The sequence below is a fragment of the Paramisgurnus dabryanus genome, chromosome 13 (genome assembly GCF_030506205.2).
Source record: "Paramisgurnus dabryanus chromosome 13, PD_genome_1.1, whole genome shotgun sequence".
NCBI classification, from domain to species: domain Eukaryota; kingdom Metazoa; phylum Chordata; class Actinopteri; order Cypriniformes; family Cobitidae; genus Paramisgurnus; species Paramisgurnus dabryanus.
Window position 1 is genome coordinate 8483978 of NC_133349.1, and position 126629 is coordinate 8610606.

Sequence of the window (126629 nt, forward strand, 5' to 3'; positions counted from 1 at the left end):
TCTTTATCTTTACAGAATAAAACTATATAATAACAGCCTCATGCAAAGCATTCTGGGAACCAGAAATCATCATCAACCTTTTTCTGTTTTTTTCTTCAGATTTTGTTTCCCAGAATGCTTTGCTTGATGCTGTTATTTTAGTTTTTCTCTGTAAAGACAAAGACTTGTAAATGTTAAATGTTCATTTAACTTTGAACAAAATGTTGCCAGTAAATAACATAAATTAAAATCTACGGTAAATTACCGGCAACCCAGCTGCAATTTCTACGGATTTTTTTACAGTGTATGTTCTCTTCTCTCTTACTAAAGAGTTTAATATTTATTTGATAAACTGATTTATTTATATAAACTGATTCTGTTTGATCTCTACTTTATTTCAAGTTTTTGGTCTTAATGTAAATTATTTACTCATTCTTTCATAGAAAAAAACATGTTTATGTAATCTTTGTACAAAATGTAATAACTGGCTCTTTCTCTGAAATTACTACATTTTGTCTCAGTTTTACTCAATAATGTAACACATTATGAAATTAAAATGTTTATAGCCTGTGTAGCGAATGTCACTTTTTTTGTGCAGTCCTGTGCAAGAGAATATTTCACCTCACTGTAAAAAAAAATGAAATGCAGCATGAAGTTAAAACAACTTGGTTTTGCAACTCAGTTCAATGTACTGTTTTAAGTTTTCATATGTAAATAGTTGACATAACTTATAAAACTAAGTTAAAAATGTTTAACTTTGTTGTTAAAGATATAAAAGATAATGTTCCCAGATAAAGTTGCGTTGTATTTTTTCACCAGGATTCAACTCATATATGTCATGTGTTAGCTACTGTCGGGTTTATTGTGAGTTTCTTTGTAAGCTGTCCTTATATTATTATTTTTTCCAATATTTTTATTTGTCAAATAATTTCACATATTTTAGTATAAACTTTACTTATATAATTTAATCATTTTAATAACAGCACTATTCCACTCATTAAATGTATTTTGCCATTTGCTACAGTAGGTCTGAAATATGTTTATGTCGTATTTCGGATCCCCTCAAGAGTTTGTTTGCATTTTGGTGCTGATCAAAGCGTGATTGCCATGTTAACATATGCCTAGGGCCGGACATAGCCTGTGCGATTTCCATCCGAATTTGACTTCTGAAACGAATGCCTCTTTTTAGTCAGGCCAAATTTTGTCATGTTGTTTTGTCGTATAGTTTACTGGGGAAACCAGACATGATTAACCTCTCCTTACCAACTTAATCAAATCCAATCAAGGAAGAAAGGGTATCAAGTTCGGAAAAAAACACCCTTAAAGCTTCCAAGTGCTTTTAATTGTAATAAATGATACAATTTATCAGTTTGTGTTTCACAAAATGAAAAAGTCATATCGATTTGAAAATATAAGTGAATGACAACAGAATGTTTTTTTTAGGAGAATAATTTCTTTAAATCTTCAGTAACACTTTACTTAAAGCAGTTTTAATAAGACTGGCATGACACCATCATGATCATGATTGACATGACACACGTCATGAAACATGAAGGAGATTTTATGCACATTTATGACAACTGTCATTAAGTGTCATTCGTTCAATTGTGTCATTTTTAATGCAAATATGACATTGTTTGAGATGACTTTGTTATGACAATTGACATTAACCAATACATTATAACTTGTCATGACAACTTGACATTAACAAGACAACAAAGACAACATAACTGAGCACTTTTTACCAGCAATACAAATTAAATTTTGTCTTTAAAATGTCATTAAGAGTTAATACTCTGTCAAATAGTTTTATAACAGCGTCATGAATATTCTTCAGTTCATCAATTTTTTTAAGTTTCCTACGGGTGTTAGAGAAAAAAAATCATCAATCAATCAATAATAATAATAATTAAAATTGATAAAATTATATTTTATTGCATGAGGAGATCAATTCACCTAAAATTAAATGAAAACAGTACAATAATGGGTTAAGCCGTGCAGCAGTGGGTCCATATCTCTACAAAAACAGTTAATTACATTCAATTAATTAATTAAATATTTTGTTAGTGATTTTCTTAACATATTAAGTATAATCTTTTGATGCATCTGTTGCATTTTGTTAAGGTTTTTAAAATTATTTGACAAAGTATTAACACTTAATGACATTTTAAAACTGCAAGTTTGATTTGCACTGTAGATGAGGTCAAGAAAAATATTCATTAATTTATAAATATTCATAACCCTAGGTTGCCCCTTCAAGTAAAGTGTTACCAAATTTTCTTGTTCAAATTATCTAGTCAAAAAAAGAAAGAGAAGTTACAGTCATATGTACTTCAAGGGAAGAGGAAGTTTTATCTTTAGGACATGTTTTTTTTTTTTTTTTTAAGATACCTGGGAAAAGACTTTGATGCTTTGAAGGCCACTTACTGCAATTTGATTATTTAAAGCATGCACACTTATGTCTTAATTGGTCACGTTGTTATTTCTGAATCTAAAGCTCGTCTTGATCACCCACACTCCTACACCCAAAGCTAGAATTAGCTTCAAACCTAAAGCCAGGGCGAGCATCAGCATGAGGAGGGAGAATGAATGTGGTGTGGTTGACTTCTCAGGAATAGGAGGCAAAATGTAAAGCGTGGCTTGATCCTTTCCCAAAGAGTTTGAGGCTGTGCAGGTGTACTGTCCCCCAGGTTTAACATCCAGAAGTTCACTTGATGTGCGGTATTGGCCAGCAGCATCATGAGAAAGAGCCAATGCGGGGTCGTCTTCGAGGATCGCATCTGGTGCTATCCACTGAACATCAGGAAGAGGAGAGCCTTGAACATGACACAGGGCTTTGATGCCAGATACCGCGGTGCCCTCGGCAGACAAGCTCAGGATACGGGGTGCAGCTGGTAGCAGACAAACAAATTATTTAGACGCTCATTTGATTAATCAACATCCATGCTTTCCAACCATTCGGATATGTGACCATTTATGACATCCAGTCTAAAGTTTCCTAATTTAATTGTGAAATTAACTGCATCAAAGTTTGATTTTATGCATTGATTTAAATCTTTGACATGGCCTTACTCAGTCAAATGATAAAGATATGAAGGTTATATTTCACAGAATGTTCTTTATATTATATAGCGTGGTTTTAAAAAATAGTAAATTATTAAAAATTATATTAGCTGGGTTTTTCAAACAAAATGCATACAATAAATCAAAATAGTAGCCAGTATTTAATGTATTCTGCACAGTAGGAACTGAGGCATGGTACACTAAACCTAGCCATGGTATCAGTGTTACAATGTATTTCCACTGTATGCTGACTAATCATAATGTACTTTGCATGGATTAGAACATTAGATGGGAACATGCAAACATTACTTCATGCTTGAATACAATTTGCCTTGAGTTACACAACAAAGCGATTTATTCTTACCCTCCACTCTTAGACGAATACCCAATGTGTTTTCAAAGCTTTCATGTGGGTGCCCGTGGCTTCCTAGTATCTCCACACGACAATAATAGCGCCCGCTGTCCTTTAAAGTCACGCTGTTGATCCTGAGAGAAATGTCGTGCTGTCTGTGGTTGCCCTCAAGGCGGTAACGCTGGTCCTGGTCTGGCTTTGATTGGCACTGCTGGCTGTTGTTAAGACTCGTGCAGTGGAACAGCACTTTGGCGGCCCGTCCGTGCCCGAGGGTCCACATCACATGCATGGAGGAGGGATGGGTGTGGTGCGGGTGAGTAAAAGAGCAGGACAGCACTATCGGGTACCCTTCAATCGCCCTGACCTCTGTTGGAACTTTCATGGACCACCCTTCATTATCCTTGGCCGTTGCTAGAGAATGAAGTTCAAGAAGTCATTACAAAAAAAGTTAATGAAAAACACATGAACACACTTATTTATTCTTATTTAAAGTTTCTCACCTGCAGTGTAAATGAGCAGCAGCAGATGAAGAGGTACACTGAAGCGCTGCATGTCCATGATCGCAGACGGTCTGCATTTATGGTTCTGCATGAGGAATCAACTAGCGACATGTTCCTATTAATGACTCACTATCACAAGGAGACACATTGCTCATTCTCACATTCTTCAAATGTATATAAATATACACCAATTATGACCACCTGCCTATTATTGGGTAGGTCCTCCTTTTGCCACCAAAACAGCCCTGACCTGTCGAGGCATGGACTCCACTAGACCTTAGAAATTCTTTTTTTTAGCAATTTCAGCTACAGTAGCTTGCCACACGGGCCCACGTGCATCAATGAGCCTTGGTCGCCCCTCTTTTGATAGGTACTGATCTTGTCAAAGTCGCTCAGATCCTCAGACGCTTGCTTTTCCTGCATTTTCCAGACACTTGTCCTCAAAGTTGATGTGTTAGAAGCAGAAAAAATGCAAGCAAGCATAAGCATCTGTGCGACTTTGACCAGGCCAAATTGTGATGGCTAGACGACTGGGTCAGAGCATCTCCAAAACTGCAGCTGTTGTGGGGTGTTCCCGTCGGTCTGCAGTGGTCAATGCCTATCAAAAGTTTTCCTAGGAAAGAAAAGCGTTAAACGGGCGACAGGGTCATGGGCGGCCAAGGCTCATTGATGCACGTGGGGAGCGAAGGCCGGCCCGTGTGATTCGATCCAACAGACTAGCTACTGTAGCTGATATTGCAGAAAAAGTAAATGTTGGTTTTGATAGAAAGGTCTAGTGTAGTCCATTTCTCGACGGGTCAGGGTTTGGTGGCAAAAGGGGGACCTACCCAATGTTTGATGCTGTGAAAACACTGCGAACTTTCTCATAATATTACATTTTGTGTATCAGGGACCTCCTATATTTCTTGTTTTGACCACTGAAGACAACGTTCTCCTTATGATGCATTATTAAAAAGCACCAATGAACCGAATAATGACTTTACATTTCCTTTGTGTACTGTAAGTGTGTATTAGTACATGTTAACGATATGCAAAAGGTACCCCAAAGTAAACGATGACGTAAGTTATCGTCTCCAACGTAAATCTCTTTTCTTGGACTACAACTAGTGATGGGGACGAGACCGCCTATGCAGAGTCCGACTCAAGACAGAGCCTTTGAAGGGTCGAGACCCTCCGTTGGTTTTCAAATACAGTTGAGTCCGAGTCGATGAGGAAGCAAGTCTGAAGAAGTCGAGACCAAGACCATAAAAACATGTCCGTTTTCAAATTCATGATTTAATATCACCCCAGTTTATAATCAACAGTTAGGCCTACAGACTAAGCTAGATTGGGAATTGTTTAGAGGAGCAGTCTTAACGTCTTAATATGGATTATGCTTTTACTATCCCTACCACATGCATCATCTTCTGCCTACTTTTCTAGAGATAAATAAACGACTCTGATGGCAGTATCTATGCATTGCACCATGGGATGTCATTTTCAAATACCCGTCAACATTGCATTTTATTATTATTGTTATGTGTTGTGCTTTATGAACATAAAAAATGTGTTGGTCTCAAAGGACTCGGTCTTAAATTACGAGTCCTTCTCCTCCCAGTGTGATCCAAGACCGAGTCAAGACCGATTCGTTGAAGGAACAAGTCCGAGACGAATCAGAGAAAGCAGAAATCGGTCTCGAGACCGGACTCGAGTATTACATCACTAATTACAACAAACACACGGATTCTAGGCAACAGTTTACTTCCTGGGATTAGTGATAGACAAGACCGACATTATTATAATTCCTCCCGCTTGGACTCTGTAAGGTAATTCCTGTTAGCATTGCATTGTGTGCGAATCTTTCAAACATGGTAAGGAGCGTCACATTTCCAGCTGACGTCAGAGGTATTCAGACCAATCCCAACGTACAGGTTAGCTGGCCAATCAGGGACAATCCGTGCATTTCAGGATGACAGGGAAATCTTGAGCTACAAAAATGTATGGTATGAAAATAATGTGTTTTTTACACTCTTAGAAAGGATGTATTAATTTTTTTACACATCTGTGTGCATTAACCTTTTAACACATTATGTGTCATTTTGTGTTGAAATATAACACAAGTTGTGTTAAAAGTATACACAATATGTGTTGTTTCAATAATAACACAGAGATGGGTGGATTCTGGGACAACGCATTTAGTGTGTTGTCCCAGAATCAACACTAATGTGTTGTTTTAACAAATTTTATTTCTTAGAATTTGACCATAAACCACACGAACACATTGCATTATACCACATACACGAAATAACGTTTTTTTTAGCAATGAAATTGGTGCTCTTCAAAGTGCTGGTGAACGAGGAATTGATTCCAGAAAAAAGCGAACACAGAACAATTAAAGGAATTACCTGTACTTACCAGTTTACTAAAATGCAAGCAGACAGTTCCTGATTTTGGTAATTTAGTCATTACTTACTTCAGTCAACACTGAGTTTCAGTCTGAGATTCTGGATTGCTCTGTCTGAAGATGCAAGATTTTGTGTTTGTCTTGCTTTCTGTCCTTTGTACTCCTAAAGGTATTTTTTATATTTTTAAAAATGAGACAATTAAATTGAATGTATAACTTTTGAAATTAACTATTTAAATCCAGAACTGAACCTCTCATTATATGAGAATCCTCTGTCTTCATCTCCAGGTTTAACAGGTGTAAACTGGAATGTAGTTGTGCAACCCCAAGTCAACGGCTTTAAGGGTCAAAATGTGATTCTTCCCTGTGTCTTCACACACCCAAAACAAGCTACTTACACCAGCAAGATCACTGTTAAGTGGATACAGCACCGCTCTGAGGACCTTATTTTTCACTGCAGTCTACAGAACCAGACGGATGGGCAGAATCAGGAATGCTATCTGACATCACCGATGCCATTGTGGCTCTCCGGCAATCCCAGAAAAGGAAATCTTTCCTTGGGTATCAGTGACTCGCAGTTTACTGATAACAAGCGGTACATTTGCAGGGTGGAGCTGGATTATGAAAGTTACCAGAGCAAGATCAGCACACTGCTTAATATCACAGGTGAGAGCCGAGGCTGACATTTTCACAGCATGTATAAGCATGCTGTTTGAACATGCATGAAATTACTGATGATGATTTGTTTGTGCTTATCCACTGTAGGTCCGGCGGAGATCCTCAATCTAACCCTGGACTCAGAGGCTACAAGTAAGGGTGGGTTGCTGAAGTGCATTGCCCGTGGGAATCCAGTACCATCCGTGAAATGGACGTCCTTATCTGGATCGCTGGGAAATGTTCCAGTGTCCAAAACTGACCAGAGCAACTACACAGTCATTAGCTCAATCCCATTCTCTGGGCAGGACGTGTACACCTGCCAAGCTGTGAACTCACTTGGTCAGGCCGAGAGAACATTTCCACCAAATCAACAAACTGGTCTGGTGTGGATTAGTGTTTTTGGATGTTTGCTGCTTCTTGGGCTGTTTATTGGTGTTGGCGTTGTGGTGAGAAAAAGTAGGTACTAGTCATTAAAATCTTACATAATGTAGGTGAAAAGAAATCATTTGTTCAATATTTTCTAATCTGTTTTATTTCTTTTGGAGGGAGGAGAGCCATGCCACAGTAAGACAAAATAGTATTCACCGCATTTCATTGAATTTTGCAGAAAATTTTTGCACATATTGAAAGAACACCTTTTGTTTTAATTTTCCAGGAATTATCCTAATTATCCTTTACAGATGGATAAAAGCTGTATAGATCAAGTTAATAAAACACCTGTCTATGCCAATGTCAGTATTGGTGAGTATAATTAATTATACAACTATTGTTATTATATTGTAGGCTATACAATCTCAGGAACTTGTGTCCTTTATAGCTCAGTGGTGGAGCATTGTGTTAGTAAAGCAAAAGGTTGTGGGTCTGAACCCAGGGAACACATACTGATCAAATGCATACCTTGTACTATAAGTTGCTTTGGATAAAAGCGTCTGCCAAATGCATAAATTAAATGAATGAAATTGCTGCTTTCGATTAAAGGCACACAAGGCAAGTCTGAGTATTATTTGTCTACTAGCTCCCCCTAGTGTCTGGGAGTAAATGCGTTCTATATCTAAGACTATACGAGACTGAAGGACACCGGGTCGGATACAGCGAACTTGCAAGTGGGGTATTCTTCCTACAGACGGTAGGGGCGGGCGAGAGAGTCTTCATTCGTCATGTATTGAGTCATTTAACCATATACCGACTTACGAAGATGATTTATTAACATAAAAATGCTGCCTTGTGTCCCTTTAAAGGGTGGCATTTAAATATGTAAACATTTTATAATAGGCTACCTTAATTATGTTTATATTTAATTTTATATAAAATTAATGAACAATAACTTACAAAGCGTGAGCTACTCAGCTTGTGCCGTTTAATCTACAATTTAATGTATTAAGAAAGGAATGATATTACACTCACATTTTCGGATGAATTGGTGAATACTTTAAAAGTGATGTTTTTATACATGGTGAAGTGGATTATAATACAGTTTATAGGCTACTGGAATTTTATGGAGAAGGATAAAATAAAATTGAATGATATTTTTTTCTATTTAAGGTGAAAGACGTTTACCACCAGAGATACCAGTCAAATGTGAGTACTAGATTGTTTAGGGGTGGTTTCCCGGACAGGCTTTAGCTTAAGCCAGGACTAGACCTTAGATTAATTAGTAAATATAACTAGTTTTAACACACATGCCTTACTAAAAACATTACTTGTGTGCATTTTGAGGCAAAACAAAGGGCACTGATGTATTATCAGATATATCAGGGCAAGTGGTTTCAGTTTGGCAAGTGGTTTCAGTTTGGACAGCTCTTACATTTATTTTAGTCTAGGACTAGTCTAATCCCTGTCTGGGAAACCACCCCATAGAGTCATATTGTATAGGGTCTGGGCAAAAGCTAATTTTTTCAACCTGTGCATCTGTATTTTCTTAGGTTTGGATGAAACAACTTATGGTTACAGTGACATCCAAAAGAAATAGAACTATTACGTGTTACAAACTAACAAACAGTAATAATTATCTGTATTTTGCTTTTAAAATCTACTAATAAAACATACATTTAATTTATTCTCCACCTTTGACATCTTTTTTTAAGAAATAGGCGAAATTGACTCGTCAGAAACGATTGATCTGGATAATGCTGCATTCCAGACAACACGGATTTAGGATGTTTCCGACATCAAAACCGGAAATAACGTCTGAATTAAGCAACATTAAATGTACTGAGTAACAGTAAACATCAATGTTACAAATGATTTAGTATCATCAAAACTTTTTTTACATCACTTTTTAGTAACATTAAAAGAGCATTATTTCCTGGTTGAGGTGGGAAAAATAATATATAATTTAAAAATCCTAATTCTTAATAATTTTCATTACTATTCGAAGTTTGTAGTTTTCCATTTAATGTAAATTAACTTGTAAATAACGTTACCTTTGAAAAAAAAATGCATGAACGCTTTCACGTTGTCCCTGCTATTTTTCTCAGCACTGGTCAGTACAGACCAATCACATTAATTTAGGATTACTGTGTCAAATTTTAAAATAATAGTATATTAAAGATTCGTATGTGGATTGTTATGTATCAGATAACAATATTTAAAAAAAATATTTTTAAAAAGTATGCGTTTCAATCATAGACTGTAAAAATATGGACGTAGTGTCTGTGACGTCACCCATTGGTGGTTTGTGAAGAGCCTTCTAAAGCCAAAGTAGGCGGTGCCTTCCGTCGTCATCTTGGCCGCGCGTCACTCGCATATAACCAAAAATGGGTAAAGAGGCGGGATGAGGGTGAAGCAGAAGTGGCTGGTTGCTGAAACCACGCCCGCCTACCGCGACTTTCTTTAAGGCTTAGTATAATTTAAACGATAAGTTCCCAAAAAATTCACTCACCTCACAGTTGGCATTAGAGGGGGAAATTAGCTATACAGACCAAAAACACTTTTGGTACCAGACTCCAAACACATATTATTTTCTTGGGAATTTTAACATGGGAATTGCCCTCCTTTTGGAACCAGCCTCTACCGGCCAATAGATGAATTACAGTTTAAGTCACTTCCGTATTGGCTTCATCAGAGAGATCGGAAGTTTCCCCCCCGGTTTCAATATACGTATTATTTTTTCGATGCAAAGATAAAACGTGCCGAGATTTAAATGCGAGATGCAATTTTCTGAGCCTCCAAGCGCCCTCTTGTGGACGAATATAAATACTGCACGTTTGCCATAAACCGCTATTCCCCCTTGCTATGGTCACACCCAGCAACCAGTTTACAAACTGTCGGAACAATTGATGCCTGTTGAGCAGTTACATTATATTTTATATGTAAAGTGTCTTTTATTTACCTAAGTTTCATAAGTATATCAAAATGTCTCATACTATTGTTACTACAACGACAACAACATCATCGACGTCCAATGGAGGATTTTGCAACCTCGGTTATGCTCGTTCATATCAAGGGTTGCTGAAAATCGGCCAAATGGTAAGAAAAGTTATACTTTTATGACATTGTTAATTTTAGACTGCAAGATTATATAAATGTACGTAATCTTAAAAGAAGACAGACTGTTTTATAGATGCAAACAACACTGTTATCACTGTAACGAATTTACGGAACTTAACACTTTTCGTCATTAGCTACTACAGTTACGTAAGATAAGTAAACAATTTATTTTTTATTAAAGATACAAATGGTCAATGTGAATGCATTATTTTACCGACAAAAGCACCATAGTGACATTTTAGTCAAATAAGGTAAACCAAGTAGTCTACCATGGTATAACCACCTAATAAAATCACTGTAACATTAAAGGGTTTTTGCATTTGTGTAGTTTCAGGGTGTAAATGTGTGTTGCAGCTGGGGGTAGGGTGGAAATGATAGTTAACAAACACACCCACATTCTCAGTAACAGCCGGATGCTAAAATAGCTCAAGTGTAGAAAGATTTGCAGTGAAACACTTAGGGTGTGCCTCCATGTAAACCCAGATTTTATAATAACACTTTTCATTAAGTTTGCATTAGTCAACATTATCTAACAATACACAGTACCCATAAAGCATTTGCTAATCTTATTTAACCTCCTAAGACCTGGTGTGTCCACATTCATTTTTTTGTTGTTTGCACCATAAACCTTAATTCTGTGTAACTGGAACCTGTTGTACACAAATGTGGACAATTACACTGCTTCATGTTCAAAGACAAATATTTGGTTATTATATAATTGGTTCTTCCTAACCCCAAATAGCTGGAAGAAATCTAAAATGCAAGCCAAACCAAAGCTTGGGTCTTAGGGGGTTAATTTTAATATTAACTTTTACCAATTCCTTTTTTTATATAAATAAAGTTGTGTCTGTTAACAAAACCCACTAAAAAAAGATAATGAATTAACATAAACAGACTTTGAATAAACATTAACAAAGATGAATATATGCTGGAAACAAAAGACTGCTTTGTGTAAGTTAGCTAATGCATAAAAAAATGTTAATGAATGGAACCTAATTGTAAAGTGTTACCGATTTTATATTCACTACTCACTTTAGGCCTTACTAATAATGAAATACATGTTTTATTATACTTAGTAATCATGTTATCCTACATTTTAAATAGCTTCACATCTGTATTTACCAGTAAGAAGAGTGTAAGTACAGTAGATGATTTTAAACATTGTTTCTTTTTTCTCATAAAACTTTGTTTCGAGTAGGTGACCCTTTTGATTGCCTTCCTGTGTGTTCACTGTGCGCCAGGGTGGACGGATTATTCTGCATTCCGTTACTTTGAGGTGGTCACCGCGTGGTTCCTCATCGTCTTCCTTATCTTTTTTGTGATGTACCTGCTGAGGCTTCAGAGTAAAATCGCTTGCATTAACTGGACATTGACAGTAAGCCAGCTCTTGTCGTTTCACACAGTGACTATTTTTGATTCATTTCATTGGCATTTATTGACTTTTTCTTGCAGGAGTTTTTACATTACGCTGTGGGAGGCATTCTGGTCTTTATCGCCTCTATCGTCGCAGCCGTGAAGAGTTATGGGGTCTCGTCTTTAATCGCTGGATCTGTGAGTTGGCCATCACTAAATAGCAATCTTCTTTTGTAGTACTGAGAAAACAGGAAGTGCATATCTGTTATGTTGCAAAAAAAATGTTGGGGAGGTGTCTGTGTGAGTCTTTTACGGTAAGTCATATTTGTAGAAGCTTCTTAAAGGGATAGTTCATCCAAAAAAGAAAATTCTCACTCATATTGCTACAAAACTGTATAAATTTCTTTTTTTGATAAACACAAGGAAGATATTTTAAGAAATGTTTATAACAAAACCGTTCATGGCCATATTCACTTCCACAGTAGAAAAAATAATACTATGGAAGTGAATGGGGCTCATGAACGGTTTTGTTATGGTTACTTGCATTCCTCAAATATTTTTCTTCGTGTTCATCAAGATAAAGAAATGCATACAGTTTTGTAACACCCATTTTTGGGTGAACTATCCCTTTAAAGGGGACATACCATGAAAATTGGACTTTTCCATATTTACGTCCCCAGTGCTTTTATCAACCTATAAAATGTGAATAAGATCAAGCCAGTAACTTAGTTTTGGTAAACCATTCTTCACAAGCATGTGGAAAAAATAGTTCATTGAAATTTGGCTCCCCTGGTGATGTCAAAAGGGGATAATATCGCCCCTTAATCTGCACCACGCCACTGCCATTCAGTGCAGAGATCAGCTCATTTGCATGTTAAAGGACACACCCAAAACGACACCTAAAAGGTGACAAATTTAACATGCTATAATAAATTATCTATACGATATGTTGAGCTAAAACATCACATATGTACTCTGGGAACACCAGAGATTTATTTGACATCTTAAAAAAGTCTTGTAAAATGTCCCCTTTAAAATAGTGCATTTACTAATTCATCTTTTATTAAATATTGCTTTATAGGTGTTTGGCTTTATGGCTACTTTTCTTATTGCCATCAGCATATGGACCTCTTATAAGGTCACATGTGGCTCTCAGCCAACCGGTGAGTATGGCATTGTTTAACCAGTATACAGAAATTATATAGAGGAAATAAATGACCTCTCCAATTAAAAGATACTTAACTTTTCAGTAAACAGATTATCAGAAATAATAAGGCTTTGCTCTTTTCAAGGTGCAGCCGTGTAACATAAAGGATGAAATGGTATTAAAAAGTAAGTAGCAGAGAAAAGATTTTCAGTTTGTTCAGATGATGACCTGAACAGGACCATTTTGAAACCCTTCCTCTTAAAGATGCTGTATACTGTAGAGCGGATTCTTCACTCAACCTGATTTTTTGTTATCTCGTCCTGCTCAGCGACTGGGATCAAACTCGAAATTTAGCAGCTGTGACACTGGGTTACTTAAAGAGTGGATTTTGGTTCGTTTATTGTTATTGTGTAAAGCCAAAAAGGGCCATTTATCCACAAGAATGTTTACATTATTTATTTGATTTTATATAATGTGTTGTAGATTTGATCTAGTGCCTGCGATCACAGTATATTGTGGCTAAAGTGAGAAGTCAACTTGAGTCATTGAAGTCAGCTTACAGTATTATTATAAAAGCTGAAGTGTTTTTGCTATTTACAGTATCTATAAACGATGTTATAATATGCACCAGTACTGTAAATCTTAAAGGTGTGGCTTGAATGTTCAAAGCTTTTGTCAATGTATTTTGTACACTGCGCTTAACAAAAAGTGTTTTACTTTCAAAACAATCCTGTTCCTATTTATTGTGATTTTTTTAAAGCAGCATATGTTTATGAGTAATATGCATAACATTTACATTTGATGGATATAACACATGCACTTGGAGAGTGACTGTGTTTATGGGAAGTGCATGGGTGTTCCTTGGCTGTGCTGTGAGAACAGGAAAACACTTGATGGTGCCAAATAAGGGCCATGTGGAAAGAGTGGACGAAACTGGAAACATGACTCATGTTCATATCTACTTTAGCTCTGTTTATTGCACAGTAAAGCCAGTTTACAAAGCTTTCACACAGGGTAACTACCATAAGGGGATTTTTAACATGGTGCTTTGAAATTTACAAGCGTGATTTGTTTGAATGGAAACTAGTAAAAGAAGATCTACAGCTAGCAGATTCACAAGAACCTTGACCAACAGCGTTTCTGAAACAACGAAATGATTGGATTGTAAGAGGAAGTTAACAAAATTTTACTAAATGAGGCAGCTGTGCTTTTGTCCAAAGTGACTCAAGGTGAAAACGGGTTTAAAAAAAAGCCAGAATGGAATAGTTGCACAAGCAGAGAAGTGCTTGCTTTTTAAAATAACACATTTTTGCTATGAATTTAAAAGTTTAGGTAGCTTAAAAACATTTAAGATTTTCAATTAAATTTTAATGATGACACAACTGCTTATTTCTGTGGTGTTAACAGGAAAGACATAATCACCACAGTTAACAACAGACAAATCACCACAAAGTTAGAAGCATTTAGAAGTCAGAAAACTTCTTGAAAATATTTATCAAAAATGTAAATGAAATTGGTGAGATCTGCAGTTTCTTAGCATAACACCATATACCCTAAATGCAACATTTTAAGGAATTAATTTAAATAATAAGAGTTATTTTGATAAAAAGATACAATGCACTCCTCACATCAACCATTAAACTTTACACTCAAGAAGCAGTCTAATTAAAAAAACTTCCATGTTTTCTTTAAAGAGGTGACATTCATTGTTGTAACACAACAGACATAAAGTTGGGGGGGGACATTTATAACATAAATGAAGTTAGCACTTTAATTCAAATAGCTGAAATTACAATATAACCTCTTAATTGTGTTGAAAATGTTGTAATAAGATGGATACTGAAACATGAACATGCACAAATATGTAAAGCAAAAAAAAAAAACCGCAGTTTTACCAGTTATAATCCATTTTAACTGTTGCAAAGCATATTGTCCCCATTTGTCACCGCATATGAAGAATGATTCGGATACAACTCCACAAATACTAGGTCAATGTTATTAAAAACAACCACAAGAGGGCACTGACCCCAATACACAGAAAAAAAGAAGCTACAAGGCACCGCAAAAAGTGGAACGCGGATGACGTCAGAGTACCGCGAGAGCGATTGGAAATTAGATTCTCCCTATGATTTAACGAATCGCGCTCGCGGTACTTTGACGTCATCCGCCTGTTGGTTCATGAAGTCGAACACACCTATCGTTTGGGGCCGTCGTGCATGGTTTTCATGGTAGTATCTTGCAGATAATGATAGAAACACAATAAACCTAAATATCCCTTAGCCTCTTAATAAATTAAACATATAAGATATAATGTAAGATATTTATTTTAAACTACTCAAGTTAAATACAACTTAAGTACATTCTAACTTCACAAGTCATTTATACTGTTGATGTTTCTATTTTGACCAGTTTGAGCAGAAGTGAGTTACTGTTTTTAATAAAATGAGCTGAAATTGTACAACAAATTATTTTGACGAGTTCAAGTAATGTTAAACAAAACCGTAAGTTGGTTTTTTAAATGGTGTGGTGGCGCCCTCTGGCGGATGAGTTACGTGCAGGGGATAGTTCACCCTAAAATGAAAATTCTGTCTCATGGTGTCCCTTATGTTGTTACAAACCTATATACATTTCTTTGTTTTAATAAACACGAATTAAGATATTTTGAGGAATGTTTGTAACAAAACCGATCAGAAGCCCCATAGACTTACATAGTATTACATTTTCCTACTATGGAAGGAAATTGGGGTCATGATCGGTTTGATTACAAACTTTACTTTCCTCAAAATATCTCCCCTGTGTTCATAAGAACCAAGAAACTTATAAAGGGTTTGTAAAAACATGAGAGTGATTAAAATATGACAGAATTTTCATTTTTGGGTGAACTATCCCTTTAACACCCGCTTTGGGAAAAGGATATTTATCGCTTTACAGAAAAAACTTTTTCAAACGGGTAAAAGTGATTACAGAAAAAATGACTTCCCAGATATTCTGATATAATTTTCCATCAACTTCCTCCTCGAACACAAATACTAAAGCGGGAAACCCCTCCCTAAATAGGAGAATTGCATCATCATTCAGTGAAAGATCAGTCACATTTGTGACTAACAGCTATTCATCATTCACATTCATTGAAAAAATACAAAGATAAAAATCACTATAGAAGAAAGAAACTATACAGGTTTAAAATTACCCATTGCTTTTAAAAGCAATGAATAATTTATGGGATGTGTGAATTATTTAGATTTTGTATGTATGCATGCATTTATATCGTATATTGATGCTGTAGTTCCTTTTAGGTTTTGTGAATGGTGTGAGACGACACAAATTCTTCTTCCTTTATTCATAAGGCAACATACGTTTGAATTACATAATTTTTTGCATATAAAGTTCCTGCAACCTGTCACAACTAGGAAATGTCTCTGAATTTCTGGTCAATAGCATCACACTAAACCACAATCAGATTTATTACCTTTTTAGTAATATTACTAAGTAAATGAATTTATTTTTAACCCTGGAGAACCCACATGGTCAAATTTGTTCAATAGAATAAATGGGTTTTTTGATTTTTTTTTTTTTTTGGGTTCTCCAGGGCTAAAATCCATAGCAACTTTCCCAAATTCCAATACTGCCACAACTATGGGGAAAGATTTGACAATGTCATGAAGTTTTATATATATATATATATATATATATATATATATATATATACATATATATTATGCGTCTCTAAATGTTAATGGTTAAAATAAAATGGCCACATTTAAAAGGTAAATCTAACAAAACTAACAAAACTGTACCTTTTCTGTCACTGGGGTTGTACCCTAAGTTTCCGTTTGGTTCCTTTACAGGAATACAAAACAGAATACAATTTTGGGTAGATTACCCTACCTTAAGGACCTACATTGTTAGAAAAAATTTGAAATATGTTCCCTAGCTGTCAGTGGGGCAGCACCCTTTAAAAAGGTAATTGTGTGGACCATTAGGGACAGATATGTAAACATTTAGTACCAATATGTAGCCTACCTTTGAAATACTAATATGTATTTTTGAGGTACTAATAAGCTATCTTTGGTCCCAGAATGTACTTTTGAGGTTCTAAAATGAAATCCTTAGGTGCAAAGCTGTACTTTTTGAAAGGGTACAGCCCCATTGACAGAAAAGGTACCTTTATTTCTGAGAATATATATATATATATATAGCCAATATGTGTGCTCTTCCTAGTGGTATATATATATATATATATATATATATATATATATATATATATATATATATATATAGGCTATATACACACACAAATATAAATATACGGCTTGAATGCACTGCAAGTCGCTTAGGACAAAAGCATCTGCCAAATGCATGACAGATAGCGCACAAATGAAAATGTTAATTGTGTATGTTGCATGCGCCAAAAGGAAGTCCTCCCCCCCTAAAAAAACCCATGGAGTGCGGAAGTACAACAGAAGTTCGTCACACAAAGGGCGCGTGAACGACATAACAGACCACACACAAAACAGCCATCCAGGTATTTTATCTTTAAAAATGTCTAATCAGTATTGTTGTCATGCATGATATATTGTATTTTAGCGTCTTGTTTGTTTATCCTTATTTGTGGATCAAAGCTGTTTCTAGCTAGCTAAGTTCAACTCTGATAGGTTTACTTTCGTTTTCCTCAACGTGGCTAGCAGGCGTTTCTCTTCTTTTTTTCACGAGGTTTAACTCTAACGTATAAATATTCACAGGATATTGTTATATACCTCTTACCAGCTGTACTCGTATGATTTCAGATTCATCTAAAATATATCTACCATGGCCACCGCGGAGCCGGTGTACAACTCGACTACAACGCAGGAGCCCAAAACCAGAAAATGCTTCACCGTTCCGTCGGAATATCTGAGCAAAATAAGATGCATAATTAAAGTGTTTGAAGTGGTAAGTGGCATGTTTGTTTAAAACTAAAAACCTAAAATCTTTTTTAAAAGGTCACTATCATCGTATTCGACTAACTTAAGTGGTTGGTCTGGTTTCACGATATTTAACCTTACAAAGACAAACTTAAGGTTAAGGTGAAACATGTAAACAATGATTATGGCGGATGCAGATAATAAAATGGAGCGCGGAATCCTGTTTGTTAACTTTTGTAAAGTTTTTTTTTTATATAAGTGGGCTTGAAATACTGCTGATGTTTGTTATTTATTCTCTAATTAGCTTTAATAAGTGAAAGCATGTTTCTGTATTGTCACACATGCTTTATAATGGACAAAAGTTAACACTTAGGTGCTTGTTGGTGAAGGCAACCTTTATTTGACTTTACTGCATTTTCAAAGAGGCTTGACTTTTAACATTGAAATCATGTTTGGTTAGGACTTTGTGTTCAAGTTAAAAATTCCCCTTCAACATGGTAGTTTTGGTGGGTGATCATCACATGCTGCATGGAGATGCTTTGTTTTCTGTAACTTAGTTTAAAAAAGACGCTTCTTGTTTAGTTTCTGGTAAGGGGTGTAGTCGAGGTGATTTCAGTTGTGATACTGTGCTAACCACTAACCTAGTGCTTTTTGTTTTATTTAAGGCGTTTATAAAACTTTCTTGTAAGACATAGTTTTATTTCCAAATAGGCTAACAAATTGTATTTATGGCACTATATAATAAGTGTTTTATCCTTACCTGTTTCCAAGTTATTTGTCAAATTAAGTATTGCTCGTAGTCATACCAAAGTAATTTTCAGTAGTGGTTAAAGAGATAAGCTTAGTTCACCGGAAAAAAGAAAGAAAATTCTGTCTTACTTGACTCCCCCTCAAGTTGTTACAAACATGTATACATTTCTTTGCTTTTTCTGCTCAACACAAATTAAGACTTTTTGAAGAATGTTTGTAAACTTGCAGATCTGGGGCACCATTGACTTCCATAACAGGAAAAACGAATCCTTTTGGAAGTGAATGGTGCCCCAGATCTCATTGGTTATTAACACTTGAGGGTAAGTAAATGATGACCGAATTTTAATTATTCAGTGAACTATCCCATTAAGAAATGGATGCAAAACCAAATGTAAATCATTGCAGCTTGTAGTGTCTGATCAATAATTTTGCACATTTGTAAGGCTGGGTATCGATTCAGATTTTCCAGATCGATTCAATTTCGATTCACAAGCTGTCAAATCGATTCGATTTCGATTCTCGATTCAATTTTCGATTCTGGTTCTCGGGGCAGTTTTTATACTTGATTCTCGATTCAACTCAATAAATATAGATTAAATACAAATACTATACTAATAAAAAGAACAGTGAACAGCAGGTTTCAAGTGGGTAATTAATTATTAAAATCGATGAAGCACCTGAAACCGCCATTTTAAGCACTGAATTAAAGAATGACAGGCTTGCATCTCGCTCCTTGGTAACCTCGCGCAAAGCAAAAAATAGGGTGACATCTAGTGAAGAAGACTAGTAATTCGATTAACGTTAATCTTTCGTTTAAAGTTTGCAGAAATAAATATGAAAGAAAAAAATCGATTCTGCTCTTTGAGAATCGATTCTGAATCGACCACATTTAAAAAAAAAACGTTTAATCGAAAAATCGATTTTTTTTGCCCAGCCCTACACATTTGTATATGAATCTATGTCTATAAGCTCAAAATAAGGTAATGGAGGGTAGTGCTGTCAAAGATTAATCGCATGCAAAATAAAAGTTTGTGTTTGCATGTGTTTCACGAGTTTACACATACATGAAATTACAATAAAGTCATTTGTATATATTAATTTATACGTATTTGGCGTGCTGTGCGAGGAGGGCTCTGAGCTCGGAACTTGAAACAAACCCAGTGTACCCCCCCTTTAATCACTGGGAAAAAGAACCAGCCGAAACCCGAAAGTGAGGTGATGGGGTGGTGGAGGGATGCTGTGAAACTCGTTGTGGGATATAAGTGAGAGACGGCTTTATACACCGGCTTCCTCTAGCACTGATTGGTTGATTACCAGAATGTGCGTTTCCCAGACTTTGTTAAAATAAAACTTTATTTAATGTGCTTTAACTTTAATGTGTTTAATGTGACATGCTGAACAATGTCAGGTGTAAGGAATGACTTGTCTGCTCTTTAAACTTTAAATGCAAGTTCAGTACAAATTCAATTACTGAGTCATTGTTAATGTTACAGTGTTCATGTTTAAAGAGTCAGATGGCTAAAATTAGTCGCATACGAAAAGCAAGAATTATTCAGTATTAGGAAAATCTTTTGAATGCATTGAATTTAGCTAATAATTACCACACGAAGGTCAGCATACAAATATACTCTTTATCAGTAAATCCCCTATAGGTCTTAGGTTTGGTCTCATGCCTTTCAGGAAATTAGATTTCATCAAGTGTTTTTTCCAGTAGTGCATTTTGGGAAAGTGCCAGTGGAGTTTTTTAAACCATGAACAAAGTGTTTTCCTCGTGATGCTCATTGAACAGTACTTTATTTAAATCAATTGACATTAGACACAACAATGCCTTTTCTAATATTTCTAAAATTCTCATGACTCAGTTGGTTGCCAAACAAAGTCCTGCTTAACACAGGTAAAGAACAATGTAAGCTATACTGTACTTATATTTAAATATTTAAAATATATATGACTCCCTTTGTTTTCAAATTATTGCTATCTGGCTGACAGTACTGTGTCCCCATTATACAAAAGTGAATACACAACTTGTGTCAAGCCCCTCTGGTCACATATTAGTTTATAATTTGGTTATTTTAGTTTAATCTGTTAATTAACAATATATATGCTTGCGAGTATGCTTCAAAATCACTTCCCGCAGGGATAAATAAAGTAGGGATGCACCGATACCGATACTGGTATCGGCCTCGATACCACGTTTTCTAAAGTACTCGTACTCGTTAAAAGTCCCCCGATACCTGGAATCGATACCACGGTCTGAGAAATGCCTATGTTTGAGCGGCGTGTAAAGGGTTAATGCCTCTTGTGTTGTCCAAAGAGGCAGAGTTTACAACAAACTGGAAAACTAGTCCTTTGTTTTTTTGTTAAATTATATGACTAAAGCTGTTACCTGTAAATTTAAATCATGTTTTTTTTTATTAAGTACTCTGTATCGGTATCGGCAAGTACTGAAATGCAAGTACTCGTACTTGTACTCGTATTCCAAAAAAGTGGTATCGGTGCATCCCTAAAATAAAGTAACTACCTAACTAATTAAAGCATAGATCTAGACTGCAGCTATATAATATGCTCAAAAAAAAAAAAAGATTTAAGGTACAGTTACAGTCAGATACGGTTCACACAACGCTGTACTAACAAAAAAATGCGAATGATATTTATTACATTTATCTAATGAAATAGAAAGCCGTGTCTTCTGGTGGTCTATAGACGCAGTGATGTGTTAGAAATTCCCTGCCATTAATTTCCCTTATGTTTAGTTTTACCAAGGACTTAAACTGGGGCACCTTGGTACTTCCCAGGTGAAACCTATCTAGATGGGAATTCGTAGGCTGGGCTCAATGCATAATAGGCATAATAAATTTCATGTCCTTACCTGTTTTCAAACTATTTTCAAAACAAGTATTACCCAAAGTCACGTTTAGTAGTGGTTATGATGTTAAAGCAAGAACCAAATGTAAATCTTAGCTGCTGTAGTGTCAAATCAGTGATTTTGCACTGAAATATATTTCAATATATAAAATATTCTGTATTTCCCTGTGCAATATTTCTTGTAATACTTCCATAGTGTCCAAGTGTACATTTCTTCTCTTTTTAAATTATTGCTATTTTTCCTTTTATTGCTCCTGCACTGTGCGTACGCACTATAGACTGTAAAAAATATAGACATAGTGTTCATAACATCACCCATAGGTTTGTGAAGCCAATAGTTGGCGGGGCCTGCATCACTATCTTGGCTTCGCATCAACGTGCATCACTCGCGTATAACCGAAAATATGCCAAATATGATTTATCTCATTACCTATCGATTACATGTTAATGCAAACTCGTGAAAGCACCTTTAAAAAATAATTTTCATGCATGGTTCTAAGAGTCACACGTTTTTTCAAGCAGCATGTGTGCGTTCTCAGTATTTGTGTGTAGTGTAAACTTTAAGGAGTTAACCCAGTTATTTAAAACACTTTCACCGGTTATGTATTTATGATTATTGCTCTTGTTAATTGTTTTTTATTAACAACACACACAGTCTGAAAAGTCATCCATTTTAAGACTTTGACCTGATGACTGTTTTTTTAAGACCGTTCCCCCACTCATAATAAATATAAAAAATGAGCCTGTTGGCCCTTTGGTGCCGAACCGGAATTAACCACTGAACAGCTGCTACGTCTTTCCGGGTTTTTAATGCAGGATTCTGAATGGTTTCTGTACGGTAGTGATAAGGTTCTGCTGCTTAGGCTGTAACAACAAGTTGTTTTGATAAAGTCAATGACCTCTTCCTTCCTACAAAGAATTTTTACTGCCTTGGTCAGATGAGATCTCTAGAGATATTGCTGCTATAACAGATCAGCCAACCATTTACATGCAAGTGCAGTCTAATAGTGTAGCTTGTTTAAGAACAAAAATACATATCTGGACTAATAAATATGTTTGTGCATTCATCAGAATAATGAAAAGCACACCAGATATAAAGACTTCTCTTAAGTTTAAAAGTGACGCATGTTTGCTTCAGAGAAGTAATACAGTATAAATAGTATTGCCTCTAAAGGGAAACGATACAGTCTCCTGAAACTGACTCATTACTGTAAGGACACTTTAACTAGTTTTTTACTTGCGACTTGTGATTTAAATGCTTGCGATATAACTGAATCAAAAGGAAAACAAGCAAACAACCATGTAATGGGTGTATCATTTGTTAAGTTTAAGCTGTTGGGAATTCCCAAGCATGAATAGGCTGGAGCTGTTTTTCTTTCGCTTTTGAATCCCTCACCGTGTGCCATAACCAGTCAACTTACTTCTTTTAATGAATTATGTTATTTTGCATCTTTGTGTTACAGAAAATATCTGAAATAATATTCTTGTAGCTCCATTTTGCATTAGCAATACAAAGGTCATGGGTTCGATCCCAAATTGCTAAAACGATGTATATATTATGCACTGTGTGTCAAATGGATAAATGTTATAGTCTAGAATACATGAAGGGTGAAACGTGACCACTTTCAATTTCTTTAGCATACAGGCTACTACAGGTATAAAAAACAAAACATTTAAACGCTGGCACCTGCTGGTTATGTGATGCATTGGGCTTTGTGTCTCCTCAGCTTCTCTCTTGTGTGGCGTTTGTGGTGGAGGAGGTCGTGTCCAACTGCTCATCGTGTGGGCCGCTCTACTTCTTCGAATTTGTCAGCTGCACAGCCTTCCTCTTCACACTGTTGCTCCTCGTCCTCCTGTCCACAACACTGCACGAAAGAGTCGGAATTAACAGCTGGCCAACTTTGGTAAGTACATACAAATATTCTTTTTTTGTTATGCATACACAATGTTTAAAGTTCTAAATGATATTAAAAAAATGGATATCTTTTAGGATTTTGGGTACACGATAGGCATCACAATCCTATTCCTACTTGCCAGTATTGTGTTTGCGGCAGGCAACAGTGGGTCAACCTTGGAACAAACCGCAGTGGTAAGATGCTCCATTTTGTTGAGATGACAACATAACTTAGACAAATGAGAGATTTATTTAGTTATTACGCACTGACTTCCTTTTTCAGTTAAAATGATATCACAACATCAAATAACACTGCATGTTCCAAAAAAGTTTGCCTTTAATATGTCTTGTACTCTGTGTTGTAGGCATTTGGGTTCCTTGCCACAGTGGCATACTTTGTTGACTTTGGTTTCCTTTATAAAGAGAAGGGCATCCCATGTCAAAAGAGGACCAGCCAACCTACAGACAGTACAGCCACGGCAATGCCAGAGAGTGAGAAACTTAATGCCAATGGAACTGATTAAAATGTTTTGGGGAAATGTTTTACCAACATTCGACTGGCTTTTTAAAAGCGTTTTTTAAAATACTGTTTTATCCCAAAGCACAAAGGCTGTAATATTTCATATCAACTTTTAGAGGACCACTTTGACCTTGTGCCTTGATTGTTTTTACTCTGTAAAAAGTCTTAATATTACATTTGAAATAGGAAATCCTTATCATTTTCTTTTTCGGACATTTTAAATGCTTTTATACACAAAGTTTTCCTTTTGTGATCATACATAAATCATCATGCCCCAACAACTTGCTTTCATTAAAGATATATGTTCATTTTTATGATTCAACAGTACATAAAGATACACTGTATTTCTTACAGAAATGCCCACTCTTGACTTATTTATTATGTATGCATTTTTCCCAAATAATATATTTTGATAAAAATTGGGATTTGACCATTACTTGTAATCGTTTAATGTTACAAAAGTATGGATAGACTATGGACAAGTAGTTGACATCATGAAAGACCAGCATTTTGTATATATTGAAAATTATATTTTTTGGGGTACAGGTAAATTTTGCACTGTATACACAACAATAAATGTATTTTACTGTAAAGATAGTTTGGTGAGCTTTTGTGAATGAGTTTGACAACAGGCTGATTAGGTTATTATGGCCCTATGATTATATATTTTTCTGTGCAAAAGGGATTTCAGGATTGAAAGCCAAAGATCTTTTTTATTAAAACATTCGTTTTTGTATTTCATGGAACTAGAATTGTATATTTTTTTCTTGTCTTATTCCGTGTAATCCTAGAAGATGAGATTTTGTTGTGTCTTTGATCTGTACATTATAAAGTAATAATTGAGAAGTGTTATGTTAAAATGAAAATGTAATGCCTTTTCCAAACAGATGTTAGTCTTAGGGGTGTGCGTAGGCCTAAGTGTGTGTAAATGCCCACAAATATGAACGGACTGCAATTTTTCCAAGACACTAAATTGGCTTGTGCTTTGACCTTCCTGTGCTAAAGAACTGACTGCTGTTTCCTGTGTTAAATATAAATTGTGAAAAATGATATATTGGTATTTTGTTTATACCCTTAAAATTTTGCTTATTCATCAGTGGAAAAAAAACTGACACACATGGAAGATTTAATTATTGGAAAGGACTAATGTTGGCAGCTGTAAAGACTAGTAGGTATGTTTATATAGCAGCATCTCTCTATATAATAAGACAATAAATAGATCCTGGGTTCCAAGTATCAGACTCCTGTTGTATTTCCTGTTCTGGAATATGACTTCTTAAACCGTTAAAGTTGTGTTTGCATTGTAAACAACAGTGTGGTTGAATAGTGAAATCACACGCACAGCTTGGTTTAAGACTGGGAAAATATGGAAATAAGAAAATGGTAGTGAGGGATTCTTGGAGATCTATAAAGAATTTATTTGTACATCACTGTGATTCTCATCATTTGATTATACACCCTACTGAAAAATCCAGCAAAGACTAGCTAGTTTAGGTGGCAGTAGCTGGTCTACGCTGGTTCTCCCAGCCTGGCAAAGCTGGTGGGTCAGCTGTCCTGGTCTTCCAGCCAAACCAGCTAAGTCCAGCTAGACTATCTTAAAAAGTGACCAAAACACAGCTAGAACAGCTTTCAGCAATACCAGCTAAAACCAAGCTGGGAGACCAGCTAACTAATGCTGGTCTTATTAGCTGGATTTTTTAGTAGGGCATGCTACACACTTTTTTTATTTATTCAAGCTCGTCAAATTCCTCGACATCACCTTATTCACGCACGCACACGCATAACATTGTGGGACATGAAGACAGCGAAGGATACATCTGTGCTTCCCTCAAAAATCGATCAGGACAAAGAAACTACATCAAACATCATATTCGGACGTGCCTTGATACTTTCTTGCATTGTAATACCTTTTATAGTGTTCGGACGCAGCCAGTGTATGAGAGTTGTAACTGCAAGACCGACTGGAGAACTCGAGTCGCCCACGCACGCGATATGTTGACGTCATATTCGTATCAGTCTGCGCAGCGCCGCATGCAATTGAACATGAGGAACACGCCTATTATTTATTGGGGGACCGAAAACTTTCTTTGGTTGATTTTTACCAAATCGTTACACAGCCGGATACATACAGGGGCGGAAACAACACTCTTAAAGGATGGACATGATAGCAGTGTCTCTGCAAAATACTGTGGTAAGTATCAAAGTTAGAACGGATCCAGTAACGTTACGGAATGGAGGAAAAAATATGTTTAGGATTTTTTAGATCAGTGTCCTAGCGTTGCAAAACAAAAACAAAAACCAGCACATATTTAGTCACATCCTTCACTGTCACGTAAAAACCATCATGAAGATCAAACACTGAAAAAAGTACAGAAAGGTTTTTTAGAATTTTTGGGCAGTTTTTGGTATGTATATTATGATGACTGTCATTGCGCCTTTTAAATTATTTTATAAAATAGTTTTCAATTTCATTGCTATAAATTACAGAAGACTTTTACTCAATAAACAATAAAAGTATTTATTATTTTCTCAACCAAACAGAACTGACGCATTCTACAAGCTTACGCTAGAGGTCGCTGCCTGCCACACTAAGCTGCAGTCGACACATTATTCTTGACATTTCAGTTATATTTCGCTTCTAAAGTCTTTTTTTTGTTTTGACCCTAAACAATAGTTTTGATCTCTACTTCTTATTTTATTTTCTTTATGAGGCATTTAGCAAATAAGTTTTATACTGTATTTTAGGTTTGTCTCTTAAGATGGGTGTTTAAAATATTTGAACATTTTAATTTATAGGACATGAAAATTAACAAGAAATTTATTATTTATGTATTTATTTACATTTACCAGCTACACCACGTAACAAAGACTCTTGACCAATTACCAGCCATGAATGTCCATCTTCTCAAAACACTATACTTTGTGAAAAGACGTTTTTGTGAAGTCTGGATCACTTTTGCTTTAATATACAAATGTGCAAGACGGTGCGTATATTTAACTTAAACTGATATGGTCATCATTTTTGAGTGTAGGCTACTTATGGTAAGTTAAGTCATTTTTATTAAAACAATATTAAAGCATAATTACCTGTCCTGTAGCATTTACCTGTCTCTTATAGCAGCACCTCCCCTTGAAGGAATCCTGGCATCATCTGCAGCGCGTGAAGGGGAGGGAGGGACGGGCGCGCGAGATGCGATCTCAGAGACACGCGTTGCACTTTACTTTCACTCATCTGCACATCGACATGAGGATGGAGCTCGACTCCTCGTGTACTCCTCATATCTGCTCAACAATCCGTTTTTAATTAGAAGCAGAGAAGCAACAATTTGTCTGGGATTATTTTCACGTTAAGGTGAGTGAAAGACTCTTTATTTCTCTCATTGCTCAGCGCTGAAGGAGCGCAGGTGCAACACACAAATGCTCTCGCTTATTTCGACTAAATGACTTTATTAACTAGTGACGATCTGTAAACTAAAGATGATAAGTTGTTAAGTAGTTGCCTATGGGTATATCATGTTTATGAAGTTGTTAAGGTGTCTATTAATGTATCGTTTATCTTGTGGCAGTATATGTTTTTGATTCATTTATGCCTACATTTAAACCCTGGATCAAATGCTATTAAGCAATATTGCGCTACATAGGTTGGCACCAAGGACAGATTTCTTTAAGAAAAAAAAAACAATTTCTTACAATGGTTTTGTTAAACTGTAAATCGTGCATACCAGTTACAAAATTATTTATTACGATAAAATATTTACAAGATGTGTTTAAAGTTATTTTAAAAGTACTGTACTTTTCTTTAAAATAGTTTTTTGTAGGCTACTGTTGCAGTCAACAGCTGATTAACCACCCACATGAAAAAGTAGGCTACTGTAGTATACTGTAGTGTTTATTATAGTAAATAGCAATATATTATGGTATTATTATACTTCGTTAATGTATTTCAGTAGTAAACATAGTAAATTGAAAAATTGTTGTAAATACTATAGTATACGTATATATTTACACCACACATACTTTAATATCAAGGTATTTTACTATAGTAAATAAAGAAGTACACTCCAGTATTTTCATGTGTGCATAAGGTGCGATCCCGTCAGTGTCCAGATGGGGGTGAACAATTAAAGAGAGTGATGCACAGCAGACCTTTATAAGTTTTATTTATACGTTTATATATAAGTTGTAAATAAATAAGTTTAGTATAAGTTATACCTGTACTTGTCTATGTACAGTAGTCACTTAAGGTTTAACATTTCTCTATAGGGAAATGTCGAAATGTATTCACAAGATCTTTACAAATAAAAGCCTAAGAAGAGGGATCATTATTACCTCCTACAGTATCATTTAAACAACATATGCATGTCTATTAAATATGTGCTGGCTTGGAGATCATAAAGAAATTCTGTTATTACGTTTTCCTTTACAATCTTTTGTTCACCTCTTTTCTTGAACATACACTGTAACAACTTGGTATTGCAACTTTAACATAACATAAAAATATATGTTAATTTGACAAAAATGCTGCATTTTTTTTTTACATTGTATGTTTAGCCTGCTATCTGTTTTCTAAACCTGTTTAGGAAGATGTCCCAATAGTCCTACATTTTCTTTATGTCTTTACTTACTGTTTCATGGGTGACTAGTGTGTCACAAGCATTTAATGTCTCTCCATTTCGAGAATGTATTACAGTACGTCCTATCTAATTAGCTACCTTCCTAAAAAATAATGAGCCATCATTTTCAATAGCTGCCCGCGGTCATGTCCTATTCTGGTGTAATCGAGAAGGCAGATGAGCTGATCACATTCAAGTGAATAATTGGTTTGTTGTAAATGAGTGAGAAGAGCTCAATGAGACGTCTGAGAGTCATCGCTGCTGTTTGTCAAATTATGCACAACGGTTTGGAAATTTCCCGCTGATATGGAGATATAACGTTAGTTTTCATATTGAGACGCTAATGAGTTCAGAAACAATCATGTCTGATAATCACACGTTTCTGTCATGTGTGACTATGATGTGCATGTTACTTAGACGTTCAAATCTCAAGAGGGGTGAGTGTGTGAACTGCTGTCATTGTGCCTCTGAGGGATGTGATTTAATTCAGGCTGTGCCTATTTTATTTGTCTCTTCGAAAAATCATAACTGAGATATAAAATTGTTTTTTACAGACTTTTTCCAATATTCTTTCATTTAGTTTCTCCTTTGTTTATATTGAAATTCTCCAGACATATTTTAGGAGAAACGTCTGAGGCAAAATTTGATACAGGATTTTTTAGTTTTTATTAATTTCTTAATAAAGTCTGATGGCAGAGCAGAGTAAGGTTTCCACCGGGGGAATGGAGATAAACCTAGGAAATCAAGTTGTTGTTTTCTACCACACTGCATGTGTTGCATGATTCAAATGCATTGTTTTTATTGCTTCCTGACAAAATCAAAATCGTGACAAAAGCATCGTTTCTGTCGCTAATATAAAAATAATCAAAGGCACCAGGCTTTGGAGAAGGCTTGTGGCCTCTACAAAGCAAAAATGATTAAGTACCCAGTGCCTGTTCCTACTGGGGACAAACAGAGCGGCCTTCACCTAACACATAGACTCTCATTCATCAACAGCGCTGATTTTGCATAGAGACCATTATGATGGGTTCAGAGGGAGTGCTTTGCATTAAACATATTACACATGGCACAAAAACTGCTTGTGGAGAGATAAGATAATTTTAGGGATCCAAACTGGTGAAGTGTGGTATCCAGTTTAGGCTCATGGGCTATACAGGATCTTGTTGATTTGAAAATGCTTAACAAGTGTGTTAAAGGGACATTCCACTTTTTTAAAAATATGCTCATTTTCTAGCTCCTCTAGAGTTAAACATTTGATTCTTACCGTTTTGAAATCCTTTCAGCCGATCTCCATGTCTGGCGCTAGCACTTTTAGCATAGCTTAGCATAATGCATTGAATCTGATTAGACCATTAGCATCGTGCTAAAAATAACCAAAGAGTTTTGATATTTGTCCTATTTAAAACTTGACTCTTCTGTAGTTACATCGTGTACTAAGACTGACAGAAAATTAAAAGTTGTGATTTTCTAGGCAGATATGGCTACTATACTCTCAAACTGGCGTAATAATCAAGGACTTTGCTGATGTAACATGGCTGCAGCAGACGTAGTGATATTACGCACTGCCCGAAAATAGTCCCCTTGGTTACTTTCAGTGGCAGGGGAATATTGTTGACTATATAAAGTGCTAGCGCCATAGCCGGAGATGAGCTGAATGGATTCCAAAACTGTAAGAATCAATGTTTAACTCTAGGGGAGCTGGAAAATGTTTTCAAAATAAGTGGAGTGTCCCTTTTAAGTTTTGTTCCCTATGTGCAATACTGTATAATTTAGGGGCTGTATTATAGTAAATTACGGGAATAAATTGTCAGTTTTTAGTGTTATTTATTAAGTCATAGTGGAATTAAACTTTGGTTCAGATGAAGCAAATGGATTTTAAGGCATAATGTGTTCCAGCTCAACTGGTAGAGCATTGCATTAGCAGCGCAAAGGTTGTGCAAAGGTTTGCAAAAAACAAACAAACTACAAATAAAAAAATATATCTTGAATGCACCATAGGGTGCTTTGGATGAAATGTAATTTACCTCAACATAAAAGTTCAACCCAATCTCACGGCAAGTCGTGTTATAGTAATAAGAATTTTGATTAATTTATTTGTGTTTGATGACACGAATTTCTGCTGTTTTTCGTGTCTCTGGGTACGAATGTCTTTTTCGTCCTTCCCAGCACGAATTTCTATCAATGGCTGTTCGTGTGTCTGTGGCATGAATTTCTTTATCATTTTATATTTTGTTTTCCATTGTCGCTTGGGGTTTGGGTTAGAATCACTTTCTGCGACTATAAGCCAAACCCCAACTCTAACCCAAACGCCAGACGAGAATAGTTTTAAAAGTGGACGAAAAACATGTAGAAACCAATGCAAAAAATTACATCCTAACGGACAATGATTTTAAAATAGGAAACAACGATGAAAAAAAATGACACGAAAAGAAAGTCGTGGCACCGACACGAACAGCCATTGATAAAAAATTGTGCTGGGAAGGACGAAAAAGACCTTCGTCTCCAGAGACACGAAAAACAGCGGAAATTCACGTCATACAACACGAATAAATGAATCAAAATGTTTCGTTACTATAACTCGTCTTGCCGCGAGACTGTGTTGCAACGTTATGTTATAATTTACTTCATCTCCAAATCTTTATACATTTCTTTCTTTTGTGGGGTTTTGTGAAACATCTCATTAAGGTTATGCAGTTTGGAACAACTGGCGAGATGTAATTACAATTAAATTTTGAGTTTTGGGTTGGGGTAAACCATCCCTTTAAAGCCAGTAAGTGGGGCAGTAAAAAGTAAGCCCTGAAGCAAGAATTCAATACATGTTGTCCTAATATTTTACCTCTATATATTAAAAAGACTACATTATATGTGTCGAGAGCTTTGTATAATCATGGCTTTAGACTATACTCTAAAAACAAACGGTGCTAAATAGCACTAAAAGTGTTTTTTTTTGCTCGTAATCATAGAGGAACCATTTTAAGTGCCATAGCACCGATAAAGTACCCGTGGAGCACCTGTGTAGAACCATAAGGTGCTATGTAGAACCATATATGGTGCTATAGTGGTGTTATATGTCCCCCGTATGGTTCTTCATAGGTGCTATATAGGACTAAAAATGGTTCCTCTGTGATTATGAGCCAAGAACCACTTTTAGTGCTATTTAGCACCGTTTGTTTTTAGAGTGTACAGAAGAACCTGTTGGAGTCTTGAAGAGATTTTGGGGGTTATATGCATTCAGACAGCCCACTGTGGCAGTGCCCTCCCGGTTTAACATGAGGATGCAAGGGAAGGGGTTTGTCAGGAGAAAAAAAATGACTTTTGTTTACACTGTACTGTCGACGCACACGTTTTATTTTAAAGCGCATGCATTTTTGTTAATGTAAAACTGTCAGTTGTGCTGTGCAGATTTTTGATGAAACATCTAAATAAATAAATAAATCACAGATACAGCTTGGTGCTGTTAGCTGTCAGAGCGAGCAATACGTTTATTAGACTGAGCACTGATGCAAATGAACAACTTCCTGCTTATCCATTCCCACGCTAGCGCTGATACAATGTTTCCTTTTCTTTAATTGTTTATCAACTTCAGTCTTGATATTTTTACTGTATAACAAGCCTGCAAACTGTGTTGTTGCCAGGTAATGGCTTGTAAAATACCAATCCAGGGAAATATCTACAAAAGCAGTTAACCATTCAGAAGTGCATGCGTGCCATCTGTTTACCTTGGCAGTTTCGCATGTGAATGCGAAAGGCATTTTTTTAAATCTCTAAAAGTTGTTCTGGAAAACTGTCTGCTGAATCGCCTTAATGAAATACTCACCTAAAAATAAACATGGGGGTTTGACCCATAAGGTTCTAAGGGGTCCCCAAAAAGTTCAGAGAAAAAAGACAAAGAAACACTGTAAAATCTACTATAGAGCCAATTATTTAAAACAATATGGTGTCTTTATAATATCTTAATTACTATTTATCTAATAGAGTTGAAAAAAATTGTAAGGTTCATTATACTTGGGGGTCCTTGCCATCATAAAGTTTGAAAACCCCTGCATAAGGTATTCATTTGTGTGTTCTCTGGTTTCAAACCCATATGCTTTTGTGCAGCTAATGCAATGCTTCACCACTGAGCTATACAGAATCACCTAAGAATTAATAATGCATTTCTTTTCTTATTAGCTTTAAAGGATTAGTTTAACTCCTGATGTTAATAATGAAACCCAGCACCTGTGCACTAAGCTGGTAAAAAATCATGCTATAGTTTGACGAACTGATAACTGAGCCAGCAGGATACTGTAGCAGAAAATGGGGGATTTCTTCAGAAATCCACCTTGTTTTTTTCTGTGCTGCTTCCACCCTCCAAGAAATCTGTGATGCATGAGAGAACACTCTGTGTGTCTCTTGTCTGTGGTTGCTTTAACAAGCAGGATGCTGTACAGTTGACACATCCACCAGTTAGAAAGAAGAACATCATTCCAGGAAAAAGAATGGAAGTGTGGTGGACAGCATCTCTTTCCATTATTACACAGCTTGTCTCAGGGGGTTCCTCTAAATCTCATTCATTTCAGTGGAGGGAAGGATTTCATGCCACAGCACTGAACTCTATCTGTGTGAGTTTTGTTTTGTGACTCACACTTCAATGGATACAGATAAAGAAGAGACACTGTAACCTCTCTATGTATATTATATAATATACATATATATTGTTTTGGTCTTGTATATAAGCATTCATATTTGTGTTGTCTACACTCTCAGATAAAAGTACAAAGTTGTCACTGGATGTTACCTTTAAAAAACACATTTGTACCTATACTAGTGTATGAGTGTATACTAGTACCTTAAAGTTACATATCTGAACCAAAGTGGTATATTTTAGGACCTTCTTTAAATTGTACCGTCCCAGTGACAGTTTTTGTACCTATAGCAGGGTTTCTCGCAGCACTTTTCAGTTCGGGCGGCCCACCTAAGCTGGGATACCCTACCACCTTAACAAGGTCGTCCAAAAAAAAACAATTCGCTGCACAAAAGGCCATCAAGTGCATCTCGGAGAATAGCGTGGATGCGTTCACACTGCGAGCGGGCACGCGACACATGGCCGAAATGAGAGAAAGACATGGTCCGTCAATGTCTGGAGGATAACTAGCCTGTTGATAAAAAAAATGTAATTCATTAATAATCTAGTATTTGTTAATTTTCTGTCATAGTTTCTCCAAAATTGAGTTTTATTTGAGTGTTTTAAATAAAAATATTTTCATCATGATGCGTACGCCCCGCCCCTTTGATTGCCACGCCCCCGGCCCGCCCACCTGCACAACCCTACCACCTTAACTAACAAATTTTCTGCGGGAAACCCTGTATAGGATTCAAATCCATTTACTTAGTGTTGCTGGCACTAAGATAAATAATGTTTAACATTTCTTTTATCTGTGATAATACTTAGTATTATCTTTATCTTATTTACTTTATCTTATTTACATCATTCAAAAAATTGTTTCAGAGATTTAAACATTACTTTATTTATACTTTTGTATTTATTGTACAGTTAAGAGAGGACAACAAATGATTTACTCAGTGTATCAGAGTTCAGTGCGTCAACTGCTTGTTGACAGTTGTAACAAAGCTATTACATTTTGATGAAGGATAATAAGAACAAAACAATTTTGCTTTTAAAATAATGTGCACTGATGAACTGTGTACGAAAAGACATTTATAGAGAATGTATAAATAATGCCAAATAACGTCTTTAAATAATGCCATAGGGTACCAATAAAATCAATAAATTAAACTTTAATGGAGTTGGAATGGCACTTTCTACTGTCAGAGCGCTGTCAGAAATGAGATAATCAACAATCGAGCAGGACCCCAAGGGCGTGATGGAGAAGACATTAAAGACATATTTTACCCAAAAATGAAAATTCTGTCATCATTTACCCTTAAGTTGTTCAAAACTGTATAAATGTCTCTGTTTTGCTGAACATAGAGGGAGATATTGTAATCGAGCAGGAAACAGGAGCACCATTAACTTCCATTTTAGGAAAGAAAAATACTATGGAAGTCAATTGTGCTTAAAGGAAAACACCACCTTGTTTTATATTTTACTACGTTCTTACCTCAACTTGGATGAATAAATACATACCTATCTTTTTTTAATGTGTGCCCTTAATCTTTGTACAGCGTGTCATGAATGTGTTAGCATCTAGCCTAGCCCCATTCATTCCTTAGGATCCAAACAGGGATGAATTTAGAAGCCACCAAACACTTCCATGTTTTCCTTATTTAAAGACTGTTAAATATGTAGTTACACAAGTAAGTATGGTGACTCCCCCTCTCGCTCAAACTTCCGTCAATATAACTGCGCCCGAGGTTGAAGTGCCGCAAACTAAGTGCTTTTCCGCCATACAATATAGTTCTCATTTTTTATCCACTTAAAAAATGCCACGTTTTATTTTGTGCCACCATACTTACTCGTGTACCTACTCATGTAAATAGGGAAAACATGGAAGTGTTTGGTGGCTTGCAAATTCATCCATGTTTGGATCCTAAGGAATGAATGGGGCTAGGCTAAATGCTAGCACTTTCACGACACGCTGTACAAAGATTAAGTGCACGCACTGAAAAAAGATAGTTATGTATTCATTCGTCTAAATTGAGGTAAGAACATAGCAAAATATTGAAAAACTGTGGTGTTTTCCTTTAAAAAACAGGTTACAAGCATTGCTCAGAATACCTTCCTTTGTGTTCAGCAGTATAAAGAAATGTATACAGGTTTGTAACAACATGAGGGCGAGTAAATGAAGACAGAATGTTCATTTTTGGGTGAACTATCCCTTTAAGGCTACAGGCTTCTGTGGAGGTCACGTCTTGTTGACATCATGTTGCATATTTCCAGAAAAACACTTGATTTATGCACCCGGGGCTTTCTGTTATTATATTTTTGTTGCCGTTCATTAGATTGCATTGATTTACAATGTTTACAGTCTGAGCCTGCATCAGTGGTTAGATCAGCTCAAGTGTTATGAATGGCAGTAATTTATTCAGATTTCGCACTGATGAGCGCCTAGAATCGCGTTTCTCTCGCAAACGTCACGAGTGTCTATATGAGGAGGCTCGGCGAGCATGATTACCAGACAGAAATAGAGGTGAAACTGGCAGTTAAAAACACTCATGAAGGAAAAATAGCAACCAGATGATGAAAGACTTGTTATGTATGTGTGCTGTCGCTGTTGAAAGGTGCATCAGCCAGTGAAATTTGCGCACACACACAGAGCGAGAGAGATACAGAGAGACTCACATCCATATTATCGCTGCTGACCTATAATGTATGAGGCTGTCACCTGTCAAAGCCGTACAGTGGGTGTGATGGATGACATTTCATTGGCTGAAAATGATCCTTTGATTGAGTTGTTCTCATTCACAATGTAACTCTCATAGGTCATACCCGTCATCTAAATCTGCTTTCGGTAGGATTATAGGTCTGCGTGAGGCACTGACACAATATTGTATTATTCAATCAGGGTTAAGTAGCTCGAACTATCAAAATGCGTAAATGTAAAACGTAAACAGCAATTTGTTTTCTAACATTAGTGGTGTGTGCATGGACGAAGTTTACTTTTGCACTGTGGACGAACCCCAAACCCTGCATTGTCAGAAAAAAATGTACCCCAGCTGTCAAAATAAACAGTTTTACACCTAAAGAGTTCATATTAGTACCTCAGAGGTACATACTGTATTGATTTTGCCAAGTGAGAGATGTCCTCATGGCAACATATTTATAAATAAAACCTAAACTCAAGGAAAATGGTAAGTGAAAAACAATGGTCTAGAAGCAACTAATCCTGGTTGTAAGCTTAAACTTGAAATCTGATTGGTTGATTGAAATGCTGTCCCAGGGTCATCGTACAGTAATGCTGCCCTGAGCTCATCAACCACTTGGGAAAATCAGGATAGCCTTGGTACCAAATATATACATATACCTGAGAGGACATATTAGGACTTTTTGAAATGGTACTGGCCCATTGAAAGCTGGGGTACATATTTTGAAAAAAAATTCTAATACTCTTTAAACGTATGCACATAACTTTGCACGCATGAATGACACCCTAAATCTCATAGGCCTACAAAATCTCCTGTTAGTAGGGGATTGAATGTATGATTTTCCCCTGGCAGAAGATGAAAGAAATGAAAAAAATCTGAGCCATGTCTAGAGACCAGAATATAAGTGAGACGGGGTGGCTTGACTTGATCCAGCACCTGGGGCAAACTTTTTAAAGTGAAAAGGTATAAATATGTAACGTCTCTTTTTTTCTCTCTCAGCACAATTCTCCTAAAACATGAGTGACATCTACGAGTCTGCAGCCAATTCTCTGGGCTTGTTCAGCAGCCCTTGCCTGACCAAAGTGGAGCTTCGTGTAACCTGCAAAGGGATTTCAGATAGGGATGCCCTCTCTAAACCTGATCCGTGTGTGGTCATCAAAATGCAGTCCCATGGCCAGTGGCTGGAGGTGGGTTCGGTTTTATGACTTTTAAAGTACACCTATTTCATTGATTAAAACCACGTTATTTTGTGTATTATGTGTTTGTGTGGTTTATGGTAAAAAAAACACATTATTTTCCTCATACCGTACATTTTCGTAGCTCCGGATTTCACTTTCTTACTGAAACGCACACAATTGAAAAGCTCTGTTTCCCTGATAAGCCAGCTAATCTGTACGTTATGATTGGCCTGAATACCTCTGACGTCAGCCAGAAATGTGACACTCCTTATGTCTTGCCTTAAACTTCAATTCATCGACTGGCTGCTTGAGGGTGTCTCCAAAAGGGAGTCAATTCCCATAGACACCCATGTTAAAATGCCCAACTTTACAGCAGAAAATAATATGTTTACAGCCTGGCACAAAAAGTGTTTTTGGTCTGTACAGCTAATTTTGCCCTCAATGACAACTGTGAGGAGGTGAATTTCTTTGAAACTCATCCGTTTAAATTATATTAAGCTTTAAAGTTCTGCATAATTAAGGGCGTGGCTACTTGAGTGACGGGTGAACTGCCACTGCTGTCACTACCGTCAAGCTAGGCGGTGTGGTTTCAGCAACCACCCACCCCAGCTTTACCCACGGCCCGCCTCTTTACCCATTTTCGGTTATCCGCGAGTGATGCGCGGCCAAGATGGCGATGGCAGGCTCTGCCCGCTTTTGGCATCAAAAAAGCTCTTCACAAACCATCACGAGCACTACGTCCATACATTCAATGGTTAATACTATTAATACTAGTGCTATTAAAAGTAAATACTGTTTTAACTTTTAACAAGTGCTTAAGGCACTTTACAAAGGATAAACATAATAGTACATCTAAACAAAACAAGCTAATAACAAAAGCTATTTACAGGCACAGTAATATAATTGAAGATTCAGTGGGCAAACAGTAGTGAATAAATATTTACATATATAAAGACTAATTCAATACCATAACAACTGAACAGCTAATAGGAAATATTACTGTGTAGTGTGTACATGATGCATCTGTTTACTTGGGCTAGTCTTAATGTTCGCCTATACCAATAGTAAAACCAAGCATGTGCCTTTAGCTTTCTTAGGCCAATTACAACCCTTATGAAAAATGACCATGGTTTAAGAACAAAAAAATGTCACTGGGGCAGTACCCTTTAAAAAGCTCCTAATATGCACCATTTAGGTACAGATATGTATAGGTTTGGTACCAATAGCCGTTTCTCAAACAAAAGTCTGCTTCCTCTGGAGGTCGCATATGCAGGTTGCATACGTCATCAAGCCTGGTTTATTTCAGTTAGCTTAGCATTACATTCACAAGTCATAAGCATATTATAGCTAATAGTCAACTTTATAATTGTTCATAGTCTGAAATAGGTATTAATATGGACTATTTGGGACTAATATGTACTTCTTATGTACTAATATTATCTATTTAGATACGACAGTGTAGGGGAGAGTGGGGCACAACATAACGCTTTTTGGTTTTGGCTCAATCATTCAAAAAATATTTGAGTTTGATTAATTATATTTTTACACAAGCAACACACACATCTCTGCTACAAATGAACATTTGAAGTTTGTTTCTATTGCTTACCATTCTTGGACAATTACACAAAACGTGACAGAAGTGCAAACGTTACAACTTACCCCATAGGTGGGGTTAATTGTAACAGGCAGGGGGTTAGTTGTAACACTTGCTAAAAATTAAGTTTGCAGGCAAATATTTCAATACTATTTTGTCTATATACTTGAAGTGGATATTGTTTTTATATCTGTCTATAATAGACAGGTATCCACACTGTATTCATTCATCCAGCCCTTTTCTAACAATAGTTCAATTATAAATGGATACAAATGTCTAAATATGTGAGAAAACGCAGCACAATTATGGCAAACATTTTTTTATATGTGACCCAGTCTGTAAAAACCATAATACAGTTTCAAAATCAAATTCTGAGATAATGAGCATCAAAGTATGATTTTAGCCATTCATTTCATTATGATTTCAATCTTTGACGTGACCTTATTCAATCAATATTAAAGATATGTACAAAAATAAATTTGACACACATTTTTTGATAAGACAGGCACATTTATTTTGTTGGCAGCCAGCAATCATTCGTGTTTAGCCTATTTAAAACAACGGCAAAAATTACGCTAACGTAAGCAGTAATACAGCGTTACATTTAACCCCGCTGGGTCAAAATATTTTCAAGCCCACCAAAAAAGTTGCTAAGAGCTGCAAACATATTCTAAAACGATGCTATGTTTTAGTCAACAAGACACTGATTAACAGGGACGTGCACAGGGGGGTTGCTCAGGTTGCCCGGGCAACTGCCCATATGCCCTTCTCGACTCAAGTTGCCCTTCCGAGGTGGAAATTTTTTTTTACTTTTACTTCGTTTACACTATGCAGCGTTCCTTCGTTACTGTATTTTAATTAATGACGAAATTTGTATTTTATTTTTAAATTGCTATCTTGTGTTTCTGGCGCATTCGCGAATTAATGACTCGTTTGAGTCGATTCCTTACAAAGTTTTGCAAATAAACGAGTCTTTTGAATCGATTCTTTACAAAGCGAATGGGCCAAACGTTTAAATTGGTTCGCGAATCAGTTTGAATGAATTGTTCAGATCGCTGCAAAAACGGAATCGTCCGAAGCTGTTTTACTCGTAACCTATGTAGAAACACGCATAATATAACTATTTTTGGGTGACGTGGAAATGAATTTACCAATCTTTTAACTAAAAGCAAAACTTCACACATGTACCCACGCGACCTGTTCGTCGTCAGACAACCTCCAGAAGCATTGTAGCACAGATTAAAGAAAATCCATCGATGATTGACATCTGATTCGCTGTATACTGTACTGTATATGATGTAAGTGATTCTCACAAAACACACGTGACATGACAACGTAAAAAAACATGAGTTTTGTCTAAAATAATTTTTATGTAAGTGTAAACTGTCAATGTCCTCAGACCATCTTAGGAGATTTATAACTTTATACATATGCAAAACTGTTGTCAGTTTACTTGTCTGATATTTCAGCTATAAGCTTCAACATTGAGACTAGAGTTAATTTGTTAATTTGAAATGCTTGTCTAATCTGTGTTTGTATTCTTTTTTCTGTACTGTTTGTGTATGTTGCAGTTTTACACATACTGTAGAAGTGCCCTTCATAAGCATTCTTCTGTTTGTTGTGGAGTCAAGAAATGTCTAAACATTAAAAGATGAACATGAGACAAAAGTACAGAATCTGTCACATTATTATTTTTTTAATGGTCACTGAGCTGTGTCCTGATTGTTTACACATGAAAAGCATAAAATGTGTAGGATCAGTTTGATTCACGTATGTGCATTTGTGTACAACATACATAAGTCAGCATTTAATGCTGTTGTTCTTTGTTGTTAAAGCATGTATGTGTTGAAACATAAACAAAGGTTAATAAAATGTGACATTCTAAACTTCTGACATACTGATACTTATCTTACCAATTTCTGGTCTCCACAGCAAACAGAAAAATCTTGTCTTTACAGTTCTGATACTTATGGAGGGCCCTGTATGTGTGTGTGTGTGTGTGTGTGTGTGTGTGTGTGTGTGTGTGTGTGCGTGCGTGCGTGCGTGCGTGCGTGCGTGCGTGCGTGCGTGTGTGTGTGCGTGTGTGTGCGTGTGTTTGCGCGTGTATATCTAGATTTATTTTTTCATGAGTAACTAGTAACTCGCTACTTGAGTATTATTTTCATTGCATACTTTTTACTTCTACTTGAGTAATTATTTATTTAGTTACTTGTACTTTTACTTGAGTAAAGTTTTTGGCTACTCTTTCCACCTCTGTTAAAATCTTCATGAATCTAGGCTGAGTTTGCCACGTTTAAGCCTAAATAATCAGACAGATAGCAGCTAGCTACAGCTTGCAGACAAGCAGCCTAGGCTACAATTTTTTTGGTAGGCATTAGGCAAACATGTTTGCTGATTTTAATAAAGACCCTGTTATTCTCAATCCTTCATATAGGCCGTGTTTAAAAAAATATTTAGGGGGGGGGGTGCCCTTTATTTAGGTCAGAGCAACTGCCCCTAAAAATTCCTGTGCACGTCCCTGCTGATTAATATAACATACTATTGGATTTGGTATCTTACACACCCAACTTAGAAACCGAAAAAAACATATTATGAAAAAATTTACTTACACGCCACCAAAACACTCGTTCATCAATAACTCTCTGGAAAAACATTATACATTTCCAATAATTTGCAGGAGACTTTTGGCAGCGTAAAAAAAACGGAAATACAAAATGCCCAACCTTGTGCAACAATGTGAACAGTCCGTGTTACAACTAACCCCGCGTTAGTTTTTGCCCCGCGCACCCCTACTTATTGAAAGGGCACTGCCCCAGTGACAGCTATGGACCATTTTTGACCATTTTTTCCCGACAGTGCATGGTAAACACAATTTTTTTTGTATGTAGTAAAAACATGGTTTCATGTCATCAATATGCAAATAAACAAGGTTACTACACTTTTACTGCAATACATCCATGGTTAACTTTCATGAGGGAATGTTTTGCCTCATAATCTGCCACTTTAGTGCAGTTAAACTGCATGAGGTGCTTGAATAGTTTGTGTCAAATGTTTTCCTGTTGCGTCTCCATCTGTGTGTCTGATCTCTGACTGTTTCCCTAAACTGGAGGTGTTTCAATCTAATAGGCTGTTAGATCAGGTTGGGTTAAGTAAAGGGAACTGTGCTGAGGGCACGGGGGACAGACATCACCTCAGTCTGGTGGGAGTATGTATATATGCGGATGTGGATGTGTGTGAATGACAGAAGGCAAAGGCATATGTTCACTGAGAACTGAGCTCCCTGTCAGGTTATGAAAGCTTTGGCAGCTCACCAGCAGGATGCTGTTCTCACCAGTCTCTCTATCCACACTCCTCATTAGCCATTCACATAGTCACCCATGGTGAACTTGTTCTTTGAAATGCCTCTTAAGAAAACCACATTGTATAAGCTTTATCTTTTTTTTTTCAAAGGGTCTGTTCTCAAAGGACCTTCCCCACTATGAAGTTCATTTGAAGAACATCTGTTTAGTTAGTTAGCTTGTTTTATAGAGGCCATTTTGGTAAAGTGCTACTGTAGGCACACATGTAGAGCTCCTGTTTACTTGGAGAACTCAAATACTGTAATAATAAACTAAGCCTTTGTTCATAAGCTCTATGCTAATCCTTAATTGCGATTGGAAGTGTTATTAAGAAACAAACAAATAAAACTCAGTAATATTTATCCTCATAGACTCTCTTGCCTGAAGCAGGTTTGCTTTTCTAAACCAATAAACAAACGCATGTGATTTACTGCAGTGCTGACAAAATATCATTTTCTTTACATCCCCTAACCTATTTCCTCTATACCCACCGCTGTTACGGAGCCGACACGTTCATTTGTAAATGTCAGTTATTCGTACTATTGTATTGTTTGCCCACATGACTTAAATTTCATAGCCTTGATGTTTTTTCCGAATCTAATTTGAGAGAAATATCCCACTGCGATAGTCTCACTATGCTTGAAAGTTCATCTTTCACTTTTCGTTTGAACGCTAGGAGCTTTTATCAAATCTTTAGTTAAAGTATGTCATTGTTAATTCAATTCTGCCTGGATCTCACTACCAAGAATATCCCTCATTCATCTGGAGCTGTGAGAGGAGATAACTGCAAATGCCACATTGGGGGTCACAAAAAAAATAGATGCTTTATTTGGTATGCATATTGCATTGCATTGCATTTCATGGCGTGGCGTTGAACTTTATTCTCTTTAGAATTGAACTGAATTATAATAAATGACATTGCAGTGCATTGCCTTTTGAATTGCATTGCATTGCATGCATGAGATTGAATTGTGTTTGTCTTAAGAATTGAATTAAACTGAATGGCATTGCATGGCATTGCATTGCATTGCATTGCATTGCATTGTCTTTTATATTGAATTGCTTCAAACTTCATGCATGAGGCTCATTACAAATGTCACTTTTCATGATTTTCTACCTTAGCTATGTATTAAAAGCACACCGATATTATGTCAGTTGCATGCATTGAAGGATCACGCTCATCGTTTTTATCCACATTTTTGAAATCATACACGTCTTTGATCAAGATGTGTTTGTTTGTTTAGCTGAAAGCTTTTGAATGAGTGTAAGTATACAGCAGACTTAACCTGTGAGCTCAAACAAGCTTTTAAACTGTGGATGAGTCAGAAAGAGCAAAGACCTGCTGCTGACTCTGCTCGCAATTAATGCGCTGCCACACCGCAGCTGCTTTAAACTCAAGCACACGGCGAGATGATCTCAAACGCTTTAAACGTGTACAGGACACACACTGAATCACAAAGATGGCACTCCTGTGTGCTGACTGTTGGCAATAAAACATGATTGGCCCTTAGTGTCTGGGGTGAAGGGCTTCTAATGCACTCAGTCTCTTGGGGCAATTATGTTTTGCCCTCGAAAATATGCTGAATGGGGATTTTGGATGGCAGCTGTATTGAGGGGGCTTTTTCTTTTTAGTGCCGATCTAGTCTAAAATCCCGTTCACACAGCACAGTGTGAATGAACCAAAAAACAAATTATCCCAGACAAATCCTGAATGCATTTTCCGACAGTACACTTTTTTTTGAAAATATACTCATTTTCCAGCTCCCCTAAAGTTAATTCGATTTTTACAGTTTAGTAATCCATGCAGCCGATCGCCGGGTCTGGCACTACCACTTTTAGCATAGCTTAGCATAATCCATTGAATCTGATTAGACCATTAGCATCGTGCTTACAAAATAACCAAAGAGTTTCAATATTTTTCCTATTTAAAAACTTGACTCTTCTGTAGTAACATTGTGTACTAAGACTGACAGAAAATTAAAAGTTACTAAGGGGACTATTTTTGGCTGCTGCGTAATATCATTGCGCCTCCTGCAGCCATGTTACTGCAGCAAAGTCCTTGATTATTACGCCAGAATGAGAGTATAGTTCCTAGCCATATCTGCCTAGAAAATCGCAAATTTTAATTTTACGTCGGTCTTAGTACACAATGTAACTACAGAAGAGTCAAGTTTTAAATAGGAAAAATATAGAAACTCTTTGGTTATTTTTGAGCGCAATGCTAATTGTCTAATCTGATTCAATGGATTATGCTAAGCTATGCTAAAAGTGGTACTGCCAGACCCGGAAATCGGCTGAACGGATTCCAAAATGGTAAAAATCAAATATTTAACTCTGAGAAAGAGAATATATATATATATATATATATATATATTTTAAAGTGGAGTGTCCCTTTAATAAACCAAAAATCATCCCTAGCTGTCAATGGTATGATTCCCTTTCAAAAAGTACACTTTTGCATCAAAAGAGTGCACATATAGGAACATATTAATACCAAATGTATACATAATCTGTATCTAATGTATGGTACATGTTAGGATATTTTCAAAGGGGAATTGCCACTGTGACAGCTTAGGACCATTTCTTCACAATTGATTTTAAACAGTGCTGTTACTGTAAATTAACTCAACAGTAGTAAATGGTCGCTGCAGCACATGTCAAGTTGATTTTTATTTTGCTTCATGCACAACCACAAGAAGCCATGTTCCTCAATTACTTTTTCCTGGAAGGTGAGACGGATTTTTCTGGCATAGTTGGATTGCCTGTCAGACAGCGAGTCGAAAAGGGTAGGAGACAAGTTATGTCGTCTCACCAACTACAGATAGTCCATTTTTAAAAATCTCATCTGCTATACACTCAACCTGTCTGTGTTTTTATTGCATATTTTTATGATTAGTTCTGTTCTGCTATATACTCGTACAAAAACAGGCAAAATTCTGTTATGTGAACCCTGTATGTTATCAAATTTTTGCAGTATTTAAAAAATATATATATTTCTTATCAAATACCCACAAAGTACTTTCTCCCTAACATAAACACTATGTTTAAAGCCTCACATAATTGAAGCTTTGATAGAAATGACACCATCCTTCTGAAATCAATGCTATGGGAACAGGAAAAATGAAACAGTCTAAAGTTACATAGCAGTCAGCTGTAATGACCTGTCAGTTTGTCAGATTCAGTGCCCTGCCTGTCAGCTCTCAGCAATAATAAGACAAAAGACAGAAGTGAAGGTGAGAGTCTCACCGTCACCATCAGCATCCACCTGCGCATCTGAATGACTCTGGCAGGCCGAGCTGTTTTACTCCTCTACCCAGAATGCCAATCACAGAAGCAGCACGCGTTTCTTTTTTGAATATGATACAATATCTCCATATCGCTTCATTCAGTATTCATTTTACTCAGACAGATCAAGACCGATTTCACGGTTTGAGATAAAAGAAAAGTGATGTAAAAAGATTGACAGAACTAAAAGATGGGGGTTCCTGTGTACTGTATCTGTAGCCGCTAGTTGTGATGATGCAATACTGCCCATCTTTACAACACAATAGAATTGAATATTTTTACATTTATTTAAGAAACCGTGTATAGCACAACTGCTGTGGTGTAAAGTAAGCATCGCAATGTAGTTGCCAAGGCGGTGCTGAAAAGTTTTCAGCATTTTATCACAGTATGTGATTGCTAGTGCAATAATAGATGTAGATGGTCTCAGCTGCGGTATCTCAGCCACGACATTATGCCTAAAGGCTGGCTGAAGGTCTGGCATAAGCCATGCAAAATTTAAAATACATTGAGTAAAAAAAATTGTCAAAAATTAGTTCCAAGCTGTCTACAATTCCTTTCACACGTACAGTCTTTACTGGTAATTTACTGGTTAACATGTCATGTGTGAACAGAACCTTTCTGGTAAATCAGTGCTCCCAATTTACCAGTAAGACAGGTTGTAAGATTACCAGTTATTTACCAGTAAGCGCTATGTGTGAACGAAAAATATAGGATTACCGGCATTTAGAACAGACGACGTCAGACCGCGCTGACAGATCGGGCCAATCAGAACGTTTTTATACAGATGACGTGTTTACCCCCGCACTGTTTACGTTCGTTTCCACATACCCATGCTGCTTAAAAGTCGAGCACTCCTGAAGTTAACATCCACATTTCTTCAAAGTTGTTTAAAACAGCTTACCACACGTCCTTAGCACACCCTCGGTGAAGCCTAATGTGCAAACACAGGTTCCGTTTGACGCCGCCTAACGTAATGTTGTTTGGTCACGAGCAACTTCGCGACCGTTTGATGTGAAAACAACAAAATACGGACCGACAATATTAATTCATAACCTGCCATTGTTTACAAATATGACACGGAGCTCGCCAGCCGCGCGCCACAGGTAACTTCCGATTTCTCTCCGAGTTTACCGGTATTTTAATACTGATGTGTGTGAATGATGTCTTACTGGTAAAAAGACGGGACGTCACTGCATGTGTGAACAGCACATTTTTGTAAATTCATTCTGGTAAATTCATGGTAATTTACCAGAATTACTGTGTGAAAGAGGCTAATGAGGCAGTACCCATCCTAACTGTGGGTTTACACTAACCACGTTTGAGGCGTCAAATTCGCGTCTATCGCATCTAGTTTGCCACGCATTTTGAGTTTACTCGCTTCATTCGCATGTGAAAGCAGCATGTGACATTTTAGTCATCGAGACATTCACATGGATATTCGTGTCATGGGAGGGGCTTCTGCGACTCCGCTCGCTTTCTGTAATCACGTCACTAATAGACCATGGTCCTGATTGGTTAACGCGGCACATTTTGCAAATTGCGCGTTTCCCGCGGCAACGCTCAAATGCAACATTCATGCGAACTAGAGGCACGAATGAGGCGGAATCGCGTCTACAGCGCCATGCTAAATGCCTCATTTGCGCCACAAAACCTCCAGATGCGGTCAACGCGTCTTCACATTGACTTAACATTGAAATCAATCGCGCTTGATGCCTCTACCTTGGCTGGTGTGAACGCAGCATTATATGCACCATTCTGGTACCAATAGGTACCTCTGAGGTACTAATATGAACTCTTTAGGTTCAAAGGTGTACTTTTAACAAGGTTACTGTCCCAGTGACAGCTAGGGACTATTTCTTGACCATGTCTTCTGACAGTGTAAAGGTTTCCTTGAGACTTACAGATATCGACTTTATATTTATTCACACTCCAAACATGACACTAAACAAAAATTGTTATTGGTTGCTTTATGTATCTGTCAGACGGCCTCTTGGGTGGCCCTTGGCCAGTGAAAACACCTACACCTGTATGAAAACTTCTTCCTTTCTGGCTATGCGAGACTACATACTGGCTAAGTAAAAATGAACCCACCCCTAAACTTGTTTGATATACAAATATGTTTTTTAGTAAGTCCTTTTGGATTTTGTCACCCATTATATCTTACCCCAGGTAAAGATATGTGTGTGTGTAGCCCAAATAGTGCTGAATGCTTTCAATATGATTGTTTATGGCATGCTTGTTTTTTCTGCCCCAGTATACATTGTTATTTTTGTCCTTTATGCTTCAGGTTTTGTGTAGCTGTCATGAATTTGAAAGACTTTTTTGCTTTGACATTTTCTAAAGCTGTGCTTTATCATAATGCAATACGCCCAAACTTCTTGACATTTAAAATAAATTATATCAATATTCATGGAGCTTGTGAAAAAACATGACCGGTTGGCAGAGTTATGCGTCTAGATGTAGATCTTCAAGTCATCGATGATTAATATCAGTCATGTAAAGCAAAGCAGTCTTTCGCTATGAGGCGGTTTCCCGGACAGGGATTAGACTAGTCCAAGACTAAAATAAATGTAAGAGCTGTCCAAACGGAAAACAACTTGCACTGACATATCTTAAAATACATCAGTGCCCTTTGTTTTGCCTCAAAACACGCACAGGTAATTTTTAGGTTTTTAGTAAGGCATGTTTGTTAAAACTAGTTATATTTCCTAATTAAACTAAGGCCTAGTCCTGGCTTAAACTATTCACTGCTTATTTTCTGTTTTTCCACCCCCTTATGTAAATATGTATGATCTTTATGGACATTTTAGGTCTTCCATGATAACTTAATCAGGTTGACTAACATAAATAATATTTTATGAATCAGTTTTTTTAAAGGGATAGTTCACCCAAAAATGAAAATTCTGTCATCATTTTCTCATCCTCATATTGTTCTTAATCTGTATGAATTACTTTATGAATTTCAAAAGATAAATGATGGTTAGCACAAAGCTGATTGTAACTATTGACTTCCATAGTAGAAAAACAAATATTATGGAAGTATTGTGATAAATGATGAAGAAGATATTTTGATAAATGATGGTAAGCACACAGTTGACAGTACCCATTTAATTCCATTGTATTTGTTTTTCTTCTATGTAAGTCAATGGTTACAAGCAGCTGTGTGCTACCATCAATTATCAAAATATCTTCTTTTGAGTCTATCAGAAAAAAGAAATGCATACAGGTTTAGAACAACATGAAGATGAGAAAATGATGACAGATTTTTCATGTTGTTATGCATTTTAGAGGTGGAATTCTCACACTTTCCACCTCTTTCTCTTTTCATCCTTTCATCTTCCCCCCTGAAAAATTCACAGTTTGTTATCATCGCTACTTTCCTTTACAGGTGTTCAAAAGCCAGACGTCTTTGTTGTCTCAATCTTTGTATTTGCCTCATTTAAATTGAACAACATTCCTTGGCACAGGTTGTCCTCGTTTAAAGCAACAAAACTCTCTTTAAGGAGAAAGAAGGAAACATGTTATGCGGCGAGTCGACATGAGGTTAAGATGGTTAATGGCAGCTCGGTCGCTGTACCCTCCACCCTGGGCTGTGCTTGTATATGCATTGAGATGAGTCCTTGCTGATTATCCCCAAAGCAAACTTTCCTTCTCTCCCACTGATGGCCTAATGAGGAGCAGCCCATTAAACACGCAGAACGAATGTAGATTCACAATCAGAGGCGACTATGCCTGCGAGGGAATCACTGTGAGATAGGATAAATGGAAGGTAAATGTGGCTTCCAGGGGGAATTAGATCTGTTTGTGGGGGTTGTTGCACATGTTTGGGCTCATGGCTTGGGGCAGTTGTGTTTGTGAGATGTGTGTGTATGTGAGAGAGTGTGATGTAACCTTACGAAATATGCTTATGCTTGCCAAACTTCCATCCGGCGTGTTGCATACAATGGAAACCAAGGCTGGTGTGAAATCATTAATAAGTACCTTACTTTACAGTATTTGCTCTCTCTTGCAGTAGATCAGACATTAGCAGTATGCCTACTTGATGTATAATTGCTAACATGGTTATATTTTGTAGGCCATAGCTAAAAGGGAAAATCCTGCAATGGTTTACTCATAAACCTGTACAACGAAAATTCTCTCTAAATTTTCTCAGCTTCATATCATATCAGATGACTTCCTTTTTTCAACAAAACAAGTCATTTTGAAATTAAAATGCTGTCATGTTTGTCTGAAGAAGGAAGTCATGCGATCTGGAATGGCATGAGAGCGAGTAAATTATGAAATGTTTTCATATTTTGGTGAACTTTCTTTTAATCAGAAAAACGCTGAGGTTTTTTTGTGATTGTTGCGGGCAAAAATCAATGATCTTGCGGCACGTTTTCTTAAAAAAGTAGATGGAATGTGTTGGATATTTATGCAATTTTATGCAATGAAATTGCGGGAACTTGCAAAAACTGTTTGCAGCTTTTCAATGACGTTCACGTCACTTCATAACTTTCCCATGGCAACAGGGGACATGGCTGCGTTTGTGTGAAGTAAATGCAAAATTGTTCAACTTTCTGCTAAGATAAATGTGATTTTTGCTATGAAAATGCGCGGATTATGAAATCATGCAAGCCCTGCATATTTTGCGCATGGAAATCTGCAATTTATGCTTCGAAAGTGCGCGATATTTGAAAAAATGTGGCTTCCGCATAAATATGCGTTGAATCATGCGATCGCATAATCGCGTTTTTCTGGAGGGACTGTTTAATTGACAAAGCATCATTAAATGTTTTCTATATGTTGAAGAATCTTAAGGAACATTCTCAGAGGTTAACAAGTTGCACGAAGTACAGAGCAGATGTTTCCTGACAGTTGTGTTAAAAAATTCCCTGCACTGGCAAATATCAGACGGCGCTGGGATGTGCATTAAGCCTCATCAGAACTGTGACACGTTCGGTGTGATAACAGCTTTATCTGCATATTCACCTGCAGTAGTAAACAGCTGCTTTGAGGTCCATCTTTGATGTTTAATTCCTCCAGATGAATGTTTGAGATGGCACGAGCACTATTCTTAATAAAACAGCAGCAGCTGGCCTGATGGACGCCAATGTTAAACAAAACAAAGATCTTTAAGAATTGTGCCAGTATTTATAGACCTAGACTGAGAGAAATGCTGTTATCTACAGATGGATAGTGTAAATGAAATACTTTTAAGTAAATTAAGCACCTTGAGTTATACTGTACACAGACTCTATTAACGGTAGGCTAAATCTTAGAGTAATAGACAAATATAAAAGTATATTTTTATATACACTCACCTAAAGGATTATTAGGAACACCATACTCATACTGTGTTTGACCCCCTTTTGCCTTTAGAACTGCCTTAATTCTACGTGGCATTGATTCAACAAGGTGCTGAAAGCATTCTTTAGAAATGTTGGTCCATATTGATAGGATAGCATCTTGCAGTTGATGGAGATTTGTGGGATGCACATCCAGGGCACGAAGCTCCCGTTCCACCACATCTTAAAGATGCTCTATTGGGTTGAGATCTAGTGACTGTGGGGGCCATTTTAGTACAGTGAACTCATTGTCATGTTCAAGAAACCAATTTGAAATCAAGCTTTGTGACATGGTGCATTATCCTGCAGGAAGTTGCCATCAGAGGATGGGTACATGGTGGTCATAAGTAATGGACATGGTTAGAAACAATGCTCAGGTAGGCCGTGGCATTTAAACAATGCCCAATTGGCACTAAGGGGCCTAAAGGTGCCAAGAAAACACCCCCACACCATTACACCACCACCACAGTGGTAACAAGGCATGATGGATTCATGTTCTCATTCTGTTTACACCAAATTCTGACTGTACCATTTGAATGTCTCAACAGAAATCGAGACTCATCAGACCAGGCAACATTTTTCCAGTCTTTAACTGTGTAATTTTGGTGAGCTTGTGCAAATTGTAGCCTCTTTTTCCTATTTGTAGTGGATATGAGTGGTACCTGGTGGGGTCTAATGCTGTTGTAGCCCATCTGCCTCAACGTTGTGTGTGTTGTGGCTTCACGAATGCTTTGCTGCATACCTCGGTTGTAACGAGTGGTTATTTCAGTCAAAGTTGCTCTTCTATCAGCTTGAATCAGTCGGCCCATTCTCCTCTGACCTCTAGCATCAACAAGGCATTTTCGCACAGGACTGCCACATACTGGATGTTTTTCCCTTTTCACACCATTCTTTGTAAACCCTAGAAATGGTTGTGTGTGAAAATCCCAGTAACTGAGCAGATTGTGAAATACTCAGACTGGCCCGTCTGGCACCAACAACCATGCAACGCTCAAAATTGCTTAAATCACCTTTCTTTCCCATTCTGACATTTAGTTTGGAGTTCAGGAGATTGTCTTGACCAGGACCACACCCCTAAATGCATTAAAACAACTGCCATGTGATTGGTTGATTAGATAATTGCATTAATGAGAAATTAAACAGGTGTTCCTAATAATCCTTTAGGTGAGTGTATGTAAAATATAAATTACAACAATAAAAAACAGGTACAATTTGTAGTAGTGTAGACATGATTTTGAAGTGCATGGGGCGGAAAAAACAGAAGGACAGTGAGGAATTTTTGCCTGATTGGAGAACTAATCTTCATGAAAGCCATTAATTATATGCTGTGTTTCATTTGGCTTGCTTCCTGATGTCCGATTTCCAAGGGAAATTTTAGAATCTGATTCGCCTGATGATTTATATCTGATGATAATAATGAGCATATTAGCAATAAAGGAAATTCACTGTAAGTAAATAAAATGCAGCCGTGAAACCTTATACAGTAAGTATATATTTTCCCCTAATACAGTTCTACTGTACACAAATGGTCCTGTTTTTATTGTATGTTTAGATCACCTTTCAACATTAGACAAGGGTCGTTGGCTGAAAGTAAAAGTAAGAAAGCGCTTTCACACAGAAACGTCTGAAGATCTTCCTGTAATGTTATAGAGAAGGTTCTGGAATCACAGCTTACAATGAAACAATAAATCCCTGTAATGGTGATTTGGCAGCGTTATGTTATGGATTTATTTTTTTGTACTGAGATTTATTCCAATTTACTGGTTTCATTCAAAAAGTTTGATTTTTGTTCATGCTAAATTATGTTATATGGAGATTATAGGTGTGCAATGTTTCCTGAACAAACTAGAAGTAAAACTTACAGAAAACGGTCAAACTGTTCTACAGAGTACGTTTCGTCCCTATGTTGTCTCAGAAGATGACATATTTGTCCTGTGACAGCTACTGTAGCTTCTCTTTGCGTTTCGAAATTGAGGTTGGTTGCAATTCACAATCTCACCACTAGATGTCGTTAAAACCCAATACTGTACTTTTAAAGAGATAGTTCACCCAAATATGAAAATTCTGTCATCATTTACTCACTCTCATGTTGTTAGGTTAGGGTTAGAGATACCTGTGGGAACGCTCCCGTAAAGGGAACCTAGTAACATTGTCGTAAAATTTACGGAAAGCATTCTGTGTGAACAAATAGCAGAAAAAAATGGCGTAAGGGGCATACCGTAGTGAGGACGCACATGTCATCGCAACAAAAAGTTATCGTTCACCTCTTTGACACGGGAGGAATTAAATGAAGATTAAAGAGCAACAATTTCATTGCTAAAAAGCAATGTTATTTTGTATATTTGGTATAATAAAATGTGTTTCCGTGGTTATGATAAAAAAATGTATTTTCCACCATACATTTTTGTAGCTCCAGATTTCACTCTCTTCCTGAAATGCACGGATTTGAAAGCTCTGTGTCCCTGATTAGCCAGCTAATCTGTACGTTATGATTGGCCTGAATATATCAGCCGGAAACATGACGCTCCTTACTAGGGTTGTGACAATTAATCGGGCAAATGCGCGTTTTCTCAATTAATGAATTTGAATGAATTACGGTGAAATGCCGCCACATTCAAAAGCCAGGAGGCGCTTTCGTGCAGAAACTCCATTTGTCCCACAGAAGAAGTATCATTACAAACACTATTCCAGGAAATGTCTACAGGAATATATCGCTGTTCTTCAGATTGTTTCAGGTATTTTCATGATAATAGAGAATATTTTGAATGATTGTGTTTGACGAGTGTTGTGATTTTAGATTGATAAGGACTTCCTACTGATCACGGAGCCGTAGTACACGCACAAGCTGCGCATGACACTGAATCTGAGCCTTACGTTTCAGAATCGAGAAGTATTTTTAATGGGAACGCGATGCACATCCCTACTCCTTACCATGTTTAAAATATAGAAAAGATCAAGAGAAATCAAGGATTATAAGCGGAAAAAAACTACCAAGTGCAGGACTTTAAATACGTCACGTGTCTTTACGGGATCTTTACGGCACGTGTGTGAATGCATGCACAGATTACGGAAAATCATTGGCATTCTTAAAGAACCAAAATCAAACCAGCCCGGAAAAATCCTGGATGCATTTTCCGTGTATTTTCCATAATCTCTGTGTGAAAAGGGCTATTGATATTGTCGTGAATATCTTGGAAAAACTTCAGTAATGGCTTCTGAAAGGATATTCATGAACACCCACCGAGGGAGCTCTGAAGCTCAGCTGGTATAATCATGTTTGTTTGGACTGGGATACTGGCATACTGCTTACTACATATGTGCATAGTGTGCATCATGCATTCTGCATCCTATAGATTTTGTTTAAAGTAAGAAAATTGTCTGTATGCTAGGATAAATGTTTGAGGTGTTAATATTCTGGTTTTAGATTTTTACAAATTGTAAGAAGGCCGTGAAAACCCAGCTAAGGTCATGTTTTATGTGTTTCTACATAAAATAAAAGAACATCCTGTGAAATATATTCTTTATATCTTTAATATTGCATGTCAAAAAGTCAATGTAAAATCGATGAGTGAAATCAAACTTTGATGCTTCCCATCTCAAAATTAGATTATGAAACCTTAGCCTGCATTTTACAGACAGGGTCACAATTATTAGGCAGTAAACAGTATACTGTACTGTATTTAATTGCGTTCCTACAGTTGGTAGAGAATTGTGTTTGCACAGCAAAGGTCATGGGTTTGACCCAGGGAACACACATACTAATAAAAATGTATAGATTGAATGCACTTTTGATAAAAGCTTTTGCAAAAGGCATAAATGTAATGTAAAACAAGCAGTGTGCTGGTTTTCTATTTTGGAAAACCGGCCATGTGAATCTTGGCAAGTTGTTTCTACTCCAAGCAGGGCTGGACTGGGACAAAAATTCGGCCCTGGCATTTTGGCCCAAACCGGCCCACACTACATACACTGCAAAAATTGATTTTCAAGAAAACACTTTCTTAGTATTTTTGTCTTGTTTTCAGTAAAAATATCTAAAAATTCAAAAATTAAGATGCTTCGTCTTGATGAACAAAACGACCCAAGAAAATAAGTCTAGTTTTTAGACCAAAAATATCAAATTTAAGTGATTTTGTGCATAAAACAAGCAAAAAAATCTGCCAATGGGGTACAGTAAGCAAAAATTTCTTGAACATTTTTTTTTTACACTAAATGCAAGAAAAATGTGCATACCCGATAGGCAGATTATTTTTTTGCTTTTTTTTATGCACAAAATCACTTAAATTTTAGGTCTAAAAACTTATTTTCTAAAACTTATCTAAAGACTTATTTTCTTGGGTCGTTTTGTTCATCAAGAAAAACCATCTTAATTTTTGAATGTTTAGATATTTTTACTGAAAACAAGACAAAAATACTAAGATTTTTTTTTCTTGAAAATAATTTTTTGCAGTGTATAATTACAAATACCACCCATCTTTATATATGTATAGCAATAGTAACTCCACTTCCACAAAAGCACTAAACCCAATTAATAGAGGTAGAAAAGAGTGAGAGTTGACACAACAAACAATGCTAGAACGTGTTATTTATTAATGCAATAAAACTGTATAATCCACACTTATGAATCCTAAAACAAGCTTCATGCAATTGGCAAAATTTGCCATTGGATTGCTGACTTTTTACAAAATAAAAGTGCTGCTTACATTAATATTGAAAACTGATCATTACTTCCAGTACTTACAGAAAAGTATTCACTACATTCACTGAACTAAACTAGTGTGATTACAGTAATAGAGATTTTTAACATTATCTGTCAAGTGTGTTGTTATACAATAAACATATCTTTTTCTGTAAGCAGATCTCCTCGATTGTTTGATTTTGCTTGAAGAGAAATGATACGTTTTGAAACAGACAATCAACGAAAAATCTACGAATCAGATACACTCGTAGCGACAGAGCAAAGAGTGCAATTATTTTATTGCAGCTTTATCACTATATTTTGTGTTTTTGACTTAGTTTTATCAAGGGGTATCCATCTAAACTTGTGTTTTGAAAGCAGTTCTGCTTACCGCAGTAACTACACTCACTTCTCCCTCGTCTCTCTCCCTCTCCTCACTACCACTTTGCGTGCTGGTGCTGCCAGTGCCACCGCCGCCACCATCATCATCACCAGCGACGCGAGTTGAAGGTCCTGCTGCCGCAGAAAACATTCGTGTTTTTTAACACATTTTGCAGCGTCTGCCTGAAGAGCTTGCTTCTTTTTGTCGCGCAGTTTCTCTGCCCCTCCCTTGCGTTTTCTCTCTCTCTCTCTCTCTGTTTTGACACGTGAACTGACCGACGATGCACGCTCACTTGCACAGAGACCAAAGCGGTGATTGGGCCAGCTTAATGTCATTCAAATAAAATAACCAATGGGCTGCTGCTTAAATGTGAGTGGGCCGGTCTATCTAGACTGTGCTGGTCAGTCATTGGGCCAGCTTCATGTCGTTTAAAAAAAAAAAGAACCAATGGGCTGCTGCTTAAATGTCAGTGGGCCGGTTTGTCTAGAAAAAAAGACGCTAACTGGGCTGCTCAGCTGCTCAGACAAATATAGTATGAGATGTATCGGCCCAAAAAGTACGTCGGCCCACCGGGAAACTGCCCGGTTTGCCAGATGGCCAGTCCGCCCCTGACTCCAAGCAACTGAAAATGGAGCCAAGATAAATGCATTGTGGGATATAGTGTGCTCTGCATATTTTGCCAGCTGTAGTATGGTTATCCAAGAATTCTGTGTTTACAAAAGAACTTACACGCAAAACATGTAATTTTAAACATTTTAGTATACGTTCAATTAAAAAGAAATTTTCATTCGAGCAGTTACCAAGACTTTCTTGATGTGTTCACAGGTGGACAGGACAGAGATAATACGGAGCTGCATTAACCCCACGTTTTCCAAAGTCTTCACCCTGGACTTCTACTTCGAGGAAGTCCAGCGTTTACGTTACGAGCTCTACGACATCAGCAACAGTCATAATGACACGAGAGATGCCGACTGCCTGGGAGCCATGGAGTGCACGCTCGGCCAAGTGAGCAACCACCTACGCTTCCTATCATATGCAGAAATTCAAGCTGGTTTTGTGCCACCATTACAGTTCTCTTGTGTTTGCTTGGCATCATTTTGCAACAGGATCCTTAGGTGATCGTTGATTGCACGCAGTCAGGGATGAGCAAAGGCACCGGGCCCGAATCGGATGAAAGCTCTTAATTAAATAATCACACCAACAACCGTTAAGAGCATTTCCTGACATTGTACGGCGGATAGAATTTTGAAACGTGAGATGTGTGATTGGCTCAGCGTGGAGATGGCTGGCCCAGACTGATCATCACGCTCATATCTTCAATTTTGAGCGAATGGAAAGCGAGGCACATGATCTCGCACCAGATGGTTGAGATTTGCAATCTCTCAGTGAAGAATTTGCTAGAAGCTTATAATGTATAACGGGTGCCAGAGTTTATTTGGTTTAATATTCATGTGTTTATCTTTTTCGCATCAAAGTCACTCGCTTCCCTGTTTTATTCTCAGAAGAGCCGGGATGTTTGTTTTAGTTTATTCTGTTTTGGTTGTAAGGGGAACAGGAGATGATAATTGCTGAAATGAGCCTTGTTTAATAAATGGAGCGAGGGGGGAGAGAATGAGAGAGAGAGAGAGAGGTGTTGACACTTGGCATAGAAGATGTTTTGAAATAAAAGCAGGAGCACTTCCCTCTATTTAAAATGGTAAACATCTAATAATGAAGTAGGCTACTTATCTGAAGTGGGTAAGACTTCTTGGTATAATTAAGAAGTAGCTTGTTTGCCAAATTCTCACCAGGGTGTTATTATGTACCACACTACGTGTTTTTCCAGGGAAGATGTTGTATTAAATTTAACTTAAGTGAAATTATGCTTATTCCAGAGGTTACTAGCCAGGCAGATAAACAAACAGAGGCTGAAAGTTAACTTTGGGCCAGGTGTGTAACCGTGGCAACGCGCATGCATCGGATGAAACATAAATATGACATACAGGACTGTGCAAAAGTCTTAGGCCACCATGCTACCATTAGATTTGTTTATTTTGCAATGTTATAGTGATCATATATAATTATTTCTCATTATATATATATATATATATATATATATATATATATATATATATATATATATATAAATATATATATATAAAGTTTACTATGTCTCTTTATTAGAATACAACCAGAAAATACAGGAAATGTGTAAGTAGTATTACAAACAGTATAAAGCTGAAGTGTCAAGTATTTAGGGTAAACTCCCCTACACTTGAGCAATAGCAGGCAGCTGCAGGATCTCTTAAAGAAATTAAATCCGAATTTCTAATTTTAATCGAATGACTTCAGGACTTCAGTCTCTTCAAAAAAGCTCAAGATGTTTTGTGCCAAGAGAGGTCCCACTTAATACTGACTGATGCCTTAAGAAGATATTTAGTTCTGAACATTTTTTGTTTTTAAAGTTGTGCACATATTTCCTGTATTTTCTGTTTGTACGATATCTTAATAAAAAGAGTGAAAAATAAATATGGATGGACATTTGGAGCCCTATTTTAACAATTGAACCGCATTGTCTACAGCGCACAGCACACGGTCTAAATAGGCGTGTCCGAATCCACTTTTGCTAATGGTTTGTGCGCCGAGCGCACGGTCTAAAGGGGTTTTACATATTTTCCTAAAGAGTAATGAGTGTGTTTTGGCCGTAACGTGTCCATAAACCAGTGAGAGTCTCAGCTCTCATCCCCTTTAAAAGCCAGTTGCGCTGGCGCTATGTCTAATCCCTATTTAGATGACGGACTTTGTAAACTGAAAAACTAAGCGGAGGAAGAAGATCCCCAGTTTAAGGTTAATGTTAAATAATTGTGTTTTACTTATATTGAAATTGCTATTTTTTATTAAAACCCGTTCGTTTAGTCATGGAAGTAAAAATAGCAAGCTTTTAATTGCTGTAAATGTTTGGCTATCCAATATCATCAAAAATAATTTACATTTATGTAAGAAAAGGTTTGTACTCTAAAAATACTTTATTTGTAACAAACAGGAGATAAAGAATTTACAAACGTGCGGAGAGCCGAAGCGTTTCAGCACCTGGACAGCGCCATACGTTTTTCTAAAGCATTACTTAAAAATGTTTCTCATCTCATCATATCCACAGGTACAGGGTTATCATATACGATAAATCTGTGGGGTAGCATTTAAAAAACATATAAAACAGATGCATTTGTTTAAAGCAAAGCATTTATTTCATTACCAGGCTGCAGGTGAAGCAGCTATTTACGTCTTCTAAAGTCTCATACTGGGTCCTTATTTATGTCCAAGAGAATCAATAATAATCTTTTACATTTGAATGCTTTAATTTATCATATTTAAAAGCTTTTTTTTGTGCTGCTGTGCATCCATATGTGTGATAAGCAAACCCGCGTTGTTGTCCTGTTTATAGGCGCATATTTCTAACCAGCTCATTAAATAACAAAAACACTATTGCGCCATAGACATTTGCTATTTAAACAATGTGGCGCTAAACGTGAAAATTATCATTGCGCAGGGGTGAAACTAGCAAAAGACACTTGCGTCACACATTGCGCCAGGTGTAAGATAGAACCCTTAAACTCTAGGTGATGGCCTAAGACTTTTGCACAGTACTGTATATCAAATGTTTATACAGTATGTCTTATAATATTGTAATGTCATATGTTATTTTCACATCCCACAGATTTTAATCTGTCAGGTAAACAAATCTGTCATTAATACTAACACATACATAATAGAAGATAACAGCTTTAAAATGTTTGATTTGGCTGATTGTGAGGCTTGGGGTGTACATGTATAAACCACAGTATTCTTTACAAACTTTCCAATTTCCGTTTTTTGTCATTCAAAGTTGGATAGGGGGTTAGTAACACATTTTTCAGTGATGTGACAAACTGAGAACACATTTAATAACAGATTGTACACGGACTTTAATTTTACTGCAGTCATAAGTTTTACTGCATCCCATTTGGGCTTTAACATGGAGAACAAAGGTATAGATAGACAAGGTAAAAATACAACCCCATCTATTTTTGGGTTATATGGTTCCGTACAGAAGCTTTGGCATCTACAGGACCTTTCGATTACATGAAAGTTTTCTTATAGTGGAAAATTACAAAAGTGGCCAAAAAAAGGAAGCGTTTAAAACATGTTTGGTGTGATTGGCACCTAACGCAATTCAGAGTCGACTCCCTATTTTAGAAGCCAATCACTTTTTGGGTTAACAACTTTGCACACCATTTACATTGATGGACAGCTACATGACACACTGCAGGTCATTTTCGATAATGGATCTAACTGGCACTTGGATAGTTGGATAGTTGGATAGTGCAGATTAAGGGGCGGTATTATCCCCTTCTGACATCACAAGGGGAGCCAAGTTTCAATGACCTATTTTTTCACATGCTTGCAGAGAATGATTTACCAAAACTAAGTTACTGGGTTAATCTTTTTCACATTTTCTAGGTTGATAGAAGCAATGGGGACCCAATGATAACACTTAAATATAAAAAAGTCAGATTTTCATGATATGTCCCTTTAAAGAGTATACTAGAGACCATATTCTTATAACATTTGTGTTAAGACATCATGCACACGTTTGTTTTATAATTATTTTTTAAAAGCATCGCTACAGGGAAGCCAATGACCTAAAATATCCTCTATCCCTCTAAATAGATCATCTCCCAGAGAAAATTCACCAAAGCCCTGCATAAACACGGCAACACAGTTGGGAAGTCTTCAATCACGGTGAGCACTTTTCAAAATCCCAGATTTATCTGTTTGCTTTCTTTTGTGGACTCGTCGTACAAACACACAACACTTGCTAATGGCCTTCTTCAAACATTTCATGTTCTAACCTTTAAATCATTTTATGACCTAAGTACTTGACATGATCAATGCCACTATTGAACCTCGGCAAACACAGAACGACCTCTCGGTCTCAGTGTACACGAATCTTTCAAAAATGCTCAGATCCAGCAGTGGAGGCAGATTATAAAATCAAAATTGCAGAGCCTCACTCAAAATAGCCCGAGGTGTTGGTTAATGCACATTGACAGAACACAGCAGCAACAGTTGAACGTGTAAAGCTCAGTGAGCGAGGGAATAAGATCTATAAAACAAATGTCAGACTTCATGACAGCATCCGATTCGGTTTTATCTTCTGTTGAAAACAATTCATCACTCTTACTGTCTCCAGATCACCGCAGAAGAGCTGACGGGAAATAATGACTATGTCGAACTCTCCTTCAGTGCCAGGAAGTTGGATGATAAGGTACATCATCTTTATTTAGTGTATAAATAAAACTCAAAGTTTGGGCCTTTTTGTTTTAGGCCTTTTGTTATTAGGACCATATCATACATTTCTTATCTTTTCCCCTTGACGCATGTGGTGTTTTTCATAACAATTTCTTTCTTAAAGGAATATTCCATTTTCTTAAAAGAAAAATACAGACAATTTACTCACCACCATGTCATCCAAAATGTTGATGTCTTTCTTTGTTCAGTCGAGAAGAAATTATGTTTTTTGAGGAAAACATTGCAGGATTTTTCTCATTTTAATGGACTTTAATAGAGCCCAACATTTAATACTTAACTCAACACTTAACAGTTTTTTTCAACGGAGTTTCAAAGGACTATAAACGATCCCAAACGAGGCATAAGGGTCTTATCTAGCGAAACGATTGTCATATTTGACAAAAAATAAAATAAATAAAAAGATTATATAAACCACAACTTTTCGTCTAGGTCCGGTCCAGCGTGACCTAACGTAAATGCGTAGTGATGTAGGGAGGTCACTTGTTACATATATAAACCACAACTTTTCGTCTAGGTCCGTTCCAGCGTGACCTAACGTAAATGCGTAGTGACGTAGGGAGGTCACGTGTAACATATATAAAACACAAATTTGCGGATCATTGTAAACAATAAACTGACACAAAGACATTAATTAGTATCAGTGGACATACAACAACGTAGGAACGGTCCTCTTTTAACACACTTGTAAACACTGGGGCGGAGTTTCACGTTCGTCCTCTGTGACCTCTTGACGTCATGAAGTATTGCGTGGGGTCACGCTGGCGCATCACGACCGGATATACACGAGAAGTTGTGCTTTAAAAGTGCATATTTTTAATTTTTCTTGTCAAAAATGACAATAATTTCGCTAGATAAGACCCTTATGCCTCGTTTGGGATCGTTTATAGTCCTTTGTAACTCCGTTGAAAAAAACTGTTAAGTGTTGAGTTAAGTATTAAATGTTGGGCTCTATTAAAGTCCATTAAAATGAGAAAAATCCTGCAATGTTTTTCTCAAAAAACATAATTTCTTCTCGACTGAACAAAGAAAGACATCAACATTTTGGATGACATGGTGGTGAGTAAATTATCTGGATTTTTCTTTTAAGAAAATGGAATATTCCTTTAACTTTCTCTGACTTTAAGAAAAAGTTATGTTCCTGTAGCTCAACTGGTATAGCATTGCATAGCAGCATAAAACATTGTGGGTTTTATTCCAAGGGATCACAAAAACTAATGAAAATATATACCTTGAAGCAAAGGTGGTTAGTTGTTTTGTAATTGTTTTTTTAAATGTAATTTTTTACATAATTGTTTCTTAATTTTATGAAAGATGAAATTGTTGGTTTTGATCAGCATTAAAAAGGTAATTGTTTTATTAAATTATTTTAAATTTTAATATTTATTTAAGGGGATAGTTCATCCAAAAATGAAAATTCTGTCATTATTTACTCACCCTTACTTTTTCTAAACCTTTATGATTTTTTTTTATTTTGATGAACACAGAAGATATTTTGATAAATGATGGTAAGCATACAGCTGTTGGAACCATTGACTTCCATAGTAGGAAAACAAATATTATGGAAGAAGAAAATGAAATGATGAAGAGAATATTTTTGATAAATGATGGAAAAGCACACAGTTGATGGTACCCATTGAATTTCATTGTATTTGTTTTTCCTACTATGGAAGTCAGTGTTTCCAATCAGCTGTGTGTGTACCATTATTTATTTACCTCATAGGTGGACATCACATTTTTTGTTGTTTGCACCACAATACTTAATTCTGTGTAACTGGAAACCTGTTGTACACAAAAGTGGATAATTACACTGCTTCATGTTCAAAGAACATTATCTGACAAAAAGAAATTCACACAGATTTAGAACAACATGAGGATGAGACAATGATGACAAAATTAAAATGTTTGGGTGAACTATCCCTTTAAGTTGTCATTTAATGGAGAGAGAAATAGAGAGAGAGAGACTACTATTCCCCTATGAGACACAATCAACTTTTGTCACTAAGGTAATTACATGGGAATAAAATTATTAAGAGGGATTACTACAAGCATAACAAATGTTTCATGTCGGTTTCACACTGCGGGTCACATGCGCTGCTTGATGCCAGGCAGGAGAACAGGAAAGCCTCTCTATTAAATCATTTTCATCTGGCCACTTTTCTTCTAGTCATAATCCTTCGGTGTGAATCATATCCTGACATCAGAGTAATTATAACCGTGATAAAGCTTAGACGTGTGGGTGATCACAGACATGCACCGTCAAGACTTTCTGATCACTTTTGACAAGTTTTTGTTTCTTTTCTTTTCTTAAACTATTACCGAGTAACTAAAAGCATGTTCAAGAGCATCACAAGGGCACACTAGTATAGTTCTGCTTGTAGACTTCATCTTTGAATACAAGCAGTAAGTGGTCTGTTTTGACTCTTTTGTGCATGTGGCTCTTTTTATGTGTTAAATGTGATAGACTGCTGTTCTCATTCAGTAAGCTCTTACAATCCCAAAGGTCTCTTTTTTGTCCCAATTCAGTGCTGTTTTGATTATTCAGCACACCTGATGCTCTTCTCAAAGGCGAAATATTTTACAGGCATGATTAGGCAAGACAAATCCACAGCCACTGAAAACCTCTAGAAATTTAAGCAAGGTGTTTACCATAAATAAAAAAATGTCATCAGCATATAGTGTTCTCTTTATAGGTCTCATTTATAAAGCTTGCGTATGCACAAAACAGGGCTGGAAACATGCGTACGCCAGTTTCCACGCAAAGGTTGTGATTTATAAAAAAACAAACTTGATGGGAGAATGGGATTGCAATGTAGGATCCGAGGATGATTCATGAACGAACACTTGCAGGTGATCTTTGATTTATAAAGGGAACATTGCTTTGTTTTATAAGTCTTAATATGTTTTGGCCTATGTCATTTTTGGCTTTTGTGCATACGTAGACTTTTAGTAAGGATCCTACGCACCCCTGGTCTGTAAAATTCAGGTTAAAGTTTCATAATCTAGCTCTAAGATTATGAGAATAGAAGTTTGATTTAAATCACTGATTTTACATTAATTTTTAATCTTTGACATGGCCTTACTCAGTCAATATTTAAGATATCAAGGTTATATTTTCACTAGGGCTGTAAATCGATTAAAATATTTAATCTAGATTAATCGCATGATTGTCATGAGTTAACTCGTGATTAATCGCAATTTAAATGCACATTTTTATCTGTTCTATATTTAACAAATATGAACAAATATGGATAAATATAAGAGTCAGCAAATTCTTTAAAAAAAAAAAAAATCCATTTAAAGATATTTAAAAAGTTTGAAAATAAAATCATCGCATTTATCCCTTAAAATCATATGTAAAGCTAATAGATTTTGCACACACAAAGTAAAAAAACAATATCTATATATGTTAAACTTTTTTCTTTCTTTTATTGTTTTATTGATATTGAGAAACAGACAGTTTTAATATCTACTGTAATGCAAGGATCTAATATAATGTTATACATCAGATATTTTCCCCAACAGTTAATCAAACGTTTACTTAAGACATAACAGATTATATCTGCGTGAATTCTTGTCAAAACAGATATTTTAAAACTGTAATTCAGTCTATGTGTGCATATCAGGTGTGCCTTATACATCTTGAAAAGTGAAGCCGCTGACTCTTTGATCGCCCCCTGGTGGCTGGCTGCAGTACAATGCATAAACCCCACCCTCTGCATTCAAACGAACGGGAAAATTATTTACAATACTTCCAATAAATGTTATCACGCTAATATATGTTAAATTTTATAAGTTAAATGCTATAGAAACGGGGCGTGTCGTTATGATTGGCTTGGTTGAATTGGGCATTTGAGCATTTGGGCAAAGTTTGATACCGCGGCTCCGCCTCTAGCTCCACGGACGATTCCTTCTGCGCATGTTATGGCTCCAAACTGACGTTTTTACGTAACATGGCAGCGCCCATGGTCGGACATTTTTGGCTTCAATTCATTACAATGGAAGGAAGTGATGTTGCGTCGTCCATCTTTTTTTACGGTCTATGGTGCATATATAAGGGCCGCGCCCCTGTGTACATGCTTTAGATGTGTCAGTCAGCGCGAGAAAGATCTGTTTTTAGTAATTTTTCTCCTAATAATAACCCTTTAAACATCAATCAGATCCTGAACTTTATCAATCTTAAAAACCAATTATAACATCAAGCAAGTCCTGCATTTTATTTTGTAATTCCTGCATGTTTTAAAACCAAAATCTCAGCCGGACAGGCAAGTGGATGGACACGCATCATTTGTATTAGTTAGGCATTTAGGACGGTATACCTCTCAAAAAACTTACAAATAAAGATCATTTTAGACGTTTGATGACTATTTACTGTCTAAAGGTACAGTACATTCACATTATAAGCGGATTTGTCGCTGTGTGTCACTCATCTCTTTCAAAGAGGTTGTTAGGAGGCGTGTCTTAATCTGGTTGTCATAAACAAATGAGTAACGTTCACTCAAGTAACTGATGAGAGACGGATGATGTGAAATCTGTGCTTTATTCTCATTGGTAATCGCTCCAGAAAGTTGCTCATCATTTGCATAAAGTTAAGCTTTTCTCAACTTTGTCGCGCCACTGGACACGCCCATCCAGTCGCCAATGGTCACTGTCGCTCGTGTCACCGGATGCCGCAGAGCTTCCATTGAAATCAATGAGATTGTGTCGCTCTGCTACTGCTAGTCACTGCTAAAGTGAATGCGGATTAAGGCAGCGTCTCAATTTATCCAACAACGTGCTAGGCCAGCATCAAACAGAAATTGCGTGTTGCGTTAAACACACGTTAATAACACTAGTGTCTTTAAAAAAGAATTAACGTTAACATTTTGACAGCCCCAATTTACATGATCTAGGATGATTTGCTGTAGAAAACAACTGGAAAACTTCAATTTCATCTAACCATACATTTTATGAGATTTGAACCCATGACCCTGGTATTGTTAGCGTACGCTGTACCAGTTGAGCTGAAACACAACAGAACTTTATAAGGACGTGACACAGTTAAGTTTAAGCTGAGCATAAATAAAGGTTATAATAAACACAGACAGCACTTTATAGTACACACATCATGGATCATATTATGGCGGACAAATTGTACCTTTCTCTCTTAAACATTTATGAGTGTGATACAATCAGTTGATCTCTGTGTTTCTGTTGTTCCCTTAGGACTTCTTCAGCAAGTCTGATCCATTTTTGGAGATCTACAGGGTAAATGATGATAACACCCAGCAGTTGGTGCACAGAACAGAGGTAAGACAACAACACCCTGGTACTTAAATCGCTTTAGTGGCTCAGAACAACAACTATAATGAAAACTATAACTATATTAGCCTCCATACCAACAGATGATAACATTGTGTTTTTTCTAAGCTTCCCATAGCAGTTTCACACTTTGAATGCACGTGTTGATCAGATTGTAATGGATGGGCTTTCAAAGTTTTAGCATTCATCAGCTAATAAAGCTTGGAAAGTGATCCCAGCGTTATTTTTCTGTATACTTATACAGTTGTGTTTTTTAAATTAAATAAATACACTTCTACTTGAACAAATTACTGATAGTACCTAAACCTAAAACACGATGATACATGAAACTCCTGTATAGCTCAGTAAGCATTGCATTCGCAGTGCAAAAGGTTTCAAACTCATTACCTTGTAATGCACTGTTAGTTGCTTTGGATAAAGCAAACTTTTCTTTTACTCTCTCTGCACACAGACTGTCATGAACAACCTCAATCCTGTGTGGAAAACCTTTAAAACGTCCCTGAACTCGCTCTGCAGTGGAGACCATGACCGAATACTAAAGGTACATTATGACTCTGACAACGTTTGATAAACTTGGCCTCGATCGAAGAATGCGTTATTATGTGAATTTGACTTTTTTACCATAAAAGCTATGCTATAATTCAAAGTTTGGTTAAACTTACATTTGCATTTTGTTACGCAGAGCCTTCTCTTAAAAGAAAGCACTATACATTGTTTAAATTTGATTTGATTTTGTGGTGCTTATATAAAAAGCTTCACCTGCTTTTTACCTGTCAATTGTTCTTCTGGATTTCGACTAAGAAAGGCACTTTAGCACTTTAGAGACGCACAATGCAATTATGAGATCCATAAACGTGTAGCTTTTCACAATTTCGAAAAGTCTGCTAAACGTTTTAAAAGAATGACATATGATGACGTGTTTTCATACAAGTGATGTTTAATATTAAACAATGCATGCACCTGAAAACACCATACATAACCTAGCCATTGACTGGATGAGTATTTGTGACCCTGCCTGTGAAAAGTCCTTTTTGTGATTTACTGTTTTCTACATAAAATCATCCTACATAACACAAAGAACATTTTGTGAAAATATAACTTTGATATCTTTAATATTGACTGAGTAAGACCACGTAAAAGACTGAAATAAAAGTGAAATTAATGGCTGAAATTAAACTTTGATACTCCTAAACTCAGCATTTGATTTTGAAACTTTATCCTATTTTTTTTTTGTTGTTTCTTTTGTGGAAGATAACAGAGATGTATTATTGTGATTAAGCTGTAGAGTTCAGTTAAAGCTGTAAATTATGCCATCTGTCTCTACACACTATGACATTTCTCCCCTTACTGTGATCAGTAGCTTGCAAAATGTGTGGTTGTTGTTTCTTTCAATGATGTTTCTTTTTATTTGTATTGCAATGTTTTGGTTTGCCAATATTTAATTCATGCTTTGATACATTTTTACCCCTTTACACAGCACACTGATTCTGAAAACTGCCATAAAATTGCCTTGTGTGTGAACGCAAACATGTCCTGTAATTGATTGTGGGATTGCTCCCCCAAAGGGGACTTAGTAACATTGCCGTAACATTTCCGGAGCACTGCCTGTGTGAACAGAAGACAGGAACAATGCCGTAAGGGGTCTTAGTGAGGACGCGTGCTGACGCAACAGCATAGTTATTATTGTCAGCTCTTTGACTCGGGGGAATTAAATGCAGATCAACAATTATAACGAAAAAAGTCTGCAAAATGGAATGAAGCAGAGATCAGGGAGCTCCTCACTATCTGGTGAAGCGGAGATTATACGCCAGGTTAATGGAACAGTGTGTGATGGTCTATGATTTAAAAAAAATATTACACACAATAACATTATGTCAAGTGGCTTTAAAGGATCTTAACACTGTAAAAAGTGAAAGTTGGATTAACTCAAAAAATTACTTTAATTGGTAACACCTAAAAAATTCAAATAAAATGTCTCACGTTAAAGGTGTAGCGGAGTGTTTTCTCGAATTTTAGAAAAGAACCGACTTCTCCACTTTTTAAAAAATGCAATTGCGCAACACTCCTGATTGACAACTAGGAGGACCAATAGTCTTGATGATCCACCCAGAAAAAGAAAATCCTCCGCAATACCTTTAAGTAAAAAATATAAGTGGAAAAAGCCTAAATATTTTCAGGTGAGGTAAAATTTAATGCAAAAATTCGTTCCTCCAATCATTTTATCTAAACATATTTTAAAAAATCATTATTGAACATTTAACTCATTCACGTGGCTATAGCTTATGTCATTTTCGTTGTTTATATACTTTATGGATTTAAAATGACATTAATTTCATAATGCAGTCAGTGGTTGTGCAAAATGCATTAATCACACAATTAAACAAGTCATTAAACAAAACTAAAATAAATAAAACATGTCGTTTCTGTTTTAAATATGATACCAATATCATGTCATTATTCTGATTGAATAGTATTTGATAGAAAGTGAGTCAACACTTTTATTTTGGAGTTTTTTGCTTGAAGGCAGTGGCGCTCATATTGTTAGAAATGTAAGTGCCATGGAAAAGACTGAAAGCTCTATAATATAATTCGTTTGATGTATGTGTATGCACAAATTTCTGTGAACTGTGCACACTCTGCCCCCTTAAAAAAAATTGGTGCATGACGCCCCTGGTGGTGACAAAAACCTAATATAGATTAAAAAAAATAGATGAGTTCTTCACATTAGCCATCTTGTTTCCCTTTTGTTGCTAGCTTCTTCAGACCTCTTCTTAAAAATGATACATTTATTTCATAATCTAATCTAATATTTTTTTACAAAGATGACGGTGTTGACATGTTATGGTTGTCACAGTAGCACTGTCCAAAAATATGAAGAAGTTTAAGAGAAAATAGCAAACATACAGGAGCTTGAGTGATCTTGAAGCATGCAGTAGAGCTGAAGGTTTGAAAATGGGGTCCTCAGGAATGCAGTTGACCCTTTAATTGTCTGATTTTATTGCTTTTTAAAAATGTCTGACGGTGGTGACGAATATGTGGGACACATTTTGAGCAATCACAAAATAACAGTAAATATTGCTCAAAACTCACTGTTTGTAGTTTTTAATACATATTACAATGTACTCTTTCATGTGGTAAATATATTATTTAATTCAATTATTACTTTTGGCTTTTTTAATCAAGTTGCAATTATTATCTCTTATCCGAGGACAGCTGATTTTGTAGGCAATGGGCCAGCAATATAATCATTAAATTAATAAAAAATAAAAATAAACCTATAAAAGAACCTTACATATGTGCAAAGGACTCCCTGATTATAACATTGATTCCTTTTCTTCATGAAAATTTAATTAATTTCCAACAGAATAAGCACTTTTCTAAGTGGGACTTGTTTTTGCCAAAGTTTCAAGAATCAGTGCTTTTTATAATGAACCATTATGCTTTTATTACCTTAGAATGAGACGTATTTATCTACATACACGAGTGTCCCCTTAAGTGGAAGTCGCCATTTTGTGCCGCCATGTATCTACAGAAGCCCTTAATGGACAAACTTTTTTCTAAGTTGTCTCTGACAATGACATGTTTTTCCGGTGGCAGGTACCGTAGCTTCTTTATGCGTTTCAAAAGTGAGGGGTGAAGGGCGATTTATAGTCATGCGTAGGTTCTACGCTGTAGCTACGGCGTAGGCTATCCGTAGCCTGTGCGTAGCACTGCGTAGCCTGACGCGCACCTCACAAAAAATGTAACAGCGTGTCAGATCTACGCGGACCGCAAGCGCTGTGATTGGTCCACCAGAACCCCTCCCGTCAGGTAAAAAAAACTGCGTCATAGGTATTTCCGTTTGTGACGGTGAAAACAAAGATGAGCCAAGTTGAGGAGTGATTTAACTCAAACTCCAACAAAAGTCGCTGTTTATTTACTTCCATCATTACTGGTCTTCTCAAATTATACACAAGTTGCTATTTCTTCTTTGTTTGTGGGTTAACTTGCCAAGCTTTTTCTTCTTTGACGGTCGCGCTGCTACTGTGGTTATACGCGTGGTTACTGCCTACCAGTGTTGGGGCTAGTTACTCAAAAAAGTAATATATTACGTATTACATATTACTCTCAAAAATAGTAATCCCTTACTTTACTTTATTACTCCCTGGAGAAAGTAACTAGTTATATTACTAGTTATATTACTAGTTACATTTTTTTTCTGGACAAGCATGTTTATTTGGGCAAGCCACGGCCAAGAAAATGCTGGCTTCCTTACCCGCTACCGGACGCGGGGCACAGCGTTCGGAGAAACATTAAAGAGTGTGCACTTCACCGTCAAGTTATTTTACTTCCGTTGAACATGATAAAATATGACTGAATCTCCACCCGTCGAAACTAGCTTTCTGTTGCTGGGAACCTTCCTCTGAAAAAGAGCTTGCCGTTGTTGACGCTTCCATTTTCCCGATCTGTCTTTGAGTGTGCCGCTCTGTGCTGCTGGCTGCCGGGTGTCGACCAATCGGTGATGGTAAATGATACCTCGTGCCAAACTTAGACCAATCACTGTTCCATTCACGCCCTCCTCCCCTTCCCTTTTGTTCTCTGTGTTTTGTGCCTTGTGTGATGAAGGTGCTACTGGCGAATGTAACTCAAGTAACTAGCTCGGGAAAACTGTAATAATATTACCATTTTCAGACGGGTAATGCCTTACACTACTAGTTACTGAAAAAAGTAATTTTATTACAGTAACTAGTTACTTTGTAACTAGTTACACCCAACACTGCTGCCTACCAGCGGTTTGCGGGTGTGTTTGCACATCGACGTGGAGGACGACGCAAAAGTATAAATGAAAACCGACGCGGAACCTATGCCGTCGCGGCTACGCCGTAGGACCTACGCACGACTATAACGAGCCCTTGAGCAGTGGACTGAGCCGTTGGTTGCAATTCGCAACCTCACCACTAGATACCGCTAAAATTTACACACTGCACCTTTAAAGTGCACCTATTTCATTGCTTAAAACAACGTTATTTTGTGTATTTGGTATAATACAATGTGTTCACATGGTTTATGGTTAAAAAACACATTATTTTCCACATACGTACATTTTTGTAGCTCGAGATATACTGTCTTCAAAAGCTCTGATTTTGTACAAAGCTCATTGATTTAAAAAGCGGTGTCTCCCTTATTGGCCAGCTAATGTACGTTGTGATTGGCCTGAATACCTCTGACGTCAGCCGGAAATGTGACGCTCATTACCATGTTTGAAAGATTCGTTCACAATAGAGACAGATCGCAGTTATGCTAATTTTAAGCGTTGCGCTTTGTCTCTATGCAATGCTAACAGGAGTGAACTTACAGGCTGTGAGTACAAGCGAGAGGAATTATGATTAGGGATGTCCCGATCAGGTTTTTTTGCCCTCGAGTCCGAGTCCGAGTCATTTGATTTTGAGTATCTGCCGATACCGAGTCCCGATCCGATACTTCTATAATACATTAAAAAAAAAGAATAAAAAAGAGCAAAAAAACAGAACCAGTCCAGGATGTTCCTTATGTCATGCCGCACGCATTGCTGTTTCTGTGTGGAGTCAAAAGAGTCTAACTCTGTGCCAGCGCATAACTACAGATGTGTTAAAAAATAATGAATATATACTATATATGTTCAGGGGTTAAATTGGGGTTTGTTTTGTGGGGATGCTCTGTTAGGAGGGAGGGTTCGAGGGGTAACATGTTTAATCCTGATGACAGCAAAGCCACTGGTGTGTTTCAATGACATTTTGTATCTCTGATAGGATTTTATAAGTTTCAGTTTTAAAGCTGTGCCACATGTTGACCCAAACTTTAAAACCTGAACTTTAAATTATGCAAATCTATGAGTCTGACACCCTATATGCATTTGGTGCACATGTCATTATGCACAATTGATCAAACTTTGAATGAAGTTATAAGACTTAACCTCCTTGACTCATTCTAGGCATAAGATAGGCTACCCAAAAAGACTCAATTAACAAGAAAAACAACATACTGATTCAGCAATATGTCTTATAAATTAGCCATAGAGAGCTGTTAGTTAAACAATCACTATAGTTAGGTCGTAATTGATTTGTATAATCAAAATACATTATTTTATTAAACTATACAATCAGTTGTATCCAGTTATCTAGTTAACATTTTGTAATGAGATGAGTGACATGGCTATACATACTTTAATACTTTGTTTCTAGACTTCTATTAAGTTTTTTCGACATGGGCACCATTCTTACCTCTCTCTCTATCTCTCATGTCATCTCTACAGTATCCTGCGCGAATGCGCGTTCTTGAGGTTCTGAGTGAGACACGGAGCTGCGTCTGAGCACATGTTGACAATAACGATCAACGCGTCGTTTAAATGAGCGGTAAAAACGCGGTTTTGTCGTGGGTTCCTTGCACGCACGAGTGTGTGAAGCCTATGAATGAAAGCACGTCAATAGGCTTGTTCGACTTCATGCGGCGCCGCAACACTCGACACCCTGGTGACGTCAAACTACCGCGAGAGTGATCCGCGAAATCATACGGAGGAGTTTGCTTTTACATCGTTCTCGCGGAACTTTGACGTCATGCAGCACCACAAGAACCGGCAGCCGGATGAAGTCGAACAAGCCTATTCTCTTCAGTTCACACGCACCAGCGCAGCGCGTACACTGGCGCGGAGCAGAGCGAGAACTTAATGGATTTTAAACCCTGCATATGTATCCGAGTCCTGATCGGGAGGTAACGTCCGATCCCGATCGAGTCTGAAACCACGTGATCGGGGCCGATTTCCGATCACGTGATCGGATCGGGACATCCCTAATTATGATAATGTCGGTCTTGTCTACATCACCAATCCCAGGAAGTAAACTGTTGCCTACAATTTGTGTGTTTGTTGTAGTCCAAGAAAAGAGATTTACGATGGAAACGATAACTCGCGTCATCGTTTATTTTAGGGTATGTACCTTTTGCATATCGTTAACATGTACTAATACACACTTACATGCCAAAGGAAATTAAAAAATGTGTATCGCACAATAGTTGCTATTTAAATACTTTAAGTGTTACCAATTAAGAATTTTATTTAAGTGGATCCTATTTTTACTTATTACAGTGTATGGGATGTGTGTGCACGCAGATTCCAAAAAATCCCTGGCAATCTGAATGAACCAAAATCAAAGGATCCCAGACATTTTTTGTGCATTTTCCGTAAACTGTAGCCTTTTGGTTGTTTTAGGGTTAATCGTTATTTTAAGGGTCTATGTTGTGAGTATTGATGTCTCTTTTGTTCTGAAGTTTATATTAGACAGCTGGCAAAAATTCTCATCGGTCATGGCATAAATGCATTATCTCAGGAGGACTAGACGCGCAGGTGTGTGTGTCTGTGTTTGAGCATTTAGAAAGAATCTAGCAGGGTATTCCCATGTGTTTTATTACCTCTGTTTATGGTCTCTGCCCTACTTTGGCTTCATTTATTTCTTTGCTTGATTTAATTTGAAAGGAATTAGTCAGGGTAGTTGAACGTGTTGTACCACACTAATTTAATTTCAATTTAAAGTTGTCAATTCGCCAAGTACATGTATCGTTATTTTATTTCATTGTAAATTAAAGAGACTCCTGTTGAATATTATAATAATGAAAAAAATATACATTTCTCTGCCTGCCATAATCCCTTGTAAAATAAATGCAATCTATGGTATGGTGTTTGCTACATTGTCTTTTTACAATAACAAAGTTATGATACTTTACTGAATATATTTGACATACATTTAAATAAAATGATTATGTTAGAGATATGCAAGTAATACCAGTATGATTTCTGAGATTTTTTTGAATTTGTATTGGACATTAAGCGGCAACCCAACACAGTTGCAAAATTGTTAATTGTCAGTAGTGATCTGTGTCCATATAATATTAGGATCCTACAAACATCACTTAAGGGACTGTGAGCCTCTGTGCCTGCTCAAAGTAAATCACCATACGCCTGTGTGTGTCCTCCCTTCTGCCCACTCACGACTGAACAGAGATCAGACCTCATTACAGTAGAACTGCTCAGCCTCATTTAGTGCCAGTCGTCCTCTGTACCATCTGGAGAATCAGTCGCAGATGTAACCCAGCTCACAGCTGGAGCTTACTCTGTCCCCAGACCTTCATGAGTACATTACGCTGTTGCACTCAGGCAATTTCAATCAGACCACTAAACATGTTCTCATTTTAAGATCTCTGTCCAATGCTCTGATGGAGCCGTGCATAAAGATAATGGTTGTGATTGATTGGATCCTGCAGGAGTCCAACGAGTCTTATTATCACTCCAATGGGTCTTATTTGTTGTGAGCATATTGAGAATTTTGATACTATTTTTAAAGGTGACATTTCAAAAGACTTTTTTCAGATGTAAATAAATCTTTGGTGTCTCCAGAGTACGTATGGGAAGTTTTAACTCAAAATATCATATAGATAATTTATTATAACATGTTAAATACAAATGAGCTGATCTCTGCATTAAATGGCAGTGTTGTGGTTGGATAGTGCAGATTAAGGGGTGGCATTTTCCCCTTTTGACATCACAGAGGGAGCCAAATTTCAATTACCTATTTTTTTCACATGCTTGGAGAAAATGGTTTACCAAAACTAAGCTACTGGGTTGATATTTTTTATATATTATAGGTTCATAGAAGCACTGAGGAACCAATTATAGCACTTAAACATGAAAAAAGTCAGATTTTCATGATACGTCCCCTTTAACAGTACCCTCAATTTATTTTGTTTGGGGAAAAATAAATAAATGATAAAAATGTATATGAATTATTATTATGAATTAAAGTTTGTTTTGTTACTGTATAAAGTACTATATTCTTTGATTACAGCAATTTGGTCAAATGAAACAAAATGCTGTCTTTAAAATCTTTACTTTTAAAAGTAAAGGTTGTAAACATTTTTGTTTCTCGAAATTACATTTTAAGTCAAAATGTTTGAAGAGTGTATGTAACATTGTATTTATTTGCCTTTATGGTTTAATGCAAATGTTCTCAAACTGGGGCCCCCTTTGGTCTGCATGAGATGGTGCCCTAGTTTTATGCCATTTTTTAAAAGACAGAAATACATTGTAATTTTTTTTTTTTAATCTCAGAAAAATAAGGCTACATTTTATATTTTAACATGTTTTATTTAATTCATATTGTATAAATATATACATATATATTATAATTATTACGGTAATGAGCCTTTAAAAAAGACACAGGTGTATGCCTGGGAAACACGGCACTGATGAAGCATTAATCCCAAAAACGTTTTGCACTCTTTGCGAGCTCTGGACAATAAAATCTTTTGAGCTTTTTAGCCCAATTTTCGTGTGCGGATCTCTTTTTTTGACAAAGGTTCCTAAAAGGTTTCCTACCTTTTTATAGTCTGTAGATCCTTTTTCACCAAAAGAAGCTTTTGTGCAACAGAACATTTTTGTGGATGTTAAAGTTTTTATATAGAACATTTTTGGAACCGTAATCTTTATTTTACAAAGCTAACACACTAGGTAAACTTGCTATAAAGTCATTTTCTTATTTACAGTAATTTGTAGTTTATTTACAGTATGTATGTATACCTATAACACTGTAAGCAAGAAATTGGTTTTCACAACAGAATCCTGCCTTAATGAAAAAACTCTGTGATCTGACCTTATCATTTCCAACAATATTATATAAGTCATTGTCCTGATTTCATTTCTAATGTCACTTTATGTTTAATGCATGGATGCACGGGGAACAGGCTGCTCCAGTTTTCGATTCTGTATGTTTAAGTTCCAGTAATTTCTGCCATTCAGAACTCTCTAAGGACCTTATGAAGGCAGTTAATGGCTGCGCTCTGTGCTGTGCAAACCCTTAGCATGTATTTTATTTCTGGTTTAGAGAAATGCCTGCCAATTAGTATTTAAATAAGAGGCTGTTGAATAAACAAGCACTCGGATCTTGCAGGGATAGAGTATAAATAAAAGACGTGAATTTGGCTAAAGCTATGAAATGCAACCACTTTCAAAATTATTTTACTTGTTATGTAATGTATGACATATTTTATTTCAAAAATTAATTGGATGGTGAATATAGTTATATATTTTCAATACAAGAATGAACCCAAGCCTGACTGTTTTTTTTTTAAATAGCTGTTTGACTTGTGGTTAACACTGTCCAATAGCCTTACAAACTAAAAGACACCAATGAAAAAAAGTTGTTTCATATGAGTAGCAAGATATTATGCATTCACTTGTCTTTGAAATTTCAAACTTCTTTTTTTTCTGAAAAACATACACTGATGAATAATTGACAATAATACCAGTAATATGCATTAATAAAGTAAATAGATTCAGAAATGATGTTTGCCTTTGTTCATTTTCTACACCCTTCCTCCAGTGTACAGTCTGGGACTGGGATTCGAATGGAAAGCATGATTTCATAGGAGAATTTCAAGCTACCTTCAAAGAAATGCGGTCAGCGATGGATGGACGACAGGTATTTAACATGTCTCATGAAAAATGCATCAATTCATCAACACGCTCTTATATCCGTCTCACACAGTCACCTATAGGAGCTGAACCACAAGCCAGGCAGGGTTTAACATTTAATTGGCTTTCAGAGCACCTTAAGATATTCAGATCTGGATAAATTCAGGAAAAGTAGAAACTGCACTCTAAAATATACTGGGTTATTTTTAATCTATTGGGTCAAAAAGAGAAGAACCGAGCTGTTGTGTTAAATTAACCCAGAATTTTTTTATATTTAGGTTACACCAACAAAACATTATGGGATAAAGCATACACTGCAAAGAATGACTTTCTTACTTAGTATTTTTGTCTTGTTTTCAGTAGAAATATCTAAAAATTCTTAAATCAAGATATATTTTCTTGATGAGCAAAATGACCTAAGAAAATATTACTAGTTTTTAGACAAAAACTATACAATTTAAGTGAATTTGTGCTTAAAACAAGCAAAAATATCTGCCAATGGGGTGAGAAAATGTTACTTGAATTAAGTTTTTAAGAAAAAGGAAATCTTATTTCACAATTTTTTTTCTCACCCCATTGGCAGATAATTTTGCTTGTTTTAAGGACAATTTCACTTAAATTGTATATTATTTGTCTTAAAACTAGACTTATTTACTAAGGTCATTTTGCTCATCAAGAAAAAGCATCTTTATTTAATTTTTAGATATTTCTACTGAAAACAAGACAAAAATACTAAGAAAGTAAGTCATTTTTTTTTTGACCAATCCTTTTTGACCCAACAATGTGTTGAAAATACCCTAGCATTTTTTTGATTGTAGAGACATCAGTTAAAGCATGGGTCTTCAACAGTGGGTCCGAGGACTCTTTGGGGGCGCGTACAGCAAAGCGTTTACGTCAGCGGCTGGCGTATGTTTTCAAATGTTTCAAATGAAAGTGCCGCGCTTTTTAAAAACGGTAGCAGCTGCCGGGTTTCGCCTGCCCTGAACGCCAAGATGGTCCTCACTGCAGAACACGACATCCAGGGGGGCAAGGTTGGGTCTAGATCCAACTCCTGCCACTTTATATACTTTGCTCTGCCAAATGGACCCGTATATTTGCGTTGTTACAGCATGCAATTAGTTGCAACCTGTGGTCGCCAACGTTTGCTCTTATCAATTTAAGTGTACGTTTGATTAATGATATAGTCGAGAAAGATTCATAATTTAGAAAGTATCACAGTGAGGTGTAAGGGGAGGTAAGGGACACATTCCCGACCGAGTGATATCACTGAACAACCCAGTCTCACCCCATGTCGTCAATATTTGACGACACTTGACCATTCGTCATATGTTGACGCGAAGGGTATACCTTTCGCGTCATTTTTTGACGAACTGGGGACTTCAATACTATTACGTCCGTTGCATTCTCTTTCCTATTTTCTTACCATTTTCGCGTCGGTTTAGGGTTAGATTTACATAATGACATCCCTACCCAAACCTAACTCTAACCCCAACGCCAGGTGACAACTGTTTCATTTCGCGTACCTAACTCTAACCCCAACGCCAGGTGACAACTGTTTAATTTCGCGTACACTGTTTAATTTTGCGTAATCTAACCCTAAACCGACGCGAAAATGGTAAGAAAATAGGAAAGAGAATGCAACGGACGTAATAGTATTGAAGTCCCCAGTTCGTCAAAAAATGACGCGAAAGGTATACCCTTCGCGTCAACATATGACGAATGGTCAAGTGTCGTCAAATATTGACGACATGGGGTGAGACTGTTTTACATTGAAAGGATTTATTTGCGACCCGATTGGCTGTACATTATCCAACTTATTACACGGCTATTCCTATACGAGTAAATATAAACACCCAATTTATTTGATATCTTTTATTAGCAAATTTGTAAGAAAAGTAAACCTTCTGCCAGTGAAACCTGTTTCCTAATGGCTGTAAGCAAAGACGCATTAAAAAAGTTCATACTTCATAAAAGGTAAACACTCAATTTATTAATTTCTAATTAACATGCCATATATGTTAATAACTATGCATATTTATACTGTATACATTCATAGGTATTAAACTGCACGTGGTAAGATTGCTCGTAGTATTCAAAACATTATAGCAAAAAAACCTTAAATTTCACTACTTTTATTGTAGTCATAAGTAAAGTTCGTTTTTCTGTCAAAATAATTTCTTAATTTATTTATGACTCAATGCGGAAATGCTTACGCAACAACAAGTATAACATGTCTTGTGGTAAAACTTCCGACCAATCAAAATGCAGTGGGAAGAGATCTCTGGACCTGGATCCAGCCTCGCCCCATGGATCTGTATCCAACCCCGCCCCCTGGATCTGGATCCAACTACGCCCCCAGGTTCTGAATCCAACTCCGCCCCCTGGATGTTGTGTTCTGCAGTGAGGCGCTACTGTGAACGCCGGCCCTGTGCGCTTTTTCCGCGCTTACCGCTGAGCGGCCAGAGTTAAAAAAATTAAACTTTGGGTGAAATGCTCAGCTTGTCACTTTTTTATTTAGCCGTCTAATTACAGTGGAGGAGGAGCGGGGCAAATATTACAAGAACCAACCGGCGTATCGTTCAACGACTAATAAACAAAGCATTAGTATCATAGCAATCAAAGCTCTTAGCTGAAATACACCCTCTTAGGGGTCTGTGATGGTATTAATGGTGGCCCTCCCAATTTTTTTGCAAAAACTGCATTAATAGGTTAATATGTGAAAGGTTTGCAAAACAAAGAGCATATGTTCCTAAAAGCTATTCAGTTTTATACATGTACTAGGGGTCCATTCTAATTCTCTAAAAAAGTTTGAAGACCTCTGAGTTAAAGTGCAAAAAAGGTGCCGAATTTGAGGAAAATTTTGATATGGGTCATATTCAGTTTAGTTTTACAGTTCTGCTGACAGAAGAATTACCCACTCATATATCTGATCATCTACAAGGATATTCTTTTGGTATGAAAAATATTTGCATCCCCCTCTTTCTCTCTTGTCCTCCCGCTCTCTTGCCCACGCTGTCTTTCTCTCTCTAAGTCTTGCATCTCAAAGTGGCCATTAAGTCTGTATTCACAATTTAATTAGCTGTCATTGCACTTGATGCCCGCTGTGTTTTTAATGTATACAAACAGAATAATTGCAATTTTAAGGATAAAAATTGAAAAGTGTCTTTACTTATAATTGATAATATGCATGTTGTTCTGTGTAAGAGGTTAAATGATTTTCTTCAAAAACGCATTTTTTCTACTGTAATTTCAAATGATAGTTGCTTTATTTGCTTCCTTACTTAAACGAGTTTTCAATGTGCACTCCATTAAAGTGTCGGTAATGTACTTCCTATTCTAAAGAGCTGCGTTTGACCGTTTTATTATCTCTAAAAACTCCATTAGAAAGTATCTCTTTCTGGTTTTGAAAACAAAAAACCATTGTCTTTTTAGCCGTCAGTTAATTGTATTCTGCTAAAAAGCTGCAGCTGGATGACATCTCGAGCTTGTGAAGTACTGAACGCTCCAAGCTGATATCTCAAATCCACAGGAACCACTAGCAGACTATGTTAATTATTTTAGAATATCCCTTCCAGACTCGACATCAGTTCTCATTATTATGACTGAAATTGTTGATTGCGAGTCTATTGTTCGCTCGGGCACTTCCCTGCTCCAATAGGATGCGATTACGTGTCGTCTCAGTCATTCTAATGAAGCCATAATATTGTTTAAAGTGTCTCGGTTTACCCCTCTCACCAACAGTGATGAAAAGCTAATGGTTGTGTTTTCTTAAACGACAGGTCCAGTGGGAATGCATAAACCCTAAATATAAGGTCAAGAAGAAGAACTACAAGAATTCTGGGATTGTCATTTTAAATCAATGCAAGGTAAAATTAATCTATGTAAAGGAAACTGGTTCTTTCAGAAAGTCAGAAAGTCTGTTGATGGAAAAAGCTGTTTACACAGCTATATGCCTTTTCATTCGGTTAAAGTGCAAGATTCTGGCGCTGTAAATGGCCAATGAATCTGATTGCAGTTGACATGAATTAGAGGTGTTGAGAAAAGATAACAGCATGAATTTACGGTCAAATGCTTTCCTGATAATCTGCCCTTTTATATTCACAGATAATTAAGATGCATTCTTTTCTGGACTACATTATGGGTGGTTGCCAAATACAGTTTACAGTAAGTCCTAACAGACGCAGATCAACCTCAAGAGTCAAAGCTGGATTTAATCTTAAAACTGATTTGTTAACTAGTCATGCACACATTTCAAGATTAGTTGATGTAGTTTTGCATATCCCTAGTGTTTATACCTGTAAAACAAATGGTTTGTTTGCATTTGGGTTGCCTGATAAAAGCAAGCTGCCAGTTTTACTTAATGAATGATGGTTATTGTTAGTCAGAGCACTTTTAATTTATTACCCATTACCATGTCTACACTAATGGGAACAGGAAAAATAAAGTGTCATTCTAAATTTGTTTGCCTGCAGATGTTAAGTAATAAATGAATCACCTGCAGCCCACAGCAGTTATTTTCACATGGCACATTGTGTGCACTGTAGTTATTATCTGTCGTGGTTAGTTGTTTTTAAAAAATTGCATTTTGTGTGCACATTTATTTTTTATCTGTCGTGGTTAGTTGTTTCTTTATTATTTTGTTTCGTTTCATTATTTTTTTGTGTAAATAGGCACACGTTTTAGAAATTGATATAATACGCAGTTAAAATAAGATGCAGATATATTTTGAGAAAGCATGATATCAGATATTTTTTGGAAACTTAAAGGATGAAAATGAAATTTAATGAAAATTCTCTTATTATTTACTCACCCTTATGTTGTTCTAAAATCCAATTTATATTTCTGCATCGATTGTATGCCCTAGCGTTAAAAAAAATCTGCACCGCATTTACTCATTATACAATGTAAGCATTTCCGCATGCGACGGTAAAAACAAAGATGGACCAAGCTGAGGAGCTATATTTCACAGCGAGTGCACATCCTAACGCTTTTTGGTTTTGGCTCAAACATTCAAAAAATATTTGAGTTTGATTAATTATATTTTTTACACAAGCAACTCACACATCTCTGCTACAAATGAACATTTGAAGTTTGTTTCTAGTACTTACCATTTTGGCCAATTACACCAAACGTGACAGAAGTGCAAACGTTACAACTTACCCCAAAGGTGGGGTTAATTGTAACAGGCAGGGGGTAAGTTGTAACACTCTAAAAATTAAATTTGCAGGCAAATATTTCAATACTATTTTGTCTTTATACTTGAAGTGGATATTGTTTATATATCGGTCTATAATAGACAGGTATCCACACTGTATTCATTCATCCAGCCATTTTCTAACAATATTTCAATTATAAATGCATACAAATGTCTAAATATGTGAGAAATTATGACAACTTTTTTATATGTGACCCAGTCTGTAATAACCATACTACAGTTTCAAAATCAAATTCTGAGATAATGAGCATCAAAGTCTGATTTAAGCCATTCATTTCATTATGATTTTAATCTTTGACTTGACCTTATTCAATCAATATTAAAGATATGAACAAAAATAAATTGATAAGATAGGCACATTTATTTTGTTGGCAACCAGCAATCATTCATGTGTAGCCTATTTTAAACAACGGCAAAAATTATGCTAACGTTAGCGGTTTTCATATTGTAAGTGCTGAGGGGTTAGTTGTAACACAGCGTTACAATTAACCCCGCTGGGTCAAAGTATATTCAAGCCCCCCAAAAAAGTTGCTAAGAACTGACATATTTCAAAACGATGCTATGTTTTTGTCAACAAGACACTGATTAATATGACATAGCATTGGATTTGTTATCTTACACACCAAATTTAGAAACCGAAAAAAACATATGAAATAATTTACTTACATGCCACCAAAACACTCGTTCATCAATAACTCTCTGGAAAAACATTATACATTTCCAATAATATGTGGGAGATCGTCTTTTGGCAGCGTGAAAAAATACAGGAAAATCTAAACGCTCAACCTTGTGCAACAATTTATTTGTAATCTTATTAATTGTATTAATTGTATTAATTTATAATCGTATTAGTTCTTGCGTGTCTCAAGACTATAATCGTATGATATTTCATTACAAGACATCAATTTGTGTTTTTTTTTTCTGAAAAAGGAAGTCAAATTTATTAAAGCATGATGGCAAATTATGAGAATTTTTATTTTGGGGTGAACTGTTTTATATAAACGACTAAATATTTGTTAGTAATTGGTGGTGCTAATGGCACAGATGAACATTATGCATTATGTAGACGTCTTTATCCCAATCAAATTACAATGCATTAAAGCTATACATTTCCAGAAATCGAACCCATGAGCTGCTAACTCATTGCTATTTCAACTAAGCAATACGGCAGATAACGCACACTTCCACTAAGGATCAGTTCCAGTGGTGAATAACAATAGATTACCTTGTACAGTTTAATGAATGCTTACAGTTACAATGTACAGTTAGTGGATGTTTATGCGTTAAATTACATACCACGCCAGTTATGTTTTCTATACATAGTCCCATGCCTGCTTAAAGTGATGCATTTGACTCTCCTGTCATCCAGTAATCATTAGTAATGGATGCTCTGTGGATAAACCCCACATGCTGCTCGCATACATTTTGAGTAATTAGCGTCAAAGCTCTTTGATTGCCGCTTGTCTTTTCAGGTAGCTATCGATTTCACAGCGTCTAATGGGGATCCGAAGAACAGTTGTTCGTTACACTACATCCACCCCTACCAGCCGAACGAATATCTGAAAGCTTTAGTCGCAGTTGGGGAGATTTGCCAAGACTATGACAGGTAAGCAAACTCAAATGCGTTCTTTAAGGCACAAGTTTGTATTTTTTTAAACACAATTTGTTAATGTGTGTTAACACATACAAGTCATAAGATGTTGTCTCTCTAAGAGTGTAGCATATGAAAACCTCATAAAACCCACCAAAAAATGTTGTGGGTCTAAACCAACTATTTTAATTGTTAAGGGTTTGCAGCCTTTCAGCAAGGACTTCAGCAGGAATACATTATGCAAATGCCATTATACGATTGTTATTTTGCTGTTTGCAGCCTTTATTTATTGCTGCTATTTTTATTTATGTCATCACTGTTGTTAAATGTTTTGTGGCAATGTTTACACTACATATAATTGTCATCATTATTTATGTTTCTGGGCACTAGTGTTGAGGTCTGTGTGCATTTCTACACCGTGTTTGTTATATCACAAGATCTTTGCTTTGCATTGTGAAAGACTGCAGACTTCACTTTGTATTAAGAGTCATATAAAACTGCATACATACATTTACATACATTTATGAAATTGGCAGACGGTTTTATCCAAAGTGACTTACAGTGTATTTAAGGTATACATTTTCATCAGTATGTGTGTTCACTGCAAACACAATACCAATGCACTACAATTTGAGCTATAGAAACACATAAACACTGTGTTTAACTCTTTCCCTGCCAGCGTTTTTAAAAAAAGTTGCAAGCCAGTGCCAGCTTTTTTCACGATTTTCACAAAAGTTAAATGCCTTCCAGAAAATGTTCTTCTTTAAATATATGAAAAAACAGACCCTTTGCTTTCAAAAAAAAAAAAAACATTTCATCCTACCTTCATTAGTTCTCTTTTTATCACCTCTCAAATATGGGTAGGTTTCCTTAAAAACACCCAATTTTGAGCAAAAATCTGAGATTGAGAATTTTTGTGAAGGACTTTTGATCGAGATCAGATGCAGAGCGATCTTTAAAACACAGAGTTCTCTCTCTTTTACGTGAGGCGCTACTTCCGGGTTGTATAAGTTGCGGATAATAGCGGTATTGCGGAAACCCGGAAATTCTCGTCATTGGCAGGAAAGCGTTTTCTCATAATTGAGGATTTATCTCGTCAATGGCGGGGAAAGAGTTAATAATAAAACTATGGCAAATGCCCATGTCATTTTTTTGTTAATTAAAAGTGGCGGCTTGTGACTGCTCTTCCGAGGGGCACAAATTCAAAATATGTGTTCGGAGTGTCATGTGTGTTGCTCATGATTTCATAATATGTGTTTGTTGCGTCATGTGACCATGTGCATCACATGTTTTGTCACACGCGTCAAAACTGTTTATGATAAAAGAGACGCTCACGTTCACAAAATACACGCAGACACTCCCTTAACAATAAACTCTGCATGAGATTATGCAAGTATCTGGCAAACGCAAGCGTCTTTTTTATCATAAACCCTTTAGACGCGTCTGCAGCAGGCACTTATTTTGACAAGACACATGATGCATATAGGATCACTTGACACGCAGAACACATATCTTGAAATGACGATCCACTCACATGATCCACACGCATCCTGCGCTCTCGAAAAAATAAGTCACTGGCCGCCACTGCAAATTAATGATTTGTTGAACAAGAAATCTTTATTTGTCCTAACAAGAACATGTATTGACTCACATTGAAATTTCAAATAGGCTGAAAATTTATTTTTAAAGTTTTTTAAACAATGATTTCGTTTTTGGCACCAATGAATAGTTCACAATTACACATTATAAGCCTCCCTCCATTTTTGAATAGCATCCTAAATCTCACCATTTTGAACACTGTACTAAGCTGTAACTAATGTCAGCTTTCTGCAAGATCATTGGAAAGCTCATTTGCTCCACTATGCAGAGCTCCGGCTTCACTCCAGCCGGAGATGAATGAATGTACATCCATCAGGACATTCGGTCTGGTGGAAAGCCCAAATCACAACAATGTTTTGGCAGCGACTAACAATAGCAATTATGCAAATCTGTTTCTATTACAAATGAGCAACTTGAATTAAAGGCCATTGAAACAGAAGGGCATTATGGGAAATTTGATAATTCCCTAGATGCTCAATTCCTGCCAGGTCTAATTTCTTGTCTGCTCTGCTTTCCATGCAGTGACAAAATGTTTCCGGCCTTTGGCTTTGGTGCTCGGATCCCTCCGGACTTTAAGGTAACCAAACCAAACTTTTTGCAAGCATAACTGTATAAAGAATGAGAAACGTGTTATTGATATATTATGGAATCACAATAAAATGAATAAGGTTATGTGTTTTGTTGCTTTTCAGGTTTCACACGACTTTGCAGTCAACTTTAATGAGGACAATCCTGAATGTGCAGGTAGGATTAAGTTATTTCAAATAATCTTTATCAATCACAACAATCTACAGATGCTCAATGTTCTTGTGTGATCTTTGCTCATTGTGGTTGGATCTACTCCACCGCTCAACAAAACACTGGCAATGTCAAAGAGCCCTTCGGTATTGTTACCCCCTACTAATTAGATCAATATATGCGTAGCTGAGTTACGGTATTGACAGGGGTGGACACATTAAAGTTTAATGCTGCTATAAAGTGTACAGTCTAAAGGGAATTCCTGAATGAGGAAAGCTGAAATGACGTTACTGTCACACCCACCCCTTCCTCAATAATTAATCCCACTGGGACAGAAAAACAGATATGAGTGCCCGTCAGCACAACACCAGATGTTTTAAGATAAGGTGAAAGTATTGTATCTTATTACATGGCACTGTGGAATGCTTGATTCTGATTGGCCAGTTTCAAGATCAATTATTTCTGTGTTGTTCTGCGATAATGATCGGCCAAAACAAATAATGCACTGTCACCCGGGTACTGTGAGTCATCTAGACAGGTGCAGTTTAATGCACATAAATTCAATATAATATGATAAATTAATGAAATTATTAATTAATTAATATGATAAATTAATAATTTAAATAAATTAAATTTTATTTTATTTAATAAATAAACCAAATCCATGTTCGTCTTTTTTGGATTTAAAAATTGCTTGAATGCATCTTGGCTTGAAGCTGTTATGCTGAGTTTACACCAAACGCGGTTTGGGTGTCAAAATCGCGTCTACCGCGCGTGGTTTGCCGCTTGAACAATTTGGATGCATTCGCGCATGTAGAGCGGAGTAGACGCGCGGAAAAAGCAAGCATTTGACGCGCGTCCGAAGCAAAATCCGCTTCTTGTGGGAGGGGCAACTGTGCGAGTGTCTGTATACAAGATGACTGATGTTACTTGTGCATTTATCAAGAGAGTTACCAGTTTTGTATTGGGTAAGCTTACTATGGGGAAAAATAAACGGCGCGGGTAGATAAACGTCACGTGACTCAAAAGTGAAGCGTGTATTACAACTTACCAAGTTGCACAATGTCCTTACTGACACTCTTCCAAGCGAGGTCCTTTTTATTCCTGTCTCCTCTATAGAAATAACAACTTGTGTCATATAGCTTCGAGTGACTGCTTGAGTGAGTGACTCCGGGCGGGGCTGCCACCACAGCAGCAGGCAGGCTCCTGATTGGTTAACGCGGCGCGAAATTCTGCCAAAGTTCAAATTTTTCCACTTCTGGCGTCAGCCGCAAATTCGCGCGATCCGCAAAATGCACAAAAGCACCATTCGCGCGTACCGCGTCAAACGCTCAATCCGCGCCGAACGCCTCTTCCGCGCCGCGGGACCTCTTGACGCGCGTCAACGCGTCTTCACATTGACTTAACATTGCAATCACTCGCGCTTCACGTCCTTACCACGGTTGGTGTAAATGCAGCATTAGGAAACAGGTTTACATTTCTTACAAATTAGCTTTATTATCTATTTCTTGTTTCTAGTTTTTAAAGACAATAATATAATATACATTTTGTTAAACTTTCATGATACAACCAGTGTTTGGAAAAGTTACTTTTAAAAGTAATTCATTACAATATTAAGTTACTCCCATAACAGTAACTAATTGCATTACTTAGTTACTTTTCACGGAAAGTAATACTTACGTTACTTTTTAGTTACTTTTGCGTTACTTTTTCTTGGCTGAGGCTTGATCTCTTTCTGGCCTTGCAGGTGTTTTCTATGACTGAAAAGTTCTGCATTTAGAAATTACATATTTCATCACAAAAATGTCAAGCTCTGGCCTGCAATCTCAGTTTCTGACTCAAACTGTTTCCACACGCTTGTACGCATAATGTGACTACGTTTAGTTTAATTCAGTACATATTTTTTTATCAAATTAATTAAACAAAAAAAGTAACTTGCATTACTTTTTGAAAAAGTAACTCAAATATTAATGTGTACATTTAAAAAGTTATGTGTTACTTTACTCGTTACTTTAGAAAAGTAATATAATTACGTAATGCACATTACTTGTAATTCGTTACCCCAACACAACTGTACAATAAGGTTGTATTTGTTAACATTAGTTGATGAATTAGCTAATACGAAGTAACAATGAACAAAAATACAGCATTTAATAATACATTTGAATTAAAAGTTGTAAGTTGTGCACAATGAACTTACAGGAACAAATGTATTGCCATTAACTAACACTAACAAAAGTGTATTGCACTAAAAACTATATTGCTCATTGTTAATTCATGTTAGCTAATGCATTTACTTATGTTAACAAATACAACTTTACTGTTAAGTTTTTGAAATAAATACATAAATAAATATTAAATTATATAGCATTAAACATAAAATATTTTGATGTTTATGTAAACATTATTATCATGTATAAAAATATAAAAATAGCAGTGTGTTTTAGATTCAAGTATCCTTACATATTTTAATACAACCCTCTTTTATTTAACCGTCATCTCCTATGTGCAAGCAGACATGCAGGAGAAAGATTAATTTTTAAACCATATTCTCGGGGAAGATTTACATCATCACAGTTTGTTTAAAGTATTAAACTTGTGTCTCCTAAAGGATGCCTTCTATCAGAAAGCAAGAAGGAAAATCTGAGCACAATGAGTGTTTTCAATGCAGAATTAGATAGAAAAGTAAAGTAATATAAATGATAATTCTGTTGTTGGCAGAAAGCCTCCGCCGAAACTTCTATGCATTCCAATGTCTCGAAACACGAGTCTCCTTGGGATGGCGTTACCCTGAAAGTCAACTTGGATGTTTCCAACAGATTATTGAAACTGAAGGCTTTGTATTTAGTTTGTGACTGTCTGCCTGTGGTACCAGTTTGCGTTTGGCGATCGGCTTCGCTTTCCCATCATCCCTCTTTTCAGCCATGAATAGGATGAATTGATCATCTCTCTCAGTTCTCTTCGATGCAGCGGTATCACTTGATTTCCCTTGCTATTTCTGTAGCACCTCTGTCAGTGAAGACACCAGGGTGGCGCCCAGAATGGGCACAGACCACTCGGCTTTTGATCAGCCAGCCTTTTCTAATAATAGCCAGTGGCTTGCAGCCCCACCAGGACAGATGCCAGCCAATCTCTCCTACTAACAGAGAGCACATCTTACCAAAAGATGTAAAAGCTGGACAAACACTTCACAGTTCTATTGTGTAAACAGTGTATTCATAAACAGCCTTTACTTTAGAAACTATTGACAACCTTTTAGACCTACCCTGGCAAGAGAGCGTGTTTGCTTTCCAAGAAAAAAAGAGGCCAATTTGCAGTCTCCTCACTCTTTTAAAGTCACTGCTTTGGCAATAAACCTTTTAAAAGTACAACTTTGAGAAGTGGGTTGTAAACATCTTGCTGAAATTAAAGTTTCAAGGTTTTGGAAGTTTTGCTTGGGCCAGGATCTGCTGGTAGATGTAATAACTACACCGATGAGGGTTATTCAGAAGTAGTCATGTACAGTGTGGTTAAGTGCTTTTCAAAATAAGTAATTAATTACTAGTTACCATGAAATCTGATTACTTTACAAATTACTCTCTCCAAAAAGTATTTATTTACTTATTACCAGGCCTTGACATTAACTTTTTTGTTCACCAGCTAAAATGGCTAGCTGTTTTCCAAAGTTACTAGCCACTCAGCACTTTTACTGGCCACAATTATATTGTTGGTACAATACATTTTTTATATGATTAAACGTGACTTTGGCATCCAAAAATCATTTTCATTTGAGTAATTTTACTTGATTTAGCTAGATTAGATGCAGAATGACTTTCAAATGCAGATTGACCCAAATAAAGACTACATTTATTAGCTGGTATACACTGACCTAAAGGATTATTAGGAACACCATACTAATACTGTGTTTGACCCCCTTTCGCCTTCAGAACTGCCTTAATTCTACATGGCATTGATTCAACAAGGTGCTGAAAGCATTCTTCAGAAATGTTGGCCCATATTGCATCTTGCAGTTGATGGAGATTTGAGGGATGCACATCCAGAGCACGAAGCTCCCGTTCCACCACATCCCAAAGATGCTCTAATGGGTTGAGATCTGGTGACTGTGGGGGTCATTTTAGTACAGTGATCTCATTGTCATGTTCAAGAAACCAATCGTCAAAGTTGTGACACTGATGATGGGCTAAGCCCGAAACGTTTGTCTTGTGTTTGTCATGGCCTGTTGGAATTATTTGGTACTTTAATACAGTTTTTGTACTTAATTCGGTCTCTGAGTGCGGTCTCTTTGCTACTATTACAAGAAACCAATTTGAAATGATTCCAGCTTTGTGACATGGTGCATTATCCTGCTAGAAGTAGCCATCAGAGGATGGGTACATGGTGGTCATAAAGGGATGGACATGGTCAGAAACAATGCACAGGTAGGCCGTGGCATTTAAACGATGCCCAATTGGCACTAAGGGGCCTAAAGTGTGCCAAGAAAACATCCCCCACACCAGAGCCGGCCCTAGACCTTTGGGGGCCCTAAGCAAAATTTAGTCGGGGCCCTTTTGACCATTTTAAGTAAGGCCTAAAGAAAAGCAATGACTACCTTATGACTATACTGCACATATTATATCTAATATGTTATTTTTTTTAAGTATTTCGTTCTTATGTGGCAACATGTAGCCTACAGAATGACAATAAAAGACCTTGGGGTGGTCCCGGACAGGGAATATCTTAAGACAGGACTCGGCCTTAGTTTAATTAGAAAACATAACAAATTTTAACAAAAATGCCTTACTAAAAAACATTATTTGTGTGGATTTTGAGGCAAAACAAAGGGAACTGGTGTATTTTAAGATATGTCAGTGCAAGCTTTTTTCAGTTTGGACAGCTCTTAGCCTACTTTTATTTTAGTCTAGGACTAGTTTAATTCCTTTCAGGGAAACTGCCCCCTTGAGTTCTTGATTTGAGTTCCATGTTTGATGTCTAACACGAAAAATATGATACCACTGACTGAACTGAATGGCAGTGCAGTGCAACAAACACACACTGATGAACTTGCTGAATAAAAAGACTGATAAAGTGATTTTCACTGACCATCAAAGAAACATTTTTAATTGACACCAGAGTTTAAGAGGCACAAACAACAGCCTATATATAATTCAAATGAAATAGATTAAATAGAATAACATTTAAATAAAATATAATATAAAATAATAAATACAGCACTTAAATGTTTACATTTTTCAAATAAACTTCATTAACAATACTATCTAAAACCCAACAAACAAGGTTAATAGTACCTAACATTCGCCTCACTATATATTATCCCTTACGTAAATAGCATAACAAAAGTTAATAGGCTTGTTTGAGATGAGCTAAATCTGACACAAACATAGGTTTGTGGATAATAACAATTCACTTGCAAATAATATTAATAACTGAAGATTAACAATTAACATTGCATTCATAACATTAATCTAACAAAGCTGGCTACTGTATGTCATATGCATTGCTATAGTTTAAATATTAAAGACTGAACAGTGACATTATACACTTTTGCAAAGGCTAGCAGGTGGTTTAAAATCAGTGCGCTGTCTGGACATGTACCACGCATATGCGCATGAGTTTGTTTACTCTTACACATAAAACACTTTAAATTCAGACGTTTAACAATATAATTACACTAATGACATAAATATGTAGAAATGACTATGGCATACGTGAAATATAAGCGTAACAGAATTAATTTACCACGTTAAACCGTTTAAATATTAATTATTAAGCTTAATAAACCAATTCACGTTATGATGGCAAATATAAGAAAGAGAAGTCAAACAGAACACAGGTTTGGTCATTACCGAAGTCAAATAAGATCCACTTACTTCGCATTTACGCACAAACACACATAACATTAAAGAAATTGTCCTTAAAGCAACAGCAAAAGTTCGCGTCTGTATCAGGGATCCGGCCCAACTCAACTTTGCGTTCTGTGGGCGGGATGCTCGCCTGCACATAGTCGCGGGCACTGATTGGCTGCTGCGCTGGATGCTGTGTGTCAATCAATCTCGGCAAGAAAGAGATCTTATTAGCGAACTTTCATAATAACTATAATAACAAGTAACAGCCTTTTTAACATTGCCATAATAATAAATAATGAATATTTATATTTATTTTATGTTACTTTTGATGAATGATTTCATTTTTTTCAACTCAGTCACTAGCTGAGTGACTTAAGGGGGCCCTCTGCTGGCCACGAGGCCCTTTGCAATTGCAAGTGTCGTTTAGTGGCTGGGCCGGCTCTGCCCCACACCATTACACCACCACCACCAGCCTGCATAGTGGTAACAAGGCATGAAGGATTCATGTTCTCATTCTGTTTACGCCAAATTCTGACAAATTCTAGAAATCGAGACTCATCAGACCAGACAACATTTTTCCAGTCTTCAACTGTCCAATTTTGGTGAGCTCGTGCAAATTGTAGCCTCTTTTTCCTATTTGTAGTGGAGATGAGTGGTACCCGGTGGGCTCTTATGCTGTTGTAACCCATCCGCCTCAAGGTTGTTTGGTTGTGGCTTCACAAGTGCTTTGCTGCATACCTAGGTTGTAACAAGTGTTTTTTTTTCAGTCAAAGTTGCTCTTCTATCAGCTTGAATCTGTCGGCCCATTCTCCTCTGACCTCTAGCATTAAACAAGGCATTTTCACCCACAGGATTGCCGCATACTGGATGTTTTTCACTTTTCACACCATTCTTTGTAAACCCTTGAAATGGTTGTGCATGAAAATCCCAGTAACTGAGCAGATTGTGAAATACTCAGACCGGCCCGTCTGGCAGCAACAACCATGCCACGCTCAAAATTGCAACTGCCATGTGATTGGTTGATTAGATAATTGCATTAATGAGAAATTGAACAGGTGTTCCTTATAATCCTTTAGGTGAGTGTATACCAGGTATATCAGTATATATCATATATTTAGGTGCATGAAAAACATGCTTGTAAGGCATAAATAGATTAATTTCTAATGAATATATTATAAGTGTATAAGTGTTGTAATAGATTAACTATAAAAGATAAACACAAAAACCCTAGACCAGGGGTCTTCAATTAAAATAGCTTGAGGTCCAGAAATGAACCCTCCTCCAAGCCAAGGTCTGGACAAGTATGTAATGCACGTAAAAACATAAATTGACGGCTTTCTCCAGACTAAAGAAATTAATGTAAATATTTGCTTTTATTGAACAAAATGTAATGTTATCATGTATTCTGAATAATCTCTCTTAATTCATATGGATTTTCTCTCTTAATTTGTACTGTTCCTTTAAGTCTATAAAAATGTAAATAAGCTCAAATTAAATAAATGAGGTTAAACTGAGTTTAATTTAAAGATGGAAGCATAATCTTCCTAGTTAAAAAAATCACATTACATTTATGTTAACTTGCATACATTAATCTGACTGAGAACTTTAGTGGGAGAAATTGCTTTGTCCTTTCCAGCTAACATTTTAAATATTATTTTCCTCACTTCATGTCTTTCTTTTCCATCTAAAAATGTTTCACGCAGCATCCATGCACTATTTCCCCATCTGTAACGGGCTTGTTATGCTTTCCTAAAATCCACTGTATTTTCAGTGAACACTCATAGGCTCGTTTTTGGGTGGAAGTGAGTGAGGACCCGTGTGGGTCGCTCATACTGGGCTTTTAGTTCATTTATTTTTCGCACTTCCCTCGTACTGCTGAGGGTAAGTTTCTTCAAAGTGTCTATGTTTAGTTTCGTAATAGCGTTTAATGTTACCACTTTCGACAACCGCAACAGACTCCGAGCAAATGAGAAAGAATACATTTTTCCACCCACCTCAAAAAAGAAGTTTTCAGCACCAACTTTCCTAATTTATGAGAATGCCATTGTTTTTCACTCTCTGCTCTCTTCACTGCACATCTGTCTGTGATTGTTCGTGTCGGCACGCAGCACTCAAACCTGGGTCGGTGTAGAACCCAAATAGCGCTACTGAGCTGCCTTTAAGTGCCTGATATAAAAAGGATTTTATAATAACGTTAAAAAGTATTTGTTATTTCATTGCGTCAAAAGGATTTGCCGTGCGGATCGACACATCTTGCGGTCCGGATTCGGACCGGGGTCCGCCATTTGGTGAACCCTGCCCTAGACAAATACTTTAAATACTTATTAACAACAGCAATAAAAACTGTCAAGACATGTACATGAATTTTACTGTCAACTTGTTTATGCAAATTGTATTTTATAAACTTGATATTATTGATTACCTTCTACCTATTATTGATTACCTTCACATTTTGATATTAACATGCCAGCCGAGCAACTGCTATTGAGATTGATGTATATTGTTAATGTATCCCGTGCCGGTGCCAGCCGAGTGCTGATGAGGGGGCGTCTGAAATACTGAGAGGAGGCGATCACTTGAATGCATATAATTCTCCCAGCTATATAGCTTTGGTACGTTTCTTCAGTTTTAACGCATTATAAACAAACATCTCGGTTACACAACCAGAAAAACTGCAGCTATAGTAAGCAATAAACAGAGCTCTGAACAATCTTATTTGAACAAAACTTATTTGGAGCTCAAACCCAGAGGTAGTGGCAGTTGCTGTAGTTTCTTTTCTTTATCCATTTTCGAATGACCAAGTGTTCCCTTTGTGTTTGCTTTCCGTAGTGCAAGAAATTTTATGTATTATGTCATTAAGGTGGGGGAACACGCTTAGTCAAGCGACCGTCCTTAACTAAAATATTGTTATTTAACTTTATTATTCACTTTAGGAAGATACACTAGGCAAATGTGATTTTTGAATAGGACTTTTTAATCATTAAAATCTCATTCAACATTAATGGTGATCTGAGGGGGTGGGATAATGCCCCTGTGGCGCCGGCCCTGAATGTATCCCAGATAGCAACAGAGGCCCTGCCCCAAATGGCAAACTCCGGAGATTGCACTTTGATGACATAATGTAGTGCAGACCTTAGGGACCCTTGACGCGAGTCCACGAGGGCGCACCGGAGTCGTTTTTTGGGACAGACTCGAGCGTAACAGCGGAAATAGGCAGAGAAGTTGCCCATTAGTGTGAAATCCTTCCTTTCCGTTGTCTGATTGCTCGGATTGCTCTTTCGCAAGAGTTGGTAAAGTGCCTGAAGCGCCTGCTGCAGTGCAGGCTTTGCCGAAGACCGAATCAAGGGTGCAAAGGGGGCGCTGATGAGCACAGTTCGGAGGGTGAAAATGACAGGTCGGACACCCTACGGACTTTAAGACTAAGCAAGCACGCGCAGTCGACATTGAGTGCGCCGTTTGGGACAGGACCTGTGTCGGCAAATCCGCCCCTGAGTGTATTGCTAACATGGATATGTTGAAAAGTTCTGACTGGGTGCACACATTGCAGTGCATTATGGGTATTTTTATATAATTCTCAACCTTCGGCAGGGGTAGCACCATAAGACAGGTGCTTTTGTGAGCTATGTGTTGCCTACAGTAGCTTGTTTTGGTGTAATCACGGAATGAAGATACAGTCGGTCTAATATGTCTTTCCTGACATCTTTTTTCTTGAGATCTGCAAACTTCTCCAGATGTAACAAAACTCCTTATCTTTAACACATCAGAGCTTTGTGTGCGTGCCTTTAAGGAGAATTTGTTGGCAAATGCAATTACTGTAAACCATAATTAGCTGTTGAGGTGAAAAGGCAAAAACTCATTTAGCTGTTTACAGATGCTCTATAGTGTATGTGTGTTCCTCTGAGAGAATAGCTGCTAGATTTCAGTGCTTGCAACAAAACCATAGGAGGAGGTCTGATGCGAAATCATCAGATTTAGATTAGAATCTATTTGTGGAGTTTTATTTGTCGAGCTGGAGTGCTCACTTGAAAGTGAGACGCTTTTACAGGAGCGGTGTGAAACAGCCAAGTGTGACTGATAATGTATGAAGATATACAAGGTGCTATGAAGAAAGGACATCAGCAGGAGCTTTCTTTAAAGCTTTTTGCTGTCTTCGACATGCTGTACGCTTTAAAGAGATAGCTTAACACGTGTCCCAGTCTCTTGGGGTTTAAAATCATCCGGAGCTTCTCTTTCAGTCGTCTTTGTGGGGAAGGCACTGAGAGGTTTACCTCCATTGACCTCCAGTATGAAAGCATTCTCATCTTAATTCTAGCTCCTCACAGCACAGCACGCCTCCACCTTTAAGCTGCCGGTCGTGCGTGTTCAAACTCACAGGTGTTAATTAAATGAAACAGTTGGAGACATGGTGAGAAATACAGGCTGACCTCAGGAGATCAAGGCTACTGTGTCAGAGACAACATTACTGCTGTGGCAAATCACTGAGGTTGAACACATAGACTTTGAGACCACTATGTGGTCCCACATAGACATAGACTTTGAGACTTTTAGACTAGAGCTGGTTAAAAGTAATTGTGAACATTTTAATATCTATCTAAAGCAATGTAATGCGTTAATTTATTCATTATAAAGGCTCCGTTTAAAAGCTAAGGCATCTGACTTGTTTCGGACAGGCTTCATCCCAGCAAGCAATAGCAATCATTTCACTAGGTTAATTTGAGGTTAGAGTCCGGCTATAAATAACCCACAAATAAACTTAAATTTGGTTAAATGTCATTTATATATGTGCCCCTGACCACAATACCATGCAGTCTTAAGTAGCATGGGTATATTTGTAGCAAAAGCCAAAATAAATTGTATGTGTAAAAATTCTAAATTTTTCTTTTGTGCCAAAAATCATTAGGATATTAACACTCCACTTTTTTTGAAAATAATGCTCATTTTCCAGCTCCCCTAGAGTTAAATATTTGATATACCATTTTGGAATCCAATTCAGATAATCTTTGGGTCTGGCGGTATTTTAGCATAGCTTAGGATAATCCGTTGAATCTTGAATCCATTAGCATCACGCTAAAAAATAACCAAAGAGTTTCAATATTTTTCCTATTTAAAACTTGACTCTTCTGTAGTTACATCGTGTACTAAGACCGATGGAAAATTAAAAGTTGGACATTTCTAGGCAGATATGGCAAGGAACGATACTCTCATTCTGGCGTAATAATCAAGGACTTAATCAAGGACATAGTGATATTACGCACTGCCCAAAAATAGTCCCCTTGATTACTTTCAATAACCGGGGACTATTTTCAGACGCTGCGTAATATCATTGCGGCTGCTGCAACCATGTTACAGCAGCAAAGTCCTTGATTATTACGCCAGAATGAGAGTATAGTTCCTAGCCATATCTGCCTAGAAAATCGCAAATTTTAAATTTCCGTCGGTCTTAGTACACAATGTAACTATAGGAGAGTCAAGTTTTAAACAGGAAAAATATCTAAACTCTTTGGTTATTTTTGAGCAGGATGCTAATTGTCTAATAAGATTCTGGTTATGCTAAGCTATGCCAAAAGCGCTAGCGCCAGACCCAGTTGAATGGTTTCCAAAACGGTAAAAATCTAATGTTTAACTCTAGGGGAGCTGGAAAATTAGCATATTTACAAAAAAAGTGGAGTGTCCCTTTAAGTAAAGATCATGTTTCAATAAAGATATTTAGTAAACTTCCTACCGTGTATATATTACTTATATATTACTATAACTTTATTATATGGATGACTTCATTAACTTTAAAGGTGATTTTCTCGATTTTTTACACTTTAGATATTGTCCTATCCCAGTGTTTCTCAAACTTTTCAGCCCAAGGACCACTTTATCTTCCATTTTTTCTGAGGACCACCTAACAGAATCCCACTCTAACATGCCCCCCAAAAACATCTAAATAGGAAGGATAAGCTAAATTTAAGTTTAATATGCAACAGTTTCAAGTCAAAAACTATGTTCAGAAATTATTATATAAATTTTATTTCATTTGAAAAAGTAAATGTGAAATGAGTTGCAGCTTAATATGAACAACAAACTGCACATGTGAAAAAAACTGCAATTAAACATACTGTAACAGCCTATGTCCCACTTAATGTCATTCCAAAGAGCCATTAGTTTAAAACTGAAGTTGTGGGTATATGAAGTCTATGGTTGAAATTATGGTAACAATAAAAAGCTAAAAAAACAAATGTTCCCCTTAATGTCCAAAATCACTGAAATTACAGGGATTTTACACATGAAACAAAAACTAGTACATTACAAAACTAATAGATCTGTGGATTTTAGCTGCTTTCAGTTGATGCTTGATCTTTTCTTTTGACTTCTCTTTGGCTTAGCTACAGATCAATTTTTATGTTATTAAAACAAAATGGCAAGAACTGATATCACAGTTTTGCAAGTGCATTAAAAAGTGCATTATTGTTTTTTTTTGTAACTCATCCATTTAAATTATATTAAGCCTTAATGTTCTGCATTATTAAGTGTGTGGACACTTGAGTGATGGGTAAGTTGCCACTGCTGTCACTACCGTCAAGTTAAGCGGGCGTGGTTTCAGCAACCAGCCACCTCAGCTTCAACCACATCCCGCCTTTTTACCAATTTTCAGTTATCCGCGAGTGATGTGCGGGCAAGATGGCGACTACAGGTTTCGCCAACTATTGGCTTCAAACTATGGGTGATGTCTGGGACACTATGTCCATATTTTTTACAGTCTATGTTTAAAATGCATAACTTCTTGCTGGGATAGGCAGCGTATTGGGATTATGTTTGAAAAATTTATAGAAAGCATTCTGACTATAACCACTCTAATTTTTATACACTACAATACTAATCTCGCTAGAAAATAAAATTACTAAATTGTCTTTCCATCATTTCTTAGCCAGCATTTAAATTTTTTGAGCTTGTCAATCAATCACTTTCCACACGGACACAAAGTATTGAGAAATACCGAAGAGAGTGAAAGGAATGTTCCCTTCAATATTCCATCAGAAGAAGGTATCTCAGGAGACACGAAGTGATGCAAGCACTGACCTCTGAAGGCAGCATTTTACATCTTTCTGTCACAACCATAAAGTGTAGCTTTGGAAAATATAAAGGATTGTTAAAAGGATTTTCCAAAGCAGTGCCATAGAGAAAACATTTTTGGTTCCCCAAAGAACCTTTTAGGTTCTTAAAAGAAACATTTCCTTCGTACCTTTTTATGCTTCATAGAATCCACTACCTTTTGTGCAAGAGAAAAGCTTTGTTGGTGTTAAAGTCTTTTTATGAAACCATACAGCCCCACAAAAAACCTTTAAAGAACTTTTTTATGCGTCTACATACAAATTTGCAGGTATCCAGGGTGTGGTTGAGGCCTACCAAAACTGCCTTCCCAAGCTTCAGTTGTACGGTCCCACAAACATTGCTCCTATAATCCAGAAAGTGGCCAACTTTGCCTCTGAGGAGATGCACACCAAAGAGGCCATGGTAAGTGGATTTCCCACTCTGCCTCTCCACCTTGCTAAGTTTCTCTTGTTCAAATTTTCGTTTCTCGCTTTGATTTAGCAATACTTCATCCTTCTCATCCTGACGGACGGCGTCATCACAGATATGGCGGACACGAGAGAGGCCATCGTCCAAGCATCTCACCTGCCCATGTCCGTCATCATTGTGGGTGTGGGAAATGCAGATTTCACCGATATGGAGATGCTAGATGGCGATGACGGGATTCTTCGTTCACCCAAAGGAGAACCGGTGTTGCGTGATATTGTGCAGTTTGTACCGTTTCGCAACTTTAAACATGTGAGTTTAAATCAAAGCACAGCTAAACAAGTTTGAATATGTGTGTATACTCAACACTAATATTTAAAGGATCATGTACATTCAGCTGGTTGCCACAAAGTTGGTATCATAATCTCACTTTAATTCAAAATTAGGCATATTAATATTGAATTTATTTGTTAGTATTAAACTGCACCGTTTAAGATGACTTGTAGTACTGAAATGAGGTTGTGTTATTTGGGAGTTGTAAACCTTGGAATGTCGGCATTGACCAATCAGGAATCAAGCATACCAGAGCATAGTGTAATCATTTGAAGATTTTGGTTCCAAAACCAGATACACTAAAAAAAAAAATATTCATTCAATTTACTCAATTTTTTAAGTAAGTGGTTGCAATCAATTTATTTAAGTATATTTAAGTATTTAAATGTAGCTTAAATAAATTGATTGTGACAACTTACCTTAAAAAATTTAGTAAATTGAATGAATCATTTTTTTCAGTGTAACTTTTTTCCCAAAAGCCTTGTTTTTTTTGTGCATTCAAATTAATATTATTTAAACTGCAGTTGTTTTGTTTTGATTTAAGCCCTTATATAATAATGTATTTACATATGGAATATTCCACTTTTATAAAAAATCCCAAATAATGAACTCACACCCATGTCATCCAAGATGTTTATGTCTTTCTTTGTTCAGTCAAAAATATATTATGTTTTTTTTAGGAAAACATTCCAGGATTTTTCTCCATATAGTGGACTTTAATGGACCTCTGCAGTTTGTTTGCAGTTTCAATGCAGTTTATAATTGCAGTTTTAATGCAGCTTCAAAAGTCTCTAAACAATCCCAAACGAGGAATAAGGGTCTTATCTAATGAAACGATCTTCATTTCTACCCCCCCAAAATTACTTTTAAACCCCAACTTCTTGTCTTGCACAAGCTGTGTGATGCACCAGCGCGACCTTGCGTATTACATAATCGCGTCGAAATGTTACACATTACATATGTGAAACACACACTTGTGGACCATTTTAAACAATAAACTGACACAAAGACATTAATTAGTATAATTTCACATACAACAATGTGAAAACGGTCCTCTTTCTCCACACGCTTTTGTTTTGCATACATTATGACGTGATTGCGTAAAATGTAAGGTCACGCTAGCGTGTCACACAGCTTGTGCAAGACAAAAAGTTGTGGTTTAAAAGTACATGTTGTTATTTTTTGTTGGCAAAAATGACAATCGTTTTGCTAGATAAGACCTTTATGCCTCGGTTGGGATTGTTAAGAGCCCTTTAAAGCTACACTGAAACTGCAATTTTAAACTGCATTGAAACTGTAAACCTTTGAGGTCCACTAAAGTCCACTATATGGAGAAAAATCCTTTAATGTTTTCCTCAAAAAACACAATTTCCCCTCGACTGAACAAAGAAAGACATAAACATCTTGGATGACATGGGGGTGAGTAAATCGTCATAATTTTTTTTTATAAAAGTGGAATATTCCTTCAATAGCCTCGATAAGGTTTCATAACAGGAATTTGCCGAACCCAATGGAACTCCATTTTCTTAAAAAAAATCCAGATAATTTACTCACCACCATGTCATCCAAAATGTAGATGTCTTTCTTTGTTCAGTCAAGAAATTATGTTTTTTTGAGGAAAACATACAATTTTTCTCATTTTAATGGACTTTTATAGACCCCAACACTTAACTCAACCCTTAACAGTTTTTTTCAACAGAGTTTCAAAGGTCTCTAAACGATCCCAAACGAGGCATAAGGGTCTTATCTAGCGAAACGATTGTCATTTTTGACAAGAAAAATAACAAATATGCACTTGCACTTTTAAACCACAACTTCTCGTCTTCCCCAGCGCGACCTCACGCAAAACGTCATGACGTCAAGAGGTCACGGATGATGTATGCGAAACTACGCCCCAGTGTTTACAAGTGTGGAGAAAGAGGACCTTTCCGACATTGTTGTATGTGGAATGATACTAATGAATGTCTGTGTCAGTTTATTAAAATGATCCGCAACTGTGCGTTTCATATATGTAACACGTGACCTCTCTACGTCACTACACAATTACGTGAGGTCGCGCTGGCTCGTCACACAGCCGCAGGAAAAAGAGAAGTTGTGGTTTGAAAGTGCATTTTTTTTTCTTGTCAAAAATGACAATCGTTTCGATACATAAGACCATTATCCCTCGATTGAGAAACTCTATTGAAAAAAACTGTTAAGGGTTGAGTGAAGTGTTAAGTGTTGGGGTCCATTAAAGTCCATTAAATGAGAAAAATCCTGGAATGTTTTTCTCAAAAAACATAATTTCTTCTCGACTGAACAAAGAAAGACATAAACATTTTGGATGACATGGTGGTGAGTAAATTGTCTGGATTGCACTAATTCTTTAAAAGTAAACAAAACTGTAAATATTCAACAATAAAGCAGTAAAATGTCAATTTTAAAAGAATAGTTCGTTATTATTTGTCGGTTTTTGCTATTCCTATATTTCAGTACTAAAATTAAATTATGAGGGATCTCAGCTAGGGATGCTAAACAATTAATCGCGATTAATCGTTAGCAGAATAAAAGTTTTTGTTTACATCACATATGTGTGTAAACTGTGTATAATAAATATGTTTATATATAAATATGAACACATTCATGTATAATTTTAAGAAAAAAAATGTATATAAAACATATACATGCATTTGTGTACATTTATTTATACAAAGTTATTATACACAGTTCACACACATATATGATGTAAACAAAAACTTTTATTCGGCTAATGATTAATCGTGATTAATCGTTAAGCATCCCTAAATTCTCAGCACAAACAAGGCTGATTACCGGTGTTTCTATATTCAAATTTTCTATTTACTTCTAAGTAGCTAATATTTCATAGCTTGAGGACGCTTTGCATGCTTGAAACCTGAGCTCTCTACTTTAAAATTGGAAGTTAAAATGATTATACATACAGCTGAAATTTGTCGACTGTAGATGTTGGCCTTTATTATGCAGAGATCTTTATTCTGCGTCCTTATAATGTTTGAAGAACCTTAGAGTAGAATCTCTGCTGGTTAATTACTCACCGCTTCATTCTCACCGCACCTCTCACATTACCACGCCAGACTCGGAGCAATCTAATAACCTTTAGCTTGACTGCTCCATTAATTATCACATCTACTGCTCGTCCCTGGAGAGAAACAAACCGCAGAATGCAGAGAGACAGGCCGTAGCTCAACAGGGTCAAGAATAGTGTGGCTTTATCAATATATACAGCTTGCATTTATTTTATATACACAATGAGAGAGGTCATCTGAGAAAGTTAAGATCTTGGGTAGAAGCTTTTGCGGTTTATTTGTATACTGTAGCTATGATATCGAGTCCAACTTCCAAATGCAAAGCATTTTGGTTTAAAATGTGATTGATTTAATCTTAAATTTAACATACTGTAATTGACATAGGCTAATGCCAAATTTAAAGGAATAGTCTACCCTTTTGCCATATTAAAGGGATAGTTCGGCCAAAAACGATATTAAACCCATGATTTACTCACCCCCAAGCTGTCCGAGTTGCATATGTCCATCGTTTTTCAGACAAACACATTTTCGGATATTTTAGAAAATATTTTATATCTTTCAGTTGATTAAATGTAATGTTACGGGGTCCAGCAATAGTCCACGACCTTCAAGTCCAAAAAAAGTGCGTCCATCCTTCACAAATTAAATCCAAACGGCTCCAGGATGATAAACAAAGGTCTTCTGTGGGTAATCCGTGCGGTGTTGTTGTAGAAATATCCATATTTAAAATGTTATTAACGTTATAAACTACCTTCCGGTAGCGCCGCCATCTTAGACTCAGGAGAGAGTATTAGCGTAAGTGTACGCACTTTTCTTAGTGACGTATGACAAATTCGGAGGGCGGGGGCACAGAGCAGCAGCAGAGAAACTCTGTACGCTGCGTAAGCTCTCATCCTGAATGCGGATCACTCCAAGATGGCGGCGCTACCGGAAGGTAGTTTATAACGTTAATAACATTTTAAATATGGATATTTCTACAACAACACCGCACGGATTACCCACAGAAGACCTTTGTTTATCATCCTGGAGCCGTTTGGATTTAATTTGTGAAGGATGGACGCACTTTTTTTGGACTTGAAGGTCGTGGACTATTGCTGGACCCCGTAACATTACATTTAATCAACTGAAAGATATAAAATATTTTCTAAAATATCCGAAAATGTGTTTGTCTGAAAAACGATGGACATATGCAACTCGGACAGCTTGGGGGTGAGTAAATCATGGGTTTAATATCGTTTTTGGCCGAACTATCCCTTTAAACTATGTTATTACCTCAACCTAGACAAATTAATACATACCTATCTTTTTTCAATGCGTGCACTGTACAGCGCGTTGTGAATGTGTTAGCATTTAGCCTAGCCCCATTCATTCCTATGGTACCAAAAAAAAGTTTTATTTTGTGGCACCATACTTACTGGTATAACTCCTCATGTAACAGTCTTTAAATAGGGAAAATACGGAAGTGTTTGGTGGCTTCCCTGTTTGGTACCATAGGAATGAATGGGGCTAGGCTAAATGCTAACACATTCACGAAGCGCTGTACAGTGCACGCATTGAAAAAAGATAGATATGTATTAATTCGTCTAAGTTTAGGTAATAACATAGTTTAATATGGCAAAAGGGTAGACTATTCCTTTAACGTATAACAAGAATGAACCTACATTATACGTCCGGCATCAGCTTGTCTAAATTATGTGACAAGCCCAAGTGACAGTCCAGGTTATTGGAAACCTCACGGGAGACTTTCTAGACAAATACTGGATTGATGAGACCTGACAGACAACACCAAACGTCAGCCACCCCCAGTGCTTATCTGAGCATCTTTTCTCCACTATCCACTAATTGGCTTAAACGAGTTGGAAGGGTTTGCATCATCCCTGTAGTCTTACTCGGGTGTCCCCTGGTTTTCCCTCAGCGCCTGTTCGAAACGAAAGTCACTTTTGCTCTTTGTTAGCATTTTTGATCACTGTGGGTGTTCTTCACAGATGGCAAAACGAATAATTCTGAGTTTTATTCACTACTGTTTCTGTTTGGCTTTATGTTACAGGCTTCTCCCGCCGCCCTGGCAAAAAGTGTCTTAGCTGAGGTCCCGAACCAGGTGGTGGATTATTACAACAGTAAAGGAATCAAGCCCAAGTGCCCCATCGAGTACGAGTCTTCCAGGACGTTCGGTCACTAAAGCGTTGAACCCACGAGCTGTCGCTCGATCCCCAAAATAGCACGTTTCTGTGAATTTGAAAAACAAATCTGTTCTACTCTATTGCATTTGCATGCGTAGACTGTGAGACTTGCATAAGTGTTGCAATGCTACCATTCCTATTATGTACATGCGCACATGTACAGACCCGAAATGTATGAAGAGAAGCACCAAGATGTCTGACCTAAGCATGATGACTGGGACTTATTTAGTGTGTGGATTATCTGTTGGTTTCTTTTATATAAAAGTTTATTGAGATTTTGCTAAATTTCGTAATGTTCTTACATTGTAAAGCATTTTGGATCCTAGAGAATAGCTACTTGAATTAGTTATATATGAATATATATATATAATATATATATATATATATACAGTAAATGTGGATATGATATGATATGCTTTGTTTCTCTCTGTATATATTTTTGTCCTATTTTACAGATTCAGGGTCAGGTGCATGATTGTATTTTGCATGTTAATAAAAAAACAGCCTTGTTTTTTAATGGTTCCCTTGGGGCTATCATATTGTGATGCTCCTCTCCTAACAATGTCCACATGCAAGACTTTAGAACTTGAAGTATTTTTCGGTAGTTTTAAGTTATGATGTACTGAAGACTGTTTGAAAAAAAAAACTTTGTGCTATGAATGATGCATTTGTGGGGTTTTAGACAGAAATGTAAGTAAAATAAAATATCAGCTAAAAATGTTTACATTTGAACCTTTGAAAGATAAAATGTTTATTTATTTATATATGAAGAATTCAGATGCAAAACCTTCTAACTGCGTCAGACATGTTTTCGTGTAGGCCTAAATGAGCATTTTTATCAAGCTCGTATGTTTAGGTTCAGTAAATTCACTTTAATGGCAATGTTAAAGTTTATTAGTCAGTAATTGAAATGCCTTATTTTTACAAATGTCACTTTTTGAAATGAAAATTGTATTTTACCGCAAATTTTCCACTTCTAATAAAATCCACTTCTTTGAGAAAAAAAATAAAGATGCATCTCGAAACATTGTAAATAGTGAAACTGAACCACACATTAGGGGGCGCTGTGATGAATGTGTTTGCCACATTTGGGTTGTATACAGGTCCACGTACTCACAAGGGACCAAAGTTGAAATGTGATCCAAGGTCAGTTCACATTTACAGTTTTCTGTTCACTCTTGGGACTGAAAATGGATCGGGCGTTTATCGGATTCTGCATAAAAAACTGCATTTCTGAATGGCCTGACACCGTGGGTGTGCATTATTTTCGAATAATTCAAAGGACCGGAGTCAATTATTTCGCTAATGCCACGTTTACCAAAAACATTGGTAAACGTGGTTTACAGAAATATAATCAACACTCATGGAACATTTCTCAGCCAATCAGAATAACGCATTCAACAGCCCTGTGGTATAATTTATAATAACGCATACCAAGAGCATTCAGTTAATCTAATTTTCTCATTTTTGACAGAGGTGGCGTTTAGCAGCTTTTGCATCTGAGCTTTTCATACATTTTATTTATTAATGCCATTCCAGCATGTATGACAATGGTGAAAACAGGTTAATAGTTGATCTACACACAAGTTTGGCCATTAAAGTGTTTTAAATTTACTAAAATGCAGTCATAGACGTTTTTTTTTTGTGATGAACATGTTGAAATTTTATAAAAAATCTCATATTGGGTTTCATTCCAACAAATGGTTTTAAATAACTTTGGATCAGCAGTTCCTTTAGATCCTTTTTTGTCAACAATAAAGGCTAAAAATGATAGCTTGAAATGGTTGGTTTATATTTCATTGGTGGCACGTGTACTTTCTAATTAAATGTATTATTTTCCTAGGCAGTTTCATTGCTGTCACAGAGCTGAGAACTGTACTTTACAGACTGCTAGACGTTCTCATTATAGACACTGTCAGGGGACAATTTCAGTAAATGTAAAATACAAACATCTACAGTACGCTACGCAGATCCTCAAACTGTCATGACGCACACCAGCAGACCTGCTGTAAACCTCTGATGAGCTCCTGAGAGTCTCCTGAGAGATTTAACACACCCCAGCTTTCCCCTGGAGGACCATCTACTGTTTAGTTACGACACCCTTCAAAATCATAATGATAAATTGCACACAAAACTGTGTGCTCTGAAGACTTTCAAATAATTCTGGATCACATTTATAGTAAAAAATACAGATTTTTTTTGTAACAGACGACACAGAATAGATTAATACTAGAAACACAGTATTGACTAAATATATCTGGATCTCAATAGTCAAGTTCTGAAGGTACATATTAGTTTAAAGGGTACCGCCCCAGTGACAGCTTTTGAACCTTTTGTCTGTCAGTGTATCCCTGTTCTCAATCTTAAATAAAAACCTCACAAATACCCTGTCAACCATGCTGTCAACCACATCCACATATTGGTCTCTGAAGACTCTCTCACTTTCTTTACTTCATTCTACTTCTTTACTCCCTAAATGCCGGCACGGTTCATTTGAGTTGTATTGGGTCCATCACTGATCGTCCATCTAAAGGCAGTCACAACTTCCTCCATCATTACATAAACATGCTTTCTTAAAGAGGACATATGAAGTTGCTAAAAAAATATCGATTTTCAGTATTTGGAGTAATGCAATGTGTTTACATAGTTTAAAGTAAAAAAAAAACATTATTTTCCACATACCTTACATTATTGTTGCTCCTTTATGTCCTGCCTTAAAGGGATAGTTCGGCCAAAAATGATATTAAACCCATGATTTACTCACCCCCAAGCTGTCCGAGTTGCATATGTCCATCGTTTTTCAGACAAACACATTTTCGGGTATTTTAGAAAATGTTTTAGATCTTTCAGTTGATTAAATGTAATGTTAAGCCGAAAGTATACTAGGGACGTCCGCGTATGCGCGCCGTCCGCATGACGTCATTTTCGTCATCAGGAGGGTCCGCGGCCGGCCGCGCGGACCGTCCGCGTGCAGCCCAAAATTTGAGACCGCGCGGACAGTGCGCGTACAGTCCGCGTACGACAGCGCATGCGCGAGAAAATATTTAGACAGGACACTCCACTATAAACAATTATACAAAGGAAATAGACAGCATTTGCACACACACTATCGTTTTTCTTCTGTAGCCTCTTATGGAACGGCTGAAAATCCACAAGGGGGCGCATTTGTTCCTCAGACGTTGCACAATAAACATGACATCCATTATAAATTATAAATGACATTTCATTATAAATCGCGAATGAAAAGTGAGATTCGAACGAATGTCTGTTAGTGAACTTATTGTATACACTATTTATATCGTAATTCGGTCAGAAACGTCAAGATTGTGAGATGAACAAATCGTTTTGGATTAAAAGGCTTGGATATTCCATTTCCTTGGACTTTTGGGGATTTATGAACAATTTGTTTTGGACAATTTTACCGAAGCGGATAAAGGAAAGATTTTGAAGGTAAGTAAATATCCTAAATCGGCGCCGCCCGGTTCAGGTAACTAACAACTAGATTACAGTTTTATGACTGCTAAAAATCATATTATGCTTTCTGTGTGCGCTTATTGGAATCCCGAAAGTCTAAGCTTTACAACGATGTGCCGCATGACCGTATATTTTGAAGATTTAATGCTTCAAAGTTACAATGACGTAATGCAGCCTCACGTGCAAGGGAGGGGGTGTGCCGTGTACGGCACAGTGTTCCTTATCAGGTTAACTTTTACTTCTTCCAAGAACAGAAAGCTGTGGAGCATGTTTGTTTGATTCCTGTTCTTTGTTGTCTTGTTGTTTTTCCTAAACTGTGTTTGCAATGGTGGATCAGTTACTTTTCTTCACCTATCCTAATGTTTTAATGTACTGTAAATGTCGCCAAATCAGTGCTGCCCTGACAGCCTGTTAGACGAATAATTTGAATAAGAAATCATTTGTATTGCGTATAGTGTCGAACGCGGCCATCCGCGTGTAGCCGCGGGGACTATACTCGGAAAGCTGCTCGGACGCGTGCGCGCGCGAGCCGGACGCGGAAAAAAAGTATACCCGGCCCTTTACGGGGTCCACGACCTTCAAGTCCAAATAAATTGCATCCGTCCTTCACAAATTAAATCCAAACTGCTCCAGGATGATAAACAAAGGTCTTCTGAGGGTAATCCGGGCAGTTTTGTTGTAGAAATATCCATATTTAAAACTTTATTAACGAAAATAAATACCTTCCGGTAGCGGCGCCATCTTAGTCGCGTCCGCATTCAGGATGAGAGCTTACGCAGCCTACGGAGGCTACTCTGCTGCTGCTCTGTGCCCCCGCCCTCCGAATTTGTCATACGTCACTAAGAAAAGTGCGTACACTACGCTAATACTCTCTCCTGAATACAGAAGAGTCAAGATGGCGGCGCTACAGGAAGGTATTTATTTTCGTTAATAAAGTTTTAAATATGGATATTTCTACAACAACACCACACGGATTACCCTCAGAAGACCTTTGTTTATCATCCTGGAGCCGTTTGGATTTAATTTGTGAAGGATGGACGCACTTTTTGGACTTGAAGGTAGTGGATTATGGGTGGACCCCGTAACATTACATTTAATCAACTGAAAGATCTAAAACATTTTCTAAAATACCCGAAAATGTGTTTGTCTGAAAAACGATGGACATATGCAACTCGGACAGCTTGGGGGTGAGTAAATCATGGGTTTAATATCATTTTTGGCCGAACTATCCCATTAATGAAACACACTGATTTAGAAAGTTAATTGTTCTGAAAAGCAAGGTGTGCTCTGATTGGAGAGCTATCCAGTGCATTGTGATTGGCCAAATACCTCAGGAGTATAACATAAATGTTACGCCCCCTTACCAAAAAAGAGCCAATACATGGCGGCGACAATAATATCACAGGAAGAATAGTTGTGTATACAATTTGGTGGTGTTATATAATTCTTCGTACACAGTTATGTAGATACTGAATTTGGGGGTGTGTTTCAATTAGGTGTTTTAGGAAGGTGTGGATGAGCCTTTACTACTAATTTGGGTTTGAGACTTTAATCTTTGTAACTTTACGCATCTTCTATAGCAACACAGTCTCACACCCATGGCGTCAATATTTGACGACACTTGACCATGCGTCAATATGTTGACGCGGAGGGTATACCTTTCGCGTCACTTTTTGACGAACTGGGGACTTCAATACTATTAGGTACGCGAAATTAAACAGTTGTCAACTGACATTGGGGTTAGGGATAGGTTTGGGTAGGGATGTCATTATGCAAATCTAACCCTAAACCGACGCGAAAATGGTAGAAAATGGTAAGAAAATAGGAAAGAGAATTTCGCGTACCTGATAGTATTGAAGTCCCCAGTTCGTCAAAAAGTGACGCGAAAGGTATACCCTCCGCGTCAACATATTGACGCATGGTCAAGTGTCGTCAAATATTGACGCCATGGGGTGAGACTGGGTTGTCTATAGGCACAAACAGGAAAATATGAAATCGCATCATATGACCCCTTTAAAAGTTCCTTTAACTAATTGGCTCAGATGGGGCATTGTCATGGACACATGGACCAGCCCGAAGTATACCATATATGCGCATTTTAAATACTAATATATATATATATATGTGCAGTGCTGGTGTAATTATTAGCATTACCTCCTTGGTTATCATTACTTTGATCAGAACTGCAATAAGAATATAAATCCATTCATCTGTTCTGATAAAAAAAACTGAAAATAAGCTGATGCATGCATCTAATTCAAACGTATGGCCGGAAATCAAATCCACATTTGGTTGATATTTACATGTTTTTAGGGGACTATCTGTGTGTGCATGGTTTTCTTCCATTCACCAATCAATTCAGGCTGTGAGCATCTGCCTTCAACAATGACCCCATTGGCAGTTACCCTGTAATTATATTGCAACTAGCTTGTCTCTGTCCAATTTACCAAGTGATTAAAACGGTTTACAATTTCTTTTGTTTTGCCAATGGTTTATAAATAGTCTTAAGACAGGTATTAGTCTAATGAAGGTCTGGTCCCGAGGAACAGATCCATGATTGAAGCTGATTAGCAAACCTGTCTCTGAGGTCCTGCATTTCTTAAAAAGAGTTTTACTTTAAAGTGAAAATACTGTATATTTCTCTAAAATAAAGGATTTATTCTGTACATGTTATATGTCACGATTCCATTGGAAGTTTGATTAAATAGCGATGGATACTAAATTAAGTCTGTGTTTGCTGTCTCTTTCTTCTGTCTAAATTGCCATGGTAACCTCATGCTCTCTTATAAGTCCTGGCTTTGATAGTAGATAGCCAAACACACCTGTCAATCATTACCCACATGAAAAATACTGTTGTATGCTTTAGCATGGGGGTTTTGCGCAACAAACTTCCGAATTCGGTAAAACAGGTCACATATCTTCAGGTCTTTTCGTGTGCTTCTTTAAAGCGTCATGAAACACTAACCAACATTTTTTTTTTTAGATGTTAACAAGTTGTGTTGCACATCATAGAAGACAATGTTAATATTAGGAGAAAACGACTTAATTTTTAGCTTTTTTGTGATATTTTTGTCTTCCGGGTATCGACTGTGACATGGCAAATTACTGTAGTAGGCCTACATCATGACTGTCAGTGTCTCATTATTATTAATGACATAGCGTGTTCTTATCCAATGCGGAGAAGTTTCGCTTTTGTGTGTGTGTACGCGTCAATGTGCTCCTTGCGGCCAGGTCAGCCGGGGCAGGGGTGTCTGGGGCTCAGGATACGGTTCTGTATAGTAAATGTCTGTAAATACGTTGGATGATTTTCCCCGCGATGCTGTCAGGACTAGACTCACCATCAACTGGATTTGCTCGGAAAAGCTACGGGAGGCAGGTGGATTTTAATCTGTTCTGAGGTACCATGTCCTGAGGACTTTTCATTGTCTTTAAACACTCTATTATTTCAACCATAACAGTTTTACTTGACCTTTGTTTAAATTAAATATTATATTCAGTTTAATTATTTCTGTAATACTGCTAATCTTAGCTTATATTAGGGTTGCCGCAGTGACAGAATTTTCCCACCGGTTAATCGGCGCGTCACAAACCCGGTGATCCCAGTTTCACCGGGTGGGAGGGGCTTATAAATGCGCATGCAGACGTGCACATCTTACTTTCACTTTTGAATTACGCAACTGTTTAAATGCAGTGCTTGCGTACGCTGCGTTAAATCGCGTATGAATTTGCGTGCAATGCGAGTGCAACAGCTGGTTTAATTAAGTGCTTGAGTCAATGTGCGCAGGTAATTCTCACAGAACCCGCCAGTCCCAAGCAGAGCAACCGGCTACTTCTCCATAAAGCGCTGCTTGAACGATGGGTTTATTATTTTTCTTAACGAAAAACACAACAACAAAATGATCTTGCATATATTAAACATTATATATGTATATTATAACAAAAACGAGTAAGCATGCGGCTTCTGTCATCATCTGTTCAGTCAGCTCGTCTCGCAAACTCTGACAGAAATAAATGAAATCTGACACCTGCTGCTCTGTGAGGTGATGCGCGTTCAGCTCCGCTGAATTCAGTCAGCAGACACATTCAGTTGTAAGTGTGTTTGCTCTCTCTAAAAAAACTAAATGATTTAATTACACAAAAATATCAAAACGACGGTGAAAGACGGTGTCAGGTGGGCAAGTAATCTAACCGGTGAGAGGCTGAAGCACCGGTTATCACCGTTTCACCGACTATCGCGGCAAGCCTAGCTTATATCAGTTGCCCCACCCACTCATTGCTGATCTTCTCACAGCGTCTACGCCCATTAAAGTAGCATTTTTCAAAATGATAGTGAGGTAGACTGGAGCTGAAACTGTGAAAAAGATCAACCCAGTAACTTAGGGACTGTCCACACGGAGACGCGAATCACTGTATACGTATAAATTTGTTATCGTATTGGCGTTTCATCCACACGGATCCGGCGTTTTGGGAGACTGAATCCGCTATTTTTTGAAACCGGGTTCTAAAGTGGATAAATCTGAAACTGACACCCTTACACCATTTCAGTGGTTTTGTGTTTACAGATTATTTTTTTAGAGCAAGGAAAAAAAATGATCGGATAGGGAATGCACCGGCTTCGTGTGGACATAGCCTTAGTTTTGGTAAACCATTCTCTACAAGCACATGAAAAAATAGGTCGTTGAAATTTGGCTCTCCTTATGATGTCATAAGGAGCTCTTATTATAATAATACCACCTCTTAATCTGCACTATCCAACCAAAGCACTGCCATTTAGTGCAGAGAGAAAAAAGAAAATAATTCACAGCACAATTGAGTTTCAATTTCAACAAACCACCATCATTGTGATCAGTGTTTGCACTTCATCCGCTCATTTGCATTTTAAAGGACACACCCAAAATGGCACATTTTTGCACACACCTACAAAGTGGCAATTTTAACATGCTATAATAAATTATATGGTATTTTGAGCTAAAACTTCACATATGTGCTCTGGGGACTCCAAAGATTTATATGACATCTTAAAAAAGTCTTGTGACATGGCCCCTTTAAAAGTGCCACAGAATAAAAAACTGTATTTACCTAGGCATATAAATAATAAGAGCTCTTCACATGGTAATGACACATCGTGAGCCTAACATGCTTTTGTTTTGTCATTTTTATGTAAACCTTGTCCTTTCAAAAGACTGTTGAAAAACAGGCCAATCTTAACATAACACAGACTGTGACATCACAGTCGAAATGTAAGGGCAAATCCTAAGGTTGTAAATGGACATGTAAAAATGTTTCTGGATAATTTTTGCATTTAATAAAGTTACATACCTATGTAAATATCAAAGAACAATTTAACATATTATTTCAATCCATTCTTTGGCACCTTTAAGATGTTTTACTCAAGATGCTTTCGAAAAAGCTACTGTACCAAAGAAAAGCACAACCAATGTTCAGCTTATATACATATTGATTATTTAAAGTTTAATTATTTTAAAATCTTCACTGAAATTTAATTATTAAAAACGAATAAATGCAACAGATATGCAACAGTTTATAGATATTACCTTCAGTTTATGCAGCTAACATGTTCACGACAATCGGCATCGATGAGACCTTTTTTTCTGGTTTATTCATGTGTCGTTTGGCAAAAAGCCCATTTACTATAGTAAGCTATAGTAAAATATAGTATACTGTATACAATAATTAATGTAAACTACTCAACAGTTTCAAGAGTTTTGTGTTAGCAGCGATTTTATGGGTTCGATCCCAGAAAAAACTAAAGTATACTATTTGGGTAAACTTAAATAAATGGAAAACCTGGGAAGACCACAACTACTTGCAGAAAATATGTGCAGTAATAATTCATCTAACAAAAGAATTATCAAAATAGTCTACTTATAAAATAAGTAGGCTGCAATAAAGTAGTTTACTTTAAAAACGTTATCCCACACAATCCCTAATGCAATGTAAAAGTAAAATGCATTTAAGGTAAAAAAATGGATGTTTCTCCGTTGTCTACACTGTAGCAACTAAAAGAAGCTCTCAGTGTGAGTGATGTGAAATTAAACTAATTGAGCTTTTAGGGATCAAACAGTCCCTGAGAGATGTAACTGTTGTGTATAAATTACCACTATTCCTTTAAAACCCAGAATGTAATTACTCTGTACCTGCCAGGCCAACCAGATGCACTTTTTAAAGGAGAATTTTCTACAAATTTAGGGTGTTTTGCAAGCCTCTGATGTCTCTGCTGACATTTCGTCATGACATTTACCCACAGCCTGTAAACCTGCTCAGCAGGAGAACGTTTCACACAAGCGCCTCTGACTTTTTGTACCGAGGGTGAGTGTCAATTGGATGGAGGTGATTGGTGCTGGTGTCAGCTCAGTTTGGAGCTCTGAGCTGGCCTTGATTAATGTCTTAGAAAGGATACGAGTGGGTAAGTGTATTCTGACTTCTTTCACACCCGTGTGGGTGTCACACCTGTGTACCAGACACTCGAGAGAAACATAACTGATTGCTGACTGCTTTCGACTGCCTCCTTTGAATGAGTATGACCGTTCCTTGGCTGGCCCGAATCAAGCTCAGATCAAAATCAGGGTTAAATCTGATAGATGGTAAAATGAGTCAAACGATTCTGTTGGCTTTGAAAGGATCAAAGACAAAAATATCATACACAAAATAAAAAAGTGCTAGATAGCTAAATAGCAATAAAAGTTATTCACTGGCTCTTAATCATAGGGGAACCATTTTAAGTGCTATATAACACACAATATGGTTCTAGCATACATGGCACCCCATCACTATAAAAAGAAATACATATATCTAACTTTTTAGAACTGTGGCAAGCCTTTTTAAGTATAATAAACACTGTAACATTACTTAATACAAACAGAACAAAATCAAGTTCAGTTAATTAATAGTACTAGTATTACGCAGTTAGTTTAACTTACTTTTCTTGGTACGGTACAGGTAACTTTTAATGGTTTGTTGTTGTTTTCATAAACATTAATTTATACTTCTTCATTCTGTGAGATGAGGGCACGAAACTTATATTCAATCCATGGCCCCGCCAGTTTCGTTTTGGCCAGCTGTAAAGCGAAATATACTTTATGCAGTCTCTGAACAATGGTAACTACAAAACTCAAAGAAACAACAGAAACTCTTCTAAATCCCGCAGATAATTGAACGTTAAACACTAACAAGTCTTTTTAGTTAAAAAAGTGTTCAGTTTAAAAAAATTTAAAACACACAAAATAGTGTTTAAATTCAAATTTTACTCTCCAAATGCAGTCAAAGCATGCTGGGAACTATGAGTCTACTGCCTACAGACACTGTAAAAAATTTGCAGCATTTTTGTCAAATCAACACATTTTTATGTTACTTTAACTTAAAAATTAAGTTAAACAATTTCAACTTGAATTAATAAGTTATGTAAACTTTTTAAGCCAAGTTAAAAGAGTAGGTTAAATCGGCAAAACCAAGTTATTTTAACTTCGTGCTGCATTTTTTTACTGTGTAGTAGTTAGTTATGTTTACTAAAATCATTCATGTAGTTTCAACACAAAATTATTAAGTTAATTTCTTTCTTAAATATTTAAGTGGATTATACACACTGTAAAAAATACTTTGCTGCCTTAACATTTTTTGTTGAATCAACTCGGATTTACAAGTCATTTCAACATACTAATATCTATCTTGACTAGATGAGTTGTTATAACTACAGGTGAGTTGTTAGAACTTATAAAATTAAGTTGACTTTTCTCAACTATATTTTATAAGTTGTGACAACTCATCTCTGTTGACATGACTTGTAAATCTTTGTTGATTTAACAATACATTTTAAGGCAGCAAAGTCATTTTTACAGTGCATGAAAAAAAGTTACATTTTCTCGATAATGTGTTCATTTAGACTTACTCAAATTATTCAAATTGTATGTTATTTTAACTCAAATTTTGAATGTTTTAATAAAGTTTATTTAAAAAAATATGCTCTTTTAAACCACAACTTTTCGTCTAGATCCGGTCGTGATGCGTCCCCCCGTGACCCCACGCAATATGTCATGACGTCAAGAGGTCACAGAGGACGAACGCGAAACTCCGCCCCAGTGTTTACAAGTGTGTTGAAAGAGGACCGTTCCTACTTTGTTGTATGTCAACTGATACTAATTAATGTCTTTCTGTCAGTTTATTGTTTACAATGGTCCCCAAATGTGCGTTTTATATATGTAACACGTGACCTCTCTACGTCACTACGCATTTAAGTTAGGTCGCGCTGGACCGGATCTAGACGAGAAGTTGTGGTTTAAAAGAGCATTTTTTTTCTTGTCAAAAATGACAATCGTTTGCTAGATAAGACCCTTATGACTCGTTTGGGATCGTTTAGAGTCCTTTGAAACTCCGTTGAAAAAAACTGTTAAGTGTTGAGTTAAGTATTAAATGTTGGGCTCTATTAAAGTACATTAAAATGAGAAAAATCCTGCAATGTTTTCCTCAAAAAACATAATTTCTTCTCGACTGAACAAGAAAGACATCAAAATTTTGGATGACATGGTGGTGAGTAAATTATCTGGATTTTTCTTTTAAGAAAATTGAATATTCCTTTAAATCTACTAAGGCACAGCAACACTTTTTACATAACGAGCCAGTTGATAGATCTTGCAGACAACCATCCTGCCGACAACGCCAAAATGATAAATGCAACTATGGCTACATCAAAAATTGTTAGATACCACAGATCCAACTATAGGTCCAACTCACTACATCTCTCCCATGTCAGGAAAAAAGGAGTCAGACCGTTATTCAAATTTTGACTCTGTTGTGAGTTAACTGAGGGGCAACCTTCTGATCTCTTTGATGAAGCCAATACAGAAGTGAATTAAACGGCAATACGTTGACTGGCCGCTAGAGGCTGGCTCCAAAAAAGAGTCAATTCCCATAGACATCCATGTTAAAATGGCCAACTTTACAGTAGAAAATAATATGTTTATGGCACAAAAAGTGCTTTTGGTCTGTATAGCTAATTTTGCCATTCATGACAACTGTGAGGATTTTTTTGTAACTCATCCGTTTAAAATATATTAAGCCTTAAAGTTCTGCATAATTAAGGGCGTGGCCACTTGAGCGATGGTTGAAAAGCCACTGCTGTCACAAGAGTCGAGCTAGGCGGGTGTGGTTTCAGCAACCAGTCACTTTAGCTTTGCCCACGTCCTGCCTTTTTACCCATTTATGGATATCCGCGAATGATGCACGTGACATGCGGCCAAGATGGCGACGGCAGGCACCGCCTACTTTAAGCTTCAAAAACAATCTTCAGAAACCTATGTGTGATGTCATGGACACTACCTCCATCTTTTTTTTTACAGTCTATGGAGTTAACCCACAAAGAATACAAAGATGAATGAAAAAAGCAGCATCCACAACATTACAAAGGCAACACTAGTTTCAGAAGATTAAAATTTTTATTTTTAATGCTACTGTTGGACTTGGTCTTTTACATTTTTGTTGATCGCTGATATGTGCTTAAAATTCATGAATATTACAGGAAGCAGATTTCTACCTGATGCTAAAATGATGTGGTTATAGTATGTGTGCTCACTTCATTGTGGTTTGTAGATGACAGTTTCTGTACCCAGAACCCCTCCACAGGCAAAGCTCGTTCTGGATGGGTAAACTCACTGGTCTCTGACCAGTTCCCATGGCAACATCTCATGTGAAAACACTTTTTAACTTTTTTGATCCTTCATGGATCCACATCATACCTTCTTTTGATCTGCTGTATCAGTGATTTAACGATACAATTCCCCACATAAAATCTAAACCTAGCAATGGCTCAAAATTTATGGTGCGTTATGAATTAAGATTTTTGTTGGGTTTTTATTTTTTATTTTTTGGGATTTACTGTTTCCAACAATCATTTTATATAATGTGAAGAATGTCTTGTGAAAACAGGGCCAGATTTACTAACAGCTTGCACCAGCGCAAACCATCATTTTGTCATTTAATAATGACTGTCGGAATTTACTAAAGACGCGCAGTGGATAATTAGTTCTGAAAAGGTGTGGTTTAGTTATTTTTGCGACTGACCTATTGCATATGCATTTCTAGGATTTTTCCTTCAAACGCAAAATTTATAGGAGATTTTTTTTAACAATTCACGGAACGCGATTTACTAACGTTTGCGCCTGTGATATTACTGGTATATGCGCCATTATTTGACTCAGAAAAATGCATGTCTTAAATTATTTGCACTTGAAAAACAGTGCAAAGAAAAAAAGAAAACCCAATCCAAAAGCATTAGATTTCATTCAGTACACAGAAAGACAAATGCACCCTCTGATGAGATCATTATTTAAAATTTGCGGACGTTAATACTTTTTTTTATATTTGTTAATAACAATGTAACGCATTAAATTTGGACATCCCCTTCAAGCTCTGCCACCTTATTGGAGTATTCCACTGTATTGCATAAATCGGCTAAACGTGCTGAAAGTCACAGATGGGAAAGAGCCGAAGTCTTCCCTGTTGCCGTTTTTATTTGAAATTTAAAGGAGACTGAAGCAATTGCAAATCCGTATTCAGTTTATGGAGCTAACATAGCAAACTTTTAAGGGGGGGCTGAGAAAAAACGACGCCCGTCCCTGGTCCTAAACTCAAGCTCTTGGTGGATTGCGTTTCTCATTATGTTGCACCTGTGTTACTTAATTTGCACCTTTTTAGTAAACAACCTGCAAAAATTAAGAAATGTATAGATGAATGCACTGTAAGTCGCTTTGGATAAACAGATCTGAATGCATTAATGTAGACATTTTTCCATGGAAAAAGGGTGAATAAATGTCTCTGGCTTACCTATATTTACATAATATGAACATTCTGTTGAATAATGAATGCAAATAAGATTCAGCCAACCGAGCATGTATGGATTCATGGAGGGATTTCTCTCGCTTTCTCTCTCATATTGGTTTGAAAATCATGCTCAAATGTAAAAAACAGGCCAGGTCAGGGTCAGGGACCACATCATTAAACAAAACTATAATTAAATATATTTTTTTAAATATTTACATATTTGTATGTAGATTGTAATCATGTGCATGCAGACCTTTGACAGTAAATATTTATTCTGCTCCACTTTTGCAGCTTACCCTTTATATAAACAATGAGAGAAATCTGGTCATGTATGAAAACCAGTTCAGATTCAACATTTACATTTAAACTGAAGTAGTGTAAGTAGCTATGCACCATGCATGTTGTGAAATTAAGAGGGTCTTCTTTAAATTTACAATCATTCCTTAAACCGCCAGCGGTAAGTAAGCCACACGACATTCTCAACTGTGCGGGGAAAATTGATCCAGCCAAATCTGATACATGCTCCTCATGGCCATTCAATCTCAGAAAACTAATAGACTGTCCTGGAAGGATGTCGTCTTTTTGGCAAATTGCTCCTCAGAGATTTTTTGCCAAGATATACAATCTCTTAAAGAAAAAACTATATCATGTCTCTATGACTTTCTTGCATGGAAAAGATATTAGTAACTGAATGAAAGTCACCATTTGTTTAGTTGTATGGCAAATCAATATGAATTTTTTTTTTTAATTCCAAAAGAACAAGAAAGTCATACAGGACTGACACAACATCAGTAGTAAATGACAGCAAATATTTACGTTGAAATAAAATGTCCTTTATGTAAAGGCACACGGTCAGTGTAAATACTGTAAGTCAAGTAAAGCTCAAGTGCCCGATAAATGAAACCAGGGCCTAACAGAAGAGATACACAGACAGAGGCAATGGCCAATTCTCCTGTCCATCCACTTCATTGCTCAGATCAACTCTTTGACGGATGCTGTAAAGTCAAATCTGTGTTAATTACCAGCCGCTGCTTGTCTCTTTGTGTTTAATAAAAGCTTAAATGCTGCCATTTCTAATTGTTCCAGACTGTTTGTTTATCAGGAAGAGATTTAAAAGAGGGATTAAATTTAAGCACCCAACCTTCCTGTTTCTAATGCATTAACCTCTTAATCTGCACTATCCAACCACGACACAAAAGATCAACTCATTTGCATTTATAAAAAACAGCACATTTTTGCTCACACCTACAAAGTGCAGGGCTCAACACAAAAATTTTTTTATACTGGGCCGGTCAGGCCAGTAGTTCAGGTTTTCAAAATTTTTACTGGCCCCAATAAAAAAATCAGTGTCACAAAGTCCGTGTCACATATTTAAAAATAATAATTCAAAAGTCAAATATAATTGTATACATATATAACAGGATTCCAACTTTTCAGCAAATTGTGCAAAATATTGCATTGTGTCTTTCGTTGTGTTTTACACAAGTAAATGTCTGCTTCCAAGATGTTAAATAATAAACATTAATAAAAATATATTTTAGTGTCTGATGGTGAAGCACTGGCCCGATCGGGCAAGTGACAATACTTTTTACTGGTCCGAACGTCTCTCACGCTTGCCCCGGGCCACCGGGCAGTAGAGGTCTTCACGCGTCCACTTAGATCCGAAAACCCGAGGTCCGACCCGAGACCCGATCGGGTTCGGGTCTAAAAGTTTCACATGTGCCTCGGACACGGGTCGGGTACAATAATAGCGGCATCGGGTCTCAGGTAATTTAAAAATGAATGTGTTTTTTCTGAACGGACCCGAGAAGACCCGAACTCTCTCGCCTGTGTGCGTCAATGTCCTTTTCAAACCTCTCATCTGTTTGCCAAGAGCGCTTGCGACATTGTGTGGTTGTCGGAAGGTTCATTTTTGTTGAGACAAACATGTCAGTAAATTATAAATGTACATTTTAGCGGTTACGTTGGTGTCGTCGTCAGATAACAAAGTAAAACGAATGGAGCAGCTCGCCAAATTGGTTGCCAGGCCACCGGAGTTTCTTTCTATCTGACTGCTGCGCATGGGTCTGCAGAATGCACACACGTCAGTGCCGTTTACATTCGGTTCCAGTCGGGTTAAAAAAAAATTCTCGGGTTTGTCTCGGGTCGGGTCTTTCTTTAAAAAAATGTTTATTTATGCACGTCGGATTCGGGTATGAAGTGATTAGGGTCATTGTGGGTCGGGTACATTTCTTTGGACCCGAGAAGACCTCTACCGGGCAGTCCTTTACGTTGAGCCCTAAAGTGTCAATTTTAATAACTAAAAAATATTTATAACTTTAATAATTTGCTATAATAAATGAAGAAGAACTTCACATATGTACTCTGGGGACACCAAAAATTTATTTTACATCTTAAAAACTTTTTGTGAAATGTCCCCTTTAAATTTGAATACCTTTTTAGTTTCAAAATCTGAAGCATTGTCATACATCTTTCAATGATTTGAAAATCCCTCAATGCACTGGGATAAGCTCAGTGAAAATATGTTCTTCATTAATTTTCTGCATCATGTTAACCTCACATTCTAGAAGTGTGAGCTTCATGTGTGCTTCATGGGAAGAATGGTACCGTTTGTACAGAGTTGCTGCCCAAGAAAGTGTTTCGAATCAGCCACTAATGAGCTGCTGTTATGGTTAAGGTGCTGCTACAAAAGCTGCCTATATAGGCATTTAGATAATCTATTAAGTAAAACAGTGAAATTTTTTTATTGTTTTGCAGTTGTGACCAGCACAAATATTGGGACCATTTGAAAACAAGCTGTAACGCAGGGTTCACACCAGACGCAGTAGAGGCGGCAAGCGTGAGTGATTTACATGTTAAGTAAATGCAAAGATGCGATTAGGCATCCTGCGGCGCGATAGGTGCGGCGCGAATGGGGCGGAAGGCTTTGCCGAATTTCGCACCGCATTGACCAATCAGGACCTTGCTGTAGTAGTGATGTGATTACAGGAAGTGAGCAGAGTCTCACCATGGGATTACACCAGCCGCGTTTGAGGCGTCAAAATCGCGTCTACTGCGTCTTGTTTGCTGCTTGAACATTTTAAATGTAAAAAAGCAAGCATTTGACGCGCGTCAGAGGCGAAATCTGCTTCTTGTGGGAGGGGCAAGTGCTATGCAGTTGTCTGTTTGCAAGATGGCTGATGTTGATTGTGCATTCATCGAGAGAGTTACGGGTTTGTATTAAAAAACGGCGGGAATGCCGCGGGTCGATAAACGTCACGTGACTCAAAAGTCCCTAACCCTAACCTCACTGACACTCTTCCAAGCGAGGTCCTTTTTATTTCTGTCTTTAAAGAAATACGAACTTGTGTCGTATAGCTCCGGATGACTGTTCATGGACAATATTAAGCGTTCCTCCATGTTGAATGAGTGACTCCGGGCGGGGCTGCTGCCACAGCAGCAAGCAGGCTCCTGATTGGTTAACACGGCGTTCAAATTTTTCAACTTGGGCGTCAGACACAAATTCGTGTGAAATGCAAAATGCACAAAAAGCACCATTCGCACGTACCGCACCAGACGCTCAATTTTGCACCATTCGTGCAAACTAGATGCAAGAATGAGGCAGAATCGCGTCTACCGCGCTTAACGCCTCATAGGGTGCTACTAATAGAGATCAGGTTCTGCTTCTAACTATAACCTATTTACCGAGTGCTGAAATTCAGATTTGTTGCCTACTAGGATACTTATGCAAATAAGGCTGCCAGGATACATATTGACGTTATTGATCTCTCTCGGGTCCTTGACCAGAGGTCAAGTAATTGGACATTACGGCGTTGCATCGCTTTCCATAAACCTCAAGTACTGCTGGGGAGCTCTTATCTCTCCGTTTTGTGCTAAAGCCTTGATGTCACAAATGATCTAAAGCAGACCTCTACCTAAAGCAAATACCCTGAAAGAAGGTTATGATAAAGTCCATACTGTGATAAATTACTAATTCTATACATTGCCCATGTGTGACTGACTGAATATTCATGACTGTTTGCATTTCTCCAAAAAAGCAGCACAGGTCCACATCTAACAATGAATGCCTAAAATCCTTAATATCAAGATATTGTAGCAAAGCAGTGTTAAATGTATGCATTTAAATATATTATGTTTATGCATTTGGCAGATGCTTTTATCCAAAGCGACTTGCAATGCATTACAAGTTAGACAGTATATGTTTTATCTGTTCAATAGCACAAACTCTCCAAACCAAAATTGTCCAGACTCGTCTTCCCATCCAAGTGGAACACACAGAATAAAAACCAAAAAAATGCTGGGTTGTTTTAACATATGGTTTGAGAAAATATGGACAAATCTATAATCCATGGGATTCCGCCATGTGGTTGAGTCAATATTAATTTTTGTGTGTGTTTAATTTAATGCAGTGGCTGGGTTTGTCTATTTTACACAACCATATGTTGAAACAAATCAGCATTGTTTAAATGGATAGTTCACCCAAAAATGAAAATTCCATTTACTCACCCTCATGTTGTTACAAACCTGTATAAATTTCTTTGTTCTGATGAACACAAAGGAAGATATTTTGAGAAATGATTGTAACCAAACCATTCGTGAACCCCATTCACTTCCATAGTAGGAAACAAGAATACTACCGTAAATGGGGTCCACGAATGGTTTGGTTACAAACATTTTTTTTTAAAATATCTTCCTTTGTGTTCATCAGTACACAGAAATTTATACAGGTTTGTAACAATATGAGGGTGAGAAAATGATGACAACATTTTCATTTTTGGGTGAACTATCGTGTACTGTAGGAACCAGCCAAGCTCCATTGTTTAAGCCTTGACAGGTTATGTGGACAATAAAGGATTAAGGCAGGTGCCTGGAGAAGATAAAATGTGAAAGACATTTGTCTTTCTGCTTTCGTAGTTCTCAAAACCCATGAAAATATAAAAAAATAAAAATGCCATTGAGAGAAGATGGTTATATGAGCACAAACACCTGCTACAGTATGAAAAAGAAGATAACCTGCAGAAGACATTTATCAATATTCAGTTTGTATATGCGATGACTATTTTAATATTTACTAATATTCAGATACTAATGTTAAATACAACGTTTGATTTAAAAACTATATTAGGATCCTAAAGGATTATTAGGAACACCATATTAATACTGTGTTTGACCCTCTTTCGCCTTCAGAACTGCCTTAATTCTATGTGGCATTGATTCAACAAGGTGCTGTATGCATTCTTTAGAAATGTTGGCCCATATTGATAGGATAGCATCTTGCATGATGATGATTTGTGGGATGCACATCCATGGGGTCTTCTGCTGTTGTTGCCCATCCGTCTCAAGGTTGTGGCTTCACAAATGCTTTGCTGCATACCTCTGTTGTAACGAGTGGTTATTTCAGTCAAAGTTGCTCTTCTATCAGCTTGAATCAGTCGGCCCATTCTCCTCTGACTTCTAGCATCAACAATGGCGCGCATACTGGATGTTTTTCCCTTTTCACACAATTCTTTGTAAACCCTAGAAATGGTTGTGCGTGACAATCTTAGTAACTGAGCAGATTGTGAAATTCTCAGACCGGCCCGTCTGGCACCAACAACCATGTCACGCTCAAAATTGCTTAAATCACCTTTCTTTCCCATTCTGACATTCAGTTTGGAGCTCAGGAGATTGTCTTGACCAGGACCACACCCATAAATGCGTGGAAGCAGCTGCCATGTGATTGGTTGATTAGATATTTGCATTAATGAGAAATTGAACAGGTGTTCCTAATAATCCTTTAGGTGATAATTTACCTGTTTGAAATTACAAGGTTAACACATTTTTTCAGTGTAAGTTTAATTTCTCTTCAGTGGTCTTGCCCCAAACTGCATTTATTTAACTTCCTTTTCTTTTGCTTTACACGCTATTTTGTTTCAACTTAAAAGGTCAAAGTTCAGTATCAATGGAACAGCTCCTCTTCGTGGAGGGCAACACGTCTAAACAGTGAATTTATATGAATGTGATTCTGAAATTAGGATAGTTTCCATCCGCCACATTTACTACGTACAATCATTTGTATATTGAGATTGATGGCATTTTTGCACATGGATTTGCACTTTCTTACTTGTTTGATAGATAAATAAGACCCATTGTGTGTTTTCTTTTCCCAGGACAGTGAGTGCGTTTACGTGCACAGAATAAGCAGATAACTATGAAAAATCTGCTTATTTTATTATTATATAACTGTTTTCATGTGTTTACATGCAAATCAATAAACCGGCTATGCAGAAAATTGCATTTACATAGGATTTGGAGATTTGTCAGGTTTCTCGCAGGGAGTGACGTCACCGTATATATTACATATAGCTGTTCAAAAAGCCTACAGGAAATCTGTCTTAAGATACTGCTGTATCTCTTATGTTGGCAGATCCTGTACATTTAACATGAGCTTTTGTTTTCACAGTTTCTCTGCCAACTGCATTAGTCAAGCGCAGACTTTTATGCGTTACTTTGCGTTTCCTTCTGCATGATACATTTATCTTTCACACCCGGAGACATGCGGTGAAATCGGGGTAATAAGCAAAAAACCACCTGTGCCGATCAGTTTTTGTTTACGTTATTTATGGGCTTTCCCATATGGGCTTTTTATTGCATAAACCTGACTGTTGTTGCTATTGTTGCGAGGCCCATGACAACTCTTACCCTCTTCCGAGTCTGTCCCCATTTGCACAAGAGACGCTTCATTAAATATAAGTAATGGTCTGTCAGCTATGTCCTGAGATCCACATTTATCTCGAAACTCAATTTATGGAGATAAAAGGACATCATTACCCCTTCTAGCGCTCATCAGGTCTGATTTTTATATGAACCGGAACTCTGATAAGGTGAATGCAGGTGTACTCAGGACATCCTGACATCCACGGGTCAGCAATGAGCTGAGAAAATGGGCTATACAGATTTTTAATAAGCACACGACTTCTGTCCAACACATTTAAGCCGGGGTTAACTTTTATTTGGCTCTTAAAATGAAATCAGAAATGTGAGTACGATGTCCGAGTAACTGTGGTGATTTTGCATTCGTGCTTTTATTAGAGGCAATAAGGATCCGCCACCAATTAGATTCTGCACCTTTAACATTTCCTGTGATACTTGACATATACTACTAAAGGAGATATAAATGCCAGGGTTTCATTACAAAGCTGTTTCAGGTGCTTTAGAAAGTCAATGAATACAAATTATTCAGTGGGGAAAAAAACTCCCACATTGAACTCATGGACTAAGGCTCTATTCTTTATGATGATAAATCTTTTGTAGGAACGCTGCATCGCTCAGAGTCAAGTTAAAAGTTTTTCTTTCTTAAAAAAAAAATGCTCTGGGGCAAAGTTGGTTTAACAACAATGTTCAGTTCAATCATTGTGATTGAGCACTGTGCTTCAACATAATGAGCGACAACAAAAACTAACGGCAAATGTCTCTTATTCATCTCCAAGTCCTTATAGCTAGAAACTACATTATATTGGGCATTTATATTATAGAGCACCCATTGTCCGATTCACGTTTTTACATTTCCTTTGTTGTGTGTGTATTAGTACCGTATTTTCCAGACTACAAGACGCTCTGGAGCTTAAGTCGCATTAATCA

General features: G+C 36.9%; 5 protein-coding genes across 8 annotated transcripts; 4 read left to right on the plus strand and 1 right to left on the minus strand.

Annotated features, from left to right (window-relative positions):
* Positions 1-1434: 1434 nt before the first annotated feature.
* Positions 1435-4077, minus strand: LOC135717694 (sialic acid-binding Ig-like lectin 15). Its single transcript, XM_065239883.2, has 3 exons — positions 3895-4077; positions 3407-3805; positions 1435-2870 (listed from the first exon to the last, which is right to left on the minus strand). The coding sequence occupies exons 1-3, from the start codon at positions 3983-3985 to the stop codon at positions 2443-2445; spliced, it is 918 nt and encodes a 305-aa protein (XP_065095955.1). The 5' UTR covers positions 3986-4077; the 3' UTR covers positions 1435-2442.
* Positions 4078-6345: 2268 nt separating this feature from the next.
* On the plus strand, positions 6346-9449 carry siglec15l (sialic acid binding Ig-like lectin 15, like). Its single transcript, XM_065298598.1, has 7 exons — positions 6346-6446; positions 6566-6943; positions 7043-7390; positions 7480-7498; positions 7590-7675; positions 8477-8512; positions 8857-9449. The coding sequence occupies exons 1-7, from the start codon at positions 6398-6400 to the stop codon at positions 8901-8903; spliced, it is 963 nt and encodes a 320-aa protein (XP_065154670.1). The 5' UTR covers positions 6346-6397; the 3' UTR covers positions 8904-9449.
* Positions 9450-10148: 699 nt separating this feature from the next.
* cmtm7 (CKLF-like MARVEL transmembrane domain containing 7) lies at positions 10149-13651 on the plus strand. Of its 4 annotated transcripts, none has more exons than XM_073811547.1 (6): positions 10149-10402; positions 11622-11798; positions 11876-11974; positions 12858-12939; positions 13069-13114; positions 13147-13651. In XM_073811547.1, the coding sequence occupies exons 1-5, from the start codon at positions 10289-10291 to the stop codon at positions 13080-13082; spliced, it is 486 nt and encodes a 161-aa protein (XP_073667648.1). In that variant the 5' UTR covers positions 10149-10288; the 3' UTR covers positions 13083-13114; positions 13147-13651. The 4 variants fall into 4 exon arrangements, with proteins under 4 accessions (XP_073667648.1, XP_073667649.1, XP_065154671.1 ...); XM_073811548.1 differs by having other exon boundaries at positions 13075-13114; XM_065298599.2 differs by having other exon boundaries at positions 13069-13651.
* A 3654-nt stretch (positions 13652-17305) lies between these two features.
* Positions 17306-25090, plus strand: cmtm6 (CKLF-like MARVEL transmembrane domain containing 6). Its single transcript, XM_065298597.1, has 5 exons — positions 17306-17448; positions 17711-17855; positions 23170-23346; positions 23433-23531; positions 23702-25090. Exons 2-5 carry the CDS (start codon positions 17733-17735, stop codon positions 23858-23860), a joined length of 558 nt encoding a protein of 185 aa, XP_065154669.1. The 5' UTR covers positions 17306-17448; positions 17711-17732; the 3' UTR covers positions 23861-25090.
* Positions 25091-27011: 1921 nt separating this feature from the next.
* cpne4a (copine IVa) lies at positions 27012-106465 on the plus strand. Its single transcript, XM_065298596.2, has 16 exons — positions 27012-27208; positions 36774-36961; positions 56379-56558; positions 60240-60311; positions 60763-60837; positions 66084-66167; positions 66631-66720; positions 76565-76663; positions 80436-80522; positions 80761-80820; positions 83344-83477; positions 85584-85638; positions 85754-85805; positions 99009-99142; positions 99221-99457; positions 104570-106465. The coding sequence occupies exons 2-16, from the start codon at positions 36791-36793 to the stop codon at positions 104699-104701; spliced, it is 1662 nt and encodes a 553-aa protein (XP_065154668.1). The 5' UTR covers positions 27012-27208; positions 36774-36790; the 3' UTR covers positions 104702-106465.
* The last annotated feature ends 20164 nt before the right edge of the window (positions 106466-126629 follow it).

What these genes read in the sequence shown, in the direction of transcription:
- LOC135717694 (XM_065239883.2), bottom strand. Translation starts at nt 3,985, where the DNA reads ATGCAGAACCATAAATGCAGACCGTCTGCGATCATGGACATGCAGCGC. An exon ending in GCTGCTCATTTACACTGCAG is followed by an intron (nt 3,806 to 3,894) that starts GTGAGAAACTTT and finishes TTCATTCTCTAG; the next exon opens with CAACGGCCAAGGATAATGAA. An exon ending in TATTCGTCTAAGAGTGGAGG is followed by an intron (nt 2,871 to 3,406) that starts GTAAGAATAAAT and finishes GTCTGCTACCAG; the next exon opens with CTGCACCCCGTATCCTGAGC.
- siglec15l (XM_065298598.1), top strand. Translation starts at nt 6,398, where the DNA reads ATGCAAGATTTTGTGTTTGTCTTGCTTTCTGTCCTTTGTACTCCTAAA. An exon ending in TGTCCTTTGTACTCCTAAAG is followed by an intron (nt 6,447 to 6,565) that starts GTATTTTTTATA and finishes CTTCATCTCCAG; the next exon opens with GTTTAACAGGTGTAAACTGG. An exon ending in CTATGCCAATGTCAGTATTG is followed by an intron (nt 7,676 to 8,476) that starts GTGAGTATAATT and finishes TTTCTATTTAAG; the next exon opens with GTGAAAGACGTTTACCACCA.
- cmtm7 (XM_065298599.2), top strand. Translation starts at nt 10,289, where the DNA reads ATGTCTCATACTATTGTTACTACAACGACAACAACATCATCGACGTCC. An exon ending in TGCTGAAAATCGGCCAAATG is followed by an intron (nt 10,403 to 11,621) that starts GTAAGAAAAGTT and finishes TGTTTCGAGTAG; the next exon opens with GTGACCCTTTTGATTGCCTT. An exon ending in GCATTAACTGGACATTGACA is followed by an intron (nt 11,799 to 11,875) that starts GTAAGCCAGCTC and finishes TTTTTCTTGCAG; the next exon opens with GAGTTTTTACATTACGCTGT.
- cmtm6 (XM_065298597.1), top strand. Translation starts at nt 17,733, where the DNA reads ATGGCCACCGCGGAGCCGGTGTACAACTCGACTACAACGCAGGAGCCC. An exon ending in TTAACAGCTGGCCAACTTTG is followed by an intron (nt 23,347 to 23,432) that starts GTAAGTACATAC and finishes GATATCTTTTAG; the next exon opens with GATTTTGGGTACACGATAGG. An exon ending in CCTTGGAACAAACCGCAGTG is followed by an intron (nt 23,532 to 23,701) that starts GTAAGATGCTCC and finishes TCTGTGTTGTAG; the next exon opens with GCATTTGGGTTCCTTGCCAC.
- cpne4a (XM_065298596.2), top strand. Translation starts at nt 36,791, where the DNA reads ATGAGTGACATCTACGAGTCTGCAGCCAATTCTCTGGGCTTGTTCAGC. An exon ending in ACCATGACCGAATACTAAAG is followed by an intron (nt 66,721 to 76,564) that starts GTACATTATGAC and finishes CCCTTCCTCCAG; the next exon opens with TGTACAGTCTGGGACTGGGA. An exon ending in GGATCCCTCCGGACTTTAAG is followed by an intron (nt 85,639 to 85,753) that starts GTAACCAAACCA and finishes GTTGCTTTTCAG; the next exon opens with GTTTCACACGACTTTGCAGT.